The sequence below is a fragment of the Oncorhynchus nerka genome, linkage group LG16, assembly GCF_034236695.1.
Source record: "Oncorhynchus nerka isolate Pitt River linkage group LG16, Oner_Uvic_2.0, whole genome shotgun sequence".
In the NCBI taxonomy this organism is placed as follows: domain Eukaryota; kingdom Metazoa; phylum Chordata; class Actinopteri; order Salmoniformes; family Salmonidae; genus Oncorhynchus; species Oncorhynchus nerka.
In genome coordinates this window covers 6,994,835-7,139,013 of record NC_088411.1, presented here as the reverse complement: position 1 = coordinate 7,139,013, position 144,179 = coordinate 6,994,835, and the positions used below count along the sequence as shown (strand labels likewise).

General features: G+C 42.3%; 1 protein-coding gene and 3 non-coding genes across 8 annotated transcripts; 3 read left to right on the top strand and 1 right to left on the bottom strand.

Moving 5' to 3' along the window:
- Positions 1-37,709: 37,709 nt before the first annotated feature.
- Positions 37,710-132,139, top strand: ablim1b (actin binding LIM protein 1b). 5 transcript variants are annotated; one of them, XR_010459286.1, is made up of 11 exons: positions 37,710-38,207; positions 64,624-64,749; positions 71,437-71,620; positions 71,733-71,842; positions 85,389-85,515; positions 95,621-95,714; positions 110,357-110,444; positions 110,913-110,971; positions 121,553-127,421; positions 127,664-127,759; positions 127,842-132,139. XR_010459286.1 is itself a non-coding variant. In XM_029684456.2 (10 exons), the coding sequence occupies exons 1-9, from the start codon at positions 37,889-37,891 to the stop codon at positions 111,519-111,521; spliced, it is 1,116 nt and encodes a 371-aa protein (XP_029540316.1). In that variant the 5' UTR covers positions 37,710-37,888; the 3' UTR covers positions 111,522-111,565; positions 121,553-121,571. The 5 variants fall into 5 exon arrangements, 3 of the variants coding, with proteins under 3 accessions (XP_029540316.1, XP_029540315.1, XP_064858453.1); XR_010459287.1 differs by lacking the exon at positions 85,389-85,515; XM_029684456.2 differs by lacking the exons at positions 127,664-127,759; positions 127,842-132,139 and adding an exon at positions 111,513-111,565 and having other exon boundaries at positions 121,553-121,571.
- trnae-cuc (transfer RNA glutamic acid (anticodon CUC)) lies at positions 131,971-132,043 on the top strand. The gene has a single exon. It is a non-coding gene; the product is annotated as a tRNA-Glu (tRNA).
- A 149-nt stretch (positions 132,140-132,288) lies between the features above and the next one.
- trnai-uau (transfer RNA isoleucine (anticodon UAU)) lies at positions 132,289-132,382 on the bottom strand. Its single transcript has 2 exons — positions 132,345-132,382; positions 132,289-132,324 (listed from the first exon to the last, which is right to left on the bottom strand). It is a non-coding gene; the product is annotated as a tRNA-Ile (tRNA).
- Positions 132,383-132,980: 598 nt separating this feature from the next.
- trnae-cuc (transfer RNA glutamic acid (anticodon CUC)) lies at positions 132,981-133,053 on the top strand. The gene has a single exon. It is a non-coding gene; the product is annotated as a tRNA-Glu (tRNA).
- Positions 133,054-144,179: the final 11,126 nt, after the last annotated feature.

Sequence of the window (144,179 nt, the reverse complement as noted above, 5' to 3'; positions counted from 1 at the left end):
TAATTCACCAGCAAGCACTGTGCTGCAAAGTGTTGAAGTGGGATTCTGTAATGAAGGTTGTGGTGTCGTGCATAAACTTCATCAGAGCAAAGGGACTTAAACACAGGCAGTTCCAAGAATTCCTGTCTGAACTGGAGTCTACGCACGGAGATGTGCTGTACTACACAGAGGTCCGATGGCTGAGCCGGGGCAGAGTTTTGAGGCGTTTTTACGAGCTGCTACCCGAAATTAACGCATTTCTTCATTTAAAAGACAAAACGGTCCCAGAGCTGATCGACCCAGAATGGAAATGGCACCTCGCATTTTTAACAGACGTGACAGAAATACTTAACCTCTTGCTTCTACTCGGGACGCTTGCGTCCCAACTAGAGCTCTGGAAATGCAAATGCGCTACGCTAAATGCTAATAGTATTAGTTAAAACTCAAAAGTTCATTAAAATACACATGCAGGGTATCGAATTAAAGCTACACTCGTTGTGAATCCAGGCAACAAGTCAGATTTTTAAAATGCTTTTCGGCGAAAGCACGAGAAGCTATTATCTGATAGCATGTAACACCCCAAAAGACCCACAGGGGACATAAACAAAATAATTAGCATTTCGGCGTTACACAAACCGCACAATAAAATAGAAAACATTCATTACCTTTCACCATCTTCTTTGTTGGCACTCCTAGATGTCCCATAAACACTATTTGGGTCTTTATTTCAATTAAATCGGTCCATATAAAGCCTAGATATCGTTATATGTAGACTGTGTGATAAAAACGAAAAAAACATCGTTTCAAAACGTAACGTCATTTTTAAAAATTCAAAAAGTCGACGATAAACTTTCACAAAACACTTCGAAATACGTTTGTAATGCAACTTTAGGTATTAGTAAACGTTAATAAGCGATAAAATTCATCAGGAGGCGATGTAAAGATCATTAGCTGTCCGTCTGGAAAAATGTCCGGCTAGAAACTCAACGAAAATATCCGGTCCTAGACCTAAGGAGATACGGTGCCCTGCATGTGTTTGACCAAGAAAAAACTCGAAGGGAAATGACAAGACTCTAGACACCCTGTGGAAGCTGTAGGTACTGCAACCTCAGTCAATTAATTGTGGTTCACCTTTATCAATGGGTTCAAGTAGCGCATGGATATATTTTCCCATTTTCAGTGATCAGTTTTTCCTGTGCTTTTCGATGTAAATGCCGTTCTGGTAAAGCCACAGCAGTGATTTAACCAGTTTTATAAACGTCTGAGTATTTTCTATCCACACAGACTAAGCAAATGCATATACTATATTCCTGGCATGAGTAGCAGGGTGCTGAAATGTTGCGCGATTTTTAACAGAATGTTCAAAAAAGTAGAGGGTCGACTTAAGAGGTTAAGTACCTGGTCACTAGGAGCGCCGCTTCTGGATGAGCATTTTTGTTTGCTTATGGACTTACACAGCTCGTTGAGTGTCTGTTGTTTTTAGTTCTCACTGTTCCTCTTCACTGTTATGATTTGTAAGAGATATGTTACCGGTCTTGTTTCCATTCCCCCTAGGCCAAAGGGGTTCGTAATAGTAATACATTTTAAATTATAAATATTTAGGCTATATTGAAGCATTAGGTTCTAGGTGCGCAAGGAATAGTCACTCATTTTTAGCTTTCTTGACTAACTGGGCATAGAGTAGAATTTTGTACTCACTTGAAAACAATAATGCATTTATTAATTGCATTGTGGTGTTGTAGGGTACTATAGTCTATGTAGGATAATATTGCCCATAAACAATATCAATAGGGGCGCTTTTTGAGCTGTGTGCTTAATTTCTTCACTGTTCTTTCATGTACAATTATTTATTTATTAATTTATTTTATTTCACCTTTATTTAACCAGGTAGGCAAGTTGAGAACAAGTTCTCATTTACAATTGCGACCTGGCCAAGATAAAGCAAAGCAGTTCGGCACATACAACGACACAGAGTTACACATGGAGTAAAACAAACATACAGTCAATAATACAGTATAAACAAGTCTATATACGATGTGAGCAAATAAGGTGAGATAAGGGAGGTAAAGGCAACAAAAAAGGCAATGGTGGCAAAGTAAATCGCTCTGGATAAGAGTGTCTGCTAAATGACTTAAATGTAAATGTAAATACAATGTAGCAAGTAAAACACTGGAATGGTAGATTTGCAGTGGAAGAATGTGCAAAGTAGAAATAAAAATAATGGGGTGCAAAGGAGCAAAATAAATAAATAAATAAATAAAATACAGTAGGGAAAGAGGTAGTTGTTTGGGCTAAATTATAGGTGGGCTATGTACAGGTGCAGTAATCTGTGAGCTGCTCTGACAGTTGGTGCTTAAAGCTAGTGAGGGAGATAAGTGTTTCCAGTTTCAGAAATTTTTGTAGTTCGTTCCAGTCATTGGCAGCAGAGAACTGTAAGGAGAGGCGGCCAAAGAAAGAATTGGTTTTGGGGGTGACCAGAGAGATATACCTGCTGGAGCGCGTGCTACAGGTGGGAGATGCTATGGTGACCAGCGAGCTGAGATAAGGGGGGACTTTACCTAGCAGGGTCTTGTAGATGACATGGAGCCAGGGGGTTTGGCGACGAGTAAGAAGCGAGGGCCAACCAACGAGATCGCACAGGTCGCAATGGTGGGCAGTATATGGGGCTTTGGTGACAAAACGGATTGCACTGTGATAGACTGCATCCAATTTGTTGAGTAGGGTATCGGAGGCTATTTTGTAAATTACATTCGTCGTAGTCGAGCATTGGTAGGATGGTCAGTTTTACAAGGGTATGTTTGGCAGCATGAGTGAAGGATGCTTTGTTGCGAAATAGGGAGCCAATTCTAGATTTAACTTTGGATTGGAGATGTTTGATGTGGGTCTGGAAGGAGAGTTTACAGTCTAACCAGACACCTATGTATTTGTAGTTGTCCACGTATTCTAAGTCAGAGCCGTCCAGAGTAATGATGTTGGACAGGCGGGCAAGTGCAGGCAGCGATCGGTTGAAGAGCATGCATTTAGTTTTACTTGTATTTAAGAGCAATTGGAGGCCACGGATGGTGAGTTGTATGGCATTGAAGCTTGCCTGGAGGGTTGTTAACACAGTGTCCAAAGTAGGGGCAGAAATATACAGAATGGTGTTGTCTGCGTAGAGGTGGATCAAAGACTCACCAGCAGCAAGAGCGACATCATTGATGTATACAGAGAAGAGAGTCGGTCCAAGAACTGAACCCTGTGGCACCCCCATAGAGACTGCCAGAGGTCCGGACAGCAGACCCTCTGATTTGACACACTGAACTTATCAGAGAAGTAGTTGGTGAGCCAGGCGAGGCAATCATTTGAGAAACCAAGGCTGTCGAGTCTGCCGATGAGGATGTGGTGATTGACAGTCGAAAGCCTTGGCCAGATCAATGAATACGGCTGCACAGTAATGTTTCTTATCGATGGCGGTTAAGATATCGTTTAGGACCTTGAGCGTGGCTGAGGTGCACCCATGACCAGCTCTGAAACCAGATTGCATAGCAGAGAAGGTATGGTGAGATTCGAAATGGTCGGTAATCTGTTTGTTGACTTGTCAACAAAAAGAAAGTCCATATTGCAAATGTATGGTCCCTTACTAGACGTCCGAAAACGTTGGTAAAATTTGCGGAGGGCGTCGGGCCGGGCGGCAGAGCCGGACCTACCGGGAAGTCATCAAACTAACTTTCTCGGACATTCGGTTTCCGTTTGATAAAATAATCACATTTTGGTCATTTTTCCGCTGTCCCGGAAAATCCCATAAGAGGACATAAGAAATCATATTGCAATTGGACAAAACATCACGAATCACGATGGGGCCTTATCTCCAAAACGGAAAATATTTCGAAGCCGAACCTTGGTGAGCGTAGGTTTGGCATAATGGGCAGTTGGCCCCGAACAAGATGGCGTCTAGGCCTCAACGGTTTTTGAGTTATGGCGATTTCTCTGGGATTAAAGGTCCAAAATGAAAATAGAGAAATTCTTTTTCCACTTCACTTCAAAGTCAAGGAGCCTCCGGTGTCAATAAAAAAAGAACCAGCCATTTATCTATCGTCATTTAAGAGAAATCGTACAATGACAAATTGGTGATGTTCAAAGATAGGTGTTTTTTTTCAAATAGTTACAGATCCAGTTGCAGGGTGTTCATACACATCTTTTTAAAGTGTGCTGCGGAGCTCTGCGAGATTTCTGTGATTTTCTATGATTTTCTGAAATAACACACACTCACTAAACCCTCCGTAAATAACTCAGTTCTTAACGTAAAGACTTAAAACTTCTGTAAAGGCATACCCCAATCAGGATATGAGTTTATTTATAGCTTCCTGTGCCAACCGGAAGTGCCTTAAATGGTGTCATAGTGGCAGTTTCCAAGGGTTAAAAAGGTCAGATCTTTTCAAAACTTCATATGTGTGATTAGGCAACCCCCATAAACTGTAAGTCAGTCATTTCTCCCAACAGATGTCAAAGAAAAGCTCTCTCTCACACACACACACAATGACACACACACACAGCAAGGATGGAGTGACAAAGTGCGGTGCTTAAAGACACACAGAGCCTGCAATGGCATTTCCATATTCTCTAGGCCGTGCCGAGTTCAACGAGATGCCCCGCTTGACCGAAGCTCGCTCGGTCTAAGCGCAGCGACCATTAGAAAAGTAGGCCCAAAATGAAGCCTGCCCCACAACGTCATTTGCTTTTGGGTGACAGTGAGAGAACCGTTAGGGTGAGAAGCACAATTCGACCTCAGGTACGTTCCTAAGGTCCTCCCGATCTGTGCAAGCCTAACCTTGACCGTGTAGCATTAACCCTTAACAGTAAAACAGGGTTTTTTGATCTCACAGAATACAATGACTTCTCTCCCCATAGAAATACATTGCCTGCACCCCTAAATTCAACCTGAAGCCTATATGGGTTATGAATGCCTTATGAACCTGTCTTCGATGACAGTCCATCAGGCCACTACGAGGTCTACCTGTGTCAATTCTAAGCTTCCTGAAGCAACCGGAAGTGGTTAAAATCGCCCTAAAAGTGTTTATCCATACCCTGCCTGCAGTTTGATAGACATAGTGCATTCAACCCTGTGTAAATCAGTCAATTCTTAACGTAAAGACTTAAAACTCAGGATTCTGTAAAAGCATACCCAATGGGGATATGTGTTGACTTATAGCTTCCTGTGCCAACCGGAAGTGCCATAATTGGTGTCTCAGGGGCTGTTTCGAGGGGTTAAAAAAATCAGATCTTTCCAAAACTTCATAAATGTGATTAGGCAACCCCCATGAACTGTAAATCAGTCATTTTTCCCACATAATTTCAAAGGAAAACTAAATCACACACACACACAGCTTGGAAGGAGGGACGTATTGGGGTGCGTAGAGACATACATTGCCTGCATTAGTTAACCTTGTTGGATCTTTTAAAGAACCGTCAGACCTAGAGTTCCGAAACTTTAGAATCCTGTTCTAGACCTCAGGTCGATAGGGCGTGGTGAGTTACGTGGCTCTAGAACAGTGGTCACCAAACTCCGGCCCGCGGGCCGGATACGGCCCGTCAGCACATTTGGCCCTATCGACCTTCCTATTTGGCCTCCAGAAAAAAATATTATTTAACCTGCAGTGGACAAACAATTTTTTTTTGTTCAATGCAAAGAAAAGGCTGTTTGTCTCATCTGTCAAGAGACGGTGGCGGTATTCAAAGAATACAATCTTCGCCGACACTATGAATTCCGTCACAAAGACAAGTATGATAGCTTGCAAGGCCAAATACGAGCAGACAAACTCTCAAAGCTAAAAAGTGGACTACTATCTCAGCAGAATACATTTGTACGCCAAGCTCAGCTGAACCAGGCATCCGTTCGGGCCAGCTTTCGGGTTGCTAAACTGATAGCAAGAAGCGGTAAGCCTTTCACTGACGGAGAGTTTGTTAAGAAATGTATGGATGCTGTCGCGGAGGAGGTGTGTCCCGAGAAGAAAGATGCATTTAATGCCGTAAGTCTGTCGGCGAGTACAATCACCAGACGCGTTGAAGAAATCGGGAGTAATGTATATGCCCAGCTGCAGCAGAAGACGAAAGAATTTTACTTTTTTTCATTAGCACTGGATGAGAGCACGGACGTGCAAGACACAGCGCAACTGCTCATTTTTATTCGTGGAGTTAGCGCAAACTTTGAGATATGCGAGGAGTTGGCAGCCCTCCAAAGTCTCAAAGGGACCTACAACGGGAGAGGATATTTTTGACAAAGTGTGCCAAACCATGGAGAAGTTGGACCTGGACTGGTCAAAGCTAGCTAGCATCACGACTGACGGGGCTCCTAGCATGGTGGGCGAAACTCGCGGTCTAATAGGACGCATGAACCGGGAGTTGGAAAAAAGGGGTCTCACCGCCCCGCTACGAGTCCACTGCCTAAGTCACCAGCAAGCACTGTGCTGCAAAGTGTTGAAGTGGGATTCTGTAATGAAGGTTGTGGTGTCGTGCATAAACTTCATCAGAGCAAAGGGACTTAAACACAGGCAGTTCCAAGAATTCCTGTCTGAACTGGAGTCTACGCACGGAGATGTGCTGTACTACACAGAGGTCCGATGGCTGAGCCGGGGCAGAGTTTTGAGGCGTTTTTACGAGCTGCTACCCGAAATTAACGCATTTCTTCATTTAAAAGACAAAACGGTCCCAGAGCTGATCGACCCAGAATGGAAATGGCACCTCGCATTTTTAACAGACGTGACAGAAATACTTAACCTCTTGCTTCTACTCGGGACGCTTGCGTCCCAACTAGAGCTCTGGAAATGCAAATGCGCTACGCTAAATGCTAATAGTATTAGTTAAAACTCAAAAGTTCATTAAAATACACATGCAGGGTATCGAATTAAAGCTACACTCGTTGTGAATCCAGGCAACAAGTCAGATTTTTAAAATGCTTTTCGGCGAAAGCACGAGAAGCTATTATCTGATATGTAACACCCCAAAAGACCCACAGGGGACATAAACAAAATAATTAGCATTTCGGCGTTACACAAACCGCACAATAAAATAGAAAACATTCATTACCTTTCACCATCTTCTTTGTTGGCACTCCTAGATGTCCCATAAACACTATTTGGGTCTTTATTTCAATTAAATCGGTCCATATAAAGCCTAGATATCGTTATATGTAGACTGTGTGATAAAAACGAAAAAAACATCGTTTCAAAACGTAACGTCATTTTTAAAAATTCAAAAAGTCGACGATAAACTTTCACAAAACACTTCGAAATACGTTTGTAATGCAACTTTAGGTATTAGTAAACGTTAATAAGCGATAAAATTCATCAGGAGGCGATGTAAAGATCATTAGCTGTCCGTCTGGAAAAATGTCCGGCTAGAAACTCAACGAAAATATCCGGTCCTAGACCTAAGGAGATACGGTGCCCTGCATGTGTTTGACCAAGAAAAAACTCGAAGGGAAATGACAAGACTCTAGACACCCTGTGGAAGCTGTAGGTACTGCAACCTCAGTCAATTAATTGTGGTTCACCTTTATCAATGGGTTCAAGTAGCGCATGGATATATTTTCCCATTTTCAGTGATCAGTTTTTCCTGTGCTTTTCGATGTAAATGCCGTTCTGGTAAAGCCACAGCAGTGATTTAACCAGTTTTATAAACGTCTGAGTATTTTCTATCCACACAGACTAAGCAAATGCATATACTATATTCCTGGCATGAGTAGCAGGGTGCTGAAATGTTGCGCGATTTTTAACAGAATGTTCAAAAAAGTAGAGGGTCGACTTAAGAGGTTAAGTACCTGGTCACTAGGAGCGCCGCTTCTGGATGAGCATTTTTTTGTTTGCTTATGGACTTACACAGCTCGTTGAGTGTCTGTTGTTTTTAGTTCTCACTGTTCCTCTTCACTGTTATGATTTGTAAGAGATATGTTACCGGTCTTGTTTCCATTCCCCCTAGGCCAAAGGGGTTCGTAATAGTAATACATTTTAAATTATAAATATTTAGGCTATATTGAAGCATTAGGTTCTAGGTGCGCAAGGAATAGTCACTCATTTTTAGCTTTCTTGACTAACTGGGCATAGAGTAGAATTTTGTACTCACTTGAAAACAATAATGCATTTATTAATTGCATTGTGGTGTTGTAGGGTACTATAGTCTATGTAGGATAATATTGCCCATAAACAATATCAATAGGGGCGCTTTTTGAGCTGTGTGCTTAATTTCTTCACTGTTCTTTCATGTACAATTATTTATTTATTAATTTATTTTATTTCACCTTTATTTAACCAGGTAGGCAAGTTGAGAACAAGTTCTCATTTACAATTGCGACCTGGCCAAGATAAAGCAAAGCAGTTCGGCACATACAACGACACAGAGTTACACATGGAGTAAAACAAACATACAGTCAATAATACAGTATAAACAAGTCTATATACGATGTGAGCAAATAAGGTGAGATAAGGGAGGTAAAGGCAACAAAAAAGGCAATGGTGGCAAAGTAAATCGCTCTGGATAAGAGTGTCTGCTAAATGACTTAAATGTAAATGTAAATACAATGTAGCAAGTAAAACACTGGAATGGTAGATTTGCAGTGGAAGAATGTGCAAAGTAGAAATAAAAATAATGGGGTGCAAAGGAGCAAAATAAATAAATAAATAAATAAAATACAGTAGGGAAAGAGGTAGTTGTTTGGGCTAAATTATAGGTGGGCTATGTACAGGTGCAGTAATCTGTGAGCTGCTCTGACAGTTGGTGCTTAAAGCTAGTGAGGGAGATAAGTGTTTCCAGTTTCAGAAATTTTTGTAGTTCGTTCCAGTCATTGGCAGCAGAGAACTGTAAGGAGAGGCGGCCAAAGAAAGAATTGGTTTTGGGGGTGACCAGAGAGATATACCTGCTGGAGCGCGTGCTACAGGTGGGAGATGCTATGGTGACCAGCGAGCTGAGATAAGGGGGGACTTTACCTAGCAGGGTCTTGTAGATGACATGGAGCCAGGGGGTTTGGCGACGAGTAAGAAGCGAGGGCCAACCAACGAGATCGCACAGGTCGCAATGGTGGGCAGTATATGGGGCTTTGGTGACAAAACGGATTGCACTGTGATAGACTGCATCCAATTTGTTGAGTAGGGTATCGGAGGCTATTTTGTAAATTACATTCGTCGTAGTCGAGCATTGGTAGGATGGTCAGTTTTACAAGGGTATGTTTGGCAGCATGAGTGAAGGATGCTTTGTTGCGAAATAGGGAGCCAATTCTAGATTTAACTTTGGATTGGAGATGTTTGATGTGGGTCTGGAAGGAGAGTTTACAGTCTAACCAGACACCTATGTATTTGTAGTTGTCCACGTATTCTAAGTCAGAGCCGTCCAGAGTAATGATGTTGGACAGGCGGGCAAGTGCAGGCAGCGATCGGTTGAAGAGCATGCATTTAGTTTTACTTGTATTTAAGAGCAATTGGAGGCCACGGATGGTGAGTTGTATGGCATTGAAGCTTGCCTGGAGGGTTGTTAACACAGTGTCCAAAGTAGGGGCAGAAATATACAGAATGGTGTTGTCTGCGTAGAGGTGGATCAAAGACTCACCAGCAGCAAGAGCGACATCATTGATGTATACAGAGAAGAGAGTCGGTCCAAGAACTGAACCCTGTGGCACCCCCATAGAGACTGCCAGAGGTCCGGACAGCAGACCCTCTGATTTGACACACTGAACTTATCAGAGAAGTAGTTGGTGAGCCAGGCGAGGCAATCATTTGAGAAACCAAGGCTGTCGAGTCTGCCGATGAGGATGTGGTGATTGACAGTCGAAAGCCTTGGCCAGATCAATGAATACGGCTGCACAGTAATGTTTCTTATCGATGGCGGTTAAGATATCGTTTAGGACCTTGAGCGTGGCTGAGGTGCACCCATGACCAGCTCTGAAACCAGATTGCATAGCAGAGAAGGTATGGTGAGATTCGAAATGGTCGGTAATCTGTTTGTTGACTTGTCTTTCGAAGACCTTAGAAAGGCAGGATAGGATAGATATAGGTCTGCAGTAGTTTCGGTCAAGAGAGTGTCCCCCTTTGAAGAGGGGGGTGACCGCAGCTGCTTTCCAATCTTTGGGAATCTTAGACGACACGAAAGAGAGGTTGAACAGGCTAGTAATAGGGGTGGCAACAATTTCGGCAGATAATTTTAGAAAGAAAGTCTCCAGATTGTCTAGCCCGGCTGATTTGTAGGGGTCCAGATTTTGCAGCTCTTTCAGAACATCAGCTGACTGGATTTGGGAGAAGGAGAAATGGGGAAGGCTTGGGCGAGTTTCTGTGGGGGGTGCAGTGCTGTTGACCGGGGTAGGGGTAGCCAGGTGGAAAGTATGGCCAGCCGTAGAAAAATGCTTATTGAAATTCTCAATTACAGTGGATTTATCAGTGGTGACAATGATGCACCTGACCTTCAGTTGCCTATCAGCAATTCTTATTTGTTCGTGGCAATTAAAATAAAAAATGTATGTAGCTTTGAATGGTTTCATTTGTGGTATTATTGATAGTTAGCCTATTGCAGATCTGTACAAACGATCAACTTACCACTATTGCCACGATGAATGGAGAATTGAAGAATAGACCGTTAGACTGGTGGACTACTGACCTGTGGTATAGGAAATGTCAGCAGACGGAAAAGAGTAGTGTATAAGGGAAGTTCCAAAACACCTTGTTATAGGGGAGGTGCATGGTAGAAGATGGGGAAATTTGGCTAGGATGGAATAAATTATATAGTAAAACCTGCAAAAGAGCGAATGTTAACCAGGAAAAAGAATGTACTACCCTCTGTTCCCAATAAAAAACACAACCCTCCCCAAAACAAAAAAAAGTTGGACAACCCTCCCATATTTTCGACCACCCTAACCCCAGGATATTGCAATCTCTCCCTAATTTGATGGTAAACAAACAAATATTTAAAAAATATATATAATATTAACATTTTATAGCAAAAATGACAGTTGTTACAGTGGTTCCTCCTTTAAAAGTTGTGTCATACTGCAGCACACCTTGCAGGCTGCTGAAACATTCTATGTTATTATACTCACAGACATGATTCAAACAGTTTTAGAAACTTCAGTGTGTTTTCTATCCACATCTACTAATGATATGCATATCTTATCTTCTGGGGATGAGTAGCAGGCAGTTGAATTTAGGCATGCATTTCATCCGGACATGAAAATACTGCCCCCTGTCACAAAGAAGTTAACTGACTTGCCTAGTTAAATGAAGGTTACACTAAGAACATAACTGCATTTCTGCACACTAATTTTCTAATTATAGTCTAACCAATACCCAAATGGAGAATCAGTGAAAATAAAAATCTCATTGATTTATCAAGACCGGTCCCCATGCTTGTCTCAGAGTAACGCGAAACGATGCTGAGACTCATTTCACCTATGGTATGCCTACAGTATATTTTTTTCAATGACGTGACTCTCCGCCCATAATAACATTTTGAGGATTGGAGGATTCTAAATTAATATCTAAGGGCATTTTCCATTAGGATCTGTGATAATATCTAAGGGGCTTTTATATAATTCTAAATGAATTCATAATAAGAATTGCTATGTTTAAAAATTAACAATATTTCAGAGAATTATTTTTCATTTAACCTGAGAAAAAGGCAATTCTTGAACATGGCGTGAGACATTCTCACTAATTTGTAAATAAAGCCAGTTTGTTATTTAGAATTATTTCTTTCTGGAGAAACCTAACTTGATTATTTAGCCGTCATAATTTGCTTATAGTCAGTCAACACTTATATTTTAAGGAATATATTTGAACATTTTAGTTTCTCAATGCTTATCTCAGAGCAGCGCGAAAATGGTGCTGAATTAGACATCCACAGCGGGAAGGCTATATATAGTGATATTTTGGAGATTATTTTATTTTTAAAAAACAAGTGAGCGATTGTAAACTGAATAAAGGCCAAAATAATATGTTATGAAGGCCAAAATATAGCCCTGCTAATAGCCATAATGATTCGGCTGACAAAAAAAGACCCTCGCGTCCTGCAGGCCCAGGCATGGATCAAAGCTGGCGAGATATTCAATGACGTCTTCTACATAGAGGAATCAACCGTGCCCCTTGAGCAATTGGCTAAAAATGGCGACAGGGAAGAAGGAAGAAGATCAAGCAAGCCGTGTCCCAAGCATCTACTAAAACTCCATGTGTGGGGGGCAATTTCTCACCAGGGACCAGGCCCATGTTAGATTTTTGATGGTAAGATTGGCTATTTACTGTCACACCCTGATCTGTTTCACCTGTGCTTGTCTCCACCCCCGCTAGGTGTCAGCCATCTTCCCCATTATCCCCTGGGTATTTATACCTGTGTTTTCTGTCTGTCTGTGCCAGTTTGTCTTGTTTTGTCAAGTCAACCAGGGTGTTACGTCGTGCACCTGCTCCCCCCTCCTTCTCTGTTTTTTGCTAATCCTCCTGGTTTTGACCCTTGCCCCCCTTGACTCTGAATCCGCCTTCCCAACCATACTGCCTGCCCTGACCTCAAGCCTGCCTGCCACTCTGTACCTCCTGGACTCTGACCTTGTTATGATCTTTTGCCTGTCCACAACCATTCTCAGGCCTGCCCCTTGGATACAATAAGTATTAAAGACTCGAACCATCTGCCTCCCTTGTCTGCATCTGGGTCTCGCCCTGTGCCCTTATAATTTACAAAGCAAAAGGTACATAAAATATTGTAGTCTAAACCTCAGGGACTGTTGTGTTCCACAATAATTCACTCTTGTCTCCTTTTTCAGGTGTCATGGCTCGAGATTTCTTTGAGGAAGAAATCATCAAGAGACACGCTGGACCATATGTCAGAGAGGTGTTTCTGGGTACACATTGTTTCTTTCAAGGTAGCATTATAGCAATATTTTGTTACGTTTAGTCCTTTTTACATGTATATTTCTAGTATTGTACCTAATGTTGGCTGTTAGGCTAAATGTATTTTTTTCTTCTCCAAATGCAGACAATGACCCAAAACACATAAACTGGGTCATGACGCCAGCAGAGTAAGCAGACCTTTATGTGGTAAAATAAAGGTTAAATAATAACCTACAACACCTACGGTAGGCCTGCAGGATATCTGAAAATATTTTTTACATCTCTTCATGTAGGTCTCTTGATTTAAACCCGATCAAACTTGTTTGGCATCAACTGATAACATTCATCCGTAACTCTGCCAAGCAAAGATTAACTGGTCAAGGCCATCAAGATGTTTTGAGAAATTGACAATACAACAATGCAACAAATACATTGATAATCTCAGCAAGGTTTTACCTGTGGTCGTGGAGCTGGGTGGAAGTGCGACTAAAATATATTTTAAATTAACATCCGCTGTTTGAGTTAGAACTGTAACACTTCAGAGTACATTGGATGGAAGTTGAGGTATTTTCACAATAGTAGCCAGGTTATAAAAGTCTATTGTCCTGCTAATAGGAGGAATTGGCTTGATGGGCTACACTTGCTACAGTACTACAGTACACTTGTGAAAAACAAGTGTTTGAAAACCTGTTTTCAAAATGCCTCCAGTTGTCCATCACTACTGTAAATAAAACCACAGCATCTTATTTACATTTCTTATTGTAACCACAGTGTCACAAATAATTTGTCTACCTATCTACCTTTCCAATTACTTTCAGAGTTTGAGATTTACATTGTTCGTTTTTATTTCGAAAGTGCAGACTTTTTTTCTTTAAATGATTGTTTTATGTAGAATGCTACATTTTTGACCAGATGCAATTGTAAGTAGGCCTAATAAAAAAAATCTTACTTCTATTAGGCTGTTAGCCTCATAGCCTTGTCAGTCAGTTAAGTTATGTTATATACAGCAGGTCTTGGCTCAGAAGAAATAGACTCTAATTAATACCTCTTGTTGTTTATAAAGTCAACTTAAAATGAAGATTATTGTTGAAATGAATTGTTCGACTGGTGTAGGTTTTCTCCATCTGTTGGTGTGCCAGTTGGCTATATTTTCAGCAACCACTGTTCACCTCCTATTGATTGCCACCTGTTAATATTTATTTAACTAGGACAGTCAGGTAAGAACAAATTCTTATTTACAATGATGGCCTACCCAGGCCCAACCAAGATGCCACCATATGGTATTCCCATTTGGATGTGATACAGCCTGTATTCGAACCAGGGACTGTAGTAAAGCCTCTTGCACTGAGATGCAGTGCCCTAGACCGCTGTGCCACTTGGGAGCAGTGACATATATATATATTTATTTTTCTTCTTCTTCCAGAACATTAACCGCCTGTGCTGGCAGGATATGGCAGCACCTTCGGTTGTGCGTCAATAATTCAGCATAGCAAGTTTGTATGAAGGTCTGGTTATTCACAGGCAATTAGTAATATGCTCTAAACCGCTCTGGTGACAAACAAACTTTGCTGCCCTGTTTTCAATCATTCACATGGCTGGTAGAACCTCAGATTAATGCAGATGAAGGGAGTTAGATATGCAGAGGAAGTGTAGTGTATTGTTTTTTTTCAGTATATATGAATTACAAATCAGCCTTTACTTAAATCATGTTTCTAGTCTATTACATAGTTACAATGTGTAATCATTGATGTCCCAGGAGCAGGAGTGGTAAACACTGTTGAAATGTATAATTGTAATACATACATGCAGACACCGCATCAAGAATGGAGTTTGATACCACTGGTATTGGTTTTGACTTATTTATTTTTTACTAAATAGCCATTTTCGTAAATTAACTTTATAATAAAAACATATGCACAATCGTTTGTCTCTACATTAACTAACATATTCCTTTCAATATACATTTTTTAGCTTGACTCGTTATCATTACTTACATTTGCTTCCACCGTTTTGTCAGCCATCTCTGCTGAAGAAAGTTACCAGCGACGGGTGGCTCACGTCAAATTTGTCATTGGAACCACTCGATAAGATTGGTCATATAAAAACCTTGGGACCCAAATGCATGATGAGTGCTCTAACTCCCCCTTGCGGTGGCCTGGAGCAATGAAGCTGTGACTCTAAGTCGCGCAGTTTAAACTCGCAACTTTTAAAGGAGGAACCACTCTACATCCAATGCCTGTTTGACGGAGGCTGAATCAACGTTGTTTCCACGTAATTTCAACCAAAATGATGTGGGAAACTGATTGGATTTAAAAAGAATAATCAACTTCAGGCAAGTTTTTTCACCCAACTTTAAACCTAAATTCAATGACATGATGCCATGTTTTTATGATTTCACATTGAATTCATTTTATTTGACAACTACACCAAATGTAAATCTAAACCAGATGCTAAACTTACATCTGTGCCCAGTGGGATCTTAGCGAGCATGTTTGTTAAAAAGGAGCTGTTGATGGCTTAACAAAACAGTGCTATGAATAAATCTCAGACATTCAGCTTGATGTTCTCAGGTCACCATCATCAAGAGTTATTGGCTATTAAGGCCAATTTAACGTGGTTGATCATCTGGTTAATTGTACACTTGCATTGATAGCGTAGTGGGTGCGTTGAATGTGTCTGTGTGTGACTCCTAAAACTCGCTCTATAAGCTGTTCTTTTTTGTTCTGATCATTCAACTGCATTTATTGCTTTTTCTGTACTTCTGTTGTTATTTATTTTTTATTTAATGACGTTTAACACACGCTTCCTCTCTCTTCAACTTCATTTGCACTAGTGAACCAAAGAGCCAAAACAATGCTTTGAATTTACAGTCAAGTGGAAAGTAGACATTGTGAACTCACCTCTTTTCCCATGTGAAAATATTCTCCGCTACTGTTCCTGGAGAGCTGCAGTACTTGCAGGCCCTAACATTTATCATTCAGCTATCAATGGTCTTGAAGTTTAGTTGACTAGTTGAATCAGGTGTGTTATTTGGTGTCAGCCAGACTAGTGTGTTATACCCTTTTCACACCATCTTGCCGACCCAAATGGTACTTTGCTGGCTCTGATAATCTTTATTTTTACAATGTCCTTTCCACCGTGGATTCAGCATCTACGGTGGGTGCCTAACCAGACCAGCTCAACTTAGCTTGGCACAGTGGTGTGAAAAGGGAATTAGTGCTCGGCTTAGACAAAAGCCTGCACATACAGTTGAAGTCGGAAGATTACATACACCTTAGCCAAATACATTTAAACTCAGTTTTTCACAATTCCTGACATTCAATCCTAGTAAAAAATTCCATGTCTTAGGTCAGTTAGGATCACCACTTTATCTTAAGAATGTGAAGTGTCAGAATAATAGTAGAGATAATTATTTATTTAAGCTTTTATTTATTTCATCACATTCCTAGTGGGTTAGAAGTTTACACACACTCAATTCATATTTGGTAGCATTGCCTTTAAATTGTTTAACTCGGGTCAAACATTTCGGGTAGCCTTTCACAAGCTTCCCACAATAAGTTGGGTGAATTTCGGCACATTCCTCCTGACCCAGCTGGTGTAACTGAGTCAGGTTTGTAGGCCTCCTTGCTCGCACACATTTTCTCAGTTCTGCCCACAAATTTTCTATAGGATTGAGGTCAGGGCTTTGTGATGGCCACTTCAATACCTTGACTTTGTTGTCCTTAAGCCATTTTGCCACAACTTTGGAAGTTTGCTTGGGGTCATTGTCCATTTGGAAGACCCATCTGCAACCAAGCTTCAACTTCCTGACTGATGTCTTGAGATGTTTCTTCAATATATCCACATAATTTTCCTCCCTCATGATGTCATCTAATTTGTGAAGTGCACCAGTCCCTCCTGCAGCAAAGCACCCCCACAACATGATGCTGCCACTCTTGTGCTTCACGGTTGGGATGGTGTTCTTCAGCTTGCAAGCATCCCCCTTTTTCCTCGTAACATAATGAGGGTCATTATGGCCAAACAGTTATATTTTATCAGACCAGAAGACATTTCTCCAAAAGTACAATCTTTGTCCCCATGCGCAGTTAGTTGCAAACCGTAGGCTGGCTTTTTTATGGAGGTTTTGGAGCAGTGGCTTCTTCCTTGCTAAGCACCCTTTCAGGTTATGTCGATATAGACTCGTTTTACTGTTTTTTTTACTCGTTTTACTAGATACTTTTGTACCTGTTTCCTCCAGCATCTTCACAAGGTCCTTTGCTGTTGTTCTGGGATTGATTTGCACTTTTCGCACCAAAGTACACTCAACTCTAGGAGACAGAACGCGTCTCCTTCCTGAGCAGTATGACAGCTGCGTGGTCCCATGCTGTTTATACTTGGGTACTATTGTTCGTACAGATGAACGTGTCTTGGCTGATTTCTTTCTTTTTCCCATGATGTCAAGCAAAGAGGCACTGAGTTTGAAGGTAGGCCTTGAAATACATCCACAGGTACACCTCCAATTGACTCAAATTATGTCAATTAGCCTATCAGAAGCTTTTAAAGCCATTACATCATTTTCTGGAATTTCCCAAGCTGTTTAAAGGCACAGTCAACTTAGTGTATGTAAACTTCTGACCCACTGGAATTGTGATAATCACTTATGATTGTGATAATTATAAGTGAAATAATCTGTCCGTAAACAATTGTTGGAAAAATGACTTGTGTCCCAAAATGTGTGTTTTTCTTGACAAATGGAGTCTCCACTCTGACCTGGCCACCTCTGAGCTCCACTAGCAGGAGGACTTAAGTGTAATTACCACTTCCTGAAGCCGTCTGTCCAGCAATGCAAGTGCAATTACATTAATCACATCTTTACCAAGTGAGTCACTGGAACTCAAGAGCAGCAGTACAAGGGATCGTGTAATAGGATTAGATAGTACTGAAACAACCCGCAGAGGGCCGTAATCGCTCAATGGGCGAGCGGCCCAGCACATTCTTGGCTGAGTATTTGTGAGTTATATTTACCAAACAACCGGGAGGCTTAAGACCTTACAGGCTTTGATGTAAGAGCTTTGGGGGAATACTTTCTCTGTCCACTGTGCTATTAAATGTTTTTGTTTTTTCGCGTTCACTCTTGTGATGGATGGGATGCAGTTGGTATGGTAAACTTTTCAGGCTGTTTTGCTTATCTGGGAATCGTGATCTACAAGTAAACATGTTTGATTGTGTTAAATGTGAACCATCCTTAGGGGGGAGTTGGGTTGCAAGAAGACGGGGTTCAGTTATAATGCACATTGACATGATATTCCAAGACCTTTTTAGGAGTTGGAATTCAAAGGCCAATGTTTAAGTTGGTCAAAAACCTCCTCAAAAGCATTCCTCTGGAGAATGCTCTCAGAGAACATTTCGAAATCATGGTTTCTTTGTATTTTGGTAGGAGAAACTACAAAACATTTGTTGGAAAGTGATCAAAAGTGATCAAAAGAAATCAATTATGAACTCTGTTGTAATCTTTTCAGGAGTATAATGCAACACCTTTTTTGCAGTAGGGGTGCGTGGGTAAAATCACTGGGGAAGCCAAGCCAGGAAAAAAAGCCCCATTACAACCTATGTGTTGTGATAATTGCATTGTTTGCTCTATAGCCTTTTTGTTCATATGCCTTGCCACCATGATATTTAAGACCGAAACAATAAGAAGACACAATGTCAGAAGAAATTCAACCACACCTTTGTTTCATCACAAAACCGGAGAGCAACATTTGTCCGGTGAAGTCCACAAAACATATTGCATGTAACAAACAGTTACATGACCTACAGCATTGTCAATCAAGTTAAGGTTTCCTGACATTTTCAGGCAACTAAACAACTGTTCATTTAAAACACCGGAGAGTTACTGCAAGTCACAAAGAAAACAGGAGCTGGCTCCACTATTCTAGCCCCATTTCAACTTCAATATGTCAACATCATCTAATCACCTATCCTTAGTTACAGTGACATCTAAAAGATTCCAAAAACAATTTAGTCCAATCAACGTAAGCTAAATATAATTTGGCTGTCCATGGTACTGATTTCTGTGTATCTCTGTGTGTGTGTGTGTGTGCTTAAGTAGAAAAAACATGTTGACTACATGTTACACTACTTGTAGAAAACGGCAATGCCATCCTCCTTTCTTTCTATATCTCTTGACACATTGATGAAAATAATCATGGCCTCTAAACCTTCAAGCTGCATACTGGACCCTATTCCAACTAAACTACTGAAAGAGCTGCTTCCTGTGCTTGGCCCTAAGAACGGCTCTCTATACACCGGATGTGTAGCAAACTCACTAAAAGTTGCAGTAATAAAGCATCTCTTGAAAAAGACAAACCTTGACCCAGAAAATATAAAAAACTATTGGTCTATATCGTATCTACCATACCTCTCAAAAAATGTGAAAAGCTGTTGCGCTTTCCTGAAGGAAAACAATGTACTATATGGAACGCTTCACTCTGGTTTTAGACCCCATCATAGCACTGAGACTGCACTTGTGAAGGTGGTAAATTACCTTCTAATAGCACCAGACCGAGGCTCTGCATCTGTGCTCGTGCTCCTACATTTACATTACATTTAAGTCATTTAGCAGACCTTAGTGCTGCATTTTATACCATCGATCACCACATTCTTTTGGAGAGATTGGAAACCCAAATTGGTCTACACGGGCAAGTTCTGGCCTGGTTTAGATCAATCATATCTGTCGGAAAGATATCAGTTTGTCCCTGTAAATGTTGGTGTTCGTCAACACAAATAACCCTATTATTATAATTGTCTGTAGTCGTAAACTCCGGCACCGAGACAATTCCCAGAAAATAGCCCTAATTTAAAGGTCCAAGCGATTTCCCATCGAGGATTCTCATTAATCTCGCTCTCCTTGTCTCTGCCTCCCTCTTTCTCTCCCGATTGTCACGCCTGTCCTACCCCTTAGTTGAATTACAATTTCGGTGATTGTGTCCCACCAGGTCACATTGGAGCCTTACACTCCCGGGCGAAATGTACTGTCTCATTGCAATTGAAACACCGCTTCTTATCGCAATTGAAACACCGCTTGTCTCCGTCTCTGTCATCGCGTTTCTCTGTTTTTCCCCTTCTGTTTAAAATCTTTCCTGCTATTTCCCCAAGAGTGGCGATGAAATGTTCCGTTCCTGTCTGATCTTCCTTACTTCTCATTTCCTTGAAGCCTCCTTTATGCTTATCTAAAGTTACTCCGATAGTTACCATTAGGTACTGATCTCCTTTCTTTTCTATTCTGTCTGGCTGTAGGCGCATGACCTTTTTCTCTCTGTTCTTGCCTTTGACCCTCTCTCCTATCCTTTCTGTCCTTTCTACAGCCTCTGTGATTGTGGCCTACTTTAGTGCAGTGTTTACACGGTGCTTCACAATCTCTAGCAAAATGACCCGGTTTGTGACAATTAAAACATCTATCTCCCCCTTTCTTTTGACTGTCTCTATCCACTTTTCTCAACTTTCTCCCTTTCTCTACCTCTATCCACTTTCTCAATAAGTTTGCTAAATTCGGTTAAATCTTTCCTGAATTTCCCTAGGGCAGCTAGCCCTCTCCTTTCCTCCTCCTGCTCTACCCCTCCCCACGGCTCCTTGAGGTTCCCCATATGGGGGTGGTGGGGGTGGGACAGGAAGCCCTGGCTGCCATCGTCTCACCACCACCGCTTCATCCTGATCTATCAGGGTTGGGTACAATTTAGGCTTATTAGAGACCTCCAGAGGAGCCGTGGGAGTTATTGTTCCTAGTTGCTGGCTACTTACACCTTCCTTCTTTTTTTACTTCCTTTTTTCTTTTCTCCCTCTGCTCTCTTCCTCGCCTCGGCTAACCATACCCTCGCTGTTTCAAGCCCCTCGGCCTGCTGTTTATCTGCCTTGTCTCCACATGCCTTACGTATTCATCGTATCATTAGTTCCAACTTTTCTACGTCCAAACTTCCATCAAATTCATACTTCTTCCTCCACTTTACACAAAAATAGACATTTCTTTTATATTTTAACTGCACATACCGTACATCTCCGGTTAATTCCGGAACCTCCTTTGAGGATTTACTACCCATATGCTTATTCTTAAATCAAATCAAGAGTCGGCTTTCTATTCCGCAACAAAGCCTCCTTCACCCACGCCGCCAAGCTTACCCTAGTAAAACTGACTATCCTACCGATCCTCGACTTCGGCGATGTCATCTACAAAATGGCTTCCAACACTCTACTCAGCAAACTGGATGCAGTCTATCACAGTGCCATCCGTTTTGTCACCAAAGCACCTTATACCACCCACCACTGCGACTTATATGCTCTAGTCGGCTGGCCCTCGCTACATATTCGTCGCCAGACCCACTGGCTCCAGGTCATCTACAAGTCCATGCTAGGTAAAGCTCCGCCTTATCTCAGTTCACTGGTCACGATGGCAACACCCATCCGTAGCACGCGCTCCAGCAGGTGTATCTCACTGATCATCCCTAAAGCCAACACCTCATTTGGCCGCCTTTTGTTCCAGTACTCTGCTGCCTGTGACTGGAATGAACTGCAAAAATCGCTGAAGTTGGAGACTTTTATCTCCCTCACCAACTTCAAACATCAGCTATCCGAGCAGCTAACTGATCGCTGCAGCTGTACATAGTCTATTGGTAAATAGCCCACCCATTTTCACCTACCTCATTCCCATACTGTTTTTATACTGTTTTTTTTTTTTTTTATTTACTTTTCTGCTCTTTTGCACACCAATATCTCTACCTGTACATGACCATCTGATCATTTATCACTCCAGTGTTAATCTGCAAAATTGTATTATTCGCCTACCTCCTCATGCCTTTTGCACACATTGTATATAGACTGCCCATTTTTTTTCTACTGTGTTATTGACTTGTTAATTGTTTACTCCATGTGTAACTCTGTGTTGTCTGTTCACACTGCTATGCTTTATCTTGGCCAGGTCGCAGTTGCAAATGAGAACTTGTTCTCAACTAGCCTACCTGGTTAAATAAAGGTGAAATAAAATAAAAATAAAAATTCTCAAACTCACTCTAGGTGTATCTATTTCTATGATCTATGTATGTGCTTTTTACCGTTGTCCAATTACTATAGCTGCTCTCCTGCCTGACTACTACGTGTGTGGTCTCCTTAATCTCTTACCCAATTGCTATCATCCTTTTCTAATGTGTAACTCTCCTTTTCGTTAGTTTACATAGGTAGTGGCACACAGATAGTTTGGTAGTAGCCCCTGATACCTCGCGTCATTTACGGACCTTCTAATATATTCTTGATCGAGTTACAATTAGATCTCAATATTCTTTAGTTTAGTTTGGTACTGCAGATACCCGGTGTCATTACGGACCACATTCTACTGCTGCCTAGGTGGCTCTACACCCAATTCCTACCTTCCATTTGCATAGAAAACTTTGTTGCCTTTAAAACGTTTCTCTCCACAAAATTCTAAAGATAGGTCACCGGGTAAGAATGCACTCTGGGAATTTAAAATCAACACCTCAACTACACAAAAACAAAGTGTCAATTCCCCCAATTCATGAATAAAGATTTGCTGACCTTTGTCTCGTAAACTGGGAAAAGCAATGTTGGTTAGATTCTGTCACCGTCTCTGTCGACCTTAGATATATACCGGCCTGTTATAGAGCCCCAATGTCAGGGGACAGGTCTTTAATTTACGAGTCAATGACCCGCCCGTGCACCGTTTTCGGAGTGGTACCGTCGGATGGCAGGGACGGGTATTGGAATCTGGCTCTTGAAGGACCAAATTGAAACGAGAATTATGTTCTCATGTTCATTACCCAATTCAATTAAACTACTCAGTCTGCTATATCAGGATTTGTAGGATACTGATAGATATGAAAACAGACAGAGGCCCAGTCTACAATAGTTAAATGTTTATTCACGGAACGTTCTGCCGGGCACAGTACAAAGACCTTCATTTTATAGTGACACACACACTTCCACACTAAACATTAAGTATCCTACGCCCACACTGTCCTGCTACCCAGCTGACAGAGATTAGGGGAGTCCCTGAGAATAACTTCTCATTCTCCCTCGAGATAGGGAGAGACCCTGGGAAGTTCTCAGTGCCCTGGGAAGTTCTCAGTGCCCCAGCCAAGGTTGGCCCCGAATCTTGCTCAGACAGTCCATTATCAAGATAATAGACATATTGTCACCAAAACATTAATTCTGACTAAGAACCACACTCCCAAATATATAATTCTACTGACTAAACCACACACAGCATTAAAATAGTCTAATGATTCTAATCAATTTCATACAATCATATGGTTTCAGAGTTATGGTTTCGGAGTGTAATATTCTAATCATTTATTTATTTAAAAAATTGCTCCTCAAAGGAGGTGTGTAGGGGTAGGCTGCTTGTTGTAAAAGCAGAAACTAACAGCATGGGTTTTGTCTTTATAAATTTGTATGCACCTAACACAGGGAGAGAGGGGGTTCTATTTGGGTGTCTTAGACAGGAACTGTCACAGGTAGCACCTGAGGAGACGCTGGTGGTCGGCAGGGACTGGAACTGTACAATGGATTTTACGAAAGACAGAAATGGCGAAGAGCCTCATTCAGTGTCAGTGGGAGTGTTAAGGGACATCATTAATCAGTTCGACCTAGTTGATGTCTGGAGAACTAGACAGTGTACATGGGTGAAGGTCTTTGGGGCTAGGGTGAGTGCAGCCCGACTTGATCGTTTTTACATGTCCAGGAATCGGAGCAATAGGCAGTTGGGCGCTACGATTCACCCGGTGGGGTTTTCGGATCACCCCATAACCATGGCTAGGCTGTCTATTTCCCCAGGGCCCCGGCAAGCATCCTATTGGAATTTTAATGTAAAGCTCTTACAAGATGCCACTTTTTGCTCAGGTTTCTAGACCTTTTGGGAAAGGTGGGGGCAGCGAAGAGAGGAGTATGAGTCTCTGAGTCAATGGTGTGATGTGGGGAAAGTCCAAATACGGCTTTTCTGTCAACAGTACACAGCTCTCTCATCCTCAGAGGCTAGGAGAGTATTGTGGGAACTAGAGCGTAGTATTAGTGAGATGGACGTAGAGATGGTGGGGCAAGGCAATATAGGCCTCCAGGCTAATTTAGCTGAATTACGTAGGGACCTGGGCAGTTTTTTTCCAGGTTAAAGCAAAGTGAGCACTTGTTAGAGCTAGGTTCTCCATGCTCAAGGAGATGGATGCTCCCAGCTTCTTCTTCTTTGGTTTGGAAAGACAGAGTGGGGAAGCCAAGGGTATGCATTGTCTACGCTGGCTGATGGGTGGGTGACCTCTGTGGTGGGAGAGATGCAGGAGCAAATTGTGGAGTTTCATACTGAGTTGTATAGGGCAGAAATGTGTGATCCTATGTGTGCTCAGGTCTTGTTCGCAGAACTCCCTAAGCGAGGAATGAAATGGACATTCCTCTGTTGTCCTATAAACTGGCAGAGGCTGTAACCCAGATGTCCCCGGGTCATGCACCAGGGGTTGATGGACTCCCAGTGGTGTTTTCTAAAACATTCTGGGGAATAATTGGACTGGACTTCTTTTGCGTGCTGCGTGAATGAGTCGGGTAAGGAGAGTTGCCGATGAGCTGCCGTCGGGCGGCTCTGACTCTTCTGCCCAAGAAAGGGGACTTGTGTAAACTTAAGAACTGGAGGCCTGTGGCATTGCTCTGTTCGGACTACAATATATTTGCCAAGGTCCTCTCTAACAGACTGAAGTCCCACCTGGGCTCGATAGTACATAAGGACCAAACATATTGTGTACTGGGACACTAAATCACGGACAACTTGTTCTTAATCTGGGACATGTTGGACTTGTTGAGAGGTTCTAATGTGAACTTTGGACTGGTCTCTTTAGATCAAGAGGCTTTTGATAGAGTGCACCATGAGTATCTGTTTAATGTGATGTTTGGGTTTGGGAAGAGTTTTTTGACCTGTGTGAAGCTGTTGTATGCTGGGGCGTCATGTATGGCCAAGGTGGGAAGGGGCTCAGTAGACCAGTCTGGGTGAGACGGGGCATTAGACAAGGGCAGTTATATACATTAGCCATTGAGACACTTTTGGGCCTGCTACGCAGGAGACTGCAGGGGGTGTGCTGACAGGCATAGCAGTGTCAGCGTATGCAGATTACATTTCTGTGATGGTCAGGGATTGGCAGGATATGCAGGCACTAGAGACCAGTCTGAAGCTGTGCGATGGAGCTTCGTCAGCTAAGGTAAACAGGGGCAAGAGCAAAGCTCTGTTATCTGGGGCAAGGGGGGATAGGGCCCCTCTGCTTCCAGGGGGTTTGCAGCGGGGTTGTGAAGAGCTTAAAATGTTGAGGGTGTACCTGGGCTCGGAGAGGTGGGTCAGGAAGAACTGGGAAGGGCTGTCACAGGCAATGGGGTCAAGACTGGCCAGATGGAGGTGGCTCCTGTCCCAAGTGTCATATAGAGGGAGGGTGCTGACAATCAACAACTTGGTTGCATCTTCCCTGTGGCATAAAGTGGCTGTCCTCAAGCCTCGCAGACCTGCAACGTAAGCTGGTGGACTTTTTCTGGTGTGTGTACCCAAGTGGCCGAATTGGTGAAATGATATATAACTATATACAACAGTGCAAATAACTATATACAACATATCAAAAAGCAATTCTAACACACACAAAAAAGATATATATATATATTTTTTTTAAATTGAATTTTATTTATTTTTAAACAGGGGTAGACACTTTGGAAGACCCTCAGTCCTCTACACAATATTTTGTTGCTGGTGGCATATCCCATAGCAGTCGCCTTCTGCTGTAAAGCAGAGGCAAACCCAACAAGTGGTGCAGGTGATGGGGGACTTCATGCGACACAGAACACAACGACGCATCCATGCTGTGCCCTTTAGGCCCTGAGGCACATTCATGCCTGCAGTTATGAACTTTGGCATGTGGACACCACTGGTGGCAGGAGTAGAAGGGGCAGAGGTAGAGGGGGCAGAATGTGATGCAGTGGACTTTGTGCTATAGACAGCAAGCTCCCGGATGAGCAGCTCCCTGAAGGCTAGTTGTGAGATGGGGGGCTGTCCACAGCTCTTTGCCATTTCCTTCTGCAGGATGAAGGAATTCACCACAGCAATGTCAAAGAAATGGTAAAACAATGTCTTGTACCATTTCTTTGTCTTGTGGAGAACATTGTAGGACCCTATCAGTGCGTCTGATAGGTCTACACCAGGAAGGGGGACATTTCTGGTGTTCCATGCCGCAGTAGCGTCCTTCACACGCCTGACAACATGATCGCAACTGAAGGACTGGATAGTGGAGCACATCACCACCTTTCTGGTATCCATCCACTTCACAAACAGCCGGCCATCTTCACGGATCCATCGCATGGTTCCCCGCTCAGCCCGCTTAGGCATGTCATTCACCTTTGTCTTCGGAAAGCCCATTCTGTTGGTCCGAATGGTGCCACAAGCCCACACCTCAGGTCTGCAAACAGGGTAGGTCTTGTATAAAAGTTGTCCACAAAAAGTTTGAAGCCCTTCCCCAGCAGTTGAAAATCCAATAACTCCATGACGGAATCGTAACTGAGTCCATTACCAGTCACAAAACTGCTTTTCCCCTCATAAACAAAAAAAATGCATGTGTATGCACACACAGAATGAGCCAAAACAAACAGCTTGTAACCCCATTTTGTTGGTTTGTTACGCATGTATTGTTTTAGGCCAATTCTGGCCTTTGAGGCTACCATCCTCTCATCTATGAACACATTCTGGGAGGGCTGAAAATGGGTCTTGCAGGCCTCAACCATGCTGGGGTAGAAAGGTTTTAACTTTGCCTGTCAAACCTTGCGGTGCCTCTCCTCCTGTCATTCTCCTCGTCAACTTCTGGGTCACTGATGTGAAGCGCCCGTGAGATATTTAGAAACCTTGTAGAGGACATGACAGTGGGGGGAAAGGCAGTTGATAGAGTGGGGAATGTTTTCCAGTAATCCTTTAGGGTTTTTAACTTCACCAGCCCCATGTAAATGACCAGTGAAAGGTAGCAGAAAAGGTCTGACATGGAAATGGGCTTCCATGCCTCTTTCTTTCCTGCTTGCTTCCTAGCCCCATACTTGTTAGTATTACACACCAGGGAATCAACAACTGACGGGATGAAAAACAGTTGCATGGGTCTGTATTTCGAGGTCATGTCCTGCTGAGGTCCTGGTGGCCTTTTTGGTCTGAATATTGGAGAACGTGGCTCCACATCCTCCTCCAGCACAGAGTGCCATTGCCACTCTACCTCTCTGCCAGCAGGTTCCACACTTCCCTTCCTCCGCTTCTTTGTTTGTGTCTTCACACCTCTAGATTTAATTTTATTTATTTATTTCACCTTTATTTAACCAGGTAGGCTAGTTGAGAACAAGTTCTCATTTACAAATGCGACCTGGCCAAGATAAAGCATAGCAGTGTGAACAGAGAACAACACAATAGTTACACATGGAGTAAACAATAAACAAGTCAATAAAACAGTAGATAAACATTTTTTTTTAAAGAGTCTATATACATTGTGTGCAAAAGGCATGAGGAGGTAGGCGAATAATAGCAGATTAACACTGGAGTGATAAATGGTCAGATGGTCATGTGCAGGTAGAGATACTGGTGTGCAAAAGAGTAGAAAAGTAAATATATAAAAACAGTATGGGGATGAGGTAGATAAATTGGGTGGGCTATTTACCGATGGACTATGTACAGCTGCAGAGATCGGTTAGCTGCTCAGATAGCAGATGTTTAAAGTTGGTGAGGGAGATAAATTTCCAACTTCAACAATTTTTGCAATTCGTTCCAGTCACAGGCAGCAGAGAACTGGAACGAAAGGCGGCCAAATGAGGTGTTGGCTTTAGGGATGAGCGTGTGCTACGCGTGGGTGTTGCCATCGTGACCAGTGAACTGAGATAAGGCGGAGCTTTACCTTGCATGGACTTGTAGATGACCTGGAGCCAGTGAGTCTGGCGACGAATATGTAGCGAGGTCCAGCCGACTAGAGCATACAGGTCGCAGTGGTGGGTGGTATAAGGTGCTTTAGTAACAAAACGGATGGCACTGTGATAAACTGCATCCAGTTTGCTGAGTAGAGTATTGGAAGCTATTTTGTAGATGACATCGCCGAAGTCGAGGATCGGTAGGATAGTCAGTTTTACTAGGGTACGTTTGGCGGCGTGAGTGAAGGAGGCTTTTTTGCGAAATAGAAAGCCGACTCTAGATTTGATTTTAGATTGGAGATGATTGACATGAGTATGGAAGGAGAGTTTACAGTCTAGCCAGACACCTAGGTACTTATAGATGTCCACCTATTCTAGATCGGAACCATCCAGGGTGGTGATGCTAGTCGGGCGTGCGGGTGCAAGCAGCGAACTGTTGAAAAGCATGCATTTGGTTTTACTAGCGTTTAATCATCCTGTCATCTCAGATTTTGAAAATATGCTTTACAGCCAAAGCAAGACAAGCATTTGTGTAAGTTTATTGATAGCCTAGCATAGCATTATGCCTAGCTAGCAGCAGGCAACCTGGTCACGAAAATCAGAAAAGCAATCAAATTAAATAGTTTACCTTTGATGAGCTTCGGATGAGCTTCACAAGACTCCCAGTTAAATAGCAAATGTTCCTTTTTTTCCAAAAATATTATTTTTGTAGCCGAAATAACTCCGTTTGTTCTTCACGTTTGGCTGAGAATTCGTCCGAAAAATATTCCAAATTAGCTCCATAATATCGACAGAAACATGGCAAACGTTGTTTATAATCAATCCTCAAGGTGTTTTTCAAATATCTATTCGATAATATATCAACCGGGACAGATAGCTTCTTAGTAGGAAAGAAAGAAACAATGGCCGCATTTGTCTCTTACGCACAAAACACTCTGAGAGACTCCAGCTGACCACTGACGCAATGTTGACGTTCAGGCTCATTTTTCAAAATAAAAGCCATGTATTGTGACACTAGACACATTAGGGAAGCCATAGAAAAATGAATCTGGTTGATATCTCATTCACTGCTCAATAGGGACGCATAGGAGAGCTGGCCTGCCGTATAAAAACACTATTCTTGGTATTCCTCAAGAAGCATTGCCTGATGTGAACCATGCCTCGAACAAAAGAGATCTCAGAAGACCAAAGATTACGAATTGTTGACTTGCATAAAGCTGGAAAGGGTTACAAAGTATCTTTAAAAGCCTTGATGTTTGTCAGTCCACAGTAAGACAAATTGTCTACAAATGGAGAAAGTTCAGCACTGTTGCTACTCTCCCTAGGAGTGGCCGTCCTGCAAAGATGACTGCAAGAGCATAGTGCAGAATGCTCAATGAGGTTAAGAAGAATCCTTGAGTGTAAGCTAAAGACTTACAGAAATATCTGGAACATGCTAACATCTCTGTTGACGAGTCTACGATACGTAAAAAACTAAACAAGAACTGTGTTCATAAGAGGACACCACGGAAGAAGTCACTGCTGTCCAAAAAAAACATTGCTGCACGTCTGAAGTTCGCAAAAGTGCACCTGGATGTTCCACAGTGCTACTGGCAAAATATTCTGTGGACAGATTAAACTATATGTGGAGATAAAAAAGGCACAGCACAGCACACCAACATCAAAATCTCATCCCAACTGTAAAGTATAGTGGAGTGAGCATCATGGTTGGGGGCTTCTTTGCTGCCTCAGGGCCTGGACAGCTTGCTATCACAAGTTTATCAAGACATTTTGCAGGAGAATGTAAGCCTATCTGTCCGCCAATTGATGCTCAACAGAAGTTGGGTGATGCAACAGGACTGTGACCAAAAACACAGAAGTAAATCAACAACAGAATCGCCTCAACAGAAGAAAATACACCTTCTAGAGTGGCTCATTCAGAGTCCTGACCTCGACCTGACCTCAAATTCCTCCTGACCGTTGTGCAGGTCTGATATCCAACTACAGAAAATGTTTGGCTGAGGTTATTGCTGCCAAAGGGTAAACTAGTTATTAAATCCAAGGGATCACATACTTTTCCCACCCTGTACTGTGAATGTTTACACTGTGTTCAATAAACACAATAAAATGTCAAATTGTTTGCGTGTTATTAGTTTAAGCAGACTGTGTTTGTCTATTGTTGTGATTTAAATGAAGTTCAGATCAAATTTTATGACCAATTTATGCAAAAATTCAGGTAATTCCAAAGGGTTCACAAACTTTTTCTTGCCACTGTACCTTCTAAAAAAGAACACAGCTTTTGGCTATTCAACACTCGCATTATAACATTGCCGTTTCTTTTTCTACTTTTTACTACCTTTTTCCTCAGTTTTCATGATATCCAATAAAAACATATTTGACCTTTAATTAGCTAGGCATGTCAGTTAAGAACAAATTCTTATTTACAATGACGGCCTATCCCAGCCAAACCCTGAGAAGCTGCATCAAAGCCTGGGATCAAACCAAGGTCTGTAGTGACACCTTAGACACATTAGACCGCTCTGCCATTCGGGAGGCACTCATGCACATGTTTCTAAATGATTTCTTTATCCAGACGAAGGGTACTGCTATGGGATCTTCTATGGCTCCTAACTATGCTAATTTGTATCTGGGTTACATGGAGAAACAGTCAATTCTCAATCCTCTTGCCCCATGCTTTTCTAAACTATTGTTCTGAGCACCTGAGATTTACTATGCAATCTGACACACGTCAAATCAGCTTCAGATTTGGACAGAAACATGAGATGCAACGAAATTTCAAGGAGAGGGGGTACAAAAATGGTCAGATTAATACTGCCATTGAGAAATTCCAAAAAAGACCTGATCTCTTTCAAGGACAATTTTGTGTTATTCACTATTCAAGTGCTCTGAAGAAATTAAGGGAATCGTTCACAAACATTGGCACATTCTATGATCCGATGACAGTATCAGTAATACTCTCCACCCCATGGCAAAATGGGTAGATTGTAATGATAAGGCTTTGTTGTGCCATTTTTTTTTGCGTGCCATAAACAAGTGAGGGCAGATATGTTAGCATCATGGTTTCACCATTACATCATTACATCATTACACCATGACACCATTAGAGTGAAAACGGTGTCATTAACCATTAGTTTACATTTGTTCAGTGATGTTACCTCATTGGCTAGCTAGCTAACAAGCTGTTAATTTTACCAGTATATCCAAATATTTGTTGCCACAGAAAGAAAGGAAAAGGGATAGCTTTTTCAGGAGATCAATGATAGATGTTTATAAAGAAAATAGGAAAATAGTGCTTTTACACAATGTAGAAACCTAATATATACAGTGCATTCGGAAAGTATTCAGACCTCTTTACTTTTGCCACATTTTCTTATGTTACAGCTTTATTCTAAAATTGATTAAATCATTTTTTCCCCCTGATCAATCTACACACAATACCCCCAGGATGACAAAGAAACAACAGATTTTTAGACATTTTGCAAATGTATTAAAAATAAAAGACAAACATGACATTTACATAAGTATTCAGACCCTGTACTCAGTTCTTTGTTGAAGCACCTTCGGCAGCAATTACAGCCTCGAGTCTTCTTGGGTATGACGCTACAAGCATGGGACACCTGTATTTGGGGAGTTTTCCCCATTCTTCTCTGCAGATCCTCTCAAGCTCTGTCAGGTTGGATGGGGAGCATCACTGCACAGCTATTTTCAGGTCTCTCCAGACATGTTAAATCGGGTTCAAGTCCAGGCTCTGGCAGGGCCACTCAAGGACTTTCAGAGACTCCTGCGTTGTCTTGGCTGTGTGCTTAGGGTCGTTGTCCTGTTGGAAGGTGAACCTTTGTCCCAGTCTGAGGTCCTGAGCACTTTGGAACAGGTTTTCATCAAGGATCTCTATGTACTTTGCTCCGTTAATCTTTCCCTCGTTTCTGACTATTCTCCCAGTCCCTGCTACTGAAAAACATCCCTACTGCATGATGCGGCCACCACTATGCTTCACCGTAGGGATTTTGCCAGGTTTCTTCAAGAAGTGATGCCAAAGAGTTCAATCTTGATTTCATCAGACCAGAGAATCTTGTTTCTCATGATCTGATAGTCATGTACCTTTTATTGAGGAGTGGCTTCCGCCTGGCTACAATACCACAAAGGCCTAATTGGTGGAGTGCTGCAGGGATGGTTGTCCTTCTGAAAGGTTCTCCCATCTCCACAGAGGAACTCTAGAGCTCTGTCAGAGTGACGATTGGGTTCTTGGTCACCTCCCTGACCAAGGCCCTTCTCCCCCGATTGCCGGGCTGCCAGCTCTATGAAGAGTATTGGTGGTTCCAAACTTCTTCCATTTAAGAATGGAGGCCATTGTGTTCTTGGGGACGTTCAATGCTGCAGAACCTTTTTGGTACCCTTCCCCAGATATATTCCTCAACACAATCCTGTCTCTGAGCTCTAAGGAGAATTCCTTCGACCTCATGGCTTGGTTTTTGCTCTGACATTCACAGTCAACTGTGGGACCTGATGTAGACAGGTGTGAACCTTTCCAAATCACCTCCAATTTATTGCATTTACCACAGGTGGACTCCAGTCAAGTTGTAGAAACAACTCAAGGATGATCAATGGAAACAGGATGCACATGAGCTCATTTTTGAGTCCCATAGAAAAGGGTCTGAATACTAATGTAATTATGTTATTATTTTTGTGTTTTTATTTTTTAATAAATGTGCAAACAATTCTAAAAACCTGTTTTCTATTTTTCTTTATGGCGTATTGTGTGTAGATTGATGATGAAAATGATTTATTTAACATCTTTGGGACTGGGGGGCAGTATTGAGTAGCTTAGATAATAAGGTGCCAAGAGTAAACTACCTGAAACTCAGGCCCAAAAGCTAGAATATGCATATTATTTGATTTGGATAGAAATATTAGATTTGGATAGACAACACTCTAGAGTTTTTAAAACTGTTTGAATGATATCTGTGAGTGTAGCAGAACTCATATGGCAGGAAAAAACCTGAGAAAAAATCCAACCAGGAAGTGGGAAATCTGAGGTTTGTAGTTTTTCAAGTCATTGCCTATATAATATACAGTGTCTATGGGGTCATATTGCACTTCCTAAGGCTTCCACTAGATGGCAACAGTCTTTAGAACCTTGTTTCAGGCTTCTACTGTGAAGGGGGAGAGAATGAGAGCTGTTTGAGTCAGGTGTCTGGCAGAATGCCATGAGCTCAGTCTCGCACGCTCACGTGAGAGTTAGCTGAGTTCCTTTTCCTTTCTAAAGACAAAGGAATTGTCCGGTTGAAACATTATTGAAGATTTATGATAAAAACATCCTAAAGATTGATTCTATGCATCGTTTGACATGTTTCTACGAACTGTAACATAACTTTTTGGACTTTGTCTGAACTTTTGCCTGGACTTGCCCTCGCATCGTGAGTTTGGATTTGTGAACTAAACGCGCGAACAAAAAGGAGGTATTTGGACATAAATGATGGACTTTATCGAACAAAACGAACATTTATTGTGGAACTGGGATTCCTGGGAGTGCATTCTGATGAAGATCATCAAAGGTTAGTGAATATTCATAATGCTATTTCTGACTTTTCTAACACCTCTCCTTCTTTGGAAAATGGCTGTATGTTTTTCTGTGACTTGGCGCTGACCAAACATAATCGCAAGATGTGCTTTCGCAGTGAAGTGTTTTTGAAATCTGACACAGCGGTTGCATTAAGGAGAAGTTTATAATTAATTCCATGCATAGTACTTGTATCTTTTATCAATGTTTATTATGAGTATTTCTGTCATTTGATGTGGCTCTCTGCACTTTCACCGGATGTTTGTTTGAGACAATGCATTTCTGAACGTAACACACCAATTTCAAATGAGGTTTTTGGGTATAAAGATTAACTTTATCAAACAAACACACATTTATTGTGTAACGAAGTCCTGTGAGTGCCATCTGATGAAGATCATCAAAGGTTAGTGATTAATTTAATCGCTATTTCTGACTTTTGTGAGGGCTCTCATTGGCTTGAAAATGGCTTTATGGTTTTCTGTGACTAGGTGCTGACCAAACAATTGTTTGGTGTGCTCTCGCCGTAAAGTCTATTTGAAATCGGACACTGTGGCTGGATTTACAATAACTGTATCTTTAAAATGGTGTAAAATACTTGTATGTTTGAGGAATTTAAATTTTGGGATTTCTGTTGTTTTGAATTTGGCGCCCTGCAATTTCACTGGCTGTTGGCGAGGTGGATGCTAGCGTCCCACATACCCCAGAGAGGTTTTCATCCATAAGGCTGCAACGTAACAAAATGTGGAAAAATAAATTTCCCGAATGCAATGTGTGAACTAATAACTTTGTAAATTCAATGACAGGTTTTGTATCAACATTTTAGCTTTTTAATAAACAAATATATTTACAGTGTTACATATTAGTTTCTAAGGCACAACATAGTCTTAAATATTAGCTAGAATTCATATTGGCTGTATATCAATCAATTAAACATAAATTATTTTTTGGTGCTCCTAAATGTAATGTGTAAAAAATAAATATAAAACCAAGCAGATATTGAATATCCCTTTGAGCATGATGAAGTTATTAATTACACTTTGGATGGTGTATCAATACATCCAGTCACTACAAAGATACAGGCGTCCTTCCTAGAAGAAGATAATTGCTCTGAGATTTCACCATGGGGCATATTGTGACTTTAAAACAATTACAGGGTTTAATGGCTGTGATAGTAGAAAACTGCATATGGATCTATAGCATTGTAGTTACTCCACCATACTAACCTAATTGACAGAAAGGAATGAAAAGAAGGAAGCATGCACACAATAAAAATATTCAAAAACATGAATCCTGTTTGCAACAAGGCATTGGGCAATTAACTTTTGTCCTGAATACAAAACGTGTTTTGTTCGAGGCAAATCCAATACAACACATTACAGAGTACAACTCTCCATATTTTCAAGCATAGTAGTGGATGCATCATGTTGTGTGTATGCTTGTGATCGTTAAGGACTGTGGAGTTTTTATGGATAAAAAAAACTGAATGGAGCTAAGCACAGGCAAAATCTAAGAGGAAACCTGCTTCAGTCTGCTTTCCACCAGACACTGGGTGTCACCTGCTGACCATAGTTCTGTTATTTTATTATTTGTTTTAGTATGGTCAGGGCATGAGGTGGGGTGGGCAGTCTGTTTGTTTTTCTATGCTCGTTTTTGTGTTCGGCCTAGAATGGTTCTCAATCAATCGGGGCGGCAGGGTAGCCTAGTGGTTAGAGAGTTGGACTAGTAACCGAAATGGTTGCAAGTTCAAATCCCCGAGCCGACAAGGTACAAAATCTGTCATTCTGCCCCTGAACAGGCAGTTAACCCACTGTTCCTAGGCTGTCATTGAAAATAAGAATTTGTTCTTAACTGACTTGCCTAGTAAAATAAAGGTTAAAAAAAATCAGAGGCAGGTGTTGTTAGTTGTCTCTGATTGAGAATCATGCTTAGGTAGGTTTCACTTTTGGTTTGTTTCCATGTGAGTGTTTGGGCCACACGGTACTGTTTCGGTTTTCGTTTTGTTCACATCGTTTATTGATTTGTATTTCAGTGTTCAGTTCGTTTTGAATAAATCATCATGAACACTTACCACGCTGCGTTTTGATCCGATCCTTCTTTCACCTCTGAATGCCGTAACACTGGGAGATGAATTCACCTTTCAGCAGGTCAATAACCTAAAACACAAGGCCAAATCTACATTGGAGTTGCTTATAAAGAAGACAGTGAATGTTCCTGAGTGGCCGAGTTAAAGTGTTGTCTAGTAATGATCAACAACCAATTTAACAGAGCTTGACATATTTTGAAAAGAATAATGGGCAAATATTGTACTCTCCAGGTGTGCAAAGCTCTTAGACACTTATCCAGAAAGACTCACAGCTGTAATCACTGCCAAAGGTGATTCTAACATGTGTTGACTTAGAGGGGTGGATACATATGTAAATGAGATATTTCTGTATTTAATTTTCAATGCATTTTCACTATGGGGTATTGTGTGTAGATGAGTGAGAATTTTTAAAAATTAATTCATTTTGAATTCAGGCAAAATGTGGCATAAGTCAAATGGTATGAATACTTTCTGAAGTCATTGTACTGCACAGTAATAGAAAAACGTGTCATGTTTCGGCTGCAACCTCAGTATGCAACCTATGTTGACCTCCGGATAAGGTTACCTTTGATCTGAGGAAATGGCTTATATAAGGGCTGTGAGATCACTGCTCTCTGCACTTCCCTCATAGGAATTCATATAGAAAGTTGCACTCCTTGACGTGAGAGAGCGAGAGATACAGTATATATGAAATAACTCAGGGAAGGGGCATGTGCGTTTGTGTGTTATTTGTTATAATACATTTTTATTTGTTTGTGTGGATCCCCATTAGCTTTCGAAGAGGCATCAACTATTCTTCATGGGCTGTACAAAAAACACAAAACATGACAAGTAACAGAACACTGACACGCTGATAGACAAGGACAGTCCCCAACGTTCCATGAGATGAGATGTTGTTTAATATTTGTTTTTAAGGTAATTTTGCTGTTTGCTTGAGTAATTGGGTACGGAAGGGATTTTCATGCGTGCAATCATGGCTCTGTATAATGATGTGTGTTGCTGTGAATTCGTTTTGGACTTGGGGACTGTGAAGATACCGCTGGTGGCATATGTATAGATGTCTGAGCTGAATGTTATTTGATTATGCAAACAATCTGGAATTTTCCTTGGAGTAATAATTTTCATTAAAAACTAGAAGAGAAGCAGTTAATCTCTTGTCAACCCTCAACCAGGAAAGACTGGTATGCATGTTATGTTAATTCTGTTTATGCAGGTAAGGGCAAGGCGTGCTGCTCTGTTTTTAGCCAGCTTCAGCTTTGCTACTGTACAGTAGGTATTTATTTTCTCTACTTGACCATATTACCAGACAGTAATCAAGATCGGACGAGACCGGAGCAGGAACAACTACTACAGTTGGTTTTTGTCTCAAAAACACAGAACATATTTTTATAGCAGACATACCCCTCCCCATCTTCACAACAACTTTTTCGATATGAATTGACCATCTAATGTTATTCCTAGGAGTTTAGCTTCCTCAACGGGCACACCCTTTATACACAACTCCAGTTGAGGTTTAGGTCTTACAGAATGTTTTCAACCAAATACAACGCCTGTAGTTTTATATGTATTTAAGGCCAATCTCAGCCTCTTGGGTGCCAGGGTGAATGTGAAAACCTCTCTGTCCCAGCCTTAGAGGGCATAATGTCCTTGTCAAAGAACTAGCTTCATTACTTTTTAAAAATGTTTTTATTTAACCTTTATTTATCCAAGTCAATTAAGAACAAATTCTTATTTACAATGACGACCTGGCCAGTGACAACTTTAACCAATCAAAAAAGATTTGGACTCAAATCTGCAGCAACAACATTGAAACAAGGTTTTGATTGTAGATACTGCTCCCGATCAAATGTAATCTAAGTAGTTACATGGAATTACACCACCAAGTCCCCTCTTCCTCCAACGATAAATTATGCACTTCTCTGCTTGCCCCTAGATTGTATCCCATTCAATTCAAGAATAGAGAATGGATAGGAAAATGAATTGACCTGGGATCTAGCTTAACTGTGGCTTTAGCTATAAAGAGATTCATTTTAACTGTAATACATGTGATGGTAAAAAAAACAAGGCTGAAGTTCATAATCTTCTTAAAGATTCCCCAAATCACAGGAGATTACCATAGATGCATGCTGCTCTTGTTTTGATATGCCTCAGGGGCATGAAATTGGATGAGGGGGAAATGCAGGATGATAGAATGACTGTACCAGCCATTTGACTTGACTTACTGTGTCACGGCTCCACTGTTATACCTTCCCTGCAGATAAAGACTAAAAATACATCCCTCTTAATCTTCTTAAGGGAGTGAGTAGGAGTTAGTCTTGCAGTGCTTGACGGACAACACAAACACACACACACATACAATGTTGCAAAGTCTTAGAGGTCAGCTTAATACCTGAGACGGTTCAAAGGGTGTTTGCGGTTTTCGCTGCTTCAACTGTTCGGCCGCCCTACCGTTCCTGTGTTCTGCTTTGCCATACGGCCGTCCTAGTGTTCCTCTGGTTCTTGCAGTCCTTCTGCATGGTTTCTAATTTTCAGTCAGTTTGCAACCCTCGTTGCTGGGCCGAGACCTTTGTTAGTATCGACATGCCAAACCTCAGCAGCCTGGGCAAGATCTGTGGCTCCAACCGGGGCGAGGATATGGTGGTGATGGACAGGGCAAAGCGCAAGAATTCGGTTAGGCGCATGTCGATCATTGAGGATGGTCAGATTGCTGAGGTTCTCTACCTGATTCCGAAACAATCGATGATGGAGCAGCTTCCCTTCCTGAACCCCAACGACTATATCCTGTGTGAGCGGATGGTAGGCATGCCGCCAGACATGGGATCAATTGGACCAGGTAAGGGATTGCTCATCTGCCTAGTGTTGCCACCGTTCTGATTTGGTCTGGAGACCAGGCTTGTTCTTCTGAAGGCGAGCGATAAAGCTATTCAGTTAGATTGTCTTTGAAATTAATTGCTGTAATGTCAAAAGTTTTAGGACAATTTGGTGACACTTGATTTGGTGAGTTGAACTTGTTCAACTTTCAACAAAATGTTCTATTAACTATCCACTAACCCTAACCTTAATCCTTACTCTTACCCTAACCCTAAACTGGCCCTAACCCTAAGAAGATGCACATAAATAGGGTGTCAGTTTTCAAGTCTGTAAAGGGAGTCACCAAATAACAACATTACCTTCAATCTCCCAGATTGAGTTTGGTCTGAGTTGGCAGCCCTACTGGAGTGGTGGAGAGAAATTAGTGAAGATAAGAGATCGGAACAGTGGAAGGTAATAGAAGGGGAGAAAACATTGAGAAATAACTCCTATTAAGACCTTCTTGAATAGTGTAAGAGGGAAGGAAGTGGGAAACAAGAGTAGAGGGGGGTATTGACGAGTGAGGAAAATAATGGGTAGACGAGCGAGGAAGAGAGAAGATAGAGAATGGGAATACATTTTATTTTGGGTATGTTGAATTGACTATTTCTAATATAAATCCAAAAAATAAAACAAGTAGGTGGCCAGTGCGATGCAGAGAACATTAGTAAACTATTTACAGGTATAATTTACAAGGAGCAGATACGTCTATAGTATACAGTATATAACATCAGAAAGCTCAACTGCAATGAGTTTCGACTACAGGAGTATTCATCAGTCAAAATACAAATGCCAATGTAATTATATGTGGGAACATCTCAATTTGAGCTCCATTCAATGTGCAGACATGTTAGTCTGAGGAGTCAGTGTTGTGGGCTCTAGAGAATAGAATACAGTGGCTTGCGAAGGTATTCACCCCCCTTGGCATTTTTCCTATTTTCTTGCCTTACAACCTGGAATTAAATTAGAATTTGTGGGGGTTTGAATCATTTGTTTTACACAACATGCCTAACACTTTAAAGATCCAAATATTTTGGGTGGAGAAACCAACGAGAAATAATAAGAAAAAAAAAACGGAAAACTTGAACGTGAGTAACTATGCACTGTCCCAAAGTCAATACTTCGTAGAGCCACCATTTACAGCAATTACAGCTGCAAGTCTCTTGGGGTATGTCTCTATACACTTGTCACCTCTAGCCACTGGGATTTTTGCCCATTCTTCAAGGCAAAATTTCTCCAGCTCCTTCAAGTTGGATGGGTTCCGCTTGTGTACAGCAATCTTTAAGTCATACCACAGATTCTCAATTGGATTGAGGTCTGGACTTTGACTAGGCCATTCCAAGACATGTAAATGTTTCCCCCTAAACCACTCAAGTGTTGCTTTAGCAGTATGCTTAGGGTCATTGTCCTGCTGGAAGGTGAAACTCTGTCCAGTCTCAAATCTCTAGAAGACTGAAACAGGTTTCCCTCAAGAATTTCTCTGTATTTAGCACAATCCATCATTCCTTCAATTCTGACCAGTTTCCCAGTCCCTGCCGATGAAAAACATCCCCACAGCATGATGCTGCCACCATCATGCTTCACTGTTGGGCTGGTATTCCTGGGGTGATTAGAGGTGTTGGGTTTGCGCCCGACATAGCGTTTCCTTGATTGCCAAAAAGCTAAATTTTAGTCTCATCTGACCAGAGCACCTTCTTCCATATGTTTGGGAAGTCTCACACATTGCCCTTTGGCGAACACCAAATGTGTTTGCTTATTTTTTTCTTTAAGCAATGGCTTTTTTTCTGGCCACTCTTCCGTAAATGCCCAGCTCTGTGGAGTGTACGGATTAAAGTGGTCCTATAGACAGATACACCAATCTCCACTGTGGAGCTTTGCAGCTCCTTCGGGGTTATCTTTGGTCTCTTTGTTGCCTCTCTGATTAATGCCCTCCTTGCCTGGTCTGTGAGTTTTGGTGGGCTGCCCTCTCTTTGCAGGTTTGTTGTGGTGCCATATTCTTTCCATTTTTTTAATCATGGATTTAATGGTGCTCCATGGGATGGTCAAAGTTTCTAATATGTTTTTATAACCCAACCCTGATCTGTTTGGAGAGCTCCTTGGTCTTCATGGTGCCGCTTGCTTGGTGTTACCCCTTGCTTAGTGGTGTTGCTCTGGGGCGTTTCAGAACAGGTGTATATATAATGAGATCATGTGACAGATCATGTAACACTTAAATAGAGTCCACCTGTGTGCAATCTAACTACACTGCTCAAAAAAATAAAGGGAACACTTAAGCAACACAATGTAACTCCAAGTCAATCACACTTCTGTGAAATCAAACTGTCCACTTAGGAAGCAACACTGATTGACAATACATTTCACATGCTGTTGTGCAAATGTAATAGACAACAGGTGGAAATTATAGGCAATTATAGCAAGACACCCCCAATAAAGGATTGGTTCGGCAGGTGGTGACCACAGACCACTTCTCAGTTCCTATGCTTCCTGGCTGATGTTTTGGTCACTTTTGAATGCTGGCGGTGCTTTCACTCTAGTGGTAGCATGAGACGGAGTCTACAACCCACACAAGTGGCTCAGTTAGTGCAGCTCATCCAGGATGGCACATCAATGCGAGCTGTGGCAAGAAGGTTTGCTGTGTCTGTCAGCGTAGTGTCCAGAGCATGGAGGCGCTACCAGGAGACAGGCCAGTACATCAGGAGACGTGGAGGAGGCCGTAGGAGGGCAAAAACCCAGCAGCAGGACCGCTACCTCCGCGTTTGTGCAAGGAGGAGCAGGAGGAGCACTGCCAGAGCCCTGCAAAATGACCTCCAGCAGGCCACAAATGTGCATGTGTCTGCTCAAACGGTCAGAAACAGACTCCATGAGGGTGGTATGAGGGCCCAACATCCACAGGTGGGTGTTGTGCTTACAGCCCAACACCGTGCAGGACGTTTGGCATTTGCCAGAGAACACCAAGATTGGCAAATTCGCCACTGGCGCTTCACAGATGAAAGCAGGTTCACACTGAGCACATGTGACAGAGTTTGGAGACGCTGTGGAGAACGTTCTGCTCCCTGCAACATCCTCCAGCATGACCGGTTTGGCGGTTTGTCAATCATGGTGTGGGGTGGCATTTCTTTGGGGGGCCGCACAGCCCTCCATGTCCTCGCCAAAGGTAGCCTGACTGCCATTAGGTCCCGAGATGAGATCATCAGACCCCTTGTGAGACCATATGCTGGTGTGGTTGGCCCTGGGTTCCTCCTAATGCAAGACAATGCTAGACCTCATGTGGCTGGAGCATGTCAGCAGTTCCTGCAAGAGGAAGGCATTGATGCTATGGACTGGCCTGCCCGTTCCCCAGACCTGAATCCAATTGAGCACATCTGGGACATCATGTCTCGCTCCATCCACGAACGCCACGTTGCACCACAGACTGTCCAGGAGTTGGTGGATGCTTTAGTCCAGATCTGGGAGGAGATCCCTCGAGAGACCATCCGCCACCTCATCAGGAGCATGCCCAGGTGTTGTAGGGAGGTCATACAGGCACGTGGAGGCCACACACACTACTGAGCCTCATTTTGACTTGTTTTAAGGACATTACATGAACGTTGGATCAGCCTGTAGTGTGGTTTTCCACTTTAATTTTGAGTGTGACTCCAAATCCAGACCTCCATGGGTTGATACATTTGATTTCCATTGATAATTTTTGTGTGATTTTGTTGTCAGCACATTCAACTATGTAAAGAAAAAAGTATTTAATAGTAATATTCCATTCATTCAGATCTAGGATGTGTTATTTTAGTGTTCCCTTTATTTTTTTGAGCAGTGTACTTATGTGACTTCTGAAGGTAATTGGTTGCACCAGATCTTATTTAGGGGCTTCAAAGCAAAGGGTGTGAATGCATATGCACGCACCAATTTATCAGTTTACATTTTGTTAAACATTTTTTGAAACAAGTCATTTTTTTTCATTTCACTTCACCAATTTGGACTATTTTGTGTATGTCCATTGTATGAAATCCGAATAAAAATCCATTCAAATTACAGGTTGTAATGCAACAAAACAGGAAAAACACCAAGGGGGATGAATACTTTTGCAAGGCACTGTATACTTTTTATGTATTTTGTACCAGTTTAAGGTCTACGACGGTTTTTTGTATAAAATTAAGAACAGTATGTAAAACAAGGTTATTAATCAGCTTTAGCGGACGATTAAGATATTGGAATTGCGTCACCGGTGACCAGGGCTCAAAACAACAAATTATATTTGGTAAAATGTTGCTGCCAATTTACAAAAGTTAGGATCACCACATGAAATTTAGGAGCACCAGAAAATAAGAATTTTAAAATGGATTGAGAAACAGCCTATATTGGGCCAATATTAATTCTAGCTACCTTTGAAGCACGTGTTGTGTGTTAGAAACTAATATCTAACACTGTAAATACATTTCTTTAATATACAAGCTAAAATTTCGACATGAATACCTGTGATTGAAATTACTAAGTGATTTGTAGAATTTTAGGTTTCTACATTGTGTAAAAGCATTATTTTCCCTATTGTACTCTCTCTTTAAAAATGTAATGTTTGTGATGATGACGGGCAAGAGATCTGTCATTCACTCATTGCTATCTATGATCATATGTAGATCTCCTGAAGAAGCGATCCATTTTCTGTGCCCCCCACATGATTGAATATACTGGTAAAATTGCCAGGTTGTTAGCTAGCTAGTTAGCCAATTAAATAACATCATTGAACAAATGTAAACAGATGGTGAACTACTTTGCCACGCAATCCGCTACAGAAAGATAAAAATGTTGTGCCGGTAATATGGGTCAGATGTTTTGATCTGGTTGGAAGCAAGCCGTTTTCAGTGTAGTCAGGGTGCAACCATGACGCTAACGATCTGCACTTGCCTGTTTCTCTAGAGCACTCAGAAACAACAGTACAGCGGAGCCTTATCATGACAGCAATTATTATTTGGGAGATTTTTTTTCATAGTCGCACAACAAAATATTCTGCATGCAACCAAATTAGTGACACTTTAGAGCCCTGCCGGTGACGTTACTGCTGCCTACCTGTAACAGGTTGGTGTTACAGTATCATATTTTACTCCCTGTGGTTGTGGACACCGTTGCGCAGTGCGGCTGCTGGAACGTGGCGTGGCGCAGGTCACCCCCCTAACACATGGGCCGAAGTCTTGACAGACAGAACATTTTATTTGACTATTTTCATTTGTTAAAGCCAGTGGAGGATGTAACTAATCAATTATTAACCGACACTGTTGATATTTGAGTTTAAACAATTTAAAACTGGCATTGTATATATTTATGTCAATAATTGGGAGCCCTATTGTGTAGGCTAAGTTAAGTGACAGATGGTTTACTGGGAGTTTGACCCTATTTGGGGAAGCCTGCATTCCACCTTAGAGGCGAGCATAGGACAGTTTCATTTTGTACTGTGTTTATTATTTTGTTGTGTTATTTTGAGGGTTTTATGTCGGGGGTGGGGGGGATTTGGGTGGGGGTTTTTATGTTGTTTGTTGTGTTATTTTGAGGGTTTTATGTCAGGGGGATGTGGTTGTTGTGTTATTTTGAGGGTTTTATGTCAGGGGGTGGGGGGATGTTGTTTGTTGTGTTATTTTGAGGGTTTTATGTCAGGGGGGGGGGATGTTGGGGTTATTTTGAGGGTTTTATGTTGTTGTTTGTTATTTTTGAGGGTTTTATGTCAAGGGGGTGGGGGGGATGTTGTTTGTTGTGTTATTTTGAGGGTTTTATGTCAGGGGGTGGGGGATGTTGTTTGTTGTTTATGTTATTTTGAGGGTTTTATGTCAGGGGGGGGATGTTGTTTGTTGTGTTATTTTGAGGGTTTTATGTCAGGGGGATGTTTGTTGTGTTATTTTGAGGGTTTTATGTCAGGGGGTGGGGGGGTTTTATGTTGTTTGTTGTGTTATTTTGAGGGTTTTATGTCAGGGGTGGGGGATGTTTGTTGTGTTATTTTGAGGGTTTTATGTCAGGGGTGGGGGGATGTTGTTTGTTGTGTTATTTTGAGGGTTTTATGTCAGGGGTGGGGGATGTTTGTTGTGTTATTTTGAGGGTTTTATGTCAGGGGTGTCAGGGGGGATGGGGGATTTTATGTTGGGGGATTGTGTTATTTTGAGGGTTTTATGTCAAGGGGGGGTTGTTTGTTGTGTTATTTTGAGGGTTTATGTTGGGGGATGTTGTTGTGTTATTTTGAGGGTTTTATGTCAGGGGGATGTTGTTTGTTGTGTTATTTGAGGGTTTTATGTCAGGGGGTGGGGGATGTTGTTTGTTGTGTTATTTTGAGGGTTTTATGTCAGGGGGATGTTGTTTGTTGTGTTATTTTGAGGGTTTTATGTCAGGGGTGGGGGATGTTGTTTGTTGTGTTATTTTGAGGGTTTTATGTCAGGGGGTGGGGGGTGTTGTTTGTTGTGTTATTTTGAGGGTTTTATGTCAGGGGGATGTTGTTTGTTGTGTTATTTTGAGGGTTTTATGTCAGGGGGTGGGGATGTTTGTTGTGTTATTTTGAGGGTTTTATGTCAGGGGGATGTTGTTTGTTGTGTTATTTGAGGGTTTTATGTCAGGGGGTGGGGGGTGTTGTTTGTTGTGTTATTTTGAGGGTTTTATGTCAGGGGTGGGGGGATGTTGTTTGTTGTGTTATTTTGAGGGTTTTATGTCAGGGGTGGGGGATGTTGTTTGTTGTGTTATTTTGAGGGTTTTATGTCAGGGGGTGGGGGGATGTTGTTTGTTGTGTTATTTTGAGGGTTTTATGTCAGGGGTGGGGGATGTTGTTTGTTGTGTTATTTTGAGGGTTTTATGTCAGGGGTGGGGGATGTTGTTTGTTGTGTTATTTTGAGGGTTTTATGTCAGGGGGCTGGGGATGTTGTTTGTTGTGTTATTTTGAGGGTTTTATGTCAGGGGGGGGGATGTTGTTTGTTGTGTTATTTTGAGGGTTTTATGTCAGGGGGTTGTTTGTTGTGTTATTTTGAGGGTTTTATGTCAGGGGTGGGGGGGATGTTGTTTGTTGTGTTATTTTGAGGGTTTTATGTCAGGGGGGTGGGGGGATGTTGTTGTGTTATTTTGAGGGTTTTATGTCAAGGGGTGGGGGATGTTGTTTGTTGTGTTATTTGAGGGTTTTATGTCAGGGGTGGGGGATGTTGTTTGTTTTTATTTTGAGGGTTTTATGTCAGGGGCGATGTTGTTTGTTGTGTTATTTTGGGGTTTTATGTCAGGGGATGTTTGTTGTGTTATTTTGAGGGTTTTATGTCAGGGGATGTTGTTTGTTGTGTTATTTTGAGGGTTTTATGTCAGGGGGATGTTGTTTGTTGTGTTATTTTGAGGGTTTTATGTCAGGGGTGGGGGATGTTTGTTGTGTTATTTTTAGGGTTTTATGTCGGGGTGGGGGGATGTTGTTGTGTTATTTTGAGGATTTTATGTCAGGTGGTGGGGGATGTTGTTGTTGTTTATTTTGAGGGTTTTATGTCAAGGGGGTGGGGGATGTTTGCTGTGTTATTTTGAGGGTTTTATGTCAGGGGGGGGGGGATGTTGTTTGTTGTGTTATTTGAGGGTTTTATGTCAGGGGTGGGGGATGTTGTTTGTTGTGTTATTTTGAGGGTTTTATGTCAGGGGGATGTTGTTTGTTGTGTTATTTTGAGGGTTTTATGTCAGGGGGTGGGGATGTTGTTTGTTGTGTTATTTTGAGGGTTTTATGTCAGGGGTGGGGGTGTTGTTTGTTGTGTTATTTTGAGGGTTTTATGTCAGGGGGATGTTGTTTGTTGTGTTATTTTGAGGGTTTTATGTCAGGGGGATGTTGTTTGTTGTGTTATTTGAGGGTTTTATGTCAGGGGGTGGGGATGTTTGTTGTGTTATTTTGAGGGTTTTATGTCAGGGGGATGTTGTTTGTTGTGTTATTTTGAGGGTTTTATGTCAGGGGGATGTTGTTTGTTGTGTTATTTTGAGGGTTTTATGTCAGGGGTGGGGGGGATGTTGTTTGTTGTGTTATTTTGAGGGTTTTATGTCAGGGGGATGTTGTTTGTTGTGTTATTTTGAGGGTTTTATGTCAGGGGGATGTTGTTTCTTGTGTTATTTTGAGGGTTTTATGTCAGGGGTGGGGGATGTTTGTTGTGTTAGTTTTAGGGTTTTATGTCGGGGTGGGGGGATGTTGTTGTGTTATTTTGAGGATTTTATGTCAGGGGTGGGGGGATGTTGTTGTGTTATTTTGAGGGTTTTATGTCAAGGGGGTGGGGGATGTTTGTTGTGTTATTTTGAGGGTTTTATGTCAGGGGGATGTTGTTTGTTGTGTTATTTGAGGGTTTTATGTCAGGGGTGGGGGATGTTGTTTGTTGTGTTATTTTGAGGGTTTTATGTCAGGGGGATGTTGTTTGTTGTGTTATTTTGAGGGTTTTATGTCAGGGGTGGGGGATGTTGTTTGTTGTGTTATTTTGAGGGTTTTATGTCAGGGGGTGGGGGGTGTTGTTTGTTGTGTTATTTTGAGGGTTTTATGTCAGGGGGATGTTGTTTGTTGTGTTATTTGAGGGTTTTATGTCAGGGGGTGGGGATGTTTGTTGTGTTATTTTGAGGGTTTTATGTCGGGGGGATGTTGTTTGTTGTGTTATTTGAGGGTTTTATGTCAGGGGTGGGGGTGTTGTTTGTTGTGTTATTTTGAGGGTTTTATGTCAGGGGTGGGGGGGATGTTGTTTGTTGTGTTATTTTGAGGGTTTTATGTCAAGGGGTGGGGGATGTTGTTTGTTGTGTTATTTTGAGGGTTTTATGTCAGGGGTGGGGGATGTTGTTTGTTGTGTTATTTTGAGGGTTTTATGTCAGGGGTGGGGGGATGTTTTTGTTGTGTTATTTTGAGGGTTTTATGTCAGGGGTGGGGGATGTTGTTTGTTGTGTTATTTTGAGGGTTTTATGTCAGGGGCTGGGGGATGTTGTTTGTTGTGTTATTTTGAGGGTTTTATGTCAGGGGGATGTTGTTTGTTGTGTTATTTTGAGGGTTTTATGTCAGGGGGATGTTTGTTGTGTTATTTTGAGGGTTTTATGTCAGGGGGTGGGGGATGTTGTTTGTTGTGTTATTTTGAGGGTTTTATGTCAGGGGTGGGGGATGTTGTTGTGTTATTTTGAGGGTTTTATGTCAAGGGGTGGGGGATGTTGTTTGTTGTGTTATTTGAGGGTTTTATGTCAGGGGGTGGGGATGTTGTTTGTTGTGTTATTTTGAGGGTTTTATGTCAGGGGGATGTTGTTTGTTGTGTTATTTTGAGGGTTTTATGTCAGGGGGATGTTTGTTGTGTTATTTTGAGGGTTTTATGTCAGGGGGGATGTTGTTTGTTGTGTTATTTTGAGGGTTTTATGTCAGGGGGATGTTGTTTGTTGTGTTATTTTGAGGGTTTTATGTCAGGGGTGGGGGATGTTTGTTGTGTTATTTTTAGGGTTTTATGTCGGGGTGGGGGATGTTGTTGTGTTATTTTGAGGATTTTATGTCAGGTGGTGGGGGGATGTTGTTGTGTTATTTTGAGGGTTTTATGTCAAGGGGTGGGGGATGTTTGCTGTGTTATTTTGAGGGTTTTATGTCAGGGGGATGTTGTTTGTTGTGTTATTTGAGGGTTTTATGTCAGGGGTGGGGGATGTTGTTTGTTGTGTTATTTTGAGGGTTTTATGTCAGGGGGATGTTGTTTGTTGTGTTATTTTGAGGGTTTTATGTCAGGGGTGGGGATGTTGTTTGTTGTGTTATTTTGAGGGTTTTATGTCAGGGGGGGGGGTGTTGTTTGTTGTGTTATTTTGAGGGTTTTATGTCAGGGGGATGTTGTTTGTTGTGTTATTTTGAGGGTTTTATGTCAGGGGGATGTTGTTTGTTGTGTTATTTGAGGGTTTTATGTCAGGGGTGGGGATGTTTGTTGTGTTATTTTGAGGGTTTTATGTCAGGGGGATGTTGTTTGTTGTGTTATTTTGAGGGTTTTATGTCAGGGGGATGTTGTTTGTTGTGTTATTTTGAGGGTTTTATGTCAGGGGTGGGGGGATGTTGTTTGTTGTGTTATTTTGAGGGTTTTATGTCAGGGGGATGTTGTTTGTTGTGTTATTTTGAGGGTTTTATGTCAGGGGTGGGGGTGTTATTTGTTGTGTTATTTTGAGGGTTTTATGTCAGGGGTGGGGGGATGTTTGTTGTGTTATTTTTAGGGTTTTATGTCGGGGTGGGGGGATGTTGTTGTGTTATTTTGAGGATTTTATGTCAGGGGGTGGGGGGATGTTGTTGTGTTATTTTGAGGGTTTTATGTCAAGGGGGTGGGGGGATGTTTGTTGTGTTATTTTGAGGGTTTTATGTCAGGGGGATGTTGTTTGTTGTGTTATTTGAGGGTTTTATGTCAGGGGGGGGGATGTTGTTTGTTGTGTTATTTTGAGGGTTTTATGTCAGGGGGATGTTGTTTGTTGTGTTATTTTGAGGGTTTTATGTCAGGGGTGGGGGATGTTGTTTGTTGTGTTATTTTGAGGGTTTTATGTCAGGGGGTGGGGGGTGTTGTTTGTTGTGTTATTTTGAGGGTTTTATGTCAGGGGGATGTTGTTTGTTGTGTTATTTGAGGGTTTTATGTCAGGGGTGGGGATGTTTGTTGTGTTATTTTGAGGGTTTTATGTCGGGGATGTTGTTTGTTGTGTTATTTTGAGGGTTTTATGTCAGGGGTGGGGGGTGTTGTTTGTTGTGTTATTTTGAGGGTTTTATGTCAGGGGTGGGGGGATGTTGTTTGTTGTGTTATTTTGAGGGTTTTATGTCAGGGGGTGGGGGGATGTTGTTTGTTGTGTTATTTTGAGGGTTTTATGTCAGGGGGTGGGGGGATGTTGTTTGTTGTGTTATTTTGAGGGTTTTATGTCAGGGGTGGGGGGTTGTTTGTTGTGTTATTTTGAGGGTTTTATGTCAGGGGTGGGGGATGTTGTTTGTTGTGTTATTTTGAGGGTTTTATGTCAGGGGTGGGGGATGTTGTTTGTTGTGTTATTTTGAGGGTTTTATGTCAGGGGGTGGGGGGATGTTGTTTGTTGTGTTATTTTGAGGGTTTTATGTCAGGGGTGGGGGATGTTTTTTGTTGTGTTATTTTGAGGGTTTTATGTCAGGGGGTGGGGGATGTTGTTTGTTGTGTTATTTTGAGGGTTTTATGTCAGGGGCTGGGGGATGTTGTTTGTTGTGTTATTTTGAGGGTTTTATGTCAGGGGGATGTTGTTTGTTGTGTTATTTTGAGGGTTTTATGTCAGGGGGATGTTTGTTGTGTTATTTTGAGGGTTTTATGTCAGGGGTGGGGGGATGTTGTTTGTTGTGTTATTTTGAGGGTTTTATGTCAGGGGGTGGGGGATGTTGTTGTGTTATTTTGAGGGTTTTATGTCAAGGGGGTGGGGGGGGATGTTGTTTGTTGTGTTATTTGAGGGTTTTATGTCAGGGGTGGGGGATGTTGTTTGTTGTGTTATTTTGAGGGTTTTATGTCAGGGGGATGTTGTTTGTTGTGTTATTTTGAGGGTTTTATGTCAGGGGGGATGTTTGTTGTGTTATTTTGAGGGTTTTATGTCAGGGGGATGTTGTTTGTTGTGTTATTTTGAGGGTTTTATGTCAGGGGGATGTTGTTTCTTGTGTTATTTTGAGGGTTTTATGTCAGGGGTGGGGATGTTTGTTGTGTTATTTTTAGGGTTTTATGTCGGGGTGGGGGATGTTGTTGTGTTATTTTGAGGATTTTATGTCAGGTGGTGGGGGATGTTGTTGTGTTATTTTGAGGGTTTTATGTCAAGGGGGTGGGGGATGTTTGCTGTGTTATTTTGAGGTTTTATGTCAGGGGGATGTTGTTTGTTGTGTTATTTGAGGGTTTTATGTCAGGGGGTGGGGATGTTGTTTGTTGTGTTATTTTGAGGGTTTTATGTCAGGGGGATGTTGTTTGTTGTGTTATTTTGAGGGTTTTATGTCAGGGGTGGGGATGTTGTTTGTTGTGTTATTTTGAGGGTTTTATGTCAGGGGTGGGGGTGTTGTTTGTTGTGTTATTTTGAGGGTTTTATGTCAGGGGGATGTTGTTTGTTGTGTTATTTTGAGGGTTTTATGTCAGGGGGATGTTGTTTGTTGTGTTATTTGAGGGTTTTATGTCAGGGGTGGGGATGTTTGTTGTGTTATTTTGAGGGTTTTATGTCAGGGGGATGTTGTTTGTTGTGTTATTTGAGGGTTTTATGTCAGGGGTGGGGGATGTTGTTGTGTTATTTTAGGGTTTTATGTCGGGGTGGGGGATGTTGTTGTGTTATTTTGAGGATTTTATGTCAGGTGGTGGGGGATGTTGTTGTGTTATTTTGAGGGTTTTATGTCAAGGGGGTGGGGGATGTTTGCTGTGTTATTTTGAGGGTTTTATGTCAGGGGGATGTTGTTTGTTGTGTTATTTGAGGGTTTTATGTCAGGGGTGGGGGATGTTGTTTGTTGTGTTATTTTGAGGGTTTTATGTCAGGGGGATGTTGTTTGTTGTGTTATTTTGAGGGTTTTATGTCAGGGGGTGGGGGATGTTGTTTGTTGTGTTATTTTGAGGGTTTTATGTCAGGGGTGGGGGTGTTGTTTGTTGTGTTATTTTGAGGGTTTTATGTCAGGGGGGGATGTTGTTTGTTGTGTTATTTTGAGGGTTTTATGTCAGGGGGATGTTGTTTGTTGTGTTATTTGAGGGTTTTATGTCAGGGGTGGGGATGTTTGTTGTGTTATTTTGAGGGTTTTATGTCAGGGGGATGTTGTTTGTTGTGTTATTTTGAGGGTTTTATGTCAGGGGTGGGGGATGTTGTTTGTTGTGTTATTTTGAGGGTTTTATGTCAGGGGGATGTTGTTTGTTGTGTTATTTTGAGGGTTTTATGTCAGGGGGTGGGGGGTGTTATTTGTTGTGTTATTTTGAGGGTTTTATGTCAGGGGTGGGGGATGTTTGTTGTGTTATTTTTAGGGTTTTATGTCGGGGTGGGGGATGTTGTTGTGTTATTTTGAGGATTTTATGTCAGGGGGTGGGGATGTTGTTGTGTTATTTTGAGGGTTTTATGTCAAGGGGTGGGGGGGATGTTTGTTGTGTTATTTTGAGGGTTTTATGTCAGGGGGATGTTGTTTGTTGTGTTATTTGAGGGTTTTATGTCAGGGGTGGGGGATGTTGTTTGTTGTGTTATTTTGAGGGTTTTATGTCAGGGGGATGTTGTTTGTTGTGTTATTTTGAGGGTTTTATGTCAGGGGTGGGGGATGTTGTTTGTTGTGTTATTTTGAGGGTTTTATGTCAGGGGGGATGTTGTTTGTTGTGTTATTTTGAGGGTTTTATGTCAGGGGATGTTGTTTGTTGTGTTATTTTGAGGGTTTTATGTCAGGGGGATGTTGTTTGTTGTGTTATTTTGAGGGTTTTATGTCAGGGGGATGTTTGTTGTGTTATTTTGAGGGTTTTATGTCAGGGGGATGTTTGTTGTGTTATTTTGAGGGTTTTATGTCAGGGGATGTTGTTTGTTGTGTTATTTTGAGGGTTTTATGTCAGGGGGTGGGGGATGTTGTTTGTTGTGTTATTTTGAGGGTTTTATGTCAGGGGGATGTTGTTTGTTGTGTTATTTTGAGGGTTTTATGTCAGGGGGTGGGGGGTGTTATTTGTTGTGTTATTTTGAGGGTTTTATGTCAGGGGTGGGGGATGTTTGTTGTGTTATTTTTGGGTTTTATGTCGGGGTGGGGGGATGTTGTTGTGTTATTTTGAGGATTTTATGTCAGGGGGTGGGGGGATGTTGTTGTGTTATTTTGAGGGTTTTATGTCAAGGGGTGGGGGATGTTTGTTGTGTTATTTTGAGGGTTTTATGTCAGGGGGATGTTGTTTGTTGTGTTATTTGAGGGTTTTATGTCAGGGGTGGGGGATGTTGTTTGTTGTGTTATTTTGAGGGTTTTATGTCAGGGGGATGTTGTTTGTTGTGTTATTTTGAGGGTTTTATGTCAGGGGTGGGGGATGTTGTTTGTTGTGTTATTTTGAGGGTTTTATGTCAGGGGGGGGGGGGTGTTGTTTGTTGTGTTATTTTGAGGGTTTATGTCAGGGGGGATGTTGTTTGTTGTGTTATTTGAGGGTTTTATGTCAGGGGTGGGGATGTTTGTTGTGTTATTTTGAGGGTTTTATGTCGGGGGGATGTTGTTTGTTGTGTTATTTTGAGGGTTTTATGTCAGGGGTGGGGGTGTTGTTTGTTGTGTTATTTTGAGGTTTTATGTCAGGGGTGGGGGATGTTGTTTGTTGTGTTATTTTGAGGGTTTTATGTCAGGGGTGGGGGGATGTTGTTTGTTGTGTTATTTTGAGGGTTTTATGTCAGGGGTGGGGGATGTTGTTTGTTGTGTTATTTTGAGGGTTTTATGTCAGGGGGTGGGGGATGTTTTTGTTGTGTTATTTTGAGGGTTTTATGTCAGGGGGTGGGGGATGTTGTTTGTTGTGTTATTTTGAGGGTTTTATGTCAGGGGCTGGGGGATGTTGTTTGTTGTGTTATTTTGAGGGTTTTATGTCAGGGGGATGTTGTTTGTTGTGTTATTTTGAGGGTTTTATGTCAGGGGGATGTTTGTTGTGTTATTTTGAGGGTTTTATGTCAGGGGTGGGGGATGTTGTTTGTTGTGTTATTTTGAGGGTTTTATGTCAGGGGTGGGGGATGTTGTTGTGTTATTTTGAGGGTTTTATGTCAAGGGGGTGGGGGGATGTTGTTTGTTGTGTTATTTGAGGGTTTTATGTCAGGGGTGGGGATGTTGTTTGTTGTGTTATTTTGAGGGTTTTATGTCAGGGGGATGTTGTTTGTTGTGTTATTTTGAGGGTTTTTATGTCAGGGGGATGTTTGTTGTGTTATTTTGAGGGTTTTATGTCAGGGGATGTTGTTTGTTGTGTTATTTTGAGGGTTTTATGTCAGGGGGATGTTGTTTCTTGTGTTATTTTGAGGGTTTTATGTCAGGGGTGGGGGGATGTTTGTTGTGTTATTTTTAGGGTTTTATGTCGGGGTGGGGGATGTTGTTGTGTTATTTTGAGGTTTTATGTCAAGGGGGTGGGGGATGTTTGCTGTGTTATTTTGAGGGTTTTATGTCAGGGGGATGTTGTTTGTTGTGTTATTTGAGGGTTTTATGTCAGGGGTGGGGGATGTTGTTTGTTGTGTTATTTTGAGGGTTTATGTCAGGGGGATGTTGTTTGTTGTGTTATTTTGAGGGTTTTATGTCAGGGGTGGGGGATGTTGTTTGTTGTGTTATTTTGAGGGTTTTATGTCAGGGGTGGGGGTGTTGTTTGTTGTGTTATTTTGAGGGTTTTATGTCAGGGGGATGTTGTTTGTTGTGTTATTTTGAGGGTTTTATGTCAGGGGGATGTTGTTTGTTGTGTTATTTGAGGGTTTTATGTCAGGGGTGGGGATGTTTGTTGTGTTATTTTGAGGGTTTTTATGTCAGGGGGATGTTGTTTGTTGTGTTATTTGAGGGTTTTATGTCAGGGGTGGGGATGTTGTTGTGTTATTTTTAGGGTTTTATGTCGGGGTGGGGGATGTTGTTGTGTTATTTTGAGGATTTTATGTCAGGTGGTGGGGGATGTTGTTGTGTTATTTTGAGGGTTTTATGTCAAGGGGGGGGGGGATGTTTGCTGTGTTATTTTGAGGGTTTTATGTCAGGGGGATGTTGTTTGTTGTGTTATTTGAGGGTTTTATGTCAGGGGTGGGGATGTTGTTTGTTGTGTTATTTTGAGGGTTTTATGTCAGGGGGATGTTGTTTGTTGTGTTATTTTGAGGGTTTTATGTCAGGGGTGGGGGATGTTGTTTGTTGTGTTATTTTGAGGGTTTTATGTCAGGGGGGGGGGTGTTGTTTGTTGTGTTATTTTGAGGGTTTTATGTCAGGGGGATGTTGTTTGTTGTGTTATTTTGAGGTTTTATGTCAGGGGATGTTGTTTGTTGTGTTATTTGAGGGTTTTATGTCAGGGGTGGGGATGTTTGTTGTGTTATTTTGAGGGTTTTTATGTCAGGGGGATGTTGTTTGTTGTGTTATTTTGAGGGTTTTATGTCAGGGGGATGTTGTTTGTTGTGTTATTTTGAGGGTTTTATGTCAGGGGTGGGGGATGTTGTTTGTTGTGTTATTTTGAGGGTTTTATGTCAGGGGGATGTTGTTTGTTGTGTTATTTTGAGGGTTTTATGTCAGGGGGTGGGGGGGTGTTATTTGTTGTGTTATTTTGAGGGTTTTATGTCAGGGGTGGGGGATGTTTGTTGTGTTATTTTAGGGTTTTATGTCGGGGTGGGGGATGTTGTTGTGTTATTTTGAGGATTTTATGTCAGGGGGTGGGGGGGATGTTGTTGTGTTATTTTGAGGGTTTTATGTCAAGGGGGTGGGGGATGTTTGTTGTGTTATTTTGAGGGTTTTATGTCAGGGGGATGTTGTTTGTTGTGTTATTTGAGGGTTTTATGTCAGGGGTGGGGGATGTTGTTTGTTGTGTTATTTTGAGGGTTTTATGTCAGGGGGATGTTGTTTGTTGTGTTATTTTGAGGGTTTTATGTCAGGGGTGGGGGATGTTGTTTGTTGTGTTATTTTGAGGGTTTTATGTCAGGGGGTGGGGGTGTTGTTTGTTGTGTTATTTTGAGGGTTTTATGTCAGGGGGATGTTGTTTGTTGTGTTATTTGAGGGTTTTATGTCAGGGGTGGGGATGTTTGTTGTGTTATTTTGAGGGTTTTATGTCGGGGGATGTTGTTTGTTGTGTTATTTTGAGGGTTTTATGTCAGGGGTGGGGGGTGTTGTTTGTTGTGTTATTTTGAGGGTTTTATGTCAGGGGTGGGGGGATGTTGTTTGTTGTGTTATTTTGAGGGTTTTATGTCAGGGGTGGGGGGATGTTGTTTGTTGTGTTATTTTGAGGGTTTTATGTCAGGGGGGGGGGATGTTGTTTGTTGTGTTATTTTGAGGGTTTTATGTCAGGGGGGGGGGATGTTTTTGTTGTGTTATTTTGAGGGTTTTATGTCAGGGGTGGGGGATGTTGTTTGTTGTGTTATTTTGAGGGTTTTATGTCAGGGGCTGGGGGATGTTGTTTGTTGTGTTATTTTGAGGGTTTTATGTCAGGGGGATGTTGTTTGTTGTGTTATTTTGAGGGTTTTATGTCAGGGGGATGTTTGTTGTGTTATTTTGAGGGTTTTATGTCAGGGGTGGGGGATGTTGTTTGTTGTGTTATTTTGAGGGTTTTATGTCAGGGGTGGGGGATGTTGTTGTGTTATTTTGAGGGTTTTATGTCAAGGGGGTGGGGGGATGTTGTTTGTTGTGTTATTTGAGGGTTTTATGTCAGGGGTGGGGGATGTTGTTTGTTGTGTTATTTTGAGGGTTTTATGTCAGGGGGATGTTGTTTGTTGTGTTATTTTGAGGGTTTTATGTCAGGGGGATGTTTGTTGTGTTATTTTGAGGGTTTTATGTCAGGGGGATGTTGTTTGTTGTGTTATTTTGAGGGTTTTATGTCAGGGGGGATGTTGTTTCTTGTGTTATTTTGAGGGTTTTATGTCAGGGGTGGGGGATGTTTGTTGTGTTATTTTTAGGGTTTTATGTCGGGGTGGGGGATGTTGTTGTGTTATTTTGAGGATTTTATGTCAGGTGGTGGGGGATGTTGTTGTGTTATTTTGAGGGTTTTATGTCAAGGGGGTGGGGGATGTTTGCTGTGTTATTTTGAGGGTTTTATGTCAGGGGGATGTTGTTTGTTGTGTTATTTGAGGGTTTTATGTCAGGGGTGGGGGATGTTGTTTGTTGTGTTATTTTGAGGGTTTTATGTCAGGGGGATGTTGTTTGTTGTGTTATTTTGAGGGTTTTATGTCAGGGGTGGGGGATGTTGTTTGTTGTGTTATTTTGAGGGTTTTATGTCAGGGGTGGGGGGTGTTGTTTGTTGTGTTATTTTGAGGGTTTTATGTCAGGGGTTTGTTGTGTTATTTTGAGGGTTTTATGTTGTTGTTTGTTGTTTATTTGAGGGTTTTATGTCAGGGGGTGGGGATGTTTGTTGTGGGGGTTTTATGTCATGGGGGATGTTGTTTGTTGTGTTATTTGAGGGTTTTATGTCAGGGGTGGGGGATGTTGTTTGTTGTGTTATTTGAGGGTTTTATGTCAGGGGTGGGGGGGATGTTGTTTGTTGTGTTATTTTGAGGGTTTTATGTCAGGGGGATGTTGTTTGTTGTGTTATTTTGAGGGTTTTATGTCAGGGGGGATGTTTGTTGTGTTATTTTGAGGGTTTTATGTCAGGGGGATGTTGTTTGTTGTGTTATTTTGTTTTTATGTTTTGTTTCTTGTTTATTTTGAGGGTTTTATGTCAGGGGTGGGGGATGTTTGTTGTGTTATTTTTAGGGTTTTATGTCGGGGTGGGGGATGTTGTTGTGTTATTTTGAGGGTTTTATGTCAGGTGGTGGGGGATGTTGTTTGTTATTTTATTTTGAGGGTTTTTGTCAGAGGGTTTTATGGGGGGATGTTGTTTGTTGTGTTATTTGAGGGTTTTATGTCAGGGGTGGGGGATGTTGTTTGTTGTGTTATTTTGAGGGTTTTATGTCAGGGGTGGGGGTGTTGTTTGTTGTGTTATTTTGAGGGTTTTATGTCAGGGGGATGTTGTTTGTTGTGTTATTTTGAGGGTTTTATGTCAGGGGGATGTTGTTTGTTGTGTTATTTGAGGGTTTTATGTCAGGGGTGGGGATGTTTGTTGTGTTATTTTGAGGGTTTTATGTCAGGGGGGATGTTGTTTGTTGTGTTATTTGAGGGTTTTATGTCAGGGGTGGGGGATGTTGTTTGTTGTGTTATTTTGAGGGTTTTGATGTCAGGGGGATGTTGTTTGTTGTGTTATTTTGAGGGTTTTATGTCGGGGGGATGTTGTTTGTTGTGTTATTTTGAGGGTTTTATGTCAGGGGTGGGGGGGTGTTGTTTGTTGTGTTATTTTGAGGGTTTTATGTCAGGGGTGGGGGATGTTGTTTGTTGTGTTATTTTGAGGGTTTTATGTCAGGGGGTGGGGGATGTTGTTTGTTGTGTTATTTTGAGGGTTTTATGTCAGGGGGTGGGGGATGTTGTTTGTTGTGTTATTTTGAGGGTTTTATGTCAGGGGGTGGGGGGGGGGTTGTTTGCCTTTATTAACCATTTGATTCTTACACATTCTACTTCAACAGTATTTTGACTAACTTTTCGGTACATGCTTTTTCTTTTGTCACAAGATATGATCGGTGATCTTATACAGGGTTTTCATCTCTATTTCAGTCTTAATTTAGAAATCTCAACTTTTAATTACTGACAATTCAGATTTTGGGGTGGGAGTTGGGTGATCAGCTATTAGGTTTACAAGCTGGAACATCAAGGCAATGAACGGCCAGGTTAAACGTACTAGAGTATTTGCTTATCTTAAGAATTTAAAAACCGATATAGCATTCTTACAAGAAACACATCTGTGTGCAGCAGATCATGGTCGACTCCGTAATGCTTGGGTCGGACAAATATTCCACTCAAAATACAATGCTAAGGGGAACAGCAGTACTTATTCATAAGAAAGTACAATTTACCGATGCTGACATAATCTTGGATCCACAGGGGCGTTTTGTTATGGTGTCTGGTTCTCTTTTTCACACCTCTGTTTTGCTTGTAAATGTATATGCTCCCAATTGGGGTGATTTTAATTTCATTAACAAACTTATTTCTTTGCTGCCCAATGTCAACTCACACCATTACATTTTTGGAGGTGACTTGAATTGTCTGATCCACCCAGTATGTATAGATCCATGGAGATTCCTTTTTCCCCGTAACAAATTATTATTTTTCTTTTCACGTGCACAACTCCTATTCTACAATAGACAACTTTTTTGTAGATAAAGCCCTTCTCCCCTCTGTTAAGAAAGTAGAATACTCTGCCATTGTTATTAGTGATCATGCTCCTCTGTCACGCGACTTCTCATTCTCATTGAACTATACAGATCGCCCTGTATGGAGATCTTTACTTTTAAACAATTCATTCTGCACCATTATTTCAAATGGAATTGAAGGTCTTTGTTGAGACAATTAAAACTGATTTGATCTCTCCATCTACACTTTGGGAAACACTTAAAGTTGTTCTTAGAGGAAAAATAATTTTCTATTGCTCTCCTCAATAAACAACCAAATATAACAACAACAGCTGATCAACTCAATTCTGGAATTAGACCAACAGTGCTCCACCTCTCCATCACCAGAACTTTACAAAGAAAGGCTGAGTCTTCAAACTTAGTAGAATTTAATATCCACAAATAAGGCTGAGCAGCAGCTACTCCGTGCACGCGGTTTTGTTTTACGAACATGGAGAAAAGGCTGGTCGACTTCTAGCTCATCAACTCAAGTGAAAATCTGCCGCACAGCTGATCCCTCAAATTCACAACACCTCGGGTGTCTTAAGTTAGTCCCACTGAAATCAATAATACTGTCACCCCCCAAAAAAAATGTGATCTTTACACATCTGAATCACCTGAAGACAATTCAATTATGAATGACTTCCTTGACAATTTGGAAACTCCTACCAGTAATATAGAGAGGAGACCTTTGAAGCTAGAGGAGATTATTAATTCAATTACAGCAATGCAAAGTGTGAAATCTCCTAGCACAGATGGCTACCCAAATTTATACAATACGTTTTCTGCCAAACTATCCCCTCTCCTGATTGAAATGTTTGAAAATTCCCTGGACCTGGGTGTTTTACCCCAAACCCTGACAGAGGTGTCGATCACATTTTTGTTAAAACCCAGCAAAGATGCATCTGAGTGTGGCTCATACAGACCGATCTCCCTTTTAAATGCAGGTGTAAAAATATTAGCGAATTTGCATGCCTCTCGAATAGAATCAACGGATCAGACAGGATTTATTAAGGGTCGCCACTCCTTTTCTAACATTTGCCGTCTGCTTAATGTCAGGGGAGAATGGGAATATTTATTCTCTGTACTGGGAAAATGTGGCATTGGTGCAAATTTAATTTCCTGGGTACAACTGTTGTATTCATCACCCAAGGCTTCAAACTTTGTTCACAGTATTTCCCATTATCAAGGGCCACACGCCAGGTGTAACCGATGTGAAATGGCTAGCTAGTTAGTGGTGGTGCGCGCTAATAGCGTTTCAATCGGTGACGTCACTCGCTCTGAGACCTGAAATAGTTGTCCCCCTTGCAAGGGCCGCTGCTTTTGTGGAGCGATGTGTAACGATGCTTCGTGGGTGTCAGTTGTCTATGTGTGCAGAGGGTCCCTGGTTCGAGCCTGGGTAGGGGCGAGGGGACGGACTAAAGTTATACTATTACACAGGGATGTCCAATGTCCCCTCTGTTATTTGCCCTGGCGCTAGAACCCCTCTCTATTATGCTATAGACAACACATGTTATCTACAGATGGGGACTGGAACACAAAGTTTCCTTGTATGCAGATGACTTGCTTTTATCTCAGACCCTGAAATGTGGGTCCCTGAGGTAGTGGACCTATTGCATAGGTTTGGTGTGTTTTCGGGTTATAAATACATTTTCCTATTAATTCATTAGCATTACAAATTCCGTGGGATACTGTTCCATTTCGTATGTCCAAGGCTGGCTTTAAATATTTAGGGAACAATATCACATGTACCTCGTCTTCCCTCCATGATGAGAAATGTATTTCTCTGTTCAGAAAACTTAAAACTGGACTTTCAGAGATGGAGTATTCTCCATTTTTACTTTAGCTGGTAATGCGAATTGTATCAAGATGAGCGTATTGCCCAGATTTCTGTATTTGTTCCAGTGTCTCCCTCTTTTTTTCTTCTCTTTTTTAGGATAAGCTTATGTCTTTTCTATGGGGTGCTGGTATCAAACAGAAGCCAACTCATGTTTCTCTTACTCTTTATCAGCTTTAGTCACCTCCACCATCTCCCTCTTTCTGTTTACGCTACACATGCAATCCAATTGTTGTCAATACTCTTGAAATTTGGACTCAATTCCATCAACATTTTAAATTCTGTGATTACTCTACTGAAGGTCCTTTATTTAATAATCACCTCTTCCTTCCAGGCAAACTGAATTCAGCTTTCAGCCTTACTAAGTTTAATGATCGGAGGGCATGTTGCCCGGATCTCTGGCAGTCTCTATGGGGGTGCCACAGGGTTCAATTCTCGGGCCGACTCTCTTCTCTATATACATCAATGATGACGCTCTTTCTGCTGATGATTCTATGATCCACCTCTACGCAGACGACACTATTCTGTATACCTCTGTCCCTTCTTTGGACACTGAAAGCATGTCTAAAGACTGTGGAAGCCATAAGAACAGCAATCTGGGCCCTAACCTATAACAGAGTCAAAAGGCATTCAATGGAAAACAATTCGCTTCAAAAAGTCTCACTTCCTGGGTGGATTTTCCTCGGGTTTTCGCCTGCCATATCAGTTCTGTTATACTCGCAGACATTATTTTAACAGTTTTAGAAACAGTGTTTTCTATCCAATAGTACCATGCATATGCTTATCCTAGCTTCTGGGCCTGAGTAACAGGCAGTTTACTTTGGGCATGTTTGTCATCCACACTTCAAAATACTGCCCCCTACCCAAGAGAGGTTTTAATGGTTAGCAATTAATATTTAACTAATAGTAAGACATTTCTGTCCTGCTAGTGTCCGTGTTTACATGGGCTTCACTGGAGATGGCTTGAGCTGACAAATGGGTTAAAGACAGCATTACATAGAAAATAATGTTTTTTACTAGACATAGTTTAGGAGTAGAACAATCCCTCATTGTCTCAAAATCATCCTCGCATCTGGGAAACTAAGTCAGGGTAGTGTTAAGACAACAACCCACGTGCAGATAACATCAGGACGAAGCCACAGTGGCCTCTGATGCTCCTTGGTCTGCATGAGGGGGCTGTTTAACCAACCATGACTTGTTGGTGTCAGCTATATATAGTACTCTGCATTTGTGTAAAGGTTAGGTTACTCGGTACAACACTCAAGGGTGGGCGGGTCGACCAGCCTCATTATTGCAATAATTAAGCAATATTAAATCAAGATGATTGTTTGAAGAAATGGCCAAATCTCTCTCAGTACTGAATTTCCACAACACTAGCCACTCAAAGCAATTTATGATGACAGAAGTGCTAAGGGGTAATAGTCATTTAGTTCAGTTACCTTTGCTTTCTTGGGTACAGAAACAATGGTGGACATCTTGGGGCAACAAGTGGAAACAGCAGACAGGGATAGGAAGAGATTGAATATGTCCATTAACACTCCAGCCAGCTGGTCTGCACATGTTCTGGGGACGCGGCTAGGGATGTCATCTGGTTCGGCAGCCTTGTGAGGGTTAACACGTTTAAATGTTTTACTCACGTCGGCCGGTAGCATTGTGTTATCCTCAAAGCAGGTGAAGTTGTTTAGCTTGTCCGGAAGCAAGATGTCGGTGTCCATGACGTGACTTTCTATAGACCCTGCCACATAGGTTTTGTGTCTGAGCCATTGAATTGTGACTCCACTTTGTCTCAATATTAACATTTTGCCTGTTTAATTTCCTTACAGAGGGTATAACTACACTGTTTGTATTCGGCCATATTCCCAGTCACCATGACATGGTTAAATGCGGTGGTTTCAGTTTTGCGTGAACGCTGCCATCTATCCACGGTTTCTGGTTAGGGTAGGTTTTAATAGTCACAGTGGGTACAACATCTCCTATACACTTCCTATACACTTCCTGATAAACTTAGTCACCGTATTCTTTAATGTTTTTCTGTGATATAATTGTACTTTTGTTTTGTACTTTTTTCCCACCTTTATTTAACCAGGTAGGCTAGTAGAGAACAAGTTCTCATTTACACCTGCGTCCTGGCCAAGATAAAGCAAAGCAGTGCGACACAAACAACAACACAGAGTTACACATGGAATAAACAAACATATGGTCAATAATACAATAGAAAAAGTATACAGTGTGTGCAAAGAAGGTAGGATGAGGGAGGTAAGGCAATAAATAGGCCATAGTGGTGAAATAATAACAGTACAGCAATTAAACATTGGAGTGATAGATGTGCAGAAGATGTATCCCAGTCTACACGATCAAAACAATCTTGAAGCATCGATTCTGATTGGTCAGACCAGCGTTGAATAGTCCTCAGCATGGGTATTTCCTGTTTTAGATTCGGCCTATATGAAGGGAGGAGCAAAATGGAGTCGTGATCAGATTTGTTGAAGGGAAGGCAGGGGAGGGCATTGTAAGCGTTTCTGAGTAGCAGCTGAGTAGCAGTGGTCTAATGTTTTCTCAGAGCGAGTGCTGCAGTCAATGTGTTTGCAGAACTTCGGTAGCGTTTTCCTCAAGTTTGCTTTGTTAAAATCCCCAGCTACAATAATATGTGGTTTCCAGTTTGCATAAAGTCCCTTGAAGTCCTTTTGAGGACTGTCGTGGTGTCAGCTTGAGGGGGAATATACACGGCTGTGGCTATAACCGAAGAGAATTCTCTTGGGAAGTAATATGGTCTGCATTTGATTGTGAGGTATTCTAGGTCGGGTGGACAAAAGGACTTGAGTCTCTGTATGTTATAACAATCACACCATGAGTGGCTAATCATAAAACATACACCTCTGTCTTTCTACTTCCCAGCGAGTTCATTATTCATGTCTGCATGATATCCTTTACCGAATTGGTGTCTCCCCCGCGTGACGGTTGAGCTGATGTGTGCTAAAGTGATTAGCATGACGTTGTAAGTAAGAAGAACATTTCCCAGGACATAGACATATCTTATATGGGCAGAAAGCTTAAATTCTTGTTAATCTAACTGTACTTTCAGTAGCTTTTACAGTGAAATAATACCATGCTGTTGTTCGAGGAGAGTGCACAGTTATGTACTTAAATGTATCAATAAACCAAACCAAGGCACATTTGGGCGGACTTGATACAATAATACAATGGTTCATTGGATCAGTCTAAAACTGTGCACATACACTGCTGCCATCTAGTGACCAAAATCTAAATGGTGTCTAGACTCCTAAGTCATATAATGGCTTTTCTATTGCATTTACCAGATCTAATGTATTATATTCTCCTAGATTAATCTCACATTTCCAGAAACGTCAATGTGTTTCCTTTAAAATGGTATCATGATTATGCATATCCTTGCTTCAGGTCCTGAGCTACAGGCAGTTAGATTTGGGTACGTCATTTTAGCTGATTTCTTTTTTTAAAGTGTCCGATCCTTAATATACTGAGAACCCAGGATGTATCACAACCGGCCTTGATTGGGAGTCCGAAAGGACGGCGCACAATTGGCCCAGTGTCGTCTGGGTTTGGCCGGTGTAGGCCGTCATTGTAAATAAGAATTTGTTCTTAACTGACTTGCCTAGTTAAATAAAGGTTACATTTAAATTAAATGAATGCTTATCACTCCCACAGCAGGCAAGCAATGCATTCCGCCAAGAGTCGCTATTAATCTGGCGATGAAGAAGAGGAAGGAAAGGGGGAATCCGAGCTAGGTTGAAAATATAGGCTACACTGCCTCCTCATTCCTAGTATCCTGATGGCTAATATCCAATCGCTGGAAAATAAACTTTGTGAACAATTGCAGAGGGACATCAGGGAATTCAGTGTCTTAGTTTTTGCTGAGATGTGGCTTACGGACAATACACTACACTCTACTATTCAACCAGACGGCTTCTCCATATTTTGAATGGATCAGATGGCGATGTCTAATAAGAGTCTATGGGGAGGGGTATGTTTCCTCAAACAATTCCTGATGTACGGAACTTGAAAATATCGCAAGCTCCTGTTCACCCAACCTGGAGTTTCTGATGTTAAAACACCAACCCCACTATACGCTGAGGAAGCTCACGTGTTATTATCACAGCAAACACCAAGACGGCACTCAGTGAACTGTACAAGATTATTAGCCAGCAAAAATCCTTTCACCCGGAAGCAGTCTTTATTGTCGCAGGTGACGAGAATCAAAGATGTTAGGGGACTTGGGGTATGGAATTGTTTTAAGATGGTCAAACTATGGATCATCTAACTGTTTGATTTTGAATTTCTAGGACCTCGTTTGGTATAAAAAAAATGTATTTGATAAAATGTTGATTTTGGCCTTTACTACTAAAGCCTATAGAAACATCATAAATGGCAAAAAGGACAGACCAAAAATAAATAAGAAACATTGTTGTCATAAATCTAGGAGATATTTAAAAAATATATTTCGTACACATATTTAACGGAAATGAACTCAACACAGTCAAGTAACAACACCACGCGGTGTTGATTCCACTGTGATTTAAATAAAACTTCATTTATTCACTGCAGTTGGTGTCAATTTCAATCCCACTGGTGTTAACCCCACTAGAATCAATAATCGGATATAACACTCACAACACTTTTAACACCCGCATGTTTGCTGTGTGTACACGCACCCCGTTTTGAACACAGTGATTTAAATACATTTTAGGTGGCCGTGCTCATGCCTGTCTGTTCTCTCCTCCAGTGGGCCATGTTCAGGACCCTGCAGAGAAGCTGTGCATCCAATGCTACAAATGTGGGGAGCCATGCAAGGGAGAGGTGCTGCGGGTCCAGTACAAGCACTTCCACATCAAGTGCTTTACCTGCAAGGGTGAGCATGTATATATGTGTGTGTGTGCGCTCGCACGTACATGTTTGTCTGTGCGCACACATATGTGTGCATCTGTCCCCGGACCCAAATCTCACTATTATTCCCAGTCTCTTTTCCTTGTCAACTTTGAGGAATTTGCGGTGCATGCCCTTTGGTCCAATGCACAGGGAAGTCTTCAGAAAAGGTAAGATGTGGAGGATGGTTGGAAATCTTGCTATTTTTGTCACTTTGTGGTTACTGTCTTGAGTGAGTAGTGTGCCCTTGAATGATTCATTGAATGGTAATGAATTGCATTTACATGGCACCTTTCACCTGGTCTCAAAGGGTATACATTTTCTTACTTGAGATAGGTCACGTGCTATTCTCACCCAGAAGGGAACTATGGAATTTTCATTCCAAATGATCCCACTTACTATTTTCTTTATAACAAATTTTTATTCACAGAAAATTGAAGACGAAACATTCAGAACTTGTAATCCCACAGTGACATTATCGCCCCTCAAGCCAGGGTTAACTCTAGAGTACTTCTTGTTAGTTTGTATTGTGGGCTGAGAGGACATTGAAGGAAAGGCTAACATATATCATGTTTTTTTCAGTAATAATAATCAAAGTAATACAAATTCATCAGTTTAGTCAATTGTCAATCAATAGTATGACACAATATCAAATGTTCACTTCTTATAAACTATAATAATTTGTCTTGTGCTAACAGCTGTACAATGCGCACAGTAGCAGCATCAAACAATGCCACTAAGACATTGCTCGTCCTAATAATTATATATTTATATATTTTTTAATTCCATTATTTGACTTTTAGATGTGTGTGAATTGTTAGATACTACTGCACTGGTGGAGGTAGGAACACAAGCAATAACATCTGCTAAATATGTGTATGTGACCAATAACATTTGATTTGATATGAACCACCTTTACCAAAGACTGAGATCCATAACTAGCTGCCCAACTTGTAAGTACAACTAACTCAATATACTCACAAGTCAAGCAGATATTCAGCATCCAAAAGAATAAGAATGTTCTATCATTCTCCTCTCTTTTTTAATCAAATTGAGCTGCTTCCTATAGAAACCCCCTATGAAGCGCTAACCACACTCCACTGTCTTCACAAATTTCGAAGTGATTGCTTTACAGGATCTTGACAGAAATAAAATGATATTTGCCTGTGATAGAGAACTATTTGGTCTGCAACTAACTCACTCCTCTGGTATCCATAGAAATTACAATTAGTATTAGACCAAGAACATTGCTCAAACCACCTTTATACTAACAAAACCTTGTCTTGCTCTACAAATCTTCCTTACTGCTTACAAAAAAAGAGCTCAGTGCTCGTCTTGTTGAATTTCATATATTGAATGAAAAACTACCAAATACATGTTCACATTTTTTCTTACGTTTGTGAAAGATTTTGGAAAGACTGCATACGCCAGACTACGCTCATAAAGCTTTGTCTGTCCATTTTCATGGCAACCTCATAAACAAATCCTAAGAGTCTATTGACACACTTGTGCCGAGCAACAGCAGTGTTTGTCATACCATGATACATACCGAACACCGGTCATCTCAAAAAAAACTTCAGTAGCGTCCGAACGGCTCAGGAAAGAGGACACTCTCATGTGGGAAGGTAACTCATACAAATGAATGGAGGTAGTTTAGTGGCAACAAAAATAGAAAATATGTGTCCAAAAAAACATAAGAAAATCATAAATAGTCCCTGAGCTTTCTTATATCTTCCAGATATAATATAGACACTTAAAAACCACATTCCTCATGATTTATTTTGAACTTTCTTGCCATTTATGAATGTGTTTCTATGGGCTATAGTAGTAAAGATCAAATGCAACATGTTATCAAATAACTGTTCTATATTTTTTCATACCTAAAGGGGTCCTACAATTCAAAATCAAATAGCTAAATTATCCATGACATAACCATCGTAAAACAATTCCATATGTTAGCTTTTAAAGTCCCATTCTTGTGGGCAGATTCAGGAATTTAGACAGTACTGTTGGAGCATATATGAAGATGGCTAGCATTTCACCTCCAGAAATCTGTCTCTCTCTCTGTGTGTGTGTGTTTCGTGTGCATGCCTGTCTAAATCCACAGAGGCAAAGTCTATTTGTGTCCTTCTGGGCCCCTCGACCTCCAGGGCTCTGGGAAGCCTGCCATAATCCCTCTATCATAATACCAGTGGTTGGTGTGACCTGCATTAGCAATTTCCGCTAATGGCTGACGACACCTCCTTCCACACAAAAAATATGTGCATTCCTCTGTGAACAAGTAATTTACCCTGAACTTCCAGAGAGGCACTAGTGCATCCAATTGTACACTATAACGGAAAACTGTAATTCATATGATCATTTTGGGTATTATCAACAGTAAAATACTCTGAAACATATTACTGCAGCATACTGTAAATTATGGTGCATTGTGGGAAAATTGTGTATAAATGATCAACATTTGAAAACAATTACCTTTCCTGAAATGTCAACCTACCTGGAAGTCTGAAAAGATAGAGTGAGTGGGCGGGGAGCTAACCGTGACTGGTGGTTCTTTGAAAATGCCTATGTTATGCAACATGGACACAGTGAGCAGTTGCAGTGAGATTATATCAAGCAAATGTGCTGATACACAAAGGAATTCAAAAACATTGAAATGGCAACATCCAATCCTGTAATAAATCACATCATGGTTTCACAAATTACTTGTTATTCAGTGCATTGCAAAATTGTTCATCCCCTTTATGTTTTTCCTATTTTGTTGCATTACAACCTGTAATTTAAATTGATATTAATTTGGATATCATATAATGGACATACATAAAATAGTCCAAATTGGTGAAGTGAAATTTTAAAAATAACTTGTTTCAAATAAATGTAAACGGAAAAGTGGTGCATTCATATACAGTGCCTTGCGAAAGTATTCGGCCCCCTTGAACTTTGCGACCTTTTGCCACATTTCAGGCTTCAAACATAAAGATATAAAACTGTATTTTTTTGTGAAGAATCAACAACAGGTGGGACACAATCATGAAGTGGAACGACATTTATTGGATATTTCAAACTTTTTTAACAAATCAAAAACTGAAAAATTGGGCGTGCAAAATTATTCAGCCCCTTTACTTTCAGTGCAGCAAACTCTCTCCAGAAGTTCAGTGAGGATCTCTGAATGATCCAATGTTGACCTAAATGACTAATGATGATAAATACAATCCACCTGTGTGTAATCAAGTCTCCGTATAAATGCACCTGCACTGTGATAGTCTCAGAGGTCCGTTAAAAGCGCAGAGAGTATCATGAAGAACAAGGAACACACCAGGCAGGTCCGAGATACTGTTGTGAAGAAGTTTAAAGCCAACTCTGCGCTCTCATTGGACATATAAAATGTCGAAGGAACAGCAGCATTTTCTACATTATGTGTAGACTGCTCTTTTTAAATAGAGTCAGAAATCTTGACACGTTTGCAGTACACCTTCGCCAGATGTTTGAAGTCACACTATACTCTGAATACTTCTCAGTCATTTCTGGCTCACTTTGAGGGCTGCAGCTCTGAAACACATATTGCTGAACTGAATTACTAAAGGGCAGTTATTTGCATTTACATGAATTCTTAGGAACCTTAATCATCTTTGTTGGCTGAATAGCTGCAGGAGGAAGAGCTGGGGCTGGAATTAGCTGGCAGGCTAGAGAGACAGAGAAGAGATTTCTAGGTGTCGAAGTGTCTGCATTAACATTCAAAAACTTGTCATTTTCAGGAAACAATCGCCTTGATTAATCAGAAGAGGTTGTTTAGCAATTTGCTGTAAGTTAATAACATCACAGACAACACAATCTGATTGCTGATTTGAAACGGGCCTTGAAACATGTTAGAAGTCCCGTTACGTATGTGTCGATATCCTACTCAGTCCTATAAATTAACGTTAGGCTACATTTAACCTGCCTTTTTACACTGGTAACTTAAACAGAAGTAAAATCATTTTAACATACTTTTCTATGGAATATTATTACAAAAATTATCCAGTTACTTAATGTCCAAATTGGATAAGAAATATCATTTACCATTGAAGTTTAACGTTGTTAACACAATCACGGCACGAGCTCAATCGCCACATCTTAGCCATACGTAATCCTGCCGAAGGCGGGACAGACTCGGGTCACATGACATCGGCTGAGTCTGACTCTCAGCCGAATGCCCCGACTCTCAGCCGGAATCGGCCCAGCTCCAATGTGCTAACTGGGAGTACAATATGGGTTTCAGTCGATAAACTAAAGTTAGCTAGCTAGGTGGCTTGCCGGAAACTTACTTAGCTAGGCACCATATTTGTCATCTGCCCTCTTGATGCTGACATCTGCTGTAGCTGAGCTTCTAACACTAGCTATCCCAAAAATGTCCAGTTGAAACATGTATGGTCGAATGTCACATTGTAGATAATAGAACATCAAAAAATACTCTCTGGTCGAATTCGTGTTGATGAGAGAAATCACTTGAAGCCATTGCGTCTGGTCAGTTCTTTTAGTTTTGCCCAAAGGATTTTGTTGTTAGTGGTGCCTCTTGGAGGAGTGCCGGAGGCTAGAACAGGAAGCACCACCCAACACAAGTTGTAGTCTTTCAGAGACTGGAAGAAAATATGTGTGCTTGTATATTTAGCAATGAATCCGCTGATAGGAACATCGCTGAAAGACGTCCAATGGCTCTATCGAACAAGGGCAAACATATCTACATGCACAAAAATGTATAGTATACAGCTGTAGTTGGAAGTTTACAAACACTTAGGTTGGAGTCATTAAAACTCATTTTTCAACCACTCCACAAATTTCTTGTTAACAAACTATAGTTTTGGCAAGTCGGTTAGGACATCTACTTTGTGCATGACACAAGTAATTTTTCCAACAATTGTTTATAGACCGATTATTTCACTTATTCATTTGATCAGAAGTCCAGTGGGTCAGACCTTTACATACAGGACACTAAGCTGACTGTGCCTTTAAACAGCTTGGAAAATTCCAGAAATTTATGTAATGGCGTTAGAAGCTTCTGATAGGCTAATTGACATCAATTGAGTCATTTGGAGGTGTACCTGTGGATGTATTTTAAGGCCTACCTTCAAACTCAGTGCCTCTTTGCTTGAAATCATGGAAAAATCAAAAGAAATCAGCCAAGACCTCAGAGAAAAAAATTGTAGACCTCCACAAGTTCGGTTCATCCTTGGGAGCAATTGTCAAATGTCTGAAAGTACCACGTTCATCTGTACAAACAATAGTATGCAAGTATTAACACCACGGGACCGCTCAGGAAGGAGATGCGTTCTGTCTCCTAGAGATGAACGTACTTTGGTGCGAAAAGTGCAAATCAATCCCAGAACAACAGCAAAAGACCTTGTGAAGAAGCTGGAGGAAACAGATACAAAATTATCTATATCCACAGTAAAACGAGTCCTATATCGACATAACCTGAAAGGCCGCTCAGCAAGGAAGAAGCCACTGCTCCAAAACTGCCATAAAAAAAGCCAGACTACGGTTTGCAACTGCACATGGGGACAAAGATCATACTTTTTGGAAAAATGTCTGAAAAAGCTTGTGCGAGCAAGGAGGCCTACAAACCTGACTCAGTTGCACCAGTTCCGACCGGAGGAATGGGCCAACATTCACCCAACTTATTGTGGGAAGCATGTGGAAGGCTACCTGAAATGTTTGACCCAAGTTAAACAATTTAGAGGCAATGCTACCAAATACTAATTGAGTGTATGTAAACTTCTGACCCACTGGGAATGTGATGAAAGAAATAAAAGCTGAAATAAATCATTCTTTCCACTATTATTCAGACCATGCACATTCTTAAATAAAGTGGTGATCCTAACTGACCTAAGACAGGGAATTTTTATCCGGATTAAATGTCAGGAATTGTGAAAAACTGAGTTTAAATGTATTTGGCTAAGGTGTATGTAAACTTCTGACTTCAACTTTATTTTGTCCAAATCGTGCAGCCATATTCTGACATACTTCTGGAATCATCCATTACTCAAATTGGAGCTACTGTGTAAATCAAATCACATTTTATTTGTCTCATGCGCCGAATACAACCTTACAGTGAAATGCTTACTTACAAGCCCTTAACCAACAATGCAGTTTTGAGAAAATACCAACAAAAAAAGTGTGAGATATGAATAACTAATAGTTAAAAAGCAGCAGTAAATAACAATGGCAGTTCAATGTGTGGGTGCACCGGTGTCGGGGTAATTGAGGTAATATGTACATGTGGGTAGAGTTATTAAAGTGACTATGCATAGATAATAACAGAGAGTAGCAGCAGCGGAAAGGGGGAGGGGGGTTCCAAATAGTCTGGGTAGTCATTTGATTAGCTGTTCATGAGTCTTTTGGGTTGGGGGAAGAAGCTGTTTAAAAGCCTCTTGGACGCTCCGGTACCGCTTGCCGTGCGATAGCAGAAAGAACAGTCGATGACTAGGGTGGCTGGAGTCTTTTGACATTTTTTTTGTCTGAGATTACTAATTAATTGCAGCATAATGCTACCTACAGCCATTTTATGTGGGAAGAAATTAAATGTTTTATTTTGTGAAGAAATGAAGGCTAAATTTTGATGAAGATGGATTCTGAGATAACTTTTCTAATTTTAGCATGTATGCTAAGCGAATACATGTTGTGTTTGTGTGTTCAGTGTGCGGGTGCGACTTGGCTCAGGGAGGTTTCTTCATGAAGAACGGGGACTACCTGTGCACGTTGGACTACCAGCGGCTCCATGGCACATGCTGCAATGGCTGTGGGAGCTTTGTAGAGGGAGAGGTGGTCACTGCTCTCGGCAAGACGTACCATCCGGCCTGTTTCGTCTGCACAATCTGCAAGTAAGATCATTGTGCTACCACATGCACATGCATATACACACACAGACACAGACACGCACATACCCATACTGTAGATGTATCTCTTCTCTCACTATCTCTCTCTCACTCTTAGACGACCATTTCCTACTGGAGATCGTGTCACCTTTAATGGGAAAGACTGTCTCTGTCAACACTGCATCCACCCTATGTCCCCTACCCCCAAAGACATCAGCAGCTCCAGCAGTAAGTGTGTGTGGTGTTTGTGCATGCGTGCATCTGTGTGTGTCCGTATGTGCATGTGTGTGTGTGGGTGAGTGAGGGGTGTCCAAATCATTTTTGAGTATCCCTTACCACAGGTGTCATAAATTTCATCCGGCTGTGGTGAGTTTTTTTTTTCTCGTGGGATGATTGTTTCTGTTAACATGATTTAGGTTGTCTCATTTATCAACCCTCCCTTTCCGTCATTGTAAATAAGAATGTGTTCTTAACAGACTTGCCTAGTTAAATAAAGCCTAAATAACATTTTTAAAATCCAATTGTTGGATATCTTCACTCTAGCTGGATTCCAATAGGAATTACACATCACTTTGCAAGCCAGCATAATGTGACTTGTAAACCAGGAGTTTCCGACCACTGTGTTAGGCTATAACTAGGCCCTCAAAGAAAGTCCATATGATTTATGTAATGTCATAAAGAGTTTAATTTTAAAGGTTAATAAGGCTGGTGGAATAATTCATAGATGGTTCTAGGAAGAACCCTTCAAAGAGAGTTCTAGGAAGAACCTTTAGATGATAAAAAGGGTTTTGGTAGAACCATTTATAGAGGGTTCTAGGCAGGATCCATCATAGATGAGACAAGCCAAAGAACCTTACTTAGTACCTTTTTTTATCTAAGAGTGTATAACCTCTCTAACATTAGTCTATCCTAGACCGCTTCCTGTCACCCTGCCCAGACAGAGTGGGAGAGGTGTCCATAGTTCACTGGACAAATGGAACAACAATGGATGCACCCAAGTAAGGAAAATTATGTTGAAAAAGAATCTGTCTTATATGGATGTTGAAAAGCCCCCTTTATACGTACGTCAAAAATATGTAGTTTCCAGACTTTGAAAATATGTATTTTCCAGGCATTAAAATCCGGTGCGTTTTAGGTGCTGAATGAAACGTGAAAATACATATTTTTTGGTCATTGATTCTATGGCCAAATTTCAACCTGCTATACATGGTCAATTAAGTAAGATTATATGACAATAATAATTTTAACCCCTTTCCCACCGATGAAGTCCCCGGTCATTCTGGAGATTATGGTGGTGATGGAGGCAGACCAACAGTGGGTGAAGTACGGCAGGTCTGCGGTAGCTGGAAGGCAACCAGCCATTTCACCCCTCCTGCCCTGTTGAGTATCAGTCTGGAGTGCAAAGCCCCTTGCCATCTCCCTCTGAGGCAGAGTGCTTCAAGCTGTTTCTGACAGAGGAGCTGGTGGGAGACATATTAGAGGAGACCAATCAATTTGCCTTGGAGCTACAGGAGAAGAGAGAGCCAAGAGTGAGGGGCGGCTCGCTAAATGGGTGACAACCACAATTAGTGAAATGTATACCTTCCTGGTGACAGTCCTTCTCATCTGAATAGTAAATAACACCATAAGAGAATACTGGAGCACAGATCCTATGTTTGCAACTCCCTTCTTTGTCACTCTCTTTTCCCTTCCTAGTTCTGCTGTGATGCCTACATTTCGTAAACAATGCTACTGCCAACCTAAATGACCAATTTTATACAAATCAATGTTCTTACCAGCATGACATCAGCATTTGGTCTGGTCTTTGTGCCATACAAAAACCTATGCATTTGACGAGTCCCTGATGTTATGGAAGCGTAGGCTAGCTTTCTCTCAGTACATTCCCTCCAAAATGCACAGGTTTGGGGTCAAGTTCTTTGTTATGTGCGACGTGAATACAGGATTTGTCTAGGACAATATAGTCTACATTGACATCCAGTCCATCACTGACATCAAACATTGTGAGGGGCTTGGTGTGTCCGGGTCTATGGTGTTGACCATGCTGGCTCCACTTCTTAGGAACGGACACACTTTGTACGTGGACAATCGGTACAGTCCCACACTCTTCCAGCATCTGCTCTTCAACTGCAAAGTGGCCTGTGGCACAGTCCGGTCAAACATGAAGGGGATGCCAGTATTTCGGAAGCAGGAAGATGAGGATGTGGAGTTCAATGAGAACGGTCAACAGCTGTCAGTAAAATAGCATGACAAACAAGACGTCCATGTCCTCTGCATTGTCCATACAGCAACCCTGTCGGCCACAGGGAAGGTCGACCACCTGACGGGAGAGGGAAAGATCAAAGCAGACTGTGTACTGTAACCTCAAAATGGGGGTAGTGAATAAGGTGAACATGATGAACAGTTTTGTGGAATGCGCTGAGAAAACTACAAAGTGGTATAAGAAGATATTTTTCCATCTGATCGGCATTCATTTCTCAATGGCCACATACTTCAAAGTCATCTTACAGGTGAAAATATTACTGAACTAGTTTTTTATTTTATTTTAGAATTGGACATAAAGTTCCAATATGCAATTATATTGACAATAGCTCACCCACCTACCCCCTCCCATTTCCTCATTCTCCCCACTCCCTTTCCTCATAGGTGGGATGATTACCTACTGAAAGTACAAAAAGCACCTCATGACAGAGCTGCTGGAGGATTACTTGAAGGGTGGGAGTGCAGTTTTGGTTGTTCAATTACTATATGAATATTGAAATATGGGTTATGCATATTTATAATGGAATGACAGTTGTCAGTCTTTTCTTGCCGTTTATCTTTCTTCTAGTAAAACTAGTTAGTTTGCTTCAACCACTACTACTACTTCAATTAAATGAACAACCATTACATATAGGTTCAAACAGTATGTTACTAGCATACAAAAGCTGGCCACAATCTTCGGCAAGAAAGATGTTCAGTGTATTTATGTGTGTGATTTCTGAAAGTACAGAATAAAGAGGAATTATTAGTAATTACACAGAACAAAAAGATAAACGCAACATGCAACAATTTCAAAGATTTTACTGAGTTACAGTTCATATAAGGAAATCAGTCATTCGAAACAAATTCATTTGGCCCTAATCTATGGATTTCAGATGACTGGGAATACAGACATGCATTTGTTGGGTTCAGATACCTTAAAAAAGGTAAGGGTATGGATTAGAAAACCAGTCAGTATCTGATGTGGCCACCATTTGCCTCATGCAGCATGACACATCTCCTTCGCATAGGTTGATCAGGCAGTTGATTCTGTCCTGTGGAATGTTGTCCCACTTCTAAGTATCAGACCCTTTTTTAAATTTTCGACTAAAATGACATACCCAAATATAATTGCTCAGGACCTGAAGCAAGGATATGCATCTTTTTTATACGATTTGAAAGGAAACACGTTGGAGTTTGTGGAAATGTGAAATTAATGTGGGAGAAAAAAAACCACATTAAAAAAACCCCGTCACCCCGTCTTCAATTTTATCGATTACTTACTTTAAGAAATACCTAAAGTTGTATTACAAAAGTAGTTTTGGCATGTTTTGGCAAAATTTACAGGTAACGTTTGAGATATTTTGTAGTCACGTTGCGCAAGTTGGAACAGGTGTTTATCTGGATCAAACGCGCCAAATAAATGGACATTTTGGATATATATGGACGGAATTAATCGGACAAAGGACCATTTGTGATGTTTATGGGACATATTGGAGTGCCAACAGAAGAAGCTCGTCAAAGGTAAGGCATGATTTATATTTTTATTTCTGTGTTTTGTATCACGCCTGCAGGGTTGAAATATGTTTTCTCACTTTTGTTTACGGAGGTGCTATCCTCAGATAATAGCATCGTTTGCTTTCACCGAAAAGCTTTTTTGAAATCTGACATGTTGGCTGGATTCACAACGTGTGTAGCTTTAATTTGGTATCTTACATGTGTGATTTCATGAAAGTTTGATTTTATAGGAAATTATTTGAATTTGGCGCTCTACATTTTCTCTGGCTTTTGGCCAAGTGGGACGCTACTGTCCCACATATCCCAGAGAGGTTTTAACCCTCCAGACGAGCTTCAATGCCATACAGCTCTCCTTCCGTGGCCTCCAACTGCTCTTAAATACAAGTAAAACTAAATGCATGCTTTTCAACCGATCACTGCCTGCACCTGCCCGCCTGTCCAGCAACACTACTCTGGACATTTACATTACATTTACATTTAAGTCATTTAGCAGACGCTCTTATCCAGAGCGACTTACAAATTGGTGCATTCACCTTATGACATCCAGTGGAGCAGCCACTTTACAATAGTGCATCTAAATCTTTTAAGGGGGGGGTTGAGAAGGATTACTTTATCCTATCCTAGGTATTCCTTAAAGAGGTGGGGTTTCAGGTGTCTCCGGAAGGTGGTGATTGACTCCGCTGTCCTGGCGTCGTGAGGGAGTTTGTTCCACCATTGGGGGCCAGAGCAGCGAACAGTTTTGACTGGGCTGAGCGGGAACTGTACTTCCTCAGTGGTAGGGAGGCGAGCAGGCCAGAGGTGGATGAACGCAGTGCCCTTGTTTGGGTGTAGGGCCTGATCAGAGCCTGGAGGTACTGAGGTGCCGTTCCCCTCACAGCTCCGTAGGCAAGCACCATGGTCTTGTAGCGGATGCGAGCTTCAACTGGAAGCCAGTGGAGAGAGCGGAGGAGCGGGGTGACGTGAGAGAACTTGGGAAGGTTGAACACCAGACGGGCTGCGGCGTTCTGGATGAGTTGTAGGGGTTTAATGGCACAGGCAGGGAGCCCAGCCAACAGCGAGTTGCAGTAATCCAGACGGGAGATGACAAGTGCCTGGATTAGGACCTGCGCCGCTTCCTGTGTGAGGCAGGGTCGTACTCTGCGGATGTTGTAGAGCATGAACCTACAGGAACGGGCCACCGCCTTGATGTTAGTTGAGAACGACAGGGTGTTGTCCAGGATCACGCCAAGGTTCTTAGCGCTCTGGGAGGAGGACACAGTGGAGTTGTCAACCGTGATCATGGAACGGGCAGTCCTTCCCCGGGAGGAAGAGCAGCTCCGTCTTGCCGAGGTTCAGCTTGAGGTGGTGATCCGTCATCCACACTGATATGTCTGCCAGACATGCAGAGATGCGATTCGCCACCTGGTCATCAGAAGGGGGAAAGGAGAAGATTAATTGTGTGTCGTCTGCATAGCAATGATAGGAGAGACCATGTGAGGTTATGACAGAGCCAAGTGACTTGGTGTATAGCGAGAATAGGAGAGGGCCTAGAACAGAGCCCTGGGGGACACCAGTGGTGAGAGCACGTGGTGAGGAGACGGATTCTCGCCACGCCACCTGGTAGGAGCGACCTGTCAGGTAGGACGCAATCAAGCGTGGGCCGCGCCGGAGATGCCCAACTCGGAGAGGGTGGAGAGGAGGATCTGATGGTTCACAGTATCGAAGGCAGCCGATAGGTCTAGAAGGATGAGAGCAGAGGAGAGAGAGTTAGCTTTAGCAGTGCGGGAGCGCCTCCGTGATACAGAGAAGAGCAGTCTCAGTTGAATGACTAGTCTTGAAACCTGACTGATTTGGATCAAGAAGGTCATTCTGAGAGAGATAGCGGGAGAGCTGGCCAAGGGACGGCACGTTCAAGAGTTTTGGAGAGAAAAGAAAGAAGGGATACTGGTCTGTAGTTGTTGACATCGGAGGGATCGAGTGTAGGTTTTTTCAGAAGGGTGCAACTCTCGCTCTCTTGAAGACGGAAGGGACGTAGCCAGCGGTCAGGGATGAGTTGATGAGCGAGGTGAGGTAAGGGAGAAGGTCTCCGGAAATGGTCTGGAGAAGAGAGGAGGGATAGGGTCAAGCGGGCAGGTTGTTGGGCGGTCGGCCGTCACAAGACGCGAGATTTCATCTGGAGAGAGAGGGGAGAAAGAGGTCAGAGCACAGGGTAGGGCAGTGTGAGCAGAACCAGCGGTGTCGTTTGACTTAGCAAACGAGGATCGGATGTCGTCGACCTTCTTTTCAAAATGGTTGACGAAGTCATCTGCAGAGAGGGAGGAGGGGGAGGGGAGGAGGATTCAGGAGGGAGGAGAAGGTGGCAAAGAGCTTCCTAGGGTTAGAGGCAGATGCTTGGAATTTAGAGTGGTAGAAAGTGGCTTTAGCAGCAGCGACAGAAGAGGAAAATGTAGAGAGGAGGGAGTGAAAGGATGCCAGGTCCGCAGGGAGGCGAGTTTTCCTCCATTTCCGCTCGGCTCCCGGAGCCCTGTTCTGTGAGCTCGCAATGAGTCGTCGAGCCACGGAGCGGGAGGGAGGACCGAGCCGGCCTGGAGGATAGGGGACATAGAGAGTCAAAGGATGCAGAAAGGGAGGAGAGGAGGTTGAGGAGGCAGAATCAGGAGATAGGTTGGAGAAGGTTTGAGCAGAGGGAAGAGATGATAGGATGGAAGAGGAGAGAGTAGCGGGGGAGAGAGAGCGAAGGTTGGGACGGCGCGATACCATCCGAGTAGGGGCAGTGTGGGAAGTGTTGGATGAGAGCGAGAGGGAAAAGGATACAAGGTAGTGGTCGGAGACTTGGAGGGGAGTTGCAATGAGGTTAGTGGAAGAACAGCATCTAGTAAAGATGAGGTCGAGCGTATTGCCTGCCTTGTGAGTAGGGGGGGGAAGGTGAGAGGGAGAGGTCAAAAGAGGAGAGGAGTGGAAAGAAGAAGGCAGAGAGGAATGAGTCAAAGGTAGACGTGGGGAGGTTAAAGTCGCCCAGAACTGTGAGAGGTGAGCTGTCCTCAGGAAAGGAGCCTATCAAGGCATCAAGCTCATTGATGAACTCTCCGAGGGAACCTGGAGGGCGATAAATGATAAGGATGTTAAGCTTGAAAGGGCTGGTAACTGTGACAGCATGGAATTCAAAGGAGGCGATAGACAGATGGGTAAGGGGAGAAAGAGAGAATGACCACTTGGGAGAGATGAGGATCCCGGTGCCACCACCCCGCTGACCAGAAGCTCTCGGGGTGTGCGAGAACACGTGGGCGGACGAAGAGAGAGCAGTAGGAGTAGCAGTGTTATCCGTGGTGATCCATGTTTCCGTCAGTGCCAAGAAGTCGAGGGACTGGAGGGAGGCATAGGCTGAGATGAACTCTGCCTTGTTGGCCAGAAGCTACCGGAGACCTGGAACTCCACGTGGGTCGTGCGCGCTGGGACCACCAGATTAGGGTGGCCACGGCCACGCGGTGTGGAGCGTTTGTATGGTCTGTGCAGAGAGGAGAGAACAGGGATAGACAGACACATAGTTGACAGGCTACAGAAGAGGCTACGCTAATGCAAAGGAGATTGGAATGACAAGTGGACTACACGTCTCGAATGTTCAGAAAGCTGAGCTTACGTAGCAAGAATCTTATTGACTAAAATGATTAAAAATGATACAGTACTGCTGAAGTAGGCTAGCTGGCAGTGGCTGCGTTGTTGACTTTGTAGGCTAGCTGGCAGTGGCTGCGTTGTTGATTCGGGGGCTAGCTGGCTAGCTAGCAGTGTTGATTACGTTACGTTGCGTTAAAAGAACGACAATAGCTGGCTAGGTAACCTAGAAAATCGCTCTAGACTACACAATTATCTTTGATACAGAGACGGCTATATAGCTAGCTATGTAGCTAGCTACGATCAAACAAATCAAACCATTGTACTGTAATGAAATGAAATGAAAATGTGATACTACCTGTGGAGCGAGGCGGAATGCGACCGGGTTGTTAAGTTCTATTCGGTAGACGTTGGCTAGCTGTTGGCTAGCTAGCAGTGTCTCCTACGTTAAGGACGACAAATAGCTGGCTAGCTAACCTCGGTAAATTAAGATAATCACTCTAAAACTACACACTCTAAACTACACAATTATCTTGGATACGAAGACAGCAAAGACAACTATGTAGCTAGCTAACACTACACTAATCAAGTCGTTCAGTTGAGGGTAATAGTTACTACAGTGCTGCTATACGGTAGACGGTGGACGTTAGCTAGCTGGCTAGCTGCTGGGCAGATAGCAGTGTAGGCTATGTTAGGATGACGAAATACGATTATTACGCAATTATCTTTGATACAAAGACGGCTATGTAGCTAGCTAAGAAGAAATTGCTAAATTGCTAATTGGACAGTTCTGACTTAGAATATGTGGACAACTACAAATACCTAGGTCTCTGGTTAGACTGTAAACTCTTCTTCCAGACTCACATCAAACATCTCCAATCCAAAGTTAAATCTAGAATTGGCTTCCTATTTCGTAGCAAAGCATCCTTCACTCATGCTGCCAAACATACCCTCGTAAAACTGACCATCCTACCGATCCTCGACTTCGGCGACGTCATCTACAAAATATCCTCTAATTCTCCATAAATTAGATATAATATATCACAGTGCCATCCGTTTTGTCACCAAAGCCCCATATTCTACCCACCACTGCGACCTGTACGCTCTCATCGGCTGGCCCTCGCTTCATACTCGTAGCTAAACCCACTGGCTCCAGGTCATCTACAAGACCCTGCTAGGTAAAGTTCCCCCTTATCTCAGCTCGCTGGTCACCACAGCAGCACCCACCTGTATCACGTGCTCCAGCAGGTATATCTCTCTGGTCACCCCCAAAATCAATTCCTCCTTCGGCCATCTCTCCTTCCAGTTCTCTGCTGCCAATGACTGGAACAAACTACAAAAATCTCTGAAACTGGAAACACTTATCTCCCTCCCTAGCTTTAAGCACCAGCTGTCAGAGCAGTTCACAGATTACTGCACCTGTATATAGCCCATCTATAATTTAGCCCAAACATCTGCCTCTTCCCCTATTGTATTTATTGATTTATTTTGCTCCTTTGCACCCCATTATTTCGAATTCTACTTTGCACATTCTTCCACAGCAAATCTACCATTCCAGTGTTTTACTTTCTATATTGTATTTATTTCGCCACCATGGCCTTTTTTTGGCTTTACCTCCCTTATCTCACCTCATTTGCTCACATTGCATATAGACTTATTTTTCTATTGTATTATTGACTGTATGTTTGTTTTACTCCATGTGTAACTCTGTGTTGTTGTATGTGTCGAACTGCTTTGCTTTATCTTGGCCAGGTCGCAATTGTAAATGCGAACTTGTTCTCAACTTGTCTTCCTGGTTAAATAAAGGTGAAATTAAAAAATTAAAAAATCTTGTACATATGGTATATTATTTTGTTCTTTCTCTACTGGCATTGACACTTTTTGTTCTTGTTATTAACGCTTTCTATTTTTGCTATTGCTACAATCTAAATATGCAAGTAACCATTTCACTGTGCCATTTACATCTTCTGTAGACACCCATTCACTTAGCAAGATGTGGCTGTGGGGTGGCTATATCCTCTCTTCCGCATGACCCATCAAGTTAGCCAGGTGTATCTGGGGGGATTACAGCCATCTCATATAGCATTTCACTGTGCCATTTACAGCTTCTGTAGAGACCCATTCACTTAGCAAGATGTGGCTGTGGGGTGGCTATATCCTCTCTTCCACATGACCCATCAAGTTAACCAGGTGTATCTGGGGGGATTACAGCCATCTCATATAGCATTTCACTGTGCCATTTACAGCTTCTGTAGAGACCCATTCACTTAGCTAGATGTGGCTGTGGGGTGGCTATATCCTCTCTTCCACATGACCCATCAAGTTAGCCAGGTGTATCTGGGGGGATTACAGCCATCTCATATACAATTTCATGAACATGTCTAGACAATAGTGACCCATCCACTTCGATAGATGTGGCTGGGGGGTGGTTATAACATTTCTTTCACATGACCAATCAATTTAGACAAGTGTGTCTGGGTAAGCATCATCTATTTATTATAAAATATTTGTATCTGGACACTTTCTAATTTTGATATTGCTACTATGCAAATATGCAAATAACCATTTCACTGTACCTTTTACACCTACTGTATCATGTGAAAAATAAACATATATTTTATTTGAAATAGTGTGCATTTACCAGAAATGGTAGTGTGAAGAACAACGTGACCTACACCAAAGTCAGATTAGAATATAGGACAAGGACGAGATAAAGTGTATTTTACCTGGAGTTTTTCCTTACTGTAGGCTACTATTTTCACCACTTTTAGTCTTTAAATCTTTGTTATTACTACACTACCTTAGTCACTCTGTCTAGCACATGGGCACAGGGACTATGTTGGTCTGCTTGAAATGTAGGTATTACAGACTGGGTCAGGGAGAGTTTGAATATATCAATGAAAACACTTGCCAGCTGGTCAGTGCATGCTTTGAGTATGCGTCCTGGTAATCCGTCTGGCCCCGCAGCCTTGTGAATGTTTAACCTTTACATGTGTGAGTTCCAAATATCTCTATCGGTCGCCCCAGCGTGAGTTTTTTATGTATGTGATGGCAGAATGCATTCACTGTTCCAAAATGTGATTGTTACACAACAGGACATTTAACCCACACTGCCCTCAAACCAAGGCATTCTGCCTGCTAATTATCAAATAGGCTATATTTCAACTAGTCAATTTCAAATTATTTTTTAATAACAGTTTGAATTGAGGTGTGTTCCTCCTCCTCATTAATTCACATAGAAGTAGCCCATTTCACTATTACGCACAATTTATTTTTATACTGAGCTTTACTGAGCTGGACAAACTTCTCTCTTTGACTAGAGCTCAAGCACTTCCCCAGTGTTTCCCCAGATCAAGTATGCAGAACTTTTTCCCCCTGGCACATTTTCCATCTGGTGCCCGCATTGCCTTCATTGTTGTTTTCCTTACTATCAATAACTTTGCATATGGGTGCATTCTTATCAAAGTAAGTGCCTTATTACATTATCATTATAGTTTCTGTATATAATGTTGTTGTTTCTACTTTAGCACACCGTATGTGTGCTTGTCAAATATAAACATGGCTGCCATCCTAAGGAATTAGCTGTTAGATTAGCTGACAAGCATCTCTTTTCAAAAAAATATACATCTCTCCCTTGTGGTCACGAGAGATCAAATCAAATTCTATTGGTCACATACACATGGTTATCAGATGTTATTGCGAGTGTAGCGAAATGCTTATGCTTCTAAACTCAGCCAAAAAGAAAGGTCCTCTCACTGTCAACTGCGTTTATTTTCAGCAAACTTAACATGTGTAAATATTTGTATGAACATAGCGAGATTTAACAACTGAGACATAAACTGAACAAGTTCCACAGACATGTAACTAACAGAAATGGAATAATGTGTCCCTGAACAAAGGAGGGGGGGGGTCAAAATCAGAAGTAACAGTCTATCTTGTGTGGCCACCAGTTGCATTAAACACTGCAGTGCATCTCCTTCTCATGGATTGCACCAGATGTTCCACTTGCTGTGAGATGTTACTCTACTCTTCCACCAAGGCACCTGCAAGTTCCCGGACATTTCTGAGGGGAATGGTCCTAGCCCTCACCCTCTGATCCAACAGGTCCCAAACGTGCTCAATGGGATTGAGATCCGAGCTCTTCGTTGGCCATGGCAGTACACTGACATTCCTGTCTTGCAGGAAATCACACACAGAACGAGCAGTATGGCAGGTGGCATGTCAGGATGAGCCTCCAGGAAGGGTACTACATGGGGGAGGAGGATGTCTCCCCTGTAACGCGCAGCGTTGAGATTGCCTGCACTGACAACAAGATTGCCTGCACTGACAATCATCCAATGAATGTGACACATCGCCCCAGACCATCCACCTCCAAATCTATCCTGCTCCAGAGTACAGGCCTCGGTGTAACACTCATTCCTTCAACGATAAACGCGAATCCGACCATCACCCCTGGTGAGACAAAACCACGACTCATCAGCAAAGAGCACTTTTTGCCAGTCCTGTCTGGTCCAGCGACTGTGGGTTTGTGCCCATGGGTGACGTTGTTGCCGGTGATGTCTGGTGAGGACCTGTCTTACAACAGGCCTACAAACCCTTAGTCCAGCCTCTCTGTCTATTGCGGACAGTCTGACCACTGATGGAGGGATTGCGCATTTCTGGTGTAACATGGGCAGTTGTTGTTGCACTCCTGTACCTGCCCCACAGATGTGATGTTCAGATGTAACGATCCTGTGCAGGTGTTGTTACACGTGGTCTGCCACTGCGAGGACGATCAGCTGTCCATCCTGTCTCCCTGTAGCTCTGTCTTGTCTGCCCTGGCCACATCTGCAGTCCTCATGCCTCCTTGCAGCATGCCTAAGGCACGTTCACGCAGATGAGCAGGGACCCTGGGCATCTTTCTTTTGGTGTTTTTCAGTCAGTGGAAAGGCCTCTTTAGTATTATAAGTCTTCATAACTGTGACCTTAATTGCCTACCGTTGTTACGCCCCTGAAAACAGGGGAGAAATAATCACGAGAGTGATACGGTGTTGTATTCTCAAGTCAACATTTAGTTCAAACATTTCACAAAAGTAACACATTACATAACAGAAAACCCATTATACAAATAACACAGCAAAATATCTTATTAACAACACGCACGTTCATTCACAATCGACATAAAATGGCAGCTACTCTCAGTACGATGCTATCCTTCACTTCAACCGAGCAGGGCTAATATTACTCTCTTCAAACTTAACTCTAACTTCCTCAAGACGTTACTAAAACACACCTTAAACACTCTTGACATGTTCGCTAGTTATAACATTTAAATTACTATTTTTTATCATCAATAAAGTACCTGAAAACAGGGGAGAAATAATCACGAGAGTGATACGGTGTTGTATTCTCAAGTCAACATTTAGTTCAATGAGAAAAAGACCACGAATTTCCCCAGGAATATGGGTGGAGACCAGAGCAATCGATCTCCGGCTCATAGATTAAAAGCATTTCGTAGATCACAGATTAACACTTTTAGGCACCACAAAATAAAGTAATCAATATAACGTTTACACATTACTCTCACAATTCGTACCCTTTGACAGATTTGAACTTTAACACAATTATATGAATGTTATCCATCTCTATCAACTAATACTGAATGCATATTTTAACCTTAGATGTTTTAAGATCCTCACATACTATGAACTTACTAATACTTTTCAATGTATAACAGGCTATGAATATGTCCTTTAACCTGTCACACCGTCTGTAAGCTGTTAGTGTCTTAACGACCGTTCCACAGGTGCATGTTCATTAATTGTTTATGGTTCATTTAACAAGCATGGGAAAATGTGTTTAAACCCTTTACAATAAAGATTTGTGAAGTTATTTAGATTTTTATTAATTATCTGTGAAAGAGAAGGTCCTGGAAAAGGGATGTTTCTTCTATGTTGTTATTACTGTCACGTGTGCTTCCTCTCCGACCTCAAGGTCACCAAGCTGCTCATTAGGACACACACCTGTCACCATCATTACGCGCACCTGCGTGTCATCAGACTCACTTGGACTCCATCACTTCCCTGATTACATTTCGATTCCTTCCTCAGGCGTTATTTTTCGTGTTTTGTATTATGTTGCATTCATTTATTAACACTCAGTCCCTGAACTTGCTTGACGACTGTCAGCAGACATCGTTACAATTACCTTCATGTATTAATATAATCAGTATTTTATGGGTAAAAAAACCTGGAACCTCATGTATTGAATGTTATATTGAAAACATAAATCACTTTGTGCCCTTGGACAAATGAATGAGGTTTTCTATTAGCTCACATCGCCACCTAATGGTTTAATTTGAAAGATAAATCATAGGTGTGTGTGCGCTTTTGTGTATAATATGTCTGCTCTGTCTTTCTGATCATGCTACAAGTGTGTTTGTGTGTTTCAGACTGTGCAGGCTGTGGTAGGGACATTAAGAATGGCCAGGCCCTATTGGCTCTGGAAAGACAGTGGCACCTTGGCTGCTTCAAGTGCAAGGCCTGTGGCAATGTGCTGAGCGGGGAGTACATTAGCAAGTGAGTAATCATCAACTGCAACACACTCAAGCCTATCTTAATCTCTATACCCTCCCCCCTCTCTCTTTCTCTCTCAGGCTGTGTCCAAAAACGTGTGCTTCTCTTCTAAATAGTAAGCTGATTGGGTATATGAAATTACAACCTTATAATAGGTGAAATTTCAAATATAGGGGCACAAAGAAGGGGTGTTCTACTAAGCTATATGGAATTGTTTTAAGGTCACAACACCGGTCTCTACTATACTGCTTACACAGACGAGTTATATTTGCATAATGAATTAATCGTTAACGTTTGGTTCATGCATGTGACCCAACAATACCCCACAAAGCTTCTTCTCTCCAAGCTGAGACCTTGAAACTGAGATATCCCTTTCATTCTCAAAACAAGGTTCTGGGCGTACTGCCAAATTGCAGATACTGATAGTGAGGATTCCTCTCAGGCACATTCAATCAGTCACTTGCATGAACACAGAAATAGTTTTTTAGAAAAGCACAAACAAATGTTCCACCACATTCCCTACTCTTATCACTCACTCTGATAATTATCATAACATTTTATTAATTTAGTTATTACTTAAACTATCAAATGAGTAAGTAAACAATCACTGCATACAACCATAGACACTTTCAAACTTTCAAAAAAAGATATGTTTTTTCTTGCAGACCCTCACTAGAAAGCTCGGCAGAATCAGTCATGCAGTTTGTGACGCCAAATTCTTGTAGAAATTCTACACGAGACACTCGAAGTCAATCTTAAATGAATAACTCTTTAACCTCTAGTGACACCCCATCCCGGGTCCGGGAGCGTAATCATCGACTGACACTAATTAGCATAACGCAACGGACATAAATATTACTAGAAAATATTCCTATTCATGAAAATCACAAGTGAAATATATTGAGACACAGCTTAGCCTTTTGTTAATCACCCTGTCATCTCAGATTTTCAAAATATGCTTTACAGTCAAAGCAAGACAAGCATTTGTGTAAGTTTATCGATAGCCTAGCATAGCATTATGTCCAGCTAGCAGCAGGTAACTTGGTCACGAAAATCAGAAAAGCAATCAAATTAAATCGTTTACCTTTGATGAGCTTCGGATGTTTTCACTCACGATACTCCCAGTTAGATAGCCAATGTTCCTTTTTTCCAAAAATATTATTTTTTGTAGGCGAAATAGCTCCGTTTGTTCTTCACATTTGGCTGAGAAATCACGGAAACGCTGAAAAATATTACAAATTAGCTCCATAATATTGACAGAAACATGGCAAACGTTGTTTATAATCAATCCTCAAGGTGTTTTTCAAATATCTATTCGATAATATATCCACCGGGACAATTGGTTTTTCAGTAGGACCGATTGGAAAAATGGCTACCTCTGTATTTTACGCGAGATTCACTCTGAGAGCCATCAGGTGACCACTTACACAATGTAGCCGCTTACAAGGTGAACGCACCAATTTGTAAGTCGCTCTGGATAAGAGCGTCTGCTAAATGACTTAAATGTAAATGTAAATGTATTCTTCAACATAAATGCGTAAAACTACGTCACAATGCTGTAGACACCTTGGGAAATACGTAGAAAAAGTAATCTGGTTGATAGCCCATTCACTGCTCAATAGGGACGCATTGGAACGCAGAGCTTTCAAAACATGAGGCACTTTCCGGATTGGATTTTTCTCAGGCTTTCACTTGCAATATCAGTTCTGTTATACTCACAGTTTTGGAAACTTTAGAGTGTTTTCTATCAATTACATGCATATTCTAGCATCTTGTCCTGACAAAATATCCCGTTTACTTTGGGAATGTTATTTTTCCAAAAATGAAAATACTGCCCCCTAATAACAAGCTAAAAAGGTCACAGTGAAACTCAGATGCATAAAGTCCAGGCTGAAGTGAGCTTCACCAGGGCAGTCCCATTCGTTCTCTTATATACTGCTTACACACAAAAGTTATATTTGCATGATTTACAGTTACAGTTGAAGTCAGAAGTTTACATACACTTAGGTTGGAGTAATTAAAACTCATTTTTCAACCACCGTCATTTTTCCAACAATTGTTTGCAGACAGATAATTTAATTTATAATTCACTGTATCACAATTCCAGTGGGTCAGAAGTTTACATCCACTAAGTGGACTGTGCCTTTAAACAGCATGGAAAATTCCAGAAAATTATGTCATGGCTTTAGAAGCTTCTGATAGGCTAATTGACATCATTTGAGTAAATTGGAGGTGTACTTGTGGATGTATTTCACGGCCTACCTTCAAACTCTGTGCCTCTTTTCTTGACATCATGGGAAAATCAAAAGAAATCAGCCAAGACCTCAGAAAAACAATTGTAGACCTCTACAAGTCTTGTTCATCATTGGGAGCAATTTCCAAATGCCTGAAGGTATCGCGTTCATCTGTACAAACAATAGTACGCAAGTATAAACACCACGAGACCACGCAGCCATCATACCGCTCAGGTAGGAGACGCATTATGTCTCCTAGAGATGAACGTACTTTGGTGCGAAAAGTGCAAAAAATCCCAGAACAACAGCAAAGGACCTTGTGAAGATGCTGGAGGAAACGGGTACAAAAGTATCTTTATCCACAGTAAAACGTGACCTGAATTAAATGTCAGGAATTGTGAAACTCAGTTTAAACGTATTTGGCTAAGGTGTATGTAAACTTCCGACTTCAACTGTATACTGTATTTTGTACAATCTGTTGCATCTTGCCTATGCCGCATGGCCATCGCGCATCAATATACACTGCTCAAAAAAATAAAGGGAACACTAAATTAACACATCCTAGATCTGAATGAATGAAATATACTTTTTTCTTTACATAGTTGAATGTGCTGACACCAAAATCACACAAAAATGTATCAACCCATGCAGGTCAGGATTTGGAGTCACCCTCAAAATTAAAGTGGAAAACCACACTACAGAATGACCCAACTTTGATGTAATGTCCTTTAAACAAGTCAAAAAGGAGGCTCAGTAGTGTGTGTGGCCTCCACGTGCCTGTATGAACTCCCTACAACTCCTGGGCATGCTCCTGATGAGGTGGTGGATGGTCTCCTGAGGGATCTCCTCCCAGACCTGGACTAAAGCATCCGCCAACTCCTGGACAGTCTGTGGTGCAATGTGGCGTTGGTGGATGTAGCGAGACATGATGTCTCAGATGTGCTCAATTGGATTCAGGTCTGGGGAACGGGCGGGCCAGTCCATAGCATCAATGCCTTCCTCTTGCAGGAGCTGCTGACACACTCCAGCCACATGAGGTCTAGCATTGTCTTGCATTAGGAGGAACCCAGGGCCAACCGCACCAGCATATGGTCTCACAAAGGGTCTGAGGATCTCATCTTGGTACCTAATGGCAGTCAGGCTACCTCTGGCGAGCACATGGAGGGTTGTGCGGCCCCCCAAAGAAATGCCACCCCACACCATGACTGACCCACCATGACTGACTCCAGACTGTCACGTCTGTCACATGTGCTCAGTTGTGAACCTGCTTTCATCTGTGAAGAGCACAGGGCGCCAGTGGCGAATTTGCCAATCTTGGTGTTCTCTGGCAAATGAAAACCGTCCCGCACAGTGTTGGGCTGTAAGCACAGCCCCCACCTGTGGACGTCGGGCCCTCATACCACCCTCATGGAGTCTGTTTCTGACCGTTTGAGCAGACACATGCACATTTGTGGCCTGCTGGAGGTGCTCCTTGCAGTGCTCCTCCTGCTCCTCCTTGCACAAAGGCGGAGGTAGCGGTCCTGCTGCTGGGTTGTTGTCCTCCTACGGCCTCCTCCACGTCTCTTGATGTACTGGCCTGTCTCCTGGTAGCGCCTCCATGCTCTGGACACTACGCTGACAGACACAGCAAACCTTCTTGCCACAGCTCACATTGATGTGCTATCCTGGATGAGCTGCACTACCTGAGCCACTTGTGTGGGTTGTAGACTCCGTCTCATGCTACCACTAGAGTGAAAGCATCGCCAGCATTCAAAAGTGACCAAAACATCAGCCAGGAAGCATAGGAACTGAGAAGTGGTCTGTGGTCCCCACCTGCAGAACCACTCCTTTATTGGGAGTGTCTTGCTAATTGCCTATAATTTCCACCTGTTGTCTATTCCATTTGCACAACAGCATGTGAAATGTATTGTCAATCAGTGTTGCTTCCTAAGTGGACAGTTTGATTTCACAGAAGTGTGATTGACTTGGAGTTACATTGTGTTGTGTTCCCTTTATTATTTTGAGCAGTGTATTTATATTTACAGATTCTTATTCCATCCATTTACATTTGTGTGTGTATAAGGTAGTCACTGTGAATTTGTTAGATATTACTGCACTGTAGGAACTAGAAGCACAAACATTTCGCTAGACTCGCATTAACATCTGCTCACCATGTGTATGTGACCAATACATTTTTATTTTATTTGGTCCTCCGTGGGCATATTTTTGTCATAAAACTTTGTCATCAAAGTCTGGCATTCTCTGGATTCATGGCGCTTTCAAGACAACTGGGGACTCTGGAAAAAAAACAACGTCGAATCATTACGTCTGCGATCTTCAGGTCGGAGCGCTAGAAAGAGGCCCGAGTTCTCAACTTGGAATTCCGAGTTGGATGGGCATTCAAAAAGTATTTTCCCAGTCTGAGCTTTTTCTGAGTTCGCAGTTGTCTTGAACTCACTGAAGCCTGAGAGTTCCGAGTTTCCAGTACGGCAGAAGTCATACTGGATTGACAGCATGGCCAATGTTGAATGTTTATCATTTTAAGCTTGGAAAAGAGACCCTTAAACCCAGACTTGGACCACACACCCACTCCTCTGAATTGCTGGCTACTGATTACTTTGCAAGACTTGCAGTTAGCCACTGATTCCTTCCAAACCACTCATTGTTGAATTTGCTGTTTCCAACTTGTTGTGTAATGTTAATGGCCGATGAGTACCGATAATTTGATATACCATTTCTCTTCATAATTTCTCTCTTCATATGATGATTGAAAAGGATTTGCCAGTAGATTGTCTATTTGATTCATGATGACTGCTCGCTAAGATTTTTAAAGTATGATGTTGACATGATCAGACCAATTATGTCAATATACGGTAGATATAACGTGATTTGATGTAATTTTATCTGTGCCCAATTACCTTGAGCCTCCTTGGATGGGCACTTCTAATGGAAGTCTATGGCAGCACACAAGGGGCTTGAATTTTCAAGCTCTAGCCATAGATTTTGCGGTGACTTAGTGCCCACATGAGTGACAGAACACTGAGCCAATCATGGTGCAACTAGAGAACATTACCAACCCCTATGCTCCATATTTTCCACTGGCTGCCCCTTCACCACTTTTTTTTCCACCAGAATTCCTTGGGACCAATGTTCCCTCTAAGTTGTTTTGTCACTGAGCAAATTTCAGTTCTGCTGAGCACAAACTTGAACGTTGTGAGATATGTTCCTACGCATTTACTTTGAACACTGAGGCTGTACCCGCTTTAATTTAGTTAACAGTGGTCAAGTAGGTTATTGTGGCTATTTGATCATAATGTAGACCTGCCAGAGTGGCCTACCATCAAAACAATGGAGAAAATGCATCCCGTAACATTTAACATGGAAATAGCTGTTCTATCGTTCAGCCTACAGTAGCAGCCAATGTGTGGTGTTCAACGTAGGCTTACTTTCCATGAGACTTTTGAAAAAACTATGCAGGGCTTGGCATAACCTGTTTATCCACTTGTCCTTCAGACAAAGAGATTACTGAAAATGTTGTTTAATGCAAGAAACCACTATCATTATTCCCATACCATTATTACAGAGAATCAGACAAATTATGCTACCCTCTTCTTATTGGCTACTTCGCTTATTCAAGCCTGTCTCAAAATACAACACTGTCCCTCTGACTCTTTTTTCAAAGATGTCTAGAAATGCACACGTTTTGTGCTTGTGTAGGAAGCAATCACTCCCCCATTGCTGACTACAAATGATTCATAACTGTGCTAATAACTCACTATCTAGCAAAGAATATGAACGAATGTACACACGTCACTACATGTAGCTCTCACTTTGGTCTCAAAACAAGCAAATTCACGACTGCTCATGTTGTAAACAGTCCAGTTCAAAGGGAATGGTACAGATCCATATATGGCAATGGTCTATTTGCATATAGGCCTACTGCAGCTCTGATTGGTTATGGCACAGCCGTCTGTGTAGAGTAGGGGCCTGAGTCATCCCTGTCAATGTAATAAAATCCTATTATGATGCATTCTGCACACAACAAAATCTCTTAAAATCAAATCATTTTTATTTATTATAGCCCTTCGTACATCAGCTGATATCTCAAAGTGCTGTACAGAAACCCAGCCTAAAACCCCAAACAGCAAGCAATGCAGGTGTAGAAGGACGGTGGCTCGGAAAATCTCCCTAGAAAGGCCAAAACCTAGGAAGAAACCTAGAGAGGAACCAGGCTATGTGGGGTGGCCAGTCCTCTTCTGGCTGTGCCGGTTGGAGATTATAACAGAACATGGCCAAGATGTTCAAATGTTCATAAATGACCAGCATGGCCCAATAATAATAAGGCAGAACAGTTGAAACTGGAGCAGCAGCACGGCCAGATGGACTGGGGACAGCAAGGAGTCATCATGTCAGCTAGTCCTGAGGCATGGTCCTAGGGCTCAGGTCCTCAGAGAGAGAGAAAGAAAGAGAGAATTAGAGAGAGCACACTTAGATTCACACAGGACACCGAATAGGACAGGAGAAGTACTCCAGATATAACAAACTGACCCTAGCCCCCGACACATAAACTACTGCAGCATAAGAGACAGGAAGGGTCAGGAGACACTGTGGCCCCTCTTGCATAGTTCTGTTACATTGAAAGTGAATCAACGCAGTATTATTCAATCACAGTTCCCACAGTAAAAGGAAACGTTGATAGTATTAACTAATGAGAGAACTCTAGAAAGTTGAGTGACGTTGCTTTTCTGCGTGCGCTGATATTTATTATGTGCAGCAGGCCCTGGGAACTGTGTGCCCGAGCACAGCTTAGAGGGAAAATTGCTAGGGACACCATTTTTTCCCCCCAAGAATTCCCCACCCCAAATCAAATGACACAACCTTAAAATCTGTAATTTCCTTTTTTGAAATTAACAAATAACCTGCAATTCATTGCATTTTCATCTCTTATCAAAATGAAAAGAAACCAAGAAAAACATTTACTCAAAGTTTAAAACAAAAGTGAAAAGATCTATCTCAAATATTTGTAAATCCCATACAATAATCTGTACTCTAAGAGCAAGTCTCATCTTTTAATAGAGGGGTCATAATAGTTTTGTCGGCCTGTTCGGATGCGACAGACGATTTTGAGACTCATCCAATGCAGATATGTGATGAGCGCCTTGATTGGGACTTATGTAGCAACATTTGAAAAGTGTGTTTTTTACATTTGATAAAAGTACAGACACAGAGGTACAGACTGGTATATCATACCCTGCATTTGAGGAACAATAGGGAAGAAATTCTGCTTTGAAAGTTGAGAAACTTGTAACCTCAAAAGTGGCCTTTTGAATGTTTTGGTACCTACGGGAGAGCTCTGCTTTGTCTACACCCATTCAGCATCGTTCACACCCTCAAGTTTTAGCCCCACCCATCTTTAAGGGTTGATCCAAACGTTAACAGCAGTCAAGCACCCAAGCTAACTGGCTAGCATTGGCCAGCTTGCTAGCTACAATTTACACTTTTTGCCAACTGACACTGGTCATATTCAACAGGTGTTGAGCGTTCGTAAATTCTTCAGTTATTCTGCGCTCTGGCACACTCAGATGAGAGTGCTCTGAAATCGGATAGCCAGAGCGAATTTACCAGCTACGTCTATCAACAGTCGTCGCAGTGGAATTCTATTGAAATGGTTACTTGTTTTTTGCTAGGACATGTAGGTAGCTAGGTATTTAACCATAATCCCACATTACTAACATTACTACCATGCATGAATCTGTTAGCTAGCTAACATTAGGCTATAACTAGTAAAGAAACGGGTCTGAGATACGAATAACAAGATCATACACGTAACGTTAGCTAGCGAACCTACCAGCTAATGTTAGCTAGCTAACAGTACACTTTAGCTTGAAAAATACTTTCTATCAAAATTACAAACGTGTAATATCTGAAAATATAACTTGTTTGACTATTTTACCCTTGCTCTGAAATCGGCTTGATAGCCAGAGTGAATTTACCAGCTACGTCTATCAACAGTTGTCGCAGTGACATTATATTGAAATGGATACTTGCATCGTGGAGTCTTTTAAGACATGCTAGCTAAACAATTAACCATAATCCCAACTCATGACGATACTACCCTGCATGAATCTGCAGTTACTTAACCAACCAGGTTCAATGTTAGCTAGCTAACATTAGGCTATAACTAGCAAAGCAAATGGCTCTGAGATACGAATAATAAGATCATACATGTAACGTTAACTAGCGAGCTAGCTAGCTAACAGTACACTTAACTTGAAAGTGTATTTTGTCCAGGTGGGAAAGGGCCGTGTGGAGTGCAATAGAGATTCCATCATCTGTGGATTTGTTGGGGCAGTATGCAAATTGGAGTGGATCTAGAGTTTCTGGGATAATGTTGTTGATGTGAGCCTTGCCCAGCCTTTCAAAATACTTCATGGCTACAGACGTGAGTGCTACGGGTCGGTAGTCATTTAGGCAGGTTACCTTGGTGTTCTTGGACACAGGGACTATGGTAGTCTGCTTGAAACATGTTGGTATTACAGACTCGGACAGGGAGAGAGATTGAAAATGTCAGTGAAGACACTTGCCAGTTGGTCCGAGCCTGCTCACAGTACACGTCCTGGTAATCTGTCTTGTGGATGTTGACCTGTTTAAAGGTCTTACTCACATCGGCAGCGGAGAGCGTAACACTGAAACATGCATGGTGCTCTCATGCATATTTCAAGTGTTTGCCTCGACGCGAGCGTAGAAGTAGTTTAGCTCGTCTGGTAGGCTCGTTTCTCTGGGCAGCTCTCGGCGTTGCTTCCCTTTGTAGTCTGTGAAGGTTTGCCACATCTGACGAGTGTCGGAGCCAGTGTAGTACGATTCGATCTTAGTCCTGTATTGATTCTTTGCCTGATAGATGGTTCGTTGGAGGGCATAGTGGGATTTCTTATAAGCTTCCGGGTTAGAGTCCCGCTCCTTGAAAGCAGCAACTCTAGCCGTTAGCTAGCCGTTAGCTCAGTGTGGATGGTGCCTGTAATCCATGGCTTCTGGTTGGGGTATGTACGTACGGTCACTGTGGGAACGACGTAATCGATGAACTTATTGATGTATCCAGTGACTGATGTGGTGTACTCAAGACCATCAGAGGGATCCCTGAACATATTCCAGTCTGCTAACAAAACAGTCCTGTAGCTTAGCATTTGCTTCATCTGACTACTTTTTTAATGATCGAGACACTGGTGCCTCCTGCATTAATGTTTGCTTGTAAGCAGGAATCAGGAGGATAGAATTATGGTCAGATTTGCCAAAGGGAGGGCGAGGGAGAGCTTTCTATGCGTCTCTGTGTGGAGTAAAGGTGGTCCAGAGTTTTCCCCTCTAGTTTCACATTTAACATGCTTATAGAAAGTTTCCCGGATACTAGGAGTACCACCTCTGTGTGAGCATTCTCTTGTTTAGTTATGGCGGAATCAGCTCATTCAATGCAGTCTTAGAGCCAGCCTCCGTCTGTGATGGTATGTAAACAGCTACGAAAAATACAGATAAAAACTCTAGGTAGATAGTGTGGTCTACAGCTTATCATGAGATACTCTACCTCTGGCGAGGAATAGCTCAAGACTTACTTAGATGCCGTGCACCGGCTGTTATTTACAAAAATACATTATCCGGCCCCCTTTGTCTTATCAGATGCTGCTGTTCTATCCTGCTGGTACAGCGTATAACTAGCCAGCTGTATGTTGATAGTGTCATCGTTCAGCCATGACTCCGTGAAGCATAAGATATTACAGTTTTGACTTCTCAGACGCCATCTTATATCACAGCCAATATCTAAGTGTTTATTGACTAGAAATGTTCAGATCTTGCCCTCTCTGTCTGCCTGACTCTCTTGTTCCCCCAACCCTCCTCTTTTCTCTTAGGGATGGCACCCCCTATTGCGAGAAAGACTACCAGATCCACTTTGGGGTCCAGTGTGAGGCCTGCAATCAGTTCATCACAGGGAAGGTTCTGGAAGTAAGAAACATTTCCTCATCCCCTTGCTCCTCCCGTCTCATGAATTGAAATTATAAATCATTGTTCCTTCAGTCGTTGCTGCTCATTGTTTTGAATGAACAGTGTGCCTAGTCAAGTTCTATATTATTGGATTTATCCATTCATCCGGGGATATATGGCATGCTCAATTTTTTTTACAGTCCAGCAGTAACGCATCGCGTCATGTCAGATTGGTGATTAATTCAACAAAACGAGGAAGCAATGATGTTGAAGAGTATTCAAACATGCCCATAGGTTTCATCCTAGCCTTTAATCTAACGTAGCCAAAGACTTGATGACCCCTGTGTAACAATGGATTTTTATTTAACATTTATTTAGCCAGGGAGTCATGTTTAGACCACAATCTCTTTTGCAGATGAGCTTGCATGAACACATCAATAAACAATTACACTATGCATACAGTACCAGTCAAAAGTTTGGACAAACCTACTCATTCAATGGTTTTTCTTGACTTTCTACACTGTAGAATTATAGTGAAGACATCAAAACTATGACATAACACATTTGGAATCATGTGGTAACCAAACGAAGTGTTAAACAAATCAAAATATATGTTATATTTATTCATAGCAGCCACCCTTTGCCTTGATGACAGCTTTGCACACTCTTGACATTTTCTCAACCAGCTTCACCTGGAATGCTTTTCCAACAGTCTTTAAGGAGTGCCCACATATACTGAGCACTTGTTAGCTGCTTTTCCTTCACTCTGTGGTCCAACTCATCCCAATTGGGTTGAGGTCAGGTGATTGTGGAGGCCAGGTCATGTGATGCAGCACCCTCACTCTCCTTCTTAGTCAAATAGCCCTTACACAGCCTGGATGTGTGTTGGGTCATTGTCCTGTTGAAAAACATATGATAGTCCCACTAAAGCGCAAACCAGATGGGATGGCGTATCGCAGCAGAATGCTGTGGAAGCCATGCTGGTTAAGTGTGCCTTGAATTCTGAATAAATCACAGACAGTGTCACCAGCAAAGCACCACCACACCTCCTCCTCCATGCTTCACTGTGGGAACTTCACATGCAGAGATCATCCATTCACCTACTCTGCGTCTCACAAAGACACAGCGATTGGAACCAAATATCTCCAATTTTGACTCATCAGACCAAAGGACATATCATCCTTTCACCTACTCTTTTTACCAAGAAGGCTGGATCATGTTGTATTGTACTTTTTTTGTTATATACAGTGCTGTGAAAAATTATTTGTCCCCTTCCTGATGTCTTGTTTTTTTGCACATTTGTCACACTTAAATGTTTCAGATCAAACCAATTTTAATATTACTCAAAGATAACTGCATTTTGTGTTTACTTGGGTTAAGTGATCTTTTTTATTTATTAAGGGGAAAAAAAGCTATCCGAACCTTCATGGCCCTGTGTGACAAAGTTATTGCCCCCCTTGCTAAATCATGAATTTACTGTGGTTAATCACATTTTTTGTAAAGCTGAGTTCAATTTCACTAGTGTTGAAGGAATTTGAATTCCTCTGTTTTATTTCCCAATTAAAATTAAACACTCTGTCAATTCATAAGGATTTGTAAGACCCTTATTTTATAGGAATGGACAGAGTCAAGTGTATTTTATTTATTTATTTCACCTTTATTTAACCAGGTAGGCTAGTTGAGAACAAGTTCTCATTTGCAACTGCGACCTGGCCAAGATAAAGCATAGCAGTGTGAACAGACAACACGGAGTTACACATGGAGTAAACAATTAACAAGTCAATAACACAGTAGAAAAAAAGGGGAGTCTATATACATTGTGTGCAAGAGGCATGAGGTAGGCGAATAATTACAATTTTGCAGATTAACACTGGAGTGATAAATGATCAGATGGTCATGTACAGGTAGAGATATTGGTGTGCAAAAGAGCAGAAAAGTAAATAAATAAAAACAGTATGGGGATGAGGTAGGTAAAAATGGGTGGGCTGTTTACCGATAGACTATGTACAGCTGCAGCGATCGGTTAGCTGCTTAGATAGCAGATGTTTGAAGTTGGTAAGGGAGATGAGTCTCAAACTTCAGCGATATTTGCAATTCGTTCCAGTCACAGGCAGCAGAGAACTGGAACGAAAGGCGGCCAAATGAGGTGTTGGCTTTTGGGATGATCAGTGAGATACACCTGCTGGAGCGCGTGCTACGGATGGGTGTTGCCATCGTGACCAGTGAACTGAGATAAGGCGGAGCTTTACCTAGCATGGACTTGTAGATGACCTGGAGCCAGTGGGTCTGGCGACGAATATGTAGCGAGGGCCAGCCGACTAGAGCATACAAGTCGTAGTGGTGGGTGGTATAAGGTGCTTTAGTGACAAAACGGATGGCACTGTGATAAACTGCATCCAGTTTGCTGAGTAGAGTGTTGGAAGCAATTTTGTAGATGACATCGCCGAAGTCGAGGATCGGTAGGATAGTCAGTTTTACTAGGGTAAGTTTGGCGGCGTGAGTGGAGGCTTTGTTGCGGAATAGAAAGCCAATTCTTGATTTGATTTTCGATTGGAAATGTTTGATATGAGTCTGGAAGGAGAGTTTACAGTCTAGCCAGACACCTAGGTACTTATAGATGTCCACATATTCAAGGTCGGAGCCATCCAGGGTGGTGATGCTGGTCAGGCGTGCGGGTGCAGGCAGCGAACGGTTGAAAAGCATGCATTTGGTTTTACTAGCGTTTAAGAGCAGTTGGAGGCCACGGAAGGAGTGTTGTATGGCATTGAAGCTCGCTTGGAGGTTAGATAGCACAGTGTCCAAGGACGGGCCGGAAGTATATAGAATGGTGTCGTCTGCGTAGAGGTGGATCAGGGAATCGCCCGCAGCAAGAGCAACATCATTGATATATACAGAGAAAAGAGTCAGCCCGAGGATTGAACCCTGTGGCACCCCCATAGAGACTGCTAGAGGACCGGACAGCATGCCCTCCGATTTGACACACTGAACAAAGTAATTGGTGAACCAGGCAAGGCAGTCATCTGAAAAACCGAGGCTACTGAGTCTGCCGATAAGAATATGGTGATTGACAGAGTCTAAAGCCTTGGCAAGGTCGATGAAGACGGCTGCACAGTACTGTCTTTTATCGATTGCGGTTATGATATCATTTAGTACCTTGAGCGTGGCTGAGGTGCACCCGTGCCCGGCTCGGAAACCAGATTGCACAGCGGAGAAGGTACAGTGGGATTCGAGATGGTCAGTGACCTGTTTGTTGACTTGGCTTTCGAAGACCTTAGATAGGCAGGGCAGGATGGATATAGGTCTGTAACAGTTTGGGTCCAGGGTGTCTCCCCCTTTGAAGAGGGGGATGACTGCGGCAGCTTTCCAATCCTTGGGGATCTCAGACGATATGAAAGAGAGGTTGAACAGGCTGGTAATAGGGGTTGCGACAATGGCGGCGGATTGTTTCAGAAATAGAGGGTCCAGATTGTCAAGCCCAGCTGATTTGTACGGGTCCAGGTTTTGCAGCTCTTTCAGAACATCTGCTATCTGGATTTGGGTAAAGGAGAACCTGGAGAGGCTTGAGCGAGTAGCTGCGGGGGGGCGGAGCGGTTGGCCGAGGTTGGAGTAGCCAGGCGGAAGGCATGGCCAGCCGTTGAGAAATGCTTGTTGAAAGAAATGCTTGTTGAAAGTAACAGCTTTTATTCAAGAAAGTACTCCGTACATACACATTTTACCACAGGTTATAAACTGAAAAGGACGTCAGCGTTTTCTAAATGTTCCGTCTCTTCTTGACACTGGTAGAAAGGCTCTATAGCTCTCAAGCCTTCCCTCCTCGCCTAGAGCCAAGGTCAGTCAGTGTAGATAAGCATTCTAGACAGTCTGGAGATAGTTCATTCATTTGTACCAAGGAACAGACAGTTATTGTTCTAAACTCTTGACTACATTATATTCAATACTGGGAGCAAGAGAGAAAATTCATACATGTTCAGTAACATAATAGTATTCGGATTAGTCAGTCCTGATTGAAATGTATACATAATTAGTCATCATTGATAAAAATTCCCTTAACATATCCACCCTTTGATTAAATATTATACATCCAATTACACATGTAGTTATATTGTAATATTAAAAAGCCCATTTCTATTTTTATTAGAGATATTTCTTGACATCAAATTATCACCTAAACATAACCCAACACTTGCATTCGCCATAATTGTTTTCTCAGGCCTACATCAGAATCATAACTCTTCTTATCAGGATGTTCGTTACAATCTTCATAAAAAAACAGTCTATTATTGAAACGGGATACAACCTAGCCTCGCTAAACATCAAAAAGGGGCTCTTCAAACATACATTCCCCGCAACTGAAGGATCCAGATTCGTCCACTTGTCCTGTAGATATACAATCAGCACTTCGCGGGTCAGATCCTGGAATCCCCTGGTACCTCACCATCTATTGACCTGGAAATAAGGCCTCACACAGGGAATTAGACAACAGCCCCATAAAACTAAACAGTCACACAGGTGAATGTAGCCCATAATACAGTGATCATAATATTTTTTTCCCCATTTTCCGATCAAACCCAATTAGTCAGAGAAGTATCCACCCCAGAGTTCTGCCAACCCGTGAGCCAGGGTGGTCAAACCAGCTGAGGCTTCGGGCACTGATTCGTCCGGAGCTGTTTTATTTGGGATGTAAGCACAAACATGGTCCCGATAATCACGCATACTTCTCCCTTTTCAGCCAATAACATATCTAATGCAATTCTATTCTGCCAAGCAATCAGGCTGGTTGCTTCAGTCTGTTCTGCAAAACCTTTAATAGCATCTCTGTTACAATTGGTAAAGCGCTGTTGATTATAATAAATATAATTAATCCAGTCCACGTTCTTATTGAGAGTACACCGCCCGGAAATGCTTAACTCTAATCCTGCTAGGATCTGATTTCTTGCTTTGAACTCATCTAGCACCCCCGTGGAACCCCAATGTTATCAATGTATACTTTGTCATCAAGAGACCCGGATGGAGTAGCTCTTTTCTCCCATTTGGCTAAACTTCATGTCCTGGTGTTGAATGAGTGTGAAAGGCATTCCCAAATGTACAAGGGAGCATAATCCTGTCGGTAAAACCTCTCCCTGAAATAATTTCCCAAGAGTACTGTACCGGGCCAAACGGTAATAATCTCCTCCGGTCACTGTAAAGGGAGGAAGTCTTGATTTAAGGGGAACCTGGGGATATAAATAGTGCAATCAATACAACTGTCATTATCTGGCATTCCTGCTTTCGTGAACAGCTTTACCATACCGGCCTAAACTCCTCTACCCAGAACCGTACTAGGGTGTCGCCCTAAGACCTGGTCATATCCATATCCATACCACAACCCTAGATCCTCCTTCATTTCTGTTTAAAGGGTTAGGCGTATCTTTATGCAATACATCCCTCTCTCCTGATTACAATCAAAAACTCACCTTCACTATACTCTACCTTCTTCCATACTGGGTGAGTGGATTCATATAGCCCTCTCTCTCCACATGAGCTATGACCTGTGTCCACGATCAATATGGGAACCTGCACCGATATATGCCATAATGGCTCAGAGTCTTAGACTGCCATGTAGGTAGAGACTCCATTTTGGTCTACATAAAACGCCATTGAGAGATCCTTCCCAACCTCTACTCTAACTTCCTGTCTACCCCGATCTAGGGATCTCTTATGTTTATTTTGGAACAAAATCCTCATCGTCTAAACCATGGGTCAAATTACCACTCTCCGCATACTCAAGTAGGACGTGCTGTATCAGGAATATGTCACCCACGATAAGACAGCTCAGATGAACAGCTTCCATGTGAAGCCCCACCCTCTCCCCGAGAACACATCACTAGCAAGAGCCAGATACATCTTCACTTCTATGAACAAAAACAGGGGTGGTAGGACGGGTAGGATTACTTCATTCGAGAGATGGCCCCCGGAATTCTGTTAATTCCAGTTCTCCTCTCGAACACTGTTTATTGTTCGATGGTGTCATTGTGTCTTACCCTCCCGCCGTGCGATATGAATCCGGGTAGCTCTTTCAGCTAGCTGTCACCAGGAGCCCTTGGTATGGTCCCCCCAACAAGCCTCTGGGACTAGATTGAGTGACTTCACCTGTAGTTCACCTGTAATGCATAAAATCCTGGACATACAGGCTTGGTTAACAAACAGTTTCTCATATGTTTTATCTGTTAGCTAAAAAACTTTTTTTTTTATTATTAGTTTCTTATCCAATAGGCCACTAACTTACCCACCCCCCTTTTTGATACCTGGCTCTGCCCAGGTAACAACCTTATATACCTTAAATAATGACTTAGTTAGGATTAGTAAATTATCCGTATTTTCTGACATTATCATGTATGTCCAATTCTCCCTTGGGCATCCATTCATCCCAATCCTGTATCAATTCTCTGTCCAGTGTCTTATCTAGTTTAAGAAGTATCTGTGCTATTTATATATGTTCTTAAATATATATATTTACCGATTTAAAACAGCAATTCCTTTCTCTCCTATCTCTCAAAATGCCACTAAGCTTCTCACTGTTTGACTTGATCTAAAATCATTGATTTTAGAAAAAACATGTCTATACGTGGCCATCTCTAAAGTCCTTACATTTCCTTAATAAATCTATCTTAATCCTTACAATAATCCTAAATCACCACAGATGTCCTATATTCCTGTTAAATTTAATAATATTTAAAAGACCTCCTAATGGTTAACCACACTTTACAAGCTCTTTCCTTCAGGGATCCTCAGTATTCTATCTGACAATAACATGAATTTAATATATGTTGCATAGTGTGGAATACCTTATCTACAGTAATTTATCACCCCTATTTATTCTCAATGATAAATATAACTATTTTCTGTTGTAATATCAAATCCATAATAGCCCATTCAAAAACTTCACAGCTAATATTGTAAATCAGCTTCAGTGATTCAAACAATAATTCTAAAACCCAAACTAAAACTCCATTATAACTAATTTATCTTAAAATTAGTAACACGCAAATAGATTAATTACAATCTAAAATCAGTTTTAGTCTATCGGTTTCAAAGCTGAAATACTGTACCTTGGTGTCCCGCTATTAAAATGATTGTGTTTCCCCGCCAATAATTATATTATTATAATTGTCTGTAGTCGCAAAACTCCCAGAAAATCGTCCTAATTTAAGACCCTTCCTGGCTATATTAGTAATATCAGCTTCCATTCAGGTTCTTTGTCCGAGTCATATTTTGGACGCCTCCCTTCCATTCTCCTATAACGGTAATCTCCCGCTAGTTTCCGACACTTCTTTTGAGGAATTTCTAAACATCCTTACCGTTACTTAGCTATGATATTTAATCACTTATCTATGCCTTTCTATATTTAATTGTACCTTCTAATGTTCGTGTATTTCTATGAATCTGCAATTTACCGTTACTAAATCACTTTAGTTCCTTTTCTGTCTGACTATGTGTGTGTCTCTTTTATGGAAATCTTATCAATAGCTTTGACTTTTGAATCAGATATTAGGTCTTACCTTACAACTATAAGCCCAGGGGTTGTAAATCCCTAGTTAATATCTTATTTTCCGGTTGTGTCAGAGGGCTTTTAAAGAACGCTAATAATCGTTATCTCACGCCACTATTTGTCCGGCTTCCCTCGCGCATGGCACCTCCTGTCTATAGATTTGTTTTTTATCCCATTCCTTTAGATTTTGGTTCCCTCTCCTCCTTATTTGGAATTTTCAGTAGTATTTGTTGAATCGGAACGATGATCAATACTGCCACAATTCAAATGACCATTCCAGTTATCTTGCGCATTCCCTTCCTGTCTCCCCACGCCCAGTATTTGTACTAGATCACCGTCCTATTCCCCAGCACTTAATCAATATCCCGTCTTAATCTCGGGCGGATGTGCTTCTCATGATTAAGTTTATTTTATTTACGGTAGTGCACATTACCACAGGTTATTTTCGAACCTGCTCAGTGTATATCGGTTAAACAAAACCCAGTGTATGTTGGTCATACAAAACCCTGTGGGAATAGCAAAGCTCCCATTATTGATGAATTCTGAAAATTTTAGAACATCAATCAAAGAACTCAAATCCCCCAGAATCGAGAATAAAGGCTACTGACCTGCTGCCGACTGGGAAAAGCACTGTTCCTTTGGATCTGTCACCGTACCTGTCATCTGGGTTAAACACCGGCCTGTTTTTAACCTCGATCCAGAAGCCAGGTCTTTTTTTTAATAACGTGCACGATTTTTCCGGCGTACGACCTCCAGATGGCAGGGACGGATTTTTAGATCCCGGCTTCGAAGGACCAATTGTTGAAGGAATTTTAATTCCTCTGTTTTAATTCCCAATTAAAATTAAACACTGTCAATTCATAAGGATTTGTAAGAGCCTTATTTTATAGGAATGGACAGAGTCAATGAACTGAATGATGAGGAGGGTGAAGAACATGATTGAATTTGTTTTGATCTGAATGATGGTGAAGAGGATGACTGAATTTAGAACAATAGTGTAATGATGAAGAATTCTGGGTGTTATGGGCTAATTATTTGTATTATGAAAGGCTGGAAATGGTAGCCTATATAATCTCCCCTCAGAAATTCAAATCAGAGTTGAAATTAGAATGCAGTGGTTCTGCGACTCGCAAACACGATAGCTCACTGGCTAACACCATCAAACAAGCTTGGAATGAACACCCACAAGCTTGCTGTCATAGGCTTCGTTCAGCTTACTTTGGCCAACTCACTGAAACAGGAATGGAAGAGCTGTTACCACTCAAACAAATGTTTCTGTCAAACATGTATCACACCTTCATTACCTACTTGGGCCCTGCAGCCCACGTTGGCTTGCCTATCTTACAACTCAGAGAGCTTGCAAGCACAGCTTTTGAGGCATCAAAAGTTCACAACGCTAAGATCCCTGACCACTCGGTTTTGAAGTTTGATTAGGAGCACACACTCCAGTTACAGGATGCATTATCAGGTATTGGTGAGTTGAGAGATGACGCACAACAACAGTTTCTACCACGAAACCACGATTCCAATAACCTCCGCAGTCAAAATAATTGTAAAGTACGTCACCATCGAAACGACTACCGATACAATCAACCTGTTCGCTACGTTCCTGCTCCCAAACCACAAGGGTAACAAAGAGTTGAAGGACAATCAAAACTTAGACCAATGTTCTCCAGAAGTTCCACTACTTGAAGAACTAAAGCAAGAAAAATGTAAGAAAAAGGTAAAAGATAAGTCACAAGGACTAGATGGGGAATTACCGGACACCAGTTCCGCAGGAATTAACACCCATAGCAAGGACATTAAAATTCAAATTTCTAGATGTATAAAGGGCCCGCTTGATCAAGGAACAAGCCCACAGGCTTTGTCTATAGACTCTGATACAAAGGTAACGAAGAAAAAGGTCAAACGCTTTGTTAAAGCCAAGCCCACTCAAAAGTCGATCTGCTTTCACCTTGAACAGAAATGGCACATCACGTCGTTGCAAATGACCACTCCACTTTGTGGGGAATACGTCCACTAAACACAAATCTAAACACCCATACCTGGAAACTGTCCTTGAGGATTGCTTAACCTCTAGTGACTCCCCATCCTGGGTCCGGGAGCGTAATCATCGACTGACACTAATTAGCATAACGCAACGGACATAAATATTCCTAGAAAATATTCCTATGTCCTGGAGGATTGCTTAATTTGTCTTAATTTATACTGATAACAAGTTCAAACAGGTGCCATTAATACAGGTAATGAGTGGACATTAATAAAGGTAATGAGTGGAGGACAGAGGAGCCTCTTAAAGAAGAAGTTACAGGTCTGTGAGAGCCAGAAATATTGCTTGTTTGTAGGTGACCAAATACTTATTTCCCACCATAATTTGCAAATAAATTCATTATAAATCCTACAATGTGATTTTCTTGATTTTCTTTCTCATTTTGTCTGTCATAGTTGAAGTGTACCTATGATGAAAATTACAGGCCTCTGATCTTTTTAAGTGGGAGAACTTGCACAATTGGTGGCTGACTAAATACTTTTTTGCCCCACTGTAGGTACCCTTTTCCCCCACCTGTTTTTTGAAGTTAACTTTGTAGTTGTACAGGGCACATAGCCCAAAGCTTCACATTTTTTTATTCTTCGTTTTGTCGGAGTCATTGTTAAATCAAGTTCAAATGTACGCTTACCATGCTGCACCTTGGTCCAGTCCTTCAGCCAGCCGTGACAGAACTTCCCACCACCAACGGAACAAGTAGCATGGTAAGGTGGACTCCTGGATATGGGAGGACGTTCTGGACGGCAAGGGAGTCTACACATGGGAGGAGATCCTGGCAGGAAGGGATCACCTTCCATGGGAACAGGTGGCGGCAGCTAGGAGAGCAGAGGCAGCTGGAGAGAGGAACCAGCGGTATGTGGGAACACGGCTGGCAAGGAAGCCCGAGAGGCAGCCCCAACATTTCTTGGGAGGGAGCACATGGGGAGTGTGGCAGAGTCAGGAAGCAGACCTGAGCCAACTCCCCGTGCTTACCGTGGCGAGCATGGGACTGGTCAGGCCCCGTGCTATGCGGTGATGCACACGGTACCGAGGCGGAGTATTCACAGGCCGGTATGCGCGCTGCCAGAGTCTCCCCCCTGTCCGGAGCTGCCAGAGTCTCCCCCCTGTCCGGAGCTTCCAGAGTCTCCCCCTGTCCGGAGCTTCCAGAGTCTCCCCCTGTCCGGAGCTGCCAGAGTCTCCCCCTGTCCGGAGCTGCCAGAGTCTCCCCTGTCCGGAGCTGCCAGAGTCTCCCCCTGTCCGGAGCTGCCAGAGTCTCCCCCTGTCCGGAGCTGCCAGAGTCTCCCCTGTCCGGAGCTGCCAGAGTCTCCCCCTGTCCGGAGCTGCCAGAGTCTCCCCCTGTCCGGAGCTGCCAGAGTCTCCCCCTGTCCGGAGCTGCCAGAGTCTCCCCTGTCCGGAGCTGCCAGAGTCTCCCGACTGTCCGGAGCTGCCAGAGTCTCCCGCCTGTCCGGAGCTGCCAGAGTCTCCCGCCTGTCCGGGCTGCCAGAGTCTCCCGCCTGTCCGGAGCTGCCAGAGTCTCCCCCTGTCCGGGCTGCCAGAGTCTCCCCCTGTCCAGAGTCTCCCCCTGTCCGGGCTGCCAGAGTCTCCCCCTGTCCGGAGCTGCCAGAGTCTCCCCCTGTCCGGAGCTGCCAGAGTCTCCCCCTGTCCGGAGCTGCCAGAGTCTCCCCCTGTCCGGAGCTGCCAGAGTCTCCCCCTGTCCCTGCCAGAGTCTCCCCCTGTCCGGAGCTGCCAGAGTCTCCCCCTGTCCGGGCTGCCAGAGTCTCCCGACTGTCCGGAGCTGCCAGAGTCTCCCGCCTGTCCGGAGCTGCCAGAGTCTCCCGCCTGTCCGGTCCGGAGCTGCCAGAGTCTCCCGCCTGTCCGGAGCTGCCAGAGTCTCCCGCCTGTCCGGAGCTGCCAGTCTCCCGCCTGTCCGGAGCTGCCAGAGTCTCCCCCTGTCCGGAGCTGCCAGAGTCTCCCCCTGTCCGGAGCTGCCAGAGTCTCCCGCCTGTCCGGAGCTGCCAGAGCCTCCCGCCTGTCCGGAGCTGCCAGAGCCTCCCGCCTGTCCGGAGCTGCCAGAGCCTCCCGCCTGTCCCTGCCAGAGCCTCCCGCCTGTCCGGAGCTGCCAGAGCCCGGAGCTGCCAGAGCCGGCCGCCTGTCCGGAGCTGCCAGAGCCGGCCGCCTGTCCGGAGCTGCCAGAGCCGCCCGCCTGTCCGGAGCTGCCAGAGCCGCCCGCCTGTCCGGAGCTGCCAGAGCCGCCCTCCTGTCCGGAGCTGCCAGAGCCGCCCTCCTGTCCGGAGCTGCCAGAGCCGCCCTCCTGTCCGGTGCTGCCAGAGCCGCAGCCTCTCAGTCCAGAGGCGCCCCTCAGCTCAGTGGCGCCCTCTATGAGGGTCTTCAGTCCAGGGCCCGCTGCGGGGCCCAGACTGAGGTGGAGCGGGGTCCACGTCCCGCACCGCCGCCGTAAGAAGGCCCACCCGGACCCTCCCCTTTAGAGTCAGGTTTTGCGGCCGGAGTCCGCACCTTTAGGGGGGGATACTGTCATAGAGAGGCTTTTTATTCTCTATTTTGGTTAGGCCAGGGTGTGACTAGGGTGGGCATTCTATGTCCTTTTTTCTATGTTTTCTATTTCTTTGTCTTGGCCTGGTAGGGTTCTCAATCAGGGACAGCTGTCTATCGTTGTCTCTGATTGAGAACCATACTTAGGTACCCTTTTCCCCCACCTGTTTTGTGGGAAGTTAACTTGTACGCTTACCATGCTGCACCTTGGTCCAGTCCTTCAGCCAGCCGTGACAGTCATGTTTACTCCCGCTCCCCCTCTCCAGCACTCGACGTTGCCAGTCCTCATTATTAAGCACACCTGCCACCATCATAATGCGCACCAGTGCCTCATGAGATTCACCTGGACTCCATCACCTTCCTGATTACCTCCCCTACATCTGTCACTCCCCTTGGTTCTTTCCTCAGGCGTTATTGAGTCTGTTTCATGTCTATACGCTATTCGTGTTTATTGTTTTGGTCCATGTTCGTTTATTTATAAAAATTATTCACTCCCTGTACTTGCTTCCCGACTCCCAGCTTTCATGTTACAGAATAACGCCTCACCAAGGGGAAGCAACCAGGATGTTTGTGTGAATACCTTCGGAAGGCACTGTAGCTACCACCACAGCGGCATTCATTATTTAGTTGTTCACTGGACAATACAGAATACAATTGTATGACTTACGAACTTACTTGGAAGTCTGATTTGTAGCCTGTAGCTAGCTAGCCTTCCTCGCAATCATTATCAAATGATAACGTTACATAATCAGCATTATCTAGACAATAAACAATACACTTGTATGACCTATGACTTAACTAAGTTGTAATGAGGTAGCTAATTACCTAGCTACGCTAACATTAGCTAGCCAACGTTGGCTAGCCTGCCTAGCTTGATCAAAAGATAGCTACCTACATAACCAGCAATAACGTCATCTAACATCGTTAGCTAAATTATACCAGAAAGGTCATAATATTCCAGTACCTCTCATTATACTCACCACCACTGCTTGGCAGAAGGGGGCATGATTTGTTCACATAATTGTAATTCAAACACAACCTTCATTTACTCATTTAACTAGGCAAGTCAGTTAAGAACAAATTGTAATTTACAATGACGGCCTACCCCAGCCAAACGTACACCGCCCTACGGGACTCCCAATCACTGCCAGATGTGATTCAGCCTGGATTCGAACCAGGGTCTGTAGTTATGCCTCTAGCACTTAGATGCAGTGCCATAGACTGCTGCGTCCCTCATGAGCCCTCATTGTTGAGGTTTCAAGCTCCATTTGAGAATTTACGACCGAAATGATCCTATTTACACTATGTAGTCAATTTTGACACTATAATGAATGTGTCTGACTCATATCAATGCCACATAGGCTGTTTTCAAAGGGATTAGTTGCTTTTTAGGGGCAGTGGCTCTTTAACATTTTACTGCAGTGGGCTAAATCAGGGTCCCAGAGAATGATTCTTGATAGTCTTAAACCAATCTAATTTGAAACAACGGTATACACTTCACACACATGGTTCATGTCTTTCACAAAATTAAACACCTGTACCATGTCAGATAGAGTTCAAATGCATTCTATTTTGAGTTTGTATCCAAAAATGACACTTCATTCCACCCATGAGGCCACTAGAGGTTGATTTGATCTTTTGACTTTTTTCCCAACATGCTCTACTAGCAGGCAGATTTTTGGGGAATTGTTTTTAATTTAATGTCTGTGTTTTTGCATGTACATTGAGTAATTGATTGATTCATCATAAATTACTTTTTTTTTTAACTAATCCAATCATTTAGTTAGATTTGTTGAACCCGTTATTGAAATGGTTGTTCCGGTTTAATTGGATTAGGTAGTCTCCACACACAGTTTCAGACCCTGGTAGTTATTATGAATGTATGTTGTGGGTGAATAAAATGTTCAAATGTTGGCTATCCTAACCCTGGCTGGATTCCAATAGAACTCAGACATGACTTTGCTAGGCAGAAAAATCTGAGTTGCAGGTAGAGTTGCAAAATTCTGGTAAATTTATTAGGTTTTCTGGAAATCCTTTAATCATTAATTTTTTCTTTCTGGAAATTCTGCAACCCTACTTCAAAGCCTGATGGGGATGTGATCTGTAAACCAAATTATTAGAATAAAGCTAGGCCTCAGCAAAAGGTCTCCAAGCTATTTATTTCATGAAGAGTTTTATTATAATGATAACATTGCCTAGGAACTTACATGGTAAAAGCCACAGGAATGAAAATGAACAAATTCAACAACCTGTCACTAACAAATACAGTCATGGGTTGGTAACTCTACAATTAACTCGAAAAAGCAAGGCACACTGGGAAATTACATTGGAGGTGTGGCTTAGTGGGGGCATTACTCAACCTTTTTAACCTGATACAACTCAAATCTGGACCCTTTACAGGGTCACAGTGACTTTATCGGTTTGTGTAATAACTACAATATCCTTTTAAGTAACTATACTCTGTTAAGTGAAAGGGGTTTCCTCAAGAGTTTTGAGTATTGACAGCACATTGTGGTTTACAGTGCATGCTACTGTGTGACGTTTGACTCCCTTCTCCAGGCAGGTGACAAGCATTACCATCCCAGTTGTGCAAGGTGCAGCAGATGCAACTACATGTTCACAGAAGGAGAGGAAATGTACCTGCAAGGTGGGTTTCCAGGGCAAGTACATCTAGTGGAATTTCAAGTACTGTAAACATTTGTGTATGTTCACACAGGGGAGAATACTAACCTCCACTTCAGTGGAAGTTTCAATTAGTCATGCACTGAGTCAAGGTTATTTAGAATGTTGTTGTATGCACTTTGTAAAAGCATGAATGGAAAAGGAGGAAATCAGGGATGAAAATTCAAGGAAGTCAAGATTTACAGATGCATGCCTTCAGATGTAGCTATGCATCCAGACCTGGGTTCAACTAGTATTTATTTTCTTTCTATAACTTTGAGTTCTTGATTGAGCCTGCCTGGAGTGCCTGATTGGCAGAGTTTGCACATTAGTGTAATTGTGTCAGGCAAGCTCAATCAAGCACAGCAAAAGTATTTAATCGAAAGAAAATAGTATTTGAACCCAAGTCTGCTACACATTTAGGCTCTTCTGAGCTCTTCTTCTCTCTCCACAGGATCTACAGTATGGCATCCAGACTGTAAGAACAATAGCAGAGCTGAAGAGAAATACAGGGTAAAATTGATCAACTCCGTCAAACACACTGCCAGCTTGAATTATCTTGTTCACTTATCACGTCAAGACTGTTTGGAATCAAGACAACAGCTTGTTTCATGACAGTGAAGTTGATGTTTGACAAAATTTCATAAGGCCTTCGTGTTTCACAAATCATTTATAAGCAAATATTCTGGTAAATGTGATCGTAAAAGTCTTATGGTAATTACAATTTAGTTCTCTGTTCATTTGGATGACAACTGTAGTCAGGGCGAATCAAATGGACAGTGTTATGGGTATGACAGAGAATGTTATGGGCGTTACAGAGAGTTTGCTATGGCCATGACATACGTATAGAACATCATGGCTGTGCTTCTTGCTCCTAGGCAACTTTGCAGTATTTTGTATTATTTCTTACATTATTTGCCCAGAATTATTTTGTGTTATTACAAACATCCGGGAAGAACTTTTGGATATCAGAGCTGCGGTAACACCCCAGCATTACCAGCATTACAACCAGGAATACGACTTTCCCGAATCAGATTTTTGTTTGTACCCGCAGGGCAATTGAACTGATTCCAGAGGCTGATCCAAAACACTGCCGGCGGAGAAGAGGTATTCAGAGTGGACTTTTAGTCCAACTCAGGAGGCGCGCACACTACCCATCGCTTCCGAGTATATAACTCACTAATGTTCAGTTTCTAGATAATAAAGTTGACGAGCTCAGGGCGATGATTTCCTTCCAGAGAGACATCAGGGATTGTAACATACTCTGTTTCACGGAAACATGGCTCACTCAGGATATACTGTCTGAGAGGATGGCCCCGACAGAGAGGGCTGCCTCGCTTCTAGCTCTCAGTAAACTCATTATTGCATTATTTCTTACATTGGTAGGTCAGGATCTTATCTGTTATTACATAAATACATACATACATACACTCGGGAAGAACTATTGGATATCAGAGCAGCGTCAACTTACCAGCACTATGACCAGCACTACGATTTTCACGAAGCGGATCATTTGTTCGCATCACCCAGGGCATTTGAACTGATTCCAGAGGCAGACCCAAAACAATGCTGCCGGAGAAGAGCAATTTGGAGCAGTCTTCTAGTCAGACTTAGGAGGTGCGCACACCACCCACTGCTACCAGGTATATTACTCCTTCATGTTCAGTCCCTAGATAACAAAGTTGTTGAGATCAGGGCAAGGGTTTCTTTCCAGAGAGAAATCAGGGATAGTAACATACCCTGTTTTACGGAAATATGGCTCTCTCGGGATATACTGTCGGAGTCGGTCCTGCCGACAGGAATAAACATCTCTCCGGGAAGAAGAAGGGCGGGGGTGTATGTTTCATGATTAACAACTCATTGTGTAATTGTAATAATATACAGGAAGTCCTTTTGTTCACCTGACCTAGAATACCTCACAATCAAATTCAGACCGTATTACTTCCCAAGAGAATTCTCTTCGGTTATTGTCACAGCCGTGTATATCCCCCCTCAAGCCGATACCACCGTCAAGGAACTTCACTGAACTTTATGCAAACTGGAAACCATATATCCTGAGGCAACATTTATTGTAGCTGGGGATTTTAACAAAGCAAAATTGAGAAAAAGGCTACCTAAATGTTATCAGCATATCAACTGTAGCACTCGCGCTGGAAAAACACTGGACCATTGTTACTCCAACTTCCGGGATGCATACAAGGCCTTCCCCCGCCCTCCTTTCGGCAAATCTTAGCATGACTCCATTTTGCTCCTCCCTTCCTATAGGAAGTACCCATGCTAAGGACTATTCAACACGGGTCTGACCAATCGGAAGCCATGCTTCAGGAATGTTTTGATCACGCGGACTGGGATATGTTCCGGGTAGCTTCGGAGAATAATACTGACGTGAACACTGAGACGGTTATCGAGCTTATCAAGATGTGTATAGGAGATGTTGTACCCAATGTGACTATTAAAACCTACCCTAACCAGAAACAGTGGATAGATGGCAGCATTCGCGCAAAACTGAAAGCAATGAACCACCACATTTAACCGTGGCAAGGTGATAGTGAATATGGCAGAAAACAAACAGTAGTCATTCCCTCCACAAGGCAATCAAACAGGCAAAACAGCAGTATCGAGACAAAGTGGAGTCGCAAATCAATGGCTCAGACATGAGACGTATGTGGCAGGGTCTACAGACGATCACGGATTACAAAAGGAAAACCAGCCACGCCGCGGACACCGACATCTTGCTTCAAGACAAGCTAAACACATTCTTTGCCCACTTTGAGGATAACACAGTGCCACCAACTGCGGCCCGCTACCAAGGACTGTGAGCTTTCCTTCTCTGCGGCCGATGTGAGTAAGACATTTAAAAGTGTTAACCCTCGCTAGGCTGCCGGCCCAGATGGCATCCCTACCCACATCCTCAGAGCATGCGTGTGTGTTTACGGACATATTCAATCTCTCCCTATCCCAGTCTGCTGTCCCCACATGCTTCAAGATGCCCACCATTGTTCCTGTACCCAAGATTGCAAAGGTAGCTGAACTAAATGACTATCGCCCCATAGCACTCACTCTGTCATCCTGTAGTGCTTTGAGAGACTAGTCAAGGATCATATCACCTCCACCTTACCTGTCACCCTAGACCCACTTCAATTTGCTTACCGCCTCTATTGGTTCACAGATGACGCAATCGCCATCACACTGCCCTAGGTCTCAACCCCGCCCTGTGCAATTGGGTCCTGGATTCCTGACGGGCCGCCAGGAAACAACATCTCCACTTCGCTGATCCTCAACACTGGGGCCCCACAAGGGTGGGTGCTCAGCCCCCTCCTGTACTCCCTTTTCACACATGACTGCTTGGCCATGCACACCTCCAACTCAATCATCAAGTTTGCAGATGATACAACAGTAGTAGGTCTGATTAACAACAATGACGAAACAGACTACAGGGAGGAGGTGAGGGACCTGGGAATGTGGTGCCAGGAAAACAATCTCTCACTCAACATAAACAAAACAAAGGAGCTGATCGTGGACTTTAGGAAACAGCAGAGGGAGCACCCCCCTATTCACATCGACGGGACCCCAGTGGAAAGGTGGAAAGCTTCAAGTTCCTCTGCTTACATATCGCTGGCAAACTGAAATGGTTCACCCACACAGACAGAATAGTGAAGACGGCGCAACCTCAGGAGGCTGAAGAATTTTGTCATGGCACCTAAAACCTTCACAAACTTTTACAGATGCACAATTAAGAGCATCCTGTCGGGCTGTATCACCACCTGGAACGGCAACCGCACCGCCCCGCAACCACAAGGCTCTCCAGAGGGTGGTGCAGTCTGCCCAACGCATCACCGGGTGCAAAATACCTTCCCTCCAGGACACAGGAAGGGCAAAAAGATCATCAAGTACAACAACCACCCGAGCCACTGCCTGTTCACCCTGCTATCAACCAGAATGTGAGGTCAGTACCGGTGCATCAAATCTGGGACCCCTTGAGACTGAAAAACAGCTTATTTTTCAAGGCCATCAGACTGTTAAATAGCCATCACTAGCACATTAGAGGCTGCTGCCCCATACAACAGGGGTGCTTTACTTGGCTCATCGCAATCTAGCGACTCCTTGTGGCAGGCCGGGCACTTGCAGGCTGACTTCGGTTTTCAGTTGAATGGTGTTTCCTCTGACACATTGGTGCGTTTGGCTTCAGGGTTAAGCGAGTGTTAAGAAGGGTGGTTTGGCTGGTCAATTCCAAAAATTAAAAAGTGTGTTACGGATAGTGCTGAGCGATTAACCGAAATGACAGTTATTTTTCGGTTTTTATGCATGGGAGTAGTAGTTTCCAACAGGCCAATGTTTTATATAGTTTAGTGCAGATAATTAACCCCAATGACCATAATCCATTGCGAGGCTCCTTGTATGGTCTTTTACACCTGCTATATATTTTTATTTTTTACCTTTATTTAACCAGGCAAGTCAGTGAAGAACAAATTCTTATTTAGGAACAGTGGGTTAACTGCCTGTTCAGGGGCAGAACAACAGATTTGTACCTTGTCAGCTCGGGGGTTTGAAATCACAACCTTCCCGGTTACTAGTCCAATGCTCTAACCACTAGGCTACCCTGCCGAGACAGAATAATTGTTATTTATTTAACCTTTATTTTGACAGGTCATCCTGAGAGTAGGGCCTATTTCACAGATGAGCCCTGTTTAAATACATCAAACATACAATATACAACATTACATAAATTACACAAAACATATTAAGAAAAACAGACATTTATCAATGTAAGTCTCCAATCATTACTCTGAACTGACTAAGGGGGACCAGAACATCTAATTTCAGAGAGCTCTGTAAGTTGTTCCACATAAAGGGCACAAAAAAAGAAGCTTTACTGTGGAGACCGAAGGGGCCTCCAGTGTTATCCAAGCCTGAGACCGGAATTGGTCATTTGTTAGTCTAAATTAAATTATTGATTATAGGTACATAGGTTTCTGCATGAGTGTTTTGTAGATAAACACAAGAAAATGCTGCTCTCTCTTTGCATACAAGGAGGCCCAACAAACCTTTTGATACAAAACACAATGATGAGTTCTATGACCGTCAACAGTAATTAATCTAAGAGCACAATGGAAAACCGCATCTAGTGGTTTAAAATGAGAGATAGGTTGCTTCGTTAGGTATTTGTGGTCAGCAGTCCTAAAAGTATCCCTTATTTACTTGGAACAACTACTAAAATAGTGATTTTGTCAGACAGTATAGGCAGCAGCTCAATAGAATTGAGATGATGACTTGGAATAAAATAATAAAGTTAAATTAAACAAATATAATATACACAACTGAAATATTTTATTAAAGTAAAGTAATTTTATTCAATGATGGTTAATAAGTGATAAGCAGAGTCACTACCATCATGGAACTGTTATGAATTGTTTTATTCTGTGTTGTTACAGCATTCAACCCACATAATGCATAGTGCATTTAAATTCGAAACCAAAATCAAAAATCATAATAATTTTTTCATGATCAAACCAAAACCTCAAAAGTCAGCACTAGACAATCAGCACTAGTTACAGATTGTCCTCTCTTTTAGGGTTCTCATCCTAAAACGCCGCAGCGGCCCAGATTAAGGCCATCCCCTCTCCCTTTTTTTTATACCAAACACAGCTGCAAGACTCTAAGCAGGCCAGATGTTTGCAGCTTTTTAGCTCCTACAGTAAATGTGCAGTAGTCTGCTATGCACTGCTTTACACAAAAAGCACATTTGCAGTGTTAATTTGTATTTACTTGAGTACCCAAGGTAAAAGCCTACACCGACAGGTTCATTCACAACACAGAAATAGAAACCTGGAGGACTGACTCACTGTTTTTGCCCTTAGGGGTGAGAACAGTTCCTGCAAAAGTGTAGTGGTTGAGTTTCTTCTGTATATGGCTCTGTGTTGGACATCTTAATGGACATCTTAATGGACATCTTAATCTTCTTAATGATGATGATCTTGCATTGACACTGCCTTTTCAGAAGGAAATTACTGCAACAGATAACGGTAAAGGTATTGTTTGTGTCAGGACTTCCACCGAAGTTGAGGCCTTGTTCAGGCTGCTGTTGACATCACCGGATTTCTAGCCTACACCGATCTACATTTCTTTTTCCATTTGTTTTGTCTTGATTGTACACACCTTGTTCCTATTACGTTTGAATTATTTCCCTATTTAACCCCCTGGAGCCATCATGGTTTTGTATGTGTTTACTGTTGTCAGTTGTCTCGTTTATGTGATTCTGGATTTTTGTTCTCCTTGTTGGAAGATTATTTCTGAGTAAAGTTACTATTATTACTCATCTCTGTGTCCTCCGCCTTATCCACATCACCTAGACCCTGACAGTTTGCTGTTGTTCTTAAAATTCTAATTCAATATTGCACCAAATTTGCACGCACTGCATGTTCCATGACATTATCATGGAAAATATTAATGTTGTTTCCAACTACCAATCAGCAACTGTGCCGTAAATCCGGCTGCATATTGAACGTTGAGATTTCCAAAAGTCCAGTCTGACAAGCAATTACAAGGAGTGGCAAGGAGTGTAATGTTAGCTAAAGAGAGTGGTAATCAGGCTAGACTTACCGATCAAGCTATTCAAAGTCAAAACAAAGGGACATTTCTGAAAGGTCTGGTTGCACCTGAAAAATGACCTAATTTGAAAGGCATTTACAAACTGTTAACAGATACTTTTAAGAATATATCTTTAAGGTGTCCTTCTTAAAGGGAAAGAGGGCATTTGGGTAAAGGGAAAGGCTGATGTTTGTTTGTGTGTTGGTCACAAATGTTTGAATGCGCTCCAATTCCTGTCACACTCATTTAAACTAAACTAAAATTAAGCGCAACATGTAAAGTGTTGGTCCCATGTTTCATGAGCTGAAATAAAAGATCCCAGAAATGTTCCATACGCACAAAAGCTTATTTCTCTCAAATTTGGTGCAGAAATTGGTTGCTAGTAAGCATTTCTCCTTTGCCAAGATAATCCACCCACCTAACAGGTGTGGCATATCAAGAAGCATGATCATTACACAGGTTCACCTTCTGCTAGGGACAATAAAAGGCCTCTAAAATGTGTGGTTTTAGAGGATGTGGCAGTACGTCCAACCCACGTCACAACCATATGTTGTAACGTGTAACCACATGTAACCAGCCAGCCCAGGACCTTCTGACTGTAATAAAAATAAAGCCCTTTTGTGGAATAAAACTAATTCTGATTGGCTGAAAAAAAAGAAGAAGAGGATTTCACATGACTGGGCAGGGGCGCAACCATGGGTGGGCCTGGGAGGGCATAGGTCCACCCACTGGAGAGCCAGGCACACCCATGGTTGCGCCCCTGCCCAGTCATGTGAAATCCATAGATTGGGGCTGAATATTTTTTTCAATTGACTGATTTCCTGTATGAACTGTAACTATTTTTGTTCAGTGTCATCGGAAAGTATTCAGACCTTTTTCCACATTTTGTTAGGTTGCAGCTTTATTCAAAAATGTATTCAATTGTTTTTTGCCCCTCATCAATCTACACATAATACATCATAATGACAAAGCAAACAATTGGTTATAGAAATGAAATATCACATATACACAAGTATTCAGACCCTTTACTCAGTACTTTTTATTCAGTACTCAAGGACATTCAGAGACTTCTCCTAGAGCCACTTGTCTTGTCTGTGTGCTTAGGGTCATTGTCCTGTTGGAAGGTGAACTTTCACCCCTGTCTGAGGTCCTGAGCACTCGAGGTCCTTTGCCTCGATCCTGACTAGTCTCCCATACCCTGCCACAGAAAAACACACCCAATGCATGATGCTGCCACCACCATGCTTCACAGTAGGGATGGTGCCAGGCTTCCTCCAGACGTGATGCTTGGCATTCAGGCCAAAGATTTCAATCTTGGTTTCATCAGACCAGAGAATCTTGTTTCTCATGGTCTGAGAGTCCTTTAGGTACCTTTTGGCAAACTCCATGCGGGCTGTCATGTTCTTTTTCTTGAGGGGTGGCTTCTGTCTGGCCACTCTGCAATAAAGGCCTGATTGGTGGAGTGCAGAGTAGGTTGTCCTTCTGGAAGGTTCACCCATCTCCACAGAGGAACTCTAGAGCTCTATTAGAGTGACCATGGGGTTCTTGGTCACCTCCCTGACCAAGGCCCTTCTCCCCCGATTGCTCAGTTTGGCCGGGCGGCCAGCTCTAGGAAGAGTCTTGGTGGTTCCAAACTTCTTCCATTTAAGAATGTTAGAGTCCACTTTGTTCTTGGGGACGTTAAATGCTGCAGGCACTTTTTGGTACCCTTCCCCAGATCTGTGCCATGACCCAATCCTGTCTCGGAGCCCTACGGACAATTCCTTCGACCTCACGGCATGGTTTTTACTCTGACATGCATTTTCAACCTCATATAGACCTGTGTGTGCCTTTCCAAATGATGTTAAAACAATTGAATTTACCACAGGTGGACTCTAATCAAGTTGAAGAAACATCTTGTCATGTCCGTCATAAGGAGTAGACCAAAATGCTCACAGGCAACTATACATAAAGTAGACAATATCCCCCCCCCCCAAAAGGTGCGTACTCCGACTGCAAAACCTGACTCAATAGACGAGGGTCCGGGTTGGGGATCTGCCGTCGGGGGCGGCTCCGGGGCGGGGTGAAGTACCCACTCCGCTCATGGATACGTCATCGGAGGAACCGGACCGTGGGTCATCGCCGGAGGCTCCGGACCATGGATCGTCGCCGGGGACTCCATGCCGTAGATCGTTGCCGGGGACTCCGGACTGTAGATCTTCGCCGGAGGCTGGGACTGGGAACCCTCGCAGGAGGCTCTGGACTGGGAACCCCCGCAGGAGGCTCTGGACCGCAGACTGTTGCTGGAGGCTCTTGACCGCAGATGGTTGCTGGAGGCTGTCACGAACCGGCTCAAAGCCCGTAACAAAAGGGAGACAACGTGGAGATAAGGAGTAACAAAATGTATATTTATTAAATAATGTAACTAAGTGTAATATACAATGGTGTGTGTAATCAGTAATCAGTAGTGTAAGTGAGTGTTTTGCATGCATGAATGTGATAATGCAGGGCGTTGAAAGGTGCCAAAGCAAACAACCAAAAGGCCACCAAGATACACAACAAAATCTATAAAGGTGTCTGCATGGAGACAGTCTCCTCCATGAATGGGGAAGTGGTGTATTTATCCTGGGACACACCGGGCCCAGGTGTTTCCCATGTAGCTGACGACCCTCCCAACTCCGCCCACCGGCATCCTAATAAGGAAACAAGAACAAAGAGAGAATACGGCAGACAGAGTGGGAGGGTCGTCACAAGGCTCTGGAACGCAGACTGTCGCTGGAGGCTCTGAACCGCAGACGCTCGCTGAAGGCTCTGGACTGCATACGGTCGCTGGAGGCTCTGGACCGTCTCAGTAGGTTCTGGACCGCGTTCCGTCTCAGGAGGTTCCAGACCGTCGTAGGAGGTTCTAGACTGTGGACCGTCGTTGGAGGTTCCGGACTGTTGACCATCGTTGGAGGTTCCGGACTGTGGACCGTCGCGGGAAGCTCTGGACTGTTAACTGTCGTCAGAAGCTCTGGACTGGGAACTGTCGCCGGAATCTCTGGACTGTAGAGGCGGACTGGAGGCCTGATGCGTGGGACCGGTACAGGTGGCACCAGGCTGATGACACGCACCTCAGGGCGCGTACGGGGAGGGGGCAAAGGACATACTGGACTGTGGAGGCGCACTGAAGGTCTAGAGCGTAGAGCTGGCACAACCCGTCCTGGATGGATGCTCACTTTAGCCCGGCAAGTGCGGGGCGCTGGCACAGGACGCACTGGGCTGTGAAGGTGCACTGGCGACACAGTGCTTAGAGCCGGCGAAGGATATCCTGGACCGAGGAGGCATACTGGAGACCAGGAGCGCTGAGTAGGCACAACCCGTCCTCATTGGATGCTCACTTTCGCACGGCAAGTGCGAGAAGCTGGCACAAAGGCCCCCTGGCTCTGGATGCGCACATTGCGTATCTCCGCAAAACATGGTCCCACGCTCCTCATGGCGACTGTCTTGCTCCAGACACCAAACCATCCACTCTACCTCATCACTCCCCTCAACTATCTCACAATACTCCTCGCTCAGTCTATCCCAATATTCCTCTTCGATCTCAGACTCGCCCGTTGGCCTCGCCGACCACTTTGTATGCCCCCCCAAAAATGTTTTTTGAGGCTGCCTCTCGGGCTTGCGTCATGGCCGCAAACCCCAGTGCCGTCGTTGTCCTTCCTTCACCGCTTGCGTCTGCTTCCATGGAAGGCTTTCATCTCCTGCCATTATCTCCTCCCAAGTCCAGGATGTCTTTACCTCCTGGATATACTCCCAGGCCCAGGATACCTGCTCCTCCTGGCCACGCTGCTTGGTCCGTTTGTGGTGGGATCTTCTGTCACGATCGTTACAAGAAGTGGACCAAGACGCAGCGTGGTATGTTTCCATCCTTTATTTTGGAATAGAAAACCTCAAAGAACAAAACAACAAAGAGAACAAACGAATCGTGAAGGTTTAATAATGCTCACAGGCAACTATACATAGACAAGATCCCACAAAGCACAATGGGGAAATGGCTACCTAAATATGATCCCCAATCAGAGTCAACGATAAACAGCTGCCTCTGATTGGGAACCATACCATACCATACCCGACCTAACCAACATAGAGAATAAACAGCTCTCTATGGTCAGGGCGTGACACATCTGAAGGATGATCAATGGAAACAAGATGCACCTGAGCTCAATTTTATAGCAAAGGGTCTGAATACTTATGGAAATAAGGTGTATATATATCAAAATAAATTATATACATTTGCAAAAACTTCTAAAAACCTGTTTTCGCTTTTTCATTATGGGGTATTGTGTGTAGATTGCTGAGGAAATTGATTTATTTAAACCATTTTAGAATAAAGCTGTAACGTAACAAAATGTGGATAAAGTCAAGGGGTCTGAATACTTCCTGAAGGCACTGGACATCGTCACCATCGAAGCTCCTTCTGTGTGCAAATGTGGCAACTATGTCATTGTTAGTTGTTAGTGGCTGACACAGTCTCTCTTTCGCCCGCAGCCTACCAGGTCCTCATCTGAGAGTATCTGCTCAAGACCTGGCTCCAGCATCTCAGGGTCCCCTGGTCACACATTCTATGTGAGTACCTACAGCAACTCTGCACACTACTAACTGGAGATGCAACTGAAGGTTACACAACTGACTGGGGACTCCAATGAAAAAACAGTGTTATTCTTCTACTTTATTATTGATTGATATCACTCCAAGGTGTTCCCTACTTATTGCGCTGTATCATCTATGTGTTTGTTATGTTGGGAGTATTGTCATGTACACTGTCCTGAGTTATTTATGGTTGTCTTGTCATTGTCCTGTATGTATTTTGTATAATAAAAAAAATGTATTAAAAGCATCACAATTCTGGCTAAATACTATTATATCGTTATTAGGTAGTGTAGGGCTTTTGAAGTCTTGGTAGCTCTTTAGTTGAACCCTCAGTCATAAAACAGGCTTAACAACACTCACTGATCACCATATTTTGCACAAACGGAGCTGTACAATATTCGGACCAATTCAATATTGCTGTTGAGGAACCTGGCTAGCTCAGTCGGTAGAGCACGAGACTCTTAATCTCAGGTTCGTGGGTTTGAGCCCCACGTTAGGTGCTTATTTTCTCTGTCGAAGTACCAACTCACTTCGCAAACAGCCCTCCGCTTGGACTTTCGAGCAGGCTTGCCACCCTGCATTGCTGACGTGTCAGGCATAGCTGGTGATTCAGAAGACTATGGATCTGAATCCTAGCTGTGCCTGCACTCTGACCTGTTATCTCAATGACATACCTATTACCTATGAATTGTCCTCCTAAATGGATTGAAAAAGTGCTCCTTTTCTGGACAAGAAATAGACAGGGAGAGGGTTCAAGATGAATACTTGTTCATGGCGAGGCTTGAACTCACAACCCTTTCATCAATTTGCTGCATATTGCTGTATAAGCACAAGACACTCACCGATTGCACCACAGGATCCATTAATAACACTCTCACTGATCACCATATTTTAAACAAACGGAGCTGTACGATATTCGGACCAATTCAATGTTACTGTTGAGGTACCTGGCTAGCTCAGTCGGTAGAGCATGATACTCTTAAGCTCAGGGTCGTGTGCTCGAGCCCCATGTGGGGTGCTTATTTTCTCTCTCGAAGTACCAACTCACTTCGCGAACAGCCAACCGCTTGGATTTTCCAGCAGGCTTGCCACCCTGCATTGCTGACGTGTCAGGCATAGCTGGTGATTCAGAAGACTATGGACTTGAATCGTAGCTGTGCCTGTAGTCTGACCTGTTATCTCAATGACATACCAATTACTTATGAAATAGACTGAATAAATGCTCCTTTTCTGGACAAGAAATAGACAGGCAGAGGGTTCAAGAAAAGCACTTGCTCCTGGTGAGGCTCGAACTCACAACCTTGGCATTGCTTCGCTGCATACTGATGTATAAGTAACACGCGCTAACCGCCTGCGCGACAGTAGCTACGCACAGCACTCTCACTGATCACCATATTTTGAAAAAACATAGCTGTACGATATTTGGTCCAAGTCAGTACCACAATTGACCTACCTGGCAAGCGCAGACGTTTGAGCATGAGCCTCTTAATCTCAGAATCGTAGGGTCGATAACACAAATGGGGTGATTCTTGTCTGCGCCGAAGCACCAACTCACTTTGCAAACAGCCATTCACCTAGACATTCGAGCAGGCTTGCCACCCTGCATTGCTGAAGTGTCAGGCACAGCTGGTGATACTATGAGGTTTCTGTGTTATGCACTATAGCCCGTTACCATATATGTGATTTAATATTATCTGCTGTTGGCTTGTGTTGATGTATGTATGTGTTATGCAACATAGCTGACTTGAAACATTGTTAACAGTTTCAGGGCCATGGCCCTTTCTCATGATGGAAAAATACAGAGTAGCATGAAGACAGGAACTGTTTAATGAGTTGGGAGGGGGCACATTCAGAGCGGGGTGTTGCGAGAACAAGCTGTCTTTTGTTAGATAACAGGATCCAGGTGCGAGATAACGGTATCGAGCATGAGCGCATAGATATTCTTCACAGCATGTTACATCTATCAACTGGAGCGCCCGGGGGCTGGTACCAGCTCGTACGACAACAATCAATAATAGGCTAGGAGAGTCTAAACCAAGCCCAGTCTCTACTGTGATAGGCCAACAGACGGGTTGGAACTATGTCTATCACAGTATAAAGAATATTGTTTACATACATCTTGTCAGTTCTCTGTTCTGCCCTGTGTGGTATTACAGAGAGCCCATATATACCAAAGTTGCATTTACCACTTATTGCTTAGCTAATAAAAAATACATAGTATACAATCGGTGACACATTGTCATATTTATCCTGATACCAGATTCGAATTGACGCAAATCTAACATGGTGACCCCGACGTGATCTGGTAAAGGACATCGCTGGAAATTGTCCGGCCGATTGGCCAGTACTGTAGTCGGATGGTGTGTCTCACAAATCCTGACCGGTCAACTAAAAAAGGTAGGCAGACACCTGTTGTGAAAAACTAAAGTTCTGCACATTGGAGTAATCCAAATTTAGTTTTGTGAGACACCTGTTTGATGTAAGTAACCAAATTCTATTAATTTATATTGGTAAAGGACCATAAGGATTACATAGTGGTAAATGCAATTTTGAACTGATCGATCACTTTTATGGTATGACAGTGAATGTAATGTACTAGGTAGTTTGGCGAAGCTACTGGTTTATGTGAGGGTGGGTTGGCGAACCTACCAGTGTGAATGTGAGGTGAACGGCAATATAACTGCGAATGTAATGTACTAGGTAGTTCGGCGAAGCTACTGGTTTATATGAGGGTGGGTCGGCGAATCTACTTGTGTGAGTGTGGATGAATGGCAATATAACAGCGAATGTAATGTACTAGGTGGGTCGGCGTACCTACTGGTTTGTGTGGGTGAGTCGGCGTACTTACTGGTGTGAATGAAGATTTGATAAGGACAAATCGAATGATTGTGGTACATTAGTTATCAGTCGGTGTACTGATGACGGGCTGAATGATCTACGGATAATAGTACAGGCAAGAGACCTGTGTTATATTGGAAATAAGATAAGTTCCTCGAGTGACTGTAGTACATTAGTTATTTGTCGACGTACAATAACAGTTGAATGACCTAAGGGTAATGAGATGGGTTTTATTGGAAATAAGATAAGTTCCTCGAGTGACTGTGGTACATTAGTTATTCGTCGACGTACAATAACAGTTGAATGACCTAAGGGTAATGAGATGGGTTTTATTGGAAATAAGATAAGTTCCTCGAGTGACTGTGGTACATTAGTTATTCGTCGACGTACAATAACAGTTGAATGACCTAAGGGTAATGAGATGGGTTTTATTGGAAATAAGATAAGTTCCTCGAGTGACTGTGGTACATTAGTTATTCGTCGGCGTACAATAACAGGAGAATGATCTAAGGGTAATGAGATGGGTTTTATTGGAAATAAGATAAGTTCAACGAGTGACTGTGGTACATTAGTTATTCGTCGACGTACAATAACAGTTGAATGACCTAAGGGTAATGAGATGGGTTTTATTGGAAATAAGATAAGTTCACTGAATGAATGTAGTACATTGAGTATTGAGTGGGAATAGTTAATACCAGTTTGAACGACCTACGGGTATTTCTTGAAGTCATTACTGTTAATTGACTAAGGAGGTAGCAACGTTGACATGAAAAAAAGTGGCGAATTGGTATTGGAAATAATTCTAAAAATTATATGATACACACCCCAAATGTACCTAACAATGACTAGTCAAGAGACTGAGAAGGTGTTGAAAACTTTGAAGTCCACTTTAGAAATAAATGGTGGTAGAAGCGGGGAGAAAAGCTATACAGGGAGTGGACAGAAGAAGGCAGCATTGCCGCGCCCAACGGGCTCCCAGTCGACGGGGAGCCTGGTTTGATATTGGAGACGCTAAAACGGAGAATAAGGAGAATCCTCGCTGGGGAAAAGCTTGGGCCTTTGAATTGTAATGTTTTCTGGGAATTGTCTCGGTGCCGGAGTTTGCTAGTATAGACAATTATAATGGTATGGTTATTGGCTCGGGATCTCAATCATTTGAATGGCGTTGGGGTAAAGTTTTTGCCTTCAATGCGGGGGACTGGGGTTCGTGTCTCAGCCTTGACATTGATAGACTAAAATTAATTCTGATTGTAGTTCAAATATTTATGGGTTTTGTCCAGATTTTGTTTAGGTTGAATTGAGAGACTAATTCGTTCGAGATAATGGCGAGGCAATTTCTATGTAATACATTGTGTTTCCCAAATGATCACTGGAATAGCCTATTGGGAATGGAGGCGTATTTTATTTTTATTTTTTTAAGGTGCTGGGTCATGGGATGAGACAGTTATCTAAATCTGATTAATTCTAAATAATAATACAGAGACAATTACGATAGATTTGTGCCCATCAAAATGTTCTTATGAATTTAGCAAAGTACATGGTACGTTTACATTTTGGGGTAGAGGAAGTTGGAAGGTAAAACTGCGTAATTACGTTGACTACACAATAACATTCCTCGAATTATGACAGAGAAAATTGGTTGTGTCATTTAGAGGGAAAATGCGTGCATTATAGCTTTGAGTCACTTTACGGAAAAAAAAGTTCCAAATATTTGTAGCTGAATATCGTTTTACAATAATTCCCGGTTATTGATTTTGGTTTGATTGTTCAGATAACACCATTTGAAGTTAAACAGGAGGTTAAGGTATACTAATATTAGAATCTGTTTTCATTATGGGGAACAATGAAAAGCCCGCAAAGTGGATTGCAGGCTGATTTTATTTTATGTTAAAGGGACAGTGCACGTTTATCACAATTGTGTGAGTTTATTGGCAGGGTATAAAGCATTTGGGGGAGACAATCCTTTAAAGACTGAATGAGTTACATGAAACATTGAGGAAATTTAAAACAAGTTATTTGAGGGTATTGATATAATTATTAGGTTTTGTTTGTAGCAAACGTTTTGGGTTTAAGGGGATTTCAATGTTCCCAGAGACAAGATATCTTAAAGGGGTACACTCACATATGAAATATTATGCGTTTTTATTTTCTGAGTCTTAATTAAATAGGTGAAATCTTTTGATAAAGGAATGTTGTTTAATATAGTAAGAAACACTTCTTTGGAGGGGTGGTATGACTTGTGACCTCCATTGTAACTTTCCTTTGTGGTCTGATCAGGCTCATTGGAAAGCCATTTGGATGGAGAATCTAGGATAATTTGTAACACTGATATTAAGGTAATTTAATCCAAAAAGGCAGTGAAATGTACATTATAGTGTCATTATATTTTCTCTGATGAACGTGGTGTGAAAATTAGCTAGGATAAGTTTTAATTATGGTAGACTCATGTTAAGTATTTGGGACATATTTTGAGCCAACAGGGCAGGGAAGAAATGGAGATATTTGTGTTTGGTTTTAACACCTGTGTACAGGAGTGCCAGTGTACCTGTGTAATGGGGGAGGGTGTCCGTATGGGGATTACATGATAACCAACTTGGGACAGTTCTGGGATTGGAGAAGAGGGTATCCTTAGAGCATAGGGGATCCCACAAAGGTGTATAGGTTTTCCATGATATGGGGGAAACCTGGGAGCACTGTTGAACTCTGTAAAGGTGATGAAATCCTACTAACCATCAAAACCATTAAGCTCTCTGATGCAGGCACTTACACCCTCGGACTACAAAGGACCGGGACAGACACGATGGGTGTGTTTTCTATTAAGGTGCTGCCAAAACCACAGAGGTCCCAGACGAACCAGAGCCAGACACACTCCTCTACCACCCCTGGACCGAACCTGCCACTTACCACCACTCTGTCAAATCTCATTCAGGTAATTAACGTTCTAGACTATTCAGCTATTGATCAATTAGGCACTGAGACTGGTTTTGATGGTAGGGACCATTTGTGGCTGTCTTATATGAGGTATACAGCTAAGACCCTGAAAAGAAAGGCAATTACAGTTGCTTCACATGTACAGGTAATGGCATAGAGTATGGGAGATTGCCTGAAGCTGATTGTAGTAGTAGTAACATGACCATAGTAGTAACATGACCATCAATGCCACTTGGCCAGTTGCAGGCCTAAACCAAACGAGTGGTCTGGCTGATGTGTGGTGGATATGTGGACCCAAAAGAGTACTGAGACCCGTTCTTAGAGGAGACTGGCAAGGTACGTGTGCTCTGACCAGTTTGATAATTCCACTGACCATTGTTGATGTTACTGCTGAACAGCTGTTGGGTTCTGTATCCAGGGGGCCTGAAAACATTACATCCCATGGGAGACATAGATGTAGTGCTCCATGGACGGAAGATGCAGTTGACATATATGTGAGAATGCTGTTCATTGACTACAGCTCGGCATTCAACACCATAGTACCCTCCAAGCTCGTCATCAAGCTCGAGAGCATGGGTCTCGACCCCGCAATGTGCAACTGGGTACTGGACTTCCTTACGGGCCGCCCCCAGGTGGTGAGGGTAGGCAACAACATCTCCACCCCGCTGATCCTCAACACTGGGGCCCCACAAGGGTGCGTTCTGAGCCCTCTCCTGTACTCCCTGTTCACCGACGACTGCGTGGCCACGCACGCCTCCAACTCAATCATCAAGTTTGCAGACGACACAACAGTGGTAGGCTTGATTACCAACAACGACGAGACGTCCTACAGGGAGGAGGTGAGGGCCCTCGGAGTGTGGTGTCAGGAAAATAACCTCACACTCAACGTCAACAAAACTAAGGAGATGATTGTGGACTTCAGGAAACAGCAGAGGGAACACCCCCCTATCCACATCGATGGATCAGTAGTGGAGAGGGTAGTAAGTTTTAAGTTCCTCGGCATACACATCACAGACAAACTGAATTGGTCCACTCACACAGACAGCATCGTGAAGAAGGCGCAGCAGCACCTCTTCAACCTCAGGAGGCTGAAGAAATTCAGCTTGTCACCAAAAGCTCATTGGAAAGCCATTTGGATGGAGAATCTAGGATAATTTGTAACACTGATATTAAGGTAATTTAATCCAAAAAGGCAGTGAAATGTACATTATAGTGTCATTATATTTTCTCTGATGAACGTGGTGTGAAAATTAGCTAGGATAAGTTTTAATTATGGTAACGGCAACTGCTCCGCCCACAACCGTAAGGCTCTCCAGAGGGTAGTGAGGTCTGCACAACGCATCACCGGGGGCAAACCACCTGCCCTCCAGGACACCTACACCACCCGATGTTACAGGAAGGCCATAAAGATCATCAAGGACAACAACCACCCGAGCCACTGCCTGTTCACCCCGCTATCATCCAGAAGGCGAGGTCAGTACAGGTGCATCAAAGCTGGGACCGAGAGACTGAAAAACAGCTTCTATCTCAAGGCCATCAGACTGTTAAACAGCCACCACTAACATTGAGTGGCTGCTGCCAACACACTGACATTGACACTGACCCAACTCCAGCCACTTTAATAATGGGAATTGATGGGAAATGATGTAAATATATCACTAGCCACTTTAAACAATGCTACCTAATATAATGTTTACATACCCTACATTATTCATCTCATATGTATACGTATATACTGTACTCTATATCATCTACTGCATCCTTATGTAATACATGTATCACTAGCCACTTTAACTATGCCACTTTGTTTACATACTCATCTCATATGTATATACTGTACTCGATACCATCTACTGTATCTTGCCTATGCTGCTCTGTACCATCACTCATTCATATATCTTTATGTACATATTCTTTATCCCCTTACACTGTGTATAAGACAGTAGTTTTGGAATTGTTAGTTAGATTACTTGTTGGTTATTACTGCATTGTCGGAACTAGAAGCACAAGCATTTCGCTACACTCGCATTAACATCTGCTAACCATGTGTATGTGACAAATAAATTTGATTTGATTTGATTTTGACATACACACTAATCTGTTGGGGGTGCCTGTTGGGGTTCCTCATGAATTTCAGGCATTGGGTAGGAATGACTGACTCTGGCACTTACTACCTATTATAGGCCCAGCCATAGTGGATGCAAGACAGACTGCATGGATTAATTATATCTAATATAATCAACAGCGTTTTGAGAATTACTCTCGTGATGCACTCACTGGTATGTCAGAACAGTTGGAGGCTACATCTAGAGTTTCCAGACAGAATAGACTTGCTTTGCATATGCTTCTTGCCAGTCAGGGGGGTGTCTGTAAGATGTTCGGTGAACAATGTTGCACGTATATTCCTAATAACACCAGTCCAGATGGTAGAATATCTAAGGCCCTTAGTGGGCTTGATGCACTATCTGCTGAGATGAGAACCATGGCGGGGGTGGAGGAGTCTGGACTGTTCTCTTGGTTGGGAGCCTGGTTTGGTAAGTACACTGGTATGGTGGTTACTGGATTTCTGACCCTAATTCTTGTATTTTTGTTATTGATGTGTTGTGCTGCTTGCATCATACCGTGTTTTAAGAAGTCTGTTACAGATGTGGTGAAGGCTTCAGGCATGATGCCTTTGCTTGATGCTCCAGTTGGAGATGCTGATACTGAATCAAGCTTTCAGGGGAGGATAGGGCTGACTGAGGATGACCCCTGTTTTGCTGTGGGTGAGGTCGTGGAATGATAACTTCTTAAATACATAACGTGTACGATATAACTTGTCCTCTCTTATGTGAAGGTTTAGAGTCCCTGGGTGGCAAGGAGCCCACCTGATACAGGATAGGAGTAGCTGAGAGGACCAGATGGTTTATAATAATGCTTTGCTCTGCTTTACTCTGTTTTCCATGACCAAAGTTATCCTATATCTTACATGTAAATAAACAATAACGTTTTATCCTGTTTTTGATGTGACACCCTTTATGGGTGTAAAAAGGGGGAGATAAAAGCATGTATAATTTGTTGATTTTTTATTTCTATTTTTCTTGGTTGATTTTTCTTTTCTGTTTTTTCTGTAAAAAATAAATAATGTTTTATTAATAATAAACTTTTTATTATTTTCATGAAATGCTATTAACATATTACTATGTTGGGACCGCTGAAATAAAGGATAATGACTGACACTTCATATATTCGCAAAATAAAGGTTTAAAGTTCTTGGGTTCATCACCAACCTAGTATATCGGATGGTATGGTTACACCCCATAGGGGTGTAAAAAGGGGGATTATGAGGTTTCTGTGTTATGCACTATAGCCTGTTACCATATATGTGATTGAATATTATCTGCTGTTGGCTTGTGTGGATGTATGTATGTGTTATGCAACATAGCTGACTTGAATGATGGAAAAATACAGAGTAGCATGAAGACAGGAACTGTTCAATGAGTTGGGGGGTGGCACATTCAGAGCGGGGTGTTTCGAGAACAAGCGGTCTTTTGTTAGATAACAGGAGCCAGGTGCGAGATAACGGTATCGAGCATGAGCGCATAGATATTCTTCACAGCAAGTTACATCTATCAACTGGAGCGCCCGGGGGCTGATACCAGCTCGTACGACAACAATCAATAATTGGCTGGGAGAGTCTAAACCATGCCCAGTCTCTACTGTGATAGGCCAACAGACGGGTTGGAACTATGTCTATCACAGTATAAAGAATACTGTTTACATACATCTTGTCAGTTCTCTGTTCTGCCCTGCGTGGTATTACAGAGAGCCTGTATATACCAAAGTTGCATGTACCACTTATTGCTTAGCTAATAAAAAATACATAGTATACAATCGGTGACTCATTGTCATATTTATCCTGATACCAGATTCGAATTGACGCAAATCTAACATGGTGACCCCGACGTAAAGGACATCGCTGGACATTGGTGTGCCAGCCGATTGGCCAGTACTGTCGTCGGATGGTGTGTCTCACAAATCCTGACAGGTCAACTAAAAAAGGTAGGCAGACACCTGTTGTGAAAAACTAAAGTTCTGCACATTGGAGTAATCCAAATTTAGTTTTGTGAGACACCTGTTTGATGTAAGTAACCAAATTATATTAATTTATATTGGTAAAGGATCATAAGGATTACATAGTGGTAAATGCAATTTTGAACTGATCGATCACTTTTATGGTATGACAACTAGGATTTGAATCCTAGCTGTGCCTGCACTCTGACCTGTTATCTCAATGACATACCAATTTATTATGAAACGTCCTCCTAATTGTATTGAATGAAAGCTCATTTTCTGGACAAGAAATAGACAGGGTTCAAGAAGAATACTTGCTCCTGGTGGTGCTTGAACTCACAACCTTGTCATCAATTTGCTGTATATTACTGTATAAGCACAATACGATAACCGATTGCACCACAGTATCCACTAACAACACTCTCACTGATCACTACATTTTCCACAAACGGAGCTGTACGATATTCGGACCAATACAAGATTACCATTGAGGTACCTGGCTAGCTCAGTCGGTAGAGCATGAGACTCTCAATCTCAGGGTTGTGGGTTCGAGCCCCATGTTGGGTGATTATTTTCTCTCCCGAAGTACCAACTAACTTCACGAACAGCCAACCGCTTGGATTTTCGAGCAGGCTGCATTGCTGATGTGTCAGGCATTGCTGGTAATGCAGAAGACTATACATTTGAATGGTAGCTGTCCCTGCACTCTGACCTGTTATCTCAATGACATACCGATTACTTATGAAATAGATTGAATAAATGCTATTTTTCTGGACAAGATATATAAAGGCAGAGGGTTCAAGAAAAGCACTTGCTCCTGGTGAGGCTCGAACTCACAACCTCGGCATTGCTTCGTTGCATACTGCGGTATAAGTACCACGCGCTAACCGACTGCGCCACAGGAGCTATGCAGAGCACTCTTACTGACCACCATATTTTGCACCAACATATCTGTACGATATTCGGTCCAAGTCAGTACCTCAATTGATCTGCCTGGCAAGCTCAGACATTTGAGCATGAGCCTCTTAATCTCAGAATCGTAGGGTCGATACCACAAATGGGGAGATTCTTGTCTGGGCCGGAGCACCAACTCACTTTGCAAACAGCCATTCACCTGGACTTTCTAGCAGGCTTGCCACCCTGCATTGCTGATGTGTCAGGCATAGCTGGTGATACAGAAGACTATGGATTTGAATCCTAGCTGTGCCTGCACTCTGACCTGTTATTTCAATGACATACCAATTAATTATGAAACGTCCTCCTAAGTGTATTGAATAAAAGCTCATTTTCTGGACAAGAAATAGACAGGGTTCAAGAAGAATACTTGCTCCTGGTGGGGCTTGAACTCACAACCTTGTCATCACTTTGCTGTATATTACTGTATAAGCACAATACGATAAATGATTGCACCACAGTATCCACTAACAACACTCTCACTGATCACTACATTTTCCACAAACGGAGCTGTACGATATTCGGACCAATACAAGATTACCATTGAGGTACCTGTCTAGCTCAGTCGGTAGAGCATGAGACTCTCAATCTCAGGGTTGTGGGTTCGAGCCCCATGTTGGGTGATTATTTTCTCTCCCGAAGTACCAAATCACTTCGCCAACCGCTTGGATTTTCGAGCAGGCTGCATTGCTCCAAGTCACAAGTCCAAGTCCAAGTTAACAACCCTCCAGGCAAGCTTCAATGCCATACAACTCTCCTTCCGTGGCCTCCAATTGCTCTTAAATACAAGTAAAACTAAATGCATGCTCTTCAACCGATCGCTACCTGCACCTACCCGCCTGTCCAACATCACTACTCTGGACGGCTCTGACTTAGAATACGTGGACAACTACAAATACTTAGGTGTCTGGTTAGACTGTAAACTCTCCTTCCAGACCCATATCAAACATCTCCAATCCAAAGTTAAATCTAGAATTGGCTTCCTATTTCGCAACAAAGCATCCTTCACTCATGCTGCCAAACATACCCTTGTAAAATTGACCATCCTACCAATCCTCGACTTTGGCAATGTCATTTACAAAATAGCCTCCAATACCCTACTCAACAAATTGGATGCAGTCTATCACAGTGCAATCCGTTTGTCACCAAAGCCCCATATACTACCCACCATTGCGACCTGTACGCTCTCGTTGGCTGGCCCTCGCTTCATACTCGTCGCCAAACCCACTGGCTCCATGTCATCTACAAGACCCTGCTAGGTAAAGTCCCCCCTTATCTCAGCTCGCTGGTCACCATAGCATTTCCCACCTGTAGCACACGCTCCAACAGGTATATCTCTCTAGTCACCCCCAAAACCAATTCTTTCTTTGGCCGCCTCTCCTTCCAGTTCTCTGCTGCCAATGACTGGAACGAACTACACAAATCTCTTAAATTGGAAACACTTATCTCCCTCACTAGCTTTAAGCACCAATTGTCAGAGCATCTTACAGATTACTGCACCTGTACATAGCCCACCTATAATTTAGCCCAAACAACTACCTCTTTCCCAACTGTATTTAATTTATTTATTTAGTTTGCTCCTTTGCACCCCATTATTTTTATTTCTACTTTGCACATTCTTCCATTGCAAAACTACCATTCCAGTGTTTTACTTGCTAAATTGTATTTACTTTGCCACCATGGCCTTTTTTGCCTTTACCTCCCTTCTCACCTAATTTGCTCACATTGTATATAGACTTGTTTTTTTAACTGTATTATTGACTGTATGTTTGTTTTACTCCATGTCTAACTCTGCGTCGTTGTATGTGTCGAACTGCTTTGCTTTATCTTGGCCAGGTCGCAATTGTAAATGAGAACTTGTTCTCAACTTGCTTACCTGGTTAAATAAAGGTGAAATAAAAAATAAATAAAATTGCTGATGTGTCAGGCATTGCTGGTAATGCAGAAGACTATACATTTGAATGGTAGCTGTCCCTGCACTCTGACCTGTTATCTCAATGACATACCGATTACTTATGAAATAGATTGAATAAATGCTATTCTTCTGGACAAGATATATAAAGGCAGAGGGTTCAAGAAAAGCACTTGCTCCTGGTGTGGCTCGAACTCACAACCTCGGCATTGCTTCGTTGCATACTGCTCTATAAGTACCACGCCCTAACCGACTGCGCCACAGGAGCTATGCAGAGCACTATTACTGACCACCATATTTTGCACCAACATATCTGTACAATATTTGGTCCAAGTCAGTACCTCAATTGATCTGCCTGGCAAGCTCAGACATTTGAGCATGAGCCTCTTAATCTCAGAATCGTAGGGTCAATACCACAAATTGGGTGATTCTTGTCTGGGCCGGAGCACCAACTCACTTTGCAAACAGCCATTCACCTGGACTTTCTAGCAGGCTTGCCACCCTGCATTGCTGATGTGTCAGGCATAGCTGGTGATACAGAAGACTATGGATTTGAATGCTAGCTGTGCCTGCACTCTGACCTGTTATTTCAATGACATACCAACTAATTATGAAACGTCCTCCTAAGTGTATTGAATAAAAGCTTCGAAGCTCGAAGCTTTGCTTCGTTTCATACTGCTGTATAAGTAACACGCGCTAACCGACTGCGTGTTAGAGGAAAATATAGTTTAGATGATCAATTATGTATACATTAATGATTAGAACCATTTATGCTAATACTATTATGTTATGATTTGAAAAGTATGGGTTTTTAGTTGAACTGTTACTGAAAATGTAAGCAGAAATGAATTGTGTCTGTGTCTCCTGGGAAAGTTTAAGAAGGAGGGATAAGATAGTTTTTCAAACAGATAAGAATGTGTTGGTTGGATTCCATTAGTGGAGAGAAGTATATCCTTTAGACAGGTTGGAATGTAGTTTATGAGGGGAGTGAAACTATCTCCAGGACCGAATACTACGCCATTGTAAGGCTGGGAGAGGGTGTGAAACTGATGACGTCATTTTATGTCTTCTTTCTTTAAAATGTAATGTTCTTTGTATTTTGGGTGAGTACTCTCTGGAATTAAACGCTCTTACCTGGCTTTTAAGACTGGTCTCAATCTATTTCATGCATAATTAATGAACTTACAATTCATTAATGAATTTAGAAATGAGTGCTAATTGGTTTTGGAAATTAAAGCATAGAGGAATCTAAAATTCCTCTATCAATTTGGTCCTTTGAGCCGGATCTAAAATATCCTTCTCTGTGCCTGTAGGTAGTACGCTGGCAAATCGTGCACGGACGAGTTTTGACTCGTTTTACTAAAGACCTGACCTCTGAATTGAGGTAAAAATTGAAACAGGCCTGCGTATTATCACAGACGACAGAGAGGGTGACTAGATTCAAACGAACAATGCTTATCCCAGTCGGCAGCAGGTAAAGTAGCCTTTATTCTCGAATTTGGGAGGGATTATTTAGGATATTTATTGATTAAAATGTTATGAAGGAGTTGAATTTGATCAATAATAGGTGCTTGAATATTCCGAACAAATAAAATGGGTTTCTACCGGGGGTATTAACCAGGATATCGATAAAATGGAAGCAGGTCCGAAATTGACCTGAGGTAAGGTGCGCTACCAACAAATAAACTAGAGCTTAATACGGCCTGGTTTTGCAAGCCAAGGATTATTAAGGAGTGATATAGTACGCATTGGAGAATTAGGACGCTTGTTCCGTACAAATAGGATGGCCAATACTTCAATAAACATACCTAAATAAAGTTTTTACCTAATAGTCTATCTGTATATGGGAAACTGACTGTGGAAAGTAGCAGATAGATATGTTAAAACAGGTGAGGATAAATTAGGCTTGGTGAGAAGGCAGGGTAATTCTAGGCGAACAGAATAAATGAACCTGTACAATGCTGAAAGAAATTAATATCAAATGATACGTGATTAGTCTATAGTAGTGAGATTTGAGACATTTTACGTTGAAAGTCCCAAAAGGAATATCCTACGGGTGAAATTTGAATGTCCGATCAAAAGTCTTCTATAGACGTGGTTCACAGGAGAGGTCAACTTAGTCTAGAGAAGTGAGATTTGAGACATTTAACGTTGTCCCAGAAGGAATATCCTATGGGGGAAATGATGTCCGATCAAAAGTCTTCTATGGACGCGGTTCACAGGATGGAAAATACATACTGATTATTTTTAAAGGGACACACGTAGTCAGACAGAATAGTAACTAGAAGTAACTAAGTAACGGTAAATTACAAATTTATAGAACTGCACGCACATAGAATTTAAAATTAAAAATTTTAAAAATTTAATAAATTACAAATAATTAAAATTATATAGAAGGGCATAGATAAGTGTTTAAAGACCATGGCTACTAGTAACGGTAAGGATTAAGAATGGGGAGAAATGCCTCGAAAGAAGCCCCAGAACTGACGGGAGATCGAGCGATGTATGTATGGGGGGGTCTTTCCCGGTTTTTAGTAGTCAGTGTTCTTGATAGTGAAAAGTGATCGTGTGGGTGAGTTAAATGTCAGATTGAACAATGTATCCAGCGGAAAGACGGAACAAGTGACCCCATAGATATATAGATCTTGTAGATTATGGGGAACAACTGAGTTGCTTTTCCGTTGGTCATTTTCAATCAACTCTACAGATTAAGCTATATTTGGGGCGATATTTTAGTTCAAAGTCCCATAGGAATAGGGATTACTGTATATTACTGTAGTGATCGCTATATACGGGTGAAAACTAATATCAGATTGAACTACGAGTGGACGGAGACTCTTGAGACTCGGTCTATTTGTCTTCGGTCAACCCTACAAGTAGGCTGATTTGGAGCGACAATCTTAGTAAAGGTCCTAAAGGAACAGTAATGTATTGTATATGGGTGAGACTTAATGTCAGACTTTAGTAGATGAGGATTCCAATAAAAGAGATATGGGCGTTTAAATTTGGGCTATTTTCTGTTGTCTAGATGTCGGAGTAACAAATACAGATAACTGTGAAAATGGGTATATTTGCGGAGAGTCTCAGTCAATTCCATTGTACTGGTAGGGGAGTGGTGAGCGCGGCAGTCGGTTCCCGTTTAACTAAAATTGATTTTAGATCGTAATCGACCTACTTGCATGTTTTGCCTGAAAAATACGGTCGCCAGTGTTTGCAAAATATATAACTGAACGGATATTATGTGTTCCAGATAGAATTGATAAAAGAAGTCATTAAAAATAACGACAAAACAATTTCGATGTAAAACGCTATTTCGCCCAAAATGATCTGGTGGAATAATGTATTGAGATAGGAGTCGTAATTAAATAGATGTATCATAGAAGAGAGAGTTACCTAAAGTTAAATGGGGGGAACTCAATCTGAATAGGGAATATATATTTTACAAAGGCAGGCAGATTTGTGGCTATGGCCAGCAACGGAATTGCTAGACACTCAATGGGGCTATATAGTGCAACGCTTTGGACTATAAATTAGGTAAGAATAGTTGAATCGTAAGAAGTTGTGATTGTTTTTCTGATTATTGATTTTTGGTTAAGGTAACACCAGTGAATTTGAACAAAAAGTAACGTATTCTAAAAATGATCTGATTTCCGTTCTCGTTGTGGGGAACAAATGAAAAGTCTTATCTTAAAGGGACAGTGCACGGTAATCACAGTGGTTTGAGTGTATGACAGTGGAAAAAATATTGTGGGACGACAATTCGAAGAGAGAAAAATAAGTTACATGATACATCAAGAGATTTACAAGACCATGGTGCTTGCCTACGGAGCTGTGAGGGGAACGGCACCTCACTACCTCCAGGCTCTGATCAGGCCCTACACCCAAACAAGGGCACTGCGTTCATCCACCTCTGGCCTGCTCGCCTCCCTACCACTGAGGAAGTACAGTTCCCGCTCAGCCCAGTCAAAACTGTTCGCTGCTCTGGCCCCCCAATGGTGGAACAAACTCCCTCACGACGCCAGGACAGCGGAGTCAATCACCACCTTCCGGAGACACCTGAAACCCCACCTCTTTAAGGAATACCTAGGATAGGATAAAGTAATCTTTCTCCCCCCCTTAAAAGACCTAGATGCACTATTGTAAAGTGGCTGTTCCACTGGATGTCATAAGGTGAAAGCACCAATTTGTAAGTCGCTCTGGATAAGAGCGTCTGCTAAATGACTTAAATGTAAATGTAAATGTAAATTTAAAACGAACGACGTGAAGGGATCATAAGAATTATTGGGTGTCATTGTAGGAGTAAATGTTTGGGTTAAGGTGATTTCCCTGTTCCCAGAGACAAGGCATTTTTAAGGCGAGCACTCACTAATGCTGGTCTGAGTTGTAATTAGACAAGTGAATAACGTATTGGGAATAGAGTTGTAATTAAAATACTAAGTCAAAGACGAGACAGGTATTTAGAGCAAAATGGATTCTAAATGATAACAAAGAGACAATTATGGTTTATGTCCATCGAAAAGCTTTTATAAAATTGGCGAATTTAGAGATGTTGGTTGGGGTGGTAAATTATAATTCAGGATTAGAACAGATGTGATAAATTAGGTTTGGTTAATCGAACAAGAATTATTTACAATCCATTTGAAGTCGCTACGAATTGGCAGGTTGAGCGCTTGATGATGACGTCACTAGCGCGACACTTTTGTCACCAGAGACTGGGAATAACGGAGCAAACTGTATGGCTATTAGTGTGTGTATCGAGGCTTCGAGTAACCTTTCAGAAGTTGAGATAAAAGTGTTTTGTTTATTTGTTTATTGGTTATAGTCAATTTTTGGGTTTGATTTAACTTAGTTGAACAGTGTGTTCTGGCGGGTTTAGGTAGAACTCTTTGTTCCGGAACGGATGAAAATTACCCATAAGTAAGTAAATTAAAGGAGCCATGAGGGAATGAAAATGCATATTTATTAAATATCGGGGATTAAATTACGGATTCCTTACACTGTGAAATGTACGACATTGCGGCAGAGAGAAAAAGTAATGCATTGGATAATAATGTTATCGGGTGAATTGTATCTAAAGGTAGCATGGTCATTTGAGTAAACATATCCGTAGACGATGTTTAAAACTTATGATTATTGATTTGAGTCAAAGGGGAATTATCATTAGGTTTTAGTTATAGTTCACTTATTGAGTTTCTGATTCGAGGTAGCATTAGTGAATGATAGTTAGGGATGTGGTGGCTCACTTTTAGAGGCCTCCTGGGATTATAATTTTGGGGGAGAGTGCAGCTTTAAACGACCAAATTGAAAAAGGTCTGCAAATTATATATATATAAAACAACTGTTAGAACGATTTGTTTTAGTGCAAGGAGATTTTAAAGAGGCACGCTCACATATGGAACCTTATGAGATGTTTTTTTGGGGGTTTGAATCATACAGGTGACTATTTCTATTGTAAGGATAAAGGGATCTTTATGTCTAATATGGTATGGCCTTTTGACCTTATCATGACTGGCTTCTGAGGTCTGATCAGCCTCAGGGGAGAGTCATTTGTATAGTGAATGGGGTCATATTGAGTTACTAGTTTTAAGGTAAATTCATTAGAAATGAAGCAGTTTTGGTTGAGGGTTTAGAATTACTGTTTGAACCGCAAATGAGAAAGTGGTTCAGGATTCTGTCTTATAACATTAGCTGTGAAGTTTTTTGAATGGGCTATTAGGGAGTTGGTATTGTAACAGAGAGAAAGTCATATTCATCATTGAGAATAAATAGGGGAAGATAACATATTTTGAGCCAACAGGGCAGGGAAGGAATTGAGGTATTTTTATTTGATTTTAACACCCGTGTACAGGAGTGTCAAAAGACGGGGGACATTACCTGTGTAATGGGGGAGGGTGTCCGTATGGGGATTACATGATAACCAACTTGGGACAGTTCTGGGACTGGAGAAGAGGATATCTTTATGGCATAGGGAATCCCACAAAGGTGGATAGGTTTCCCATGATATGGGGGAAACCTGGGAGTACTGTTGAACTTTGTAAAGGTGATGAAATCCTACTAACCATCAAAACTATTAAGCTCTCTGATGCAGGCACTTACACCCCCGGACTACAAAGGACCGGGACAGACACGGTGGGTGTGTTTTCTATTAAGGTACTGCCAAAAACACAGGTCTCAGACGAGCCAGGGGGCCAGACACACTCCTCTACCACCCCTGGACCGAACCTGCCACCACTGTGCTAAAAATCCCATTCAGGTAATTAATGTTAGACTATTCAGCTATTGATCAATTAGACACGGAGACTGGTTTTGATGGTAGGGACAATTTGTGGCTGACTTATACAGAATAGACTTGCTTAGAATATGCTTCTTGCTAGTCAGGGGGGAGTCTGCAAGATGTTCGGTGAACAATGTTGTACGTATATCCCTAATAACACCAGTCCAGATGGTAGTATATCTAAGGGCCTTAAATGGGCTCGATGCACTATCTGCTGAGATGAGGACCATGGCGGGGGTAGAGGAGTCTGACTGTCCACCTGGTTGGGAGACTGGTTTGGTAAGTATACTGGTATGGTGGTTACTGGATTTCTGACCCTAATTCTTGTATTATTTGTTATTGATGTGATGTGCTGCTTGCATCATACCGTGTTTTAAGAAGTCTGTTACAGATGTGGTGAAGGCTTCAGGCATGATGCCTTTGCTTGATGCTCCAGTTGGAGAGGCTGAGGTGAAGCATGCTTTGAGGGGAGGATAAGACTGACTGAGGATGACCCATGTATGTTTGTTCTCCCTGTCATGAAGGGTGGCATGGTGCCCACCTGGTGCTGGATAAGAATAGCTGAGAGGACCAGATGGGTTATAAGAATGCTTTGTTCTGCTTTACTCTGTTTTACAGGACCAAAGTTTTATTCCACACTTTGCAACACATTAAATCCATGTTATTGTCAGATAGAATACTGAGGGTCCCCAAGGAGAGGGCTTGTTAGTGTAGGAAGGATTTTTAATATGGTTAGCATTTATTAGATTATAAGTTTTTAAATAGTATTATATTTAACAGGAATATAGGACATCTATGAGGAGTTAGGATTATTGTTAGGATTAAGATAGATTGATTAAGGAATTTGGAGAAAAGCCGCTCATAGACATGTGTTTTTTTTCTAAAAGAGGGTCCATGGGTTTGGATGGAGCCAAACAGTGAGACATATAGGTCAAATTTGGAAAACATGAGAAACATAGCTTTAGGCAGACAGAGGAGCCCTCCCCCGCACTGCAGAGACCTTGAAGGTTGGAGAACAGAGAAGCTTTAGAAGGGGGGCCAGGACGAGCAAAGATAACATAGTGGGTAGATAAGTTACTGAGTGGAGACAAAAGTGAGAATTGGACATGTGGAAAATGAAAGGGACACTCCTAAATGGAATTTCAGACATAAGGATAATTCACTAAATCTTATCTAAGTCATTGTATAAGAATAAGGCAAGGTTGTTACCTGGGCAGAGCCAGGTAACAAAAGGGGGATGGGTAAATAGTGTTCTAGAATAGGATGTGACCTACGGGATAATTAACTAATAAAAAAAAAATGTGTTAATTGGTTTGACGAATTAGAAACTGTTTTATTAACCAAACCTGTATGGTCAAAAGTTTTATGCCCAGCAGGAGAACTACAGAGGGAGGTGGCACACGAGATTCAACCAGGAGACTGGATCTGGATCCAATCACTAAAGAAAAAAAACTGGAAGCAGCCTCGGTGGGAGGGACCATTCCAAGTACTACTGGTGACTGCCTTCGCTGTGAGATTAGCCGAAAGAGCTACCTGGGTACATATCACATATTGTAAGAGGGTAAGTCACACTGACACTGTCGGACGATCACAGGAGTAGGAGAGGAACCGTGACCCATATGGAACGGGGGTCAAACTCCTTCTGAAGATTCCCTATACCCGACCTTTCCCCAGCTGTGAGCGTTCATAGAAGTGAAGTGATGGCTTGGCCTCTGGCTGTTGATATGTTCTCGGGGAGAGGGTGGGGCTTCACGTGCGCACTGACCGTCCTGAGCTGTTTTATTGTGGGGGCCATATTCCTGATTCACCATGATCCCCCGGAAAGTGCCAAAGAGGATAATTTGACTCATGTGCTAGATGAGGGAAATGGGATGTTACCTAAGATTCTCAGAAGGTCACTGAAACAAAATAGTAAGGAAGTGAGGGTGGAATTGGGCAAGGATCTCTCAGTAGAATTTTGTGTAGATCAATTGGGGTCATTCACCCCTTGGCAGTCTAGAACCATAGGACTCTATGGGAAGTATTTGTGTAAATCACCATATTGATCGTGGACAGGTCATAGCTCACACTGAAAGGGATGGCTACGTAAACCCATACACTCAATTTGGGACCAGGTGGAGTATAGTAAGGGTTGGCGTTTTGGACTGTGTTCCTGAACAGAGGAAGTATTGTATAAAGGTACGAATAGTTCAGACCAAAGACCTCAAAGAAGTTATAGAAGTGGAGACTGGGTTTGGGGAGTCCAACTTATGGTTGGAATGGATTCAATATACGGCCAGATCAGTGGCTAAAGAAGAATGTTATGCCTGTGCGAACGCTAAACCCCAGTTAACAACTATCCCTTTTCCACTGAACGGAATTAATTCCCCTAAGGGAATGGCATGTATGGTAAAGCTGTTCATGAAAGCAAGAATGCCAAATAATGACAGTTGTATTGATTTGCACTATTTATATCCCCAGGAACCAAGTTGGTACAGAGAATATGACCACTGACGAGACCATGTCTGAATTGACAGGCTGGTTGAACTCTGGGGACTTCAATAAAATAAAATGGGCCAGTGTCGACATCTGGTGGTTGTGCGGGGGAATGAGTTTGTGCGGTATTGCCGACTGATTGGACTGGACTATGTGCTTTAGTACATTTAGGAATGCCTTTTACACTCATACAACACCAAGACATGAAGTTAGCCAAAACGAGAGAGAAGAGATGCTCCATCTAGGTCTTTTGGCGAAAGAGTATATATTGATAACATTGGGGTTCCACGAGGTGTGCCGGATGAGTTCAAGGCAAGAAATCAGATACTAGCAGGATTAGAGTCAAGTATTTTTTGGTGGTCTACTCTCAATAAGAATGTAGACTGGATTAATTATATTTATTATAATCAACAGCGCTTTATCAATTATTCCAGAGATGCGATTAAAGGGTTGGCAGAACAGACTGGAGCAACCAGCCTGATGGCTTGGCAGAATAGAATTGCATTGGATATGTTATTGGCTGAAAAGGGAGGAGTATGTGTGATCTTCGGGAACATGTGTTGTACTTTCATCCCGAATAACACAGCTCCGGACGGATCTGTGACCAAAGCCTTAGCTGGTTTGACCACCCTGGCTCACGAGTTGGCAGAAAACTCTGGGGTGGATCCTTCCCTGACTAATTGGTTTGATAGTACATTTGGAAAATGGAAAAGTGTTGTAATCACGGTGTTTTGGGCTGTATCTACCTGTATGACTGTTTTAATTTTATGCGGCTGTTGTCTAATTCCCTGTGTGCGAGGCCTTGTTTCCAGGACTCTGGAGAGATCAATGACACTACAGATGGTGCGTTATGGGCTGGTTCCAGGTTCTGACCTGTGGAGGACTGAAGGCATGTCTACAGAGGAAGTGGACGAATCCAGATCTGTCATTTGTGGGGAATTTATGTTTGATGAGGCTAGTGTTGAGATAAAGGGGAATTAGATTGTAATTGGTTTCGGTTAAACTGTTTTTTTAATGAAGGTCGTGACGAAAATCCGGAAGGAAGAGTTATGATTCTGATGTTGGTTTAAAAACAGTTGGAGTTAAGG

Excerpts from the sequence above, each read along its gene's own strand:
- ablim1b (XM_029684455.2), top strand. The coding sequence starts at position 37,889 with ATGGTTTCTAATTTTCAGTCAGTTTGCAACCCTCGTTGCTGGGCCGAG. Across the intron at positions 85,516-95,620 it reads AGCGGGGAGTACATTAGCAA|GGATGGCACCCCCTATTGCG; the intron begins GTGAGTAATCAT and ends CTTTTCTCTTAG. Across the intron at positions 110,972-121,552 it reads GAGCTGAAGAGAAATACAGG|CCTACCAGGTCCTCATCTGA; the intron begins GTAAAATTGATC and ends TTTCGCCCGCAG.